This window comes from Microtus pennsylvanicus, chromosome 8 (assembly GCF_037038515.1).
Source record: "Microtus pennsylvanicus isolate mMicPen1 chromosome 8, mMicPen1.hap1, whole genome shotgun sequence".
Classification (NCBI taxonomy): domain Eukaryota; kingdom Metazoa; phylum Chordata; class Mammalia; order Rodentia; family Cricetidae; genus Microtus; species Microtus pennsylvanicus.
This window is the reverse complement of record NC_134586.1, coordinates 54,994,025-55,124,175: the sequence shown is the minus strand read 5'-3', so window position 1 is coordinate 55,124,175 and position 130,151 is coordinate 54,994,025. Positions and strand designations below refer to the sequence as shown.

Genomic DNA, 130,151 nt, shown 5'->3' with positions numbered 1-130,151 from the left:
AGCCCCATTTTCTTCCTGGAAACTTCTAAGATTACTGCAGGAAAATTTATTGTTCATTGTAAAAATACTTAAACATTATTTATATAGACATATATTCAATAAAAGGTATAAGAGAGACAAAAAAATATTTATGGGGAAAAGTAAAATCCTTCCTAAATACTTTCTTCTTTCTGCCACATACCAGATCACTCCTGATATGAGACAGAAACTCTGAATTTTTTCATTTAACAACATGCTTAGATTTAGAGATGGATAGCCATTGTCTAACTCCAAAGCCAGCTTTGATTTTTAAGTGGTTTACACTTTTATTATACTGAGAAATGTGTATATATTTATATACATGTGTATGTATATGCACATAAATATGTATGCGTGTGTGTGTGTGTGTGTGTGTGTGTGTGTGTGTGTGTGTGTGTGTGTGTTCAGGTAATGAAATTTTACCCCGTAGAGAATATGGTACAATAAGTCAGATTTCTCTTTGCTTGGTGATTCCTTATGGATAGATATATTTTCTTCTTTAGGCATCTACATATCCAAGGTCTCTTTACTTCTTGAAGATGAGTAGCTTTCTGCAAAGACAAGAACCCTGCTTCAACACCTATGAGATTTTTTTTTACCACCTCATGGATGATTGTGACCTCTGTGGATGAGCTGTCATTTCTTGTCTCAAGAGGTCTTTTTCAAACTGAATCTTTATTAATTTTTAAGGAATCCACAGCTTTTTTCTTCTCCTGTAGAGACAAGAGTGAAACCCCTTCCCCAATGTAGCACATCTCCTGGCTTTCATTCTGAGGTCAACACATCCTTGAAATACACTAGCTGATTTAATTCATAAGGTTTTTTTTCTGTTATCCAATACCGCTCTGCTGCCTTTGTTCCTTTCTCATTCATGTTAAGAAAACTCAAAGTTAATAAAGCCTTATATGATCTATTTCTGGGGGTATTTTCCATGCCTTTCTGTTTGCTTAACAGTTCGATTTCATCTTTCTATACCTGCCTAACCTATAGGAGTATCTGATATCTCTGTACTATGTTGTGTATTGTAATAACCAAAAACTGTTTCACTTTCTTAGAGACATATGCTGAACCATTATCTGTCTTTATTTGTGCAGGTATACCCATGATGGCAATAAGTTCTAATAAATGCATGATTACTGAATCAGCATTTTCTCAAAGCAGTTGCCCATTGATAACCTGAATAAGTGTCAATGGTGTGGTGATAATGTTTTAAATTTCAAAATTCTGTAAAGTAGAACACATCAATCTGCCAGATTTCATTCCGTTGGGTTACTTCCTGCAGGTAGTGGTGTTTGGTTATAAAAAGAACAAGTAGGACATCTCCTTATAGTCCCCTTAGTTTTTGCTATGTAACAGAAAACTCTGTCTTTAAACCTTTGCTATCAACATGATGTTTTTTATGAAATTCTGAGGCCTTCAGTACATTTACAATGATCAATCAATTTCAGCATTACCTTGTGCTAGAGGACCTAGAAATCCTGTATGGGATCAGACATGTTTTATGTACATGAAACAAACCCTATTCCTGATTATATCTTGAAACTGAATGAGTAATAAAGTCAATTCTGTATCACCTGGTATAATTTAGCAGTTTCAATATGTAAGACAACTCTTTCTGCATATTGTGAATCAGTAACTATATTGAGAGAGTCCTTAAAATCCCTTCGTGCCATGAGAATAGCATATAATTATGCCTGTTAGACAGAATTACAAGGGATTTGTTCTACCCTACTTAAATCTTCTGATATGTAACCTTCCTTTTCTGATGTATTTGCACCATTATAGAATGTACAGGCTCCAGTTATGGTGTGACACCTACAACGTGGGGAAGAATCCAAGTAGTTCTATTTATAAGGTTAAGTCTATCATTTTTGGGATAATTGTTATTAATCTCTCCTAAAAAATTAGCACAGCACTGTGCCAGGGTTCTTTGTCTTTCCATAATTTTTAAATTTCATCAGTAGTAAAAGGCATTATAATCTCTGCTAGATCTATTTCTGCTAGTTGACAAAGTCTCAATTTTTCTTTTATAATTAATTCAGAGACATTTTCCACATAAATTTTTAATTTTTTCCCTAGGTTTATGTGGCAAAAGATCCATTCTAAGAAAATATCTTTCCTCTCCATTAAAATTAATGTAGGAGAAATTCTGGAAGGCATTATCACTATAATGCAATTAAGATTTGGATTCACCTGATCCATATGTGCATCCTATAATTTCTCTTCAACTACAGTTAATTCTTTCTCAGCTTCAGTTGTTAATTCCCTGGGACTGTTTAAGTCTTTGTTACCATCTAAGGTTTGTGTTTAAATAAATTATTAGATCAGGTGTTATCCAAACAGTGGGTCATACACAGAAAAAGTCTACTAACAGTCTTTGAAAGTCATTAAGAGTCCACAATCAGTCTTTCCTAATTTGTGCCTTTTGTGTTCTAATTTTCTGTAAACTTATTTTATAACCTAGGTAAATGACAGAATCTCCTCTTTGTATTTTTTTCCAGGAGCAATTTGTAATCCCCATTTAGGCAAAACTTTCTTGGCTTCTTCAAACATTATTTCTGATATACTGATAAAATGTGAAAGTTATTTTTATTACACTATATAAATGTTTCTACTCTTGTCTAAAGGATTTTTGTAGATTGATACAAATTTCAAGTTGTCCCAGTCCTCGGGGCGCCAGGGCGGGCTGCACTTCCTTTGTTTCTGTGGCCTGCCTGCACCAAGGAGGGTAGGCGCTTTGTTTGCGAGCTGCCCAACCAGCACGGAGGCCTGATCTCTCGGCCCCAGGAGAACCAGCGTTGGGGTGAGTTTCTGGCCTGCGGCGCCAGCCAGGGACGGGGATCTCGGGGGTCCCTTGGCCTCCTGTCTTTCTTGGGCTCTCTGCAGGACCTCTATTCCCTGGTTACTGCCTCTTTCTTCCTGGCCCACCCAGCTTCCGTCCAGAGCCCTCCCCACTTGCCCCCCCTGCCCTCTTTTGGCGCGTGGCATTGGGAGCTGGGTCCCAGTCCTCGGGGCGCCCGGGCGGGCTGCACTTCCTTTGTTTCTGTGGCCTGCCTGCACCAAGGAGGGTAGGCGCTTTGTTTGCGAGCTGCCCAACCAGCATGGAGGCCTGATCTCTCGGCCCCAGGAGAACCAGCATTGGGGTGAGTATCTGGCCCGCGGCGCCAGCCAGGGACGGGGAGCTCGGGGGTCCCTTGGCCTCCTGTCTTTCTTGGGCTCTCTGCAGGACCTCTATTCCCTGGGTACTGCCTCTTTCTTCCTGGCACACCCAGCTTCCATCCAGAGCCCCCCCCACTTCGCCCCCCCCTCTTTTGCGTCCAGGCGGGCTGCAGTTCCTTTGTTTCTGTGGCCTGCCTGCACCCAGCAGGGTAGGCGCTTTGTTTGCGAGCTGCCCAACCAGCACGGAGGCCTGATCTCTCGGCCCCAGGAGAACCAGCATTGGGGAGAATCAGCATTGGGTCGAGCCAGGGTTGGGCACGGAGACCTGATCCCTTGGTGCCAGGAGAGCGAACATTGGGGAGGTCGCGTTGGGTAGGCAAGGAGACCTGATCTGGTAAAAGAAGATCCATAAGGGAGTATTTGGAAGAAGAGATGGGCAGACGCCAAGGCAAGAATTCGCCCAACAAACTAAAAAGCAACATGAAGCCACCAGAAACCAGCGACCTCACAACGGAAGGACATGAACACCTTAATCAAGAAGGAGAAAAGATTGACTTCATGAAAGTGATTGACGCCCTTAAACAGCATGTAAAAAAACGCCCTTATAGAAATGGATGAGAAATATAACAGAAAGTTTGAAGAATTGAATAAATCAGTGAATGATACCCTAGAAAACCAAGGAAAAACAATCAAACAGATAATGGAAACAGTTCAAGACTTGAAAACTGAAATAGAGGCAAAGAAGAAAACACAAACAGAGGGCTGGCTGGACATGGAAAATCTAGGTAAACGAATAGAGACTACAGAAACAAGCATAACCAGCAGAATACAAGAGATAGAAGAAAGACTCTCAGATTCTGAAGATACCATAGAGAAAATAAACACTATGATCAAAGAAAACAGCAAGTCCAACAAACTCTCATCACAAAACATTCAGGAAATATGGGACACAATAAAAAGACCAAACCTAAGAATAATAGGAGTGGAAGAAGGAGAAGAAGTGCAGCTCAATGGTCCAGAAAATATATTTAATAAAATTATAGAAGAAAACTTTCCCAACCTAAAGAAAGATATACCTATGAAGGTGCAAGAAGCATACAGAACACCGAATAGGCTGGATCAAAAAAAAACATCCCCTCGCCATATAATTATCAAAACACAAAGCATTCAGAATAAGGAAAAAATATTAAGAGCGGCAAAGGAAAAAGGCCAAATTACTTACAGAGGTAAACCTATCAGACTTACACCTGACTTTTCCATGGAAACCATGAAAGCCAGAAGGACCTGGATAGATGTACTGCAGAAACTGAGAGACCATGGATGCAAGCCCAGATTACTATACCCAGCCAAGCTTTCGTTCACTATAAATGGAGAAAATAAAATTTTCCAGGATAAAAACAAATTCAAACAATATGCAGCCACAAATCCAGCCTTACAGAAAGTAATAGAAGGAAAATCACTAACCAAGGAGTCCAATAATGACCACAATAACTCAGGCATCTAGAGACCCTTCATCAACACAAACCAAAGAAGGGATACACACAAACACTACGACTAAAAAAAAAATGACCGGAGTTAACAACCACTGGTCATTAATATCACTTAATGTCAATGGTCTCAACTCACCTATAAAAAGGCACAGGCTAAGAGATTGGATAAGAAAACAGGATCCAACATTCTGCTGTTTACAAGAAACACACCTCAACCACAAAGACAGGCACCTACTCAGAGTAAAGGGTTGGGAAAAGGCCTATCAAGCAAATGGACCTAAGAAACAAGCAGGTGTGGCCATACTAATCTCTAACAAAGTTGACTTCAAACTTAAATCAATCAGAAGAGATGGAGAGGGGCATTTTATATTCATAACAGGAACAGTTCATCAGGATGAAGTCTCAATCCTGAACATCTATGCCCCTAATATAAAAGCACCCATGTACATAAAAGAAACATTGCTAAAATTCAAGGCAGCCATCAAACCGCACACACTAATAGTAGGAGACTTCAACACTCCTCTCTCACCAATGGACAGGTCAATCAGACAGAAACCTAGCAGAGAAATAAGACAATTAATGGAGGTAATGAAACAAATGGACTTAACAGACATCTATAGAACATTCCACCCAAATAGGAAAGAATACACCTTCTTCTCTGCAGCTCATGGAACCTTCTCGAAAATCGACCACATAGTCGGTAACAAAGCAAATATCCACAGTTACAAAAAAGTATTACTAACCACCTGTGTCTTATCAGATCACCATGGATTAAAGTTAGAATTCAACAACAAGGCTACCCCCGGAAAGCCCACAAAGTCATGGAAACTGAACAGCCAACTACTGAACCATACCTGGATTAAGGAAGAAATAAAGAAAGAAATTAAAGTCTTCCTGGAATTCAATGAAAATAAAGAAACAACATACTCAAACTTATGGGACACTATGAAAGCAGTCCTAAGAGGAAAGTTCATAGCACTAAGTGCCCACTTAAAGAAAACAGAGAAAGCTCACATTGGAGACTTAACAGCCCACCTGAAAGCTCTAGAAAAAAAGAAGCAGACTCACCTAGGAGGAGTAGGAGACTGGAAATAATCAAACTGAGAGCTGAAATCAATAAAATAGAAACACAGAGAACAATCCAAAGAATCAATGAAACAAAAAGCTGGTTCCTGGAGAAAATCAACAAGATTGACAAACCCCTATCCAAACTAATCAAACGGCAGAGAGAGAATTTGCAAATTAATAAGATCAGAAATGAAAAGGGGGACATAACCACAGACACAGAGGAAATTCAGAGAATCATTAGATCTTACTACAAAAGCCTATATGCCACAAAACTGGAAAATGTAAAGGAAATGGATACTTTCTTAGATAAATATCATTTACCAAAGTTAAATCAGGACCAGGTGAACAATCTAAATAGACCTGTTAGTCGCGAAGAATTAGAAGAGGTTATCAAAAACCTCCCTACCAAAAAAAGCCCAGGACCAGATGGTTTCAACGCGGAATTCTACCAGAACTTCCAAGAAGACCTAATACCTATACTCCTTAATGTATTTCACAACATAGAAACAGAAGGGTCATTACCAAATTCCTTTTATGAAGCTACAGTTACTCTGATACCAAAACCACACAAAGACTCAACCAGGAAAGAGAATTACAGGCCGATCTCACTCATGAATATCGATGCAAAAATCCTCAACAAAATACTGGCAAACCGAATCCAAGAACACATCCGAAAAATTATCCACTATGATCAAGTAGGCTTCATTCCTGAGATGCAGGGCTGGTTCAACATACGAAAATCTATCAATGTAATCCAGCATATAAATAAACTGAAAGAAAAAAACCATATGATCATTTCATTAGATGCTGAAAAAGCATTCGACAAAATTCAACATCCATTTATGTTAAAAGTCTTGGAGAGATTAGGGATACAAGGGTCATACCTAAATATAATAAAAGCTATATACAGCAAGCCGACAGCTAACATCAAATTAAATGGAGAGAAACTCAAAGCCATCCCGCTTAACTCAGGAACACGACAAGGCTGTCCACTTTCGCCATACCTCTTCAATATAGTGCTGGAAGTTCTAGCAATAGCAATAAGACAACATAATGGGATCAAGGAGATTCGAATTGGAAAGGAAGAAGTTAAACTTTCGTTATTCGCAGATGATATGATAGTGTACATAAGCGACCCCCAAAACTCCACCAAAGAACTTTTACAGCTGATAAACAGCTTTAGTAATGTGGCAGGATACAAGATCAACTCCAAAAAATCAGTCGCCCTCTTATACACAAAGGATATGGAAGCAGAGAGGGAAATCAGAGAAGCTTCTCCATTCACGATAGCCACAAACAGCATAAAATATCTTGGGGTAAACCTAACCAAGGAAGTGAAAGATCTATTTGACAAGAACTTTAAGGCATTGAAGAAAGAAATTGATGAGGATATCAAAAAATGGATGGACATCCCTTGCTCTTGGATTGGGAGGATCAACATAGTAAAAATGGCAATTCTACCAAAGGCAATTTATAGATTCAATGCAATCCCCATCAAGATCCCATCAAAATTCTTTACAGATCTGGAGAGGACAATAATCAACTTTATATGGAAAAACAAAAAACCCAGGATAGCCAAAACAATCCTATACAATAAAGGATCTTCTGGAGGCATTACCATCCCTGACTTCAAACTCTATTACAGAGCTACAGTAATGAAAACAGGGTGGTACTGGCATAAAAACAGAGAAGTCGACCAATGGAATCGTATAGAAGACCCGGATTTTACCCCACAAACCTATGAACACCTCATTTTCGATAAAGGAGCTAAAAGTATACAATGGAAGAAAGAAAGCATCTTCAACAAATGGTGCTGGCACAACTGGATGTCAACCTGTAGAAGAATGAAAATAGACCCATATCTATCACCGTGCACAAAACTCAAGTCCAAATGGATTAAAGACCTCATTATCAGCCCGAAAACACTGAACCTGATAGAAGAGAAAGTGGGAAATACCCTACAACAGATGGGCACAGGTGATCGCTTCTTAGGTATAACCCCAGAAGCACAGGCATTAAGGGCAACATTGAATAAATGGGACCTACTAAAACTGAGAAGCTTCTGTAAAGCAAAGGACACTGTCACTAAGACACAAAGGGAACCTACTGACTGGGAGAAGATCTTCACCAACCCCGCAACAGACAAAGGTCTGATCTCCAAAATATATAGAGAACTCAAGAAACTAGACTTTAAAATACTAATTAACCCAATTAAAAAATGGGGCACTGAACTGAACAGAGAATTCTCAACAGAAGAACTTCAAATGGCCAAAAGATACTTAAGGTCGTGCTCAATTTTCTTAGCAATCAGGGAAATGCAGATCAAAACAACTTTGAGATACCATCTTACACCTGTCAGAATGGCTAAAGTCAAAAACAACAAGGATAGCCTTTGCTGGAGAGGCTGTGGAGGAAGGGGTACCCTCATCCATTGCTGGTGGGAATGCAATCTTGTGCAACCACTGTGGAAGTCAGTGTTTCGGTTTCTCAGGAAATTCGGGATCAACCTACCCCTGGACCCAGCAATACCACTCTTGGGAATTTACCCAAGAGATGCTCTATCACATGTCAAAAGCATTTGTTCAACTATGTTCATAGCAGTATTATTTGTAATAGCCAGAACCTGGAAACAACCTAGATGCCCTTCAATGGAAGAATGGATGAAGAAAGTATGGAATATATACACACTAGAGTACTACGCTGCGGTAAAAAACAATGACTTCTCGAATTTTGCATGCAAATGGATGGAAATAGGAAACACTATCCTGAGTGAGGTATCCCAGACCCAAAAAGAAGAACATGGGATGTACTCACTCATAATTGGTTTCTAGCCATAAATAGGGGTCACAGAATCTACAATTGGCGAACCTAAAGAAGCTAAGTAAGAAGGTGAACACAAGGAAAAACATATCGTTATCCTCTTGGATAAGGGAAGTAGACAAAATTGCCGGGGAGAAAAGTGGGATCTTGGGGGTGGGGTGGGAAGGGGGTAAGGGGAGATGGGAAGAGAAAAGGTAGAAGGGAAGGAGGGGGGACTTGGGGAAATAGGAGGATCGGGATAAAGGAAGGTTGGATAGGGGAGCACGGAACCACAATCCTTAGTTAAGGGACCCACTTTAGGGTGGGCAGGAGAATTGACCCTAGAGGGGCTCCCAGGTGCCCAAGCTGAGGTCCCCAGTTAGTTCCTTGGGCAGCTGAGGATAGGGAACCTGAAATGACCCCATCCTAGCGCAATACTGACGAATATCTTGCATATCATCTTAGAACTTTCATCTGGCGATGGATGGAGATAGAGACAGAGACCCACACTGGAGCACTGGACTGAGCTCCCAAGGTCCCAATGAGGAGCAGAAGAAGGGAGAACATGAGCAAAGAAGTCGGGACCACGAGGGGTGCACCCACCCACTGAGACAGTGGAGCTGATCTACTGGGAGCTCACCAAGGCCAGCTGGACTATTACCAAAAAAAGCATGGGATAAAACTGAACTCTCTGATCATGACGAACAATGAGGGCTGATGAGACGCCAAGGACAATGGCACGCAGTTTTGATCCTACGCAATCTGCTGGCTTGGTGGGAGCCTAGCCAGTTTGGATGTTCACCTTCCTAGATATGGACGGAGGGGGGCGGACCTAGGACTTACCACAGGGCAGGGAACCCTGACAGCTCTTTGGACTGGAGAGAGAGGGGGAGAGGAGTGGGGGGAAGGGGAGAGGGGTGGGAGGAGGGGGAGAAGAGTGGGAGGAGGGGGAGGGAAAGGGGAGGCTGGGAGGAGGTGGAAATTTGCTTTTTTTTCTTTATTCTTCTTTTATCAATAAAAAAAAATGTTAAAAAAAAATTTCAAGTTGTATTTGTTACTACATATTATATATGTGTTTCTCCTCTTGTTTAAGGTATTGTACCTATACAGTTCATTTTAAAATGTATGATAAAATTCTAGTTTTGAAATCTATTATTATAAGCTTTATAGAACAATCAAGAAACATAGGTCAGTAGCTAGTCATTTATAACAGTCAAATTTGTAGATATGTTAGGTATGTTTTCTAGGTTAAATAGATATATTTTAAATAGGTGATCTCTCTTCAGATACTTCAAAGACCTATAGAATATGGCATTTAAAATATTTTGTTAATTTAAATGTTTTCAAGGCACTGAGACACATCTCTTCCTGGAAGCACTGATTTACTTCAGAGAAGATAATGGGCATTGAAGAAACTGTTTATGAAGTTTACTTTCATTGTGGCAAGGTTAGCCACTGGGCAAAAAAAAAAACGATTCTTGCCTTTGACTGATTACAATGTGCTGTGCAGATTGGACATGCAGAATACACCAAAAAAAAAAATGTAGAATTTTTCCAAAACAAAGCAGGACAGATTTTCAAAATTCCTGCTTCACAGAAAAGTCTGTCAGATATTCTGCAGGACACATAGAAAAGCAACTGATAAATTTTGCTAAAACAAGGAAGGACAGTTCCTTCAAAATTCCTGCTTCAAAGAAGAGTCTGCCACACATTCTGCAGGACACACAGGAAAAAGACGGTTGAAGTTTGCCAAAACAAGGCAGGACAGTCCTTGAAAATTCCTGCTTCATGGAAGAAACTGATTGACATCATGCAGGAACCAGAGGAAAGTGATTGATAAAAGTTGCCAAAATAAGTGTGACAGTCTTTCAAATTTCCTGCTTCATTGAAAAAATCTGCCAGGTACTATGGGCCTCTGGGCTGAAGATCACTGTGCCAACACTGCAAAGGAACTTTGGGTGACTGACCAGGCAGTCAGATGTCTCTGTTATTTCTAGAGATTTTGGAAGTTGCTTGCAATACACATTTTGTTCACTCAAATAATATTATCTTTCTGGAGTCTTTAATGGAGTTGAAGACCAGATAGTTATAGTTGCAGTTTTCCTTAGTTACACTAGAGAGCAGATTAGGTATAAAAGTTTAAATTCAATAAGATATGATAGATAATGGGGCATTTTCTTTTAATTTACCAGACTCAAATGAACTGAAATTCATTACATCGTGAATGTAATTTTTACTTGTTTTTTTAAATATTTGTTTGTTTATTTATTTATTTATTATGTATACAATGTTCTGTCTATGTGCATGCCTGCAGGCCAGAAGAGGGCACCAGACTCCATTACAGATAGTTGTGAGCCACCATGTGGTTGCTGGGAATTGAACTCAGGACCTTTGGAAGAACAGGCAATGCTCTTAACCTCTGAGCCATCTCTCCAGCCCTAATTTTTACTTGTTAATTGTTCTTATTGTGTACAGTCTTATCATGTTAGAGTTAAAAACCTTTCATTTTTTTTGTTTAGACAAAAAGGGGGAAATGTTGTAGAATATTATTTTAAGGTGTGTTACTTTTATTTTAAAAAGCTCTGGAACAGTTGGCTAAAGATGCAAAGATGGGTTTGATTAAATAAAATTCACCTGTGTTCTGTAGGCTGAGTCAGCAACCAACTGACAGGAAGTTGTAGGGAGGAGCCAGGTGGAGAAGGGCTTATAAGGAGTGTGAGAAAAACCACAAGGACTTCTTGAGAGATGTGAGGACATGAACTAGGTTAGCTGCTTGCTATTCAGCCTCTCTGGGAAACAGGTTTCTACCTCAACCTTTAGTTCTTTAGTGGGACAGAGATTTAGATATGCTCTCTTAATAGCTTTGAAAGAGTCAGAGCCTGAAGAAAAAGAATTTCCTCAGGCTGCAGCTCTTGCAGCTTTGCTGCTGCTGGTAGCAGTGAAATTGCAATTGCTGACTAGGATAGAGTAGCTTAAAAGGCAGCATCTATTAAAAAGAGAACAACAGACCTCCATGTGCATGTCATGGCATGTGCACCTCTGTTGTGTGACAGACTTTTACTGAGTAAATGTAACACATGCTCAGGTAGGGAACCCACACTATCCCAAAGTATGGATGTCACTAAAGTCCAGCTTGGTGAACTAATGAGTTTTATTGGGGTTAATTACAGGAATATGAGTGAGAGGTTACTTACAGGAGCAGAAATGATTCAAAGACAGCTGTATCACCAAAGGCCACCCCATCACAGGTGACAAAGCCCAAAATCTGAGAACCTGGAGCACACAACACAACCCTCAGGCAGCTCAACATGTTGGAGAGTGTCCCTTCCAGGTGCCTCAGTTGGTTTGAACCTCTTTCAGGCAGTTCAGTTTGTCTAAGTCTTCTTTGCAGCTTAACTTGTCTGAGAATAACTCTTAGAAGGCTGTTTACTTAGAGAAGAAGGGGTCTAGTTAATCCAGTCAGCTTCAGAGACTTCCTGAATCGGTTTTTTGAGTCATTTCTTCTCTCTCTCTCTCTCTCTCTCTCTCTCTCTCTCTCTCTCTCTCTCTCTCTCTCTCTCTCTCCTTCTTTGTCTTTAGGAGCTTCCCCCTAGGATGGAATGTTTTGCTCTTCTAAGAAACTGCTACACCACAACCTGCACAAACCATATACATAATTGTCCTGGCTAGTTTTATGTTAACTTGGCACATGTTATCTGAAAGGAGGAACCCTCAATTGAGAAAAAGTCTCCATGACATCTAGTTGTAACACTTTTTTTTCTTTTCTGTGGTTTTTTCGAGACAGGGTTTCTCTGTAGCTTTGGAGTCTGTTCTGGAAATTAGCTCTTGTAGACCAGGCTGGCCTTGAACTCACAGAGATCCACCTGTCACTACCTCCTGAGTGCTGGAATTAAAGGCATGCACCCTCACCACACAGCAGGGCATTTTCTTAATTACTGGTTGATAGTAGATGGCCCAACCCATGGTAAATGGTTCCATTCAGGACTGGTGGTTCTGTGTCTATAAGGAAGTAGACTGAGTAAAACCATTGAAGTAAGACAGTAAGCAGCATTCCTCCATGCCTTCTGCAGCTCCTACTTCCAGGTTTGTGGCCCATATTTCTACAATGAATGGTGGCCAGACTTCCAGGCCATAGGATCCCCATTTTCACTGGTAGCTGGTCTCCTTGGTCTGAAAACACAAGAACTTTCAAAGGTAACATACATATCTGCATTAACACAAGTATGAACTTAGCATTGTACACAAGCCAGGCAAAAATGATTTTTTAATTTTATGTTTGAGCAGGTAAAAAATATCTATCAGCTTTAAGTTTGTGTGGACTGTATAACCAAAATGCTATCCATGCCTTATGAAAGGATGGCATGTATTAAGTCACAAGGACTCTGTAACCAACAGGATTTATCATGTCTCACCAACTTTCAGAGCTGTTCCCTTGTCAAAAGATCAGCATAAATATCACCTGCCCTATAGTTTTCCTAGGTTTACTTCTTTATGTCTGTAGTCAAGATTTTCAGAGGGTCACCCCAATCAAATCTGGTCTCTATTAATTTGGGAGGAATCCACAGCCTTTCATTTCCTGTTGAAACAAAGGCTCTTCCCAAATGCAATATTTTTTTCTGAATTGCATTTTAAAGATATCCCTAAATTATCTAGGCTTGTTTAGTTCAGCAGTTGCTTTTATATTCCCATGTCTCTTAATAGCTGTTGTTTGCTCATCAGCATTCAAAAATTCAAAGTCAGCAAAGCACCATACAGGATCCAGACTTCCTGTGTATTTTCCATCTTTACTTGGTTTATTCTTTCTATATTACTTTAATATTTCTTTAAAGACTTTACTTACTCTCTCTTTAATAAGTTTTTAAATGGTTTATTATTTCTTATGTTTTTTTTTGTAGGTAAAAGTAACTCTTGTATTCTTTACAGGCATAGATTTTCTGTTTATTACCTCTTATAACCATCTGTTATAAACAACTCTAGAAGGCAAATAAAGTCACTTTCTACAATAAATAGAGCATCGTGTGCTTCACAGCAGACGCGACAGAGGCGCGAGGCCCCATGCCACAGCAGGGTCTGAGCCGCCTTCTGTTCTAAAGGGAGCAGTTTCTTGAGTGGGACTCAGAGAGAGTGAAAGGTTCGGAGACTGAAAAATAGAAGATAAGTGTTGGGGGAGGGAGAGAAACAGGGAGAAAGCCCCGAGATCTTACAACACAGGTTTAGACAAGGGTCACAGAGTCCACAGCTGACCAACTACCTGGGGAGAGGAGGACACATCGGCTCCTTTAGCTAAACCACACTGCATGGCTGCACAGTGGAGGATTACGATAATGGAGAGTATAGGCCTGAATAACTTAGCGACAGTATCTTACAGTTATATACACCACGCCTGTCCCAGCTGGTGCCGTGCTCTTTACTGGACAGAACCCCGCCCTCTCTGTGAGTTTTGTTGGCTCCCTTTCAAACTCTGGCTCAAGTCCCAAATGTGGAAGAAGTTGGTGGTTGACTGGCTGCGTTTTAAAAAGTCTGAGTATGTAAAAATGGCAGTGATCTCCCCAGTGACTTTGTTTTGCCCAAAACCCCCTATGAAAAATTTAAAACAATTAAAAATAACATCAAGATAGAAATCAACGTGTCAATCAGTGGTCCGCAAACCCGCCTGCGGCTTTGGTGCTTAGGAGGTGAAATGTCAAGAGCAGAAGCCTCTAAAGTTGTGTTGGTTTGTCAGTCAGCATTCCTCATTCACAGTTTGTTTTCCTTCCTTTGGGAGATGAGGGAGGAAGTTGAGGAGGTGAAGGTGGGGAGAAGGTTGAAGACAGGGTATCAAAGAAAAAGGCCGTGTCTCTTCTCTGGGCAGCAGGAGCAGAGCAAGGGGAGGGTGCTGGAGGGCAGCCCGTGCCCCTGCGGTGATGGCGCGCAGTAAGGCTTAAGTCTGCTGCAAGAGGAGGGACAAGCAGCAGGCCAGCTGAAGGGCGTGTGCCGCCCTCAATATCCATGCGGCCTTCCGCATGGACGGGGGCCCACCCTTGGCGCTCCTCACCCAGACGGAGGGCGGGAAGCCCACTCCATCCACAGGGCATGCGCACACAGCCGAGCTAGGCAAGTCGGCAGCACAAGTGGAAGTCTGTGGGTGTGGGGAGACTGGGGTAGCTTCTACCTGGGACTCAGGTGGCTGGCAGACATCTAATCTAACATAGCAGCTGGCCAGAAAGGAAATGGGCATCAAAGAAAAAGATGGATTTGGTGATGTTGCTGTCAATTTGGCACGAGGGAGAGAGGAGAGCAATGGGAAAGGAGAGCCCGGGCTGGGTGTGGACGATGAGACGAGGAGGGGTGAGAACGGGTGATGTGGGGGGAAGGGGAGCTCAGTGGGTTCCCGAGGGACCCTGGCACATTATTTCTTATGACTGTCTATTCCCATTTTCTTTTCTTTCTTAAGCACCTAGGCACACTGTAACTGGTTTAAAGTTTTTTTTTCAATCTGAACTTATTTTAATGTGCACCTGTAGCATTCTCTGACTGCATGAGTCAAGCCTTAAATTCCTAAGTGGCAGCTAGACCCTCCACTATGAGGCTTTAGCAGTTGACTCTGTCCCCTTCATGGGTCCATGGGAGCTGAGCCTTAAGCCTATGGGCATGGCATAGATCTGGATTTAATGGGGAACTACATCTAACCGACCCGGCTCTAGAAAACTGGTGCCTGCACTGTGGCAGGTGTTTTGACTTAGCTTGCTGCGCCTACTTAGTGTGGCAGCTGCTCAAGTGCTCTGATACACAGCAGTGCCTTTTAAAGGAGCTCTATCCTCTCCACCCCCTTTTTCAGTGTTCTTAAACCCTATGTGGAAATTTGGGCCCCACATTGGGGGCCACTTGTAGTTGAAATTTATCTTTGGACCACCAATCAGCTCCCAAATAAAGACACAGAGACACATCATTAATTATGAATGCTTGGTCTTAGTCTAGGCTTGTCCCACCAGCTCTTTTAACTTAATTTAACCTGTTTCTATTCATTTACATTTGTCTCAAAAGTTTTTCCCTTTCTTTCTTTCTTTCTTTCTTTCTTTCTTTCTTTCTTTCTTTCTTTCTTTCTTTCTTTCTTAGGTCCTACTTTATTACTTCCTCCATGTCTGGCTGACTGGCTCCTGGCATCTCCCAGGTGTCTTCTTTCCTTTCTTCCTCAAGAATAAATACCTTATCCTATCTTCTCTCCCTGCGCAGAAGTCCTGCATATAAGTCCTCCATTGCTATTGACCATTCAGTTTTTCATTAGAAAAATCAGGTGCCTTAGGCAGGCAAGGTAAAACAGCAACATATCTTTGCATAGTTAAATATTCTACAACAGAAAACCACTGGACCTGGAAACAACCTAGATGCCCTTCAATGGAAGAATGGATGAAGAAAGTATGGAATATATACATATTAGAGTACTACTCAGCAGTAAAAAACAATGACTTCTTGAAGTTTGCATACAAATGGATGGAAATAGAAAACACTATCCTGAGTGAGGTAAGCCAGACCCAAAAAGAGGAACATGGGATGTACTCACTCATATTTGGTTTCTAGCCATAAATAAAGGACATTGAGCCTATAATTCGCGATCCTAGAGAAGCTAAATAAGAAAGTGAACCCAAAGAAAAACATATAGGCATCCTCCTGAATATTAACCTTCATCAGGCGATGAAAGGAGACAGAGACAGAGACTCACATTGGAGCACTGGACTGAAATCTCAAGGTCCAAATCAGGAGCAGAAGGAGAGAGAGCACGAGCAAGGAACTCAGGACCGCGAGGGGTGCACCCACACACTGAGACAATGGGGATGTTCTATCGGGAACTCACCAAGGCCAGCTGGCCTGGATCTGAAAAAGCATGGGATAAAACCGGACTTGCTGAACATAGTGGACAATGAGGACTACTGAGAACTCAAGAACAATGGCAATGGGTTTTTGATCCTTCTGCACGTACTGGCTTTGTGGGAGCCTAGGCAGTTTGGATGCTCACCTTACTAGACCTGGATAGAGGTGGGTGGTCCTTGGACTTTCCACAGGGCAGGGAACCCTGATTGCTCTTTGGGCTGATGAGAGAGGGGGACTTGATCGGGGGAGGGGCACTTGAGTGGGGGGAGGGGGAGGGAAATGAGAGGCAGTGGCGGGGAGGAGGCAGAAATCTTTAATAAATAAATAAATTTAAAAAAATAAAAAAAGAAAAGAAAACCACTGGATACGGCCATTCTAGTAACTCCTGGAGTACAGAAAGAACCTGTGAGATTCATGCTAGTGACATGCAGAAATCAAGAGCTCATTGTATTCAGAAATTATCAGACATAATCAGCAGTATTAATGAGTTGGCATTTCAGTTAGAACCTTTTATCAAAAGCACCTTTTACCATAGCACCTTATGTAATATCCAAGAAAGAGTCTGCCTGTAGAAATCCATGAGGTTCCAGCTTCTTCCACAGCCAAGAATAACATTAAAATGTAAAGCATGAAGAAAATTGACCAAAACAAAGAGCTGTACTGACAATATGCACCAAGTGTTAGGACGGGAGGACACTGAACTAGCATTTCTCACCTTCACTGTTCTGCTCATTCTTTTCTGGTATATGTGTGTGCTCTGACCCATGGGTGAGTCAAAGGAGACCATAGAGGGGGAGTGAGAATAGAAAGGGACAAGAGACACAAGAGATGGAGACAAGACAGGATTCTGATCAAGTCTCGTTTATTCAAGGGAATAAGCAAGGTAAATATAGGGTAAGGGAAATGAGAAAGTTCTTTGTGTGTATATGGGTAACTAGGTAACTTAATAGACAACCTAACCATGGTCTAGTGGTCAGGCAGAAAGTTCCTAACTGCAACATACAGAAAAGTCAGGTTGTTAAGAACACAGGAATAATGGAGCAATAACTCCTTGTAGAGTTGGTTTTTGACAGATCAGAACATCAGGAGAAGTCAGGCACAACAGGGTGGGTGAAACTGATTTAGAGAGCAGTAAGTCTCCCACAGGTCTCCCTTTTTTTATTTTTTATTAATTTTTAGAATGCTGAAAGTTACTTGAGTGGGCTGTGCATGTCTTAGGTCGGGGGGGGAGAGGGGGGTAATTCTGTAGTCCCGTCCTTACCCATCCTAGAAAGACAGAATGGCTTTTGGTTCTATTCCTGTCTTAGGTGACATTTTTAACATAGGTATACAGCCTCCCGTTACCTGCCTCTGGCTATCCAGGCCAGCACACCAAGTTTAAAGACAATTATCTGGGTACCTCATGTGTGCATGAACATTATCATATTTTTCAATGTCGGCCATATCCAGTTTATGGTAATGGACCTGTATAGTTTTCATTTTAGTTGCCTCATTTATCTGTTGTTTTATAGATGCTATCAACTTAAAAGAAAAGATCCTAGCGATAGGAAAATTAATAAGCCAAGCAAGGATGCTAACAAGGGAAGAAAGTAGGGGGCGCATTACTAATGCCTTCATGGCATTCACAAGGAGGGCAAAATAAGCTTGTAGTAGGTCGTGGGTGTTTGCTGGTGGCCCAACTCCTCCTTCAGCTGCAGACATCAGAGGCAGCAAAATTTCCTGTAGTATGGTCCATTTCTTCATTTTTTTATCTGAAATTTAAAAATATTTGTTCTCAGGGAGACACTTCATCCCTGGAATATGTTAGATCATTATTTTCATTATTTTGTATTTTATCAATTTGTCTAACTAGGCATTCAGGAAGCCATCAAGCAGATTTCATGTTTTGGGAATAAATACATACCAACCCTCATCTCCAGATAAGGAGTAGGTCTGGCCCATGCCAGGAATTATTTATAGAATCCTTTCATAGTACCGTGGCAAATTGTTTATGAGTTTCTGTGTGTCAAAAGCAGATGGTAGCTGATTGTCCATCAGCATCCAATTTTTAAAAATTGATGATAAAGAAGGCATGAGATAGGATATTTCTGGGTGACCCTCTCGTGAAGTACCAATCTCCCTTCTTATTTTATCAATGGTAAATCTGAGCGTGAAGTGTGCTCTTTCAACAATGCCTTGTCCCTGGGGGTTCTAAGGAATCTCCGTAATATGGGAGATATTAAGTTGTTTACAAAACCTAGAAAAGGCAGCACTAGTATATCCAGTACCATTATTTGTCTTGATTTGCTGAGGACAGCCGAGCACTGAAAATGTTGTCAGTAGGTGACTAATGAATGACATGTTTTGTTGCTTCTCCAGATTGTAGAGTAGCAAAACTAAAGCCACTATAAGTATCTACTATAACATGTATATATTTGAGATTCCCAAATTCAGAGAAATGAGTCACATCCATTTTCCATAGTGCATTAGGGACAAACTCTTGAGAATTGACGCCCAGATGTGGTACTGGAAGATGTCGAACTATTTGTCTGGCTTGTTCTTTGGTGATATGAGGCGTGAGCATTAAGATGATGTAGTTGGTGACTATGATGAGCCATCGTGACCTTATCAATATCTTGACTTGTCTGCATAACAAGGAGTTGAGTATGAGTGGCCATGTCAGCACATTGATGACCTTCAGCAAGGGGTCCAGGGAGACCTGAATGTGCACACAGGTGCCCTATAAAAAATGAAAAAATTCTTTTTCTGATTAAAATCTGTAATTTCTGAAAAAGCTTTCCAGCCTTAGAAGTATGTTTTATTTGTCCCACAGTTTCTAATAGTGGCACAGAGTGAGCAAGATAAGCACTATCCGTGTAAATGCTTATGGGCTGATTTGCAAAAGCTGAGAAGATACAGTATAATGCCTATCTTTAATCACAAACACACACACACACACACACACACACACACACACACACACACACCGCTGAAATGATGTGTCTATGAGTTCATTGAGACTCAAAGGTGGGGAGGGCTAGAATTCTACACTAGTACATAATGCTTCCACTTTAAGTCACCACCAACAACTGTAGAAGTTTTACAAGGCACTTGACACAGGAAGAAGTAGTAGTTGGCAGTATTTTCTGTAGAACCTGGCAGTCTTTAATGCACATAAAAGCTTAGGCACTAAAAAGACCCAGCAATGGGTACACACCCCAGCCATGACTGGGAAACCGTGGGGCAGATGATGCAAGTGGTAGTAAAAATCTCTTCCAGTGTTTCTCGGGCATTTACTATGTGATTTTTTGTTTCAAAGATAAGAAAAACCAACAGACTGTTATTGCTATTTTTTTTTAAAGATTTATTTATTTATTATGTATACAACAGTCTGCCTCCATGTATGCCCGCACACCAGAGGAGGGCGCCAGATCTCATTACAGATGGTTGTGAGCCACCATGTGGTTGCTGGGAATCGAACTCAGGACCTCTGGAAGAGCAGACAGTGCTCTTAACCACTGAGCCATCTCTCCAGCCCCTGTTATTGCTATTTTAAAAAGCCCCAGTCATCTTCCACATCCTTGGGTTCCTTCTTGAACACAGGCCAAGACCAGTTGACATGCTTATTCTTACTGGGCTGAGACAAATTCTCAACTTAATTTCCATCTCTGTAATAGTTAGTGGTCGACAAATTTTTACTATGTTTACTGGACATTTAAACCCCATCTCTTGGAAACTGTATTCTCATGTCCGTAGCCCATCACTTGACTTCTAGGTATTCATTTTATTACTCTCCGTATATTCTAGACATTAATCCTGTCATCTTCAGCGAGCAAGGCTCTGTAGTGTGCTGTTCCACAGCACTCCAAATGCGCCCTCCTACGTTGTCCAGCCTGTAATGACGCCCCCCTCCCCCCCTCCACCCAGCCCTAGTTTCTTCCCTCAAACTCCTAAAACCAGAGACACCGGAGCCCAAGGCAAACCCCTAGCTTGAGCACCTAGGCAGAAGTACCGCCCCGCTGACAAGGGTGGCGCATGCGCAGTGAGAGTAGCGGGTCTGGCTGGGTGGAGCCTCGAGTGCTGTCACACCATGGCGCAGTGCTATTGCGTCATCTGGAGTCGCGGGTCAGTTGCGTCTTCAGACTGCGTCCCTGCCTGGCTTTGGTCCCTGAGCGTCGCTGTTGGACCCGGCCCGTTTTGTTTCGTCCCAGACTCTTCTCGTGGCTTTGCTCACTGGTGTGCTTCACCAAAGTCTGCCTAGGATCTGGAGAAGGGAACGGCCTAAAAATGAGTATGTGAAAAGTAACTTCCAAGCACCTCACATCATGGTAATAAGTATCAAACGGAAAGGGAAAGCTCGCAGGTATGTTTCTGCCATGGCAGAAGCAGCGCTCCCACAGGCTTCAGAAACAGACTCCCCGCGTTCGTCTTCCTTCAGGTTCAGAGGGCTTGGTTCCAGGCCTCCTTCGGTGTCCGTATCCGTAGCACGTGATGGGACTCACGCACGCACTAGCAAGTCTAGTCCTTGCTGCTTGTCACTAATCTCTAGGCTATCCGCAGATTCCTCGTCAGCTTTTGGTTTTCTCACAGTACACAGGGCACCGTTACTAACGGCGCTGTGAGACTTCTCAGATGACGATGGGAGTGTGCTAAAATGGAAAACTATGTCAGTCACTGTGTGAGTGCAGGGAAGAGTTCCCCATCTCCGCAACTGTGCCCCGCAGCCGCTGTTTCTTCTGTCAGGCAGAATGGGAGGAGCTGTACTGCCTGGATGCAGGGCGGGGTGCGAGGGCCATGGGATACCAGACCAACCTGAGTTCACCCTGGCTGGGCAGTCCACACCACTCTGCCTCTGTCTTTTGTATCCCATGAAGTGTACTTTGTCTCCTGCATCACATGATCCTGTTCATCCCAGGAAGCAGCCATAAGGGTCGGGAAGGTCCGGGAACATGAAGCCACTGTTTCGATGAGATTCTCATCAGTGCTTGTCCACATGCATGGCCTGGAGAGTGATGTGGCTTCCAGTCTGTCCCTAGTTGTGGTCAGCTGTAAGGAGTCACACGTGCCCTGAGCCCCTGTGGCCTGATGGGCTCTAGCCATCCTTTCATTTTCGGGCATAGGGATGTGGCTTTGGGCCCATGACTGTTGAGCAAGGGCAGCTCACAATCTGTCAGACTCAGGAGTCCTGTCTCTGCTTGATCCCTCTCATTACACAGTAGCATCTGGGTGCCTCACTGTCTCTGGATGTCCATCCACAGTCCCTCTTTGCAAAGTCCCCACAGTCACACCTGGGTTCATGCTTCAGGTTTCTGTCCAAGGCCTCTAGCTCCCTTGTGACTGGGCCTGTGATGAAGCAGAACATCGTGGTGTCCGGTACGATGCACAGAGTGCCTCATCTTAAGGTGGCCAGAAAGCAGAGAGCAGGAAGGAAAAAGGACCAGGATCAAAGCACAGCCGTATGAGTCACAGCCGGTTGACTTAATTCCAGCAAGTGGACTACCTTTAACAGTCCTGCCACTTAACAACCATTCGACAGATCACCCTTAACAGAGGTGTATCTAGGGCCCACAGGCATCCCAGGAGCTATGCATGTAACACAGCACATCTGTACATGTCAAAATGTGATGCCCCTGGAAAACAGATCTTGCCAGACACAGGTGTGTGAGTTTCTAAAGTTCCTGGTATCTGTCAATCCTCACAGCCCAGGGCATCAGAAGATCCTGTGAGCAGGCAGCCAGAAAGGTCACGAGTTCAAGTACAGTCTGGGATAGAGTGAGAACACTGATTCAAAAAAGCAACCCTCAAGGACTGGGGACACAGCCCAGCGGTAGAGTTATGCCCTGGCATCAATTGCCAGTCACACATACCACCCCGCCCCTCTCCCCCGACACAAGTGTAGGGGAGTGTGAGTGTAACAGAGATACATAGACTGCTTTGGGAGGAGGAGCAGAAGCTAGACAAAGACCCTCTGAGGAGTCAGACACAAGCTATGGTGGCTCACATAGCCACTGAGAGGCAATGCAGGTGCTCACTAGGGCCACTCATCCCATTCCCCTGTGGGCTTCAGTTCTATGCCTCAGCCTGAGTGGTCTCCCCTCCGTTTTCTGGGGGAGAAGTGTGTTCACAAGTTCATCTGCAGTCTGTGCTCATCATGAATTCAGCCCCTGCTCAGCACGAGGCCCTGGAAGGTAAACATGAACCCTGGAGATCCAGCTCATCAGGGAACGCCACCTGCATGAAGCCCTTCACATCCCCCAGCCCCCTCCAGCCTCACCTGGCAGTGTTGTAATACATCCATGACCTCTACACCTTGTGTGATAACACCCTGGACCAAAGCAGAAAGAGGTTCAGAAAAGGGAACAGAAAGGGGACTGAAGAAAGGAATGTCAAAGCAGATCACCTGAGTGTTAAGTCACCAGTGTGAGATGTTATTCTCCAGTGGGCACCCTCTCTCCAGAACCTACATTCCTCTGGACTTTTCCCATGAACCTGAGAGCAAATAGCACCACAGCCTCACTGAGGCCATGCTTGATTGTTATTGCAACTTTCTTCTTTTGGAACCTAAGTAGATAATTCTATAACTAGAGCTGTTGGTGTGACCATCACATCAAGGACAGGAATCTTCTTGTGACCCCTGAGCAATGACAGGTGCACAGAGTGGGAAAAGAGGACCCCACTTAGGTCTGGAGGAAGCAGGCTGCGGGATACAAAGACAGAGATGGAGACAGAGTGAGTGCCCCGAAGAGGCTCCAGGTCTGGAGGGGGCTGGGAGACTCCACACCAGAATGAGTCCCTGCATCTCCTCTTCCTGCCACATGCTGCTGCTCTGCCCCCAGAGCAGATTTCCGGGCACAGCTGGACTTCCACCAGGAAAGCCTTCTTCTCTGCACCAGCCAACCAAACCCCTCCAGGCTCTGACCTTGTAGGGTCTTCAGTCAATGCCTGATTGTTCACAACACCTGCCTGCTTGTTCACAACACCCGCCTACTGCCTCAGCTGACTTACGTCCTCGGGACCACCTGTTGGCATGCATGTGCCCTGAATTTTGGAGATAGCTTCAGGGGCTATGTTTAAGATCTAGCAGGGACCGGGCGGTGGTGGTGCATGATGTGGGAGTGTCATATATCAATCTGTTGATTTCATTGTAAGCAATAAAGAAACTGCTAGGCCCATTGGATAGGCCCACCCTTAGGTGGGTGGAGTAAACAGAATAGAACGCTGGGAGGAAGAGGAAGTGAGGTCAGACTCCACAGCTCTGCTCTCCGGAGCAGACGCAGGAGAGACGCCATGCTACCTGCTCCAGGGAAGACGCACACCATGCCCCAGCTCCGACCCAGGATGGACTTAGGCTAGAATCTTCCCGGTAAGCGCACCTAGGGGCGCTACACAGATGATTAGACATGGGCTAGTCCAGGTGTGAGAATTAGCCTAGAAGAGAATGGGCCAAGCAGTGTTTAAATGAATACAGTTTGTGTGTAATTATTTCGGGGCATAAGCTAGCCGGGCAGGGCAGGCGGCTGGGGTTTTGGGGACACAGCCCCACCGCGTCCATATTACTACAAATGACGCCCAGACGTGTGGCTAACTAAACCCACTTAAAAAACCTGAGAAGGCTTAAAAATAAGGGAGAGAGAGTTTAACACAGATTTTTGCTGTTTGTTGGTGGCGTGCTGTAGAGAGATTTCCTGATTTGGCAACAGCAGCAGAAAAAACGCTGTGTCATTTCAAAGCGTGGCTTCCTGGGGCTGTGCCGCCAGTGCAAACTCTGGCTTTATGTTTGTGTTCCCGCTTGGGATCGGAAGGAGAGTGCTCTGAGACCGTGACGATGACTCAGAGCTCCCCGCCTGCTCCTGGGCAGAAGGCAGAATCAGGCTTAGGCAGGCGAAAGAGCATGGCGGATTCCTGCCGCCATACAGGGACGTGTTTTCAGACTGCGCAGTGCTCTGCGTGTCAGATTTGGATGTAACTTTGATGAAAAGAATTTCTGTGCTGCATGCTCAGTTTCAGAATTAAAGTGCTGAGTGCCGCTCCTACCTGGTAGCCCCAGAGCTAGCACAAAATGGTACGTCCTCCATTTTGAAATTTTCCTGACTCAGCTTCAGCTGCAAATCCCTGAAGCTCATTAAGAGGTCCTGCCACGAAACACTTAAATGGTGTTGACGAAAAGCTAAATGCATGCTTTTCGGTTTTCAGCCGTAGCAGGAAAAAGCTGCGCCATTTAAAAATGCCGGCTTTCTGGGCTTTCCTGCCATGGCAAACTCTGACTGAGGTAGGAGGGCCGGCTACCGAGAGAGGACTTGAGTGTTGTCTGTTGTAGCTTGTTGGCTGGCAGGGACCTTGAAATGCTATAAACATGGCTACAGCCAGTACCTCAGCCAAGAGGCTGAAAAGCTAAGGAATGGACTGGATCTAGCTGGCAAAGCCACGCCTTTAGTCCTACTGATATTGCTTGGTAAATTAAAGGCTCTTGTGGTCAGAAAAAGAGAGATATACAGTAAAGAGAGATTCAAAGACAGAGAAAATTTCTGAATGGTTTACTGTGTGTTAAAAATATGTGCGAGCTAAAAGTTGAAGTTCTTAAAGTAAAAAAGGAAGAGAGTTGTTGTGTGTACACACCTTTAATCCCAACACTTGGGAGGCAGAGGGAGATAGACCTCTGTGACTTCAAGGTGTGGTAGCACACGCCTTTAATCCCAATGCCTGGGAGGCAGAGACAGGCGGATCTCTGAGAGTTCAAAGACAGCCTGGTCTACAGATATACGCTCAAAAAGCAAAAAGTTAACTTAGGAATGTCACAGCTTGGATTCTTAAGCGTCTAGTGATTTAAAGGCGCAAATCAAAAGTGCTCCTGGATAGTAAAAAATTGTAGATTCACAATAGGACAGATTCAGACCACTAAATGAGTCACACTGTTGGATGAATGTACGTTGGCTTGGGAGAGAGAAGAAAAAGAATATAGAGAATAAAGTTAATGGTTTAAAAAAAAAGGTAAAGTCTTTAAAAAGACAGAGTACAGATAGTTAAGAGATTAAAAGAAATAAAGAAAAATAAGCCGCGTAAAGATGAAAAATTCACAGAGAGTCTGGATTCTTTGTATTATTGTGTTTTCTTTAAAATTTTTGACTGTGAAGGAGCTAAGTACAGAGAGACATTTCATTGCATGGGCTGCCAAGCTAAACCAGAATGGATGTAAGGGTATTACGATTTCAGAATTTGGGTCTAAGGATATGATGCTTGGGAGAGAGTCTTCTTTTGTTTTCACAGAGGATGAGACTCTATGGATTTCTTCTATTCCGATTTGGTATAATGGACCACGTCCTCCTGAAGGTTTGCTGTGAACATCTTCAGAAAATTGCTTTGCTCAACTGCCAACTGAGATAAACCTGGCATACAGGTTACACCCTAAATAATCTGATTAACAGCGCCCCCATTCAGCAGGAAGCAGTTTGGAGAGAAAAAACTGCGCCCATGTTCCCAAATATAGTTTATAAATGTTCTTTTACATTTAAAGGGGGATATGATATAGGTATGAATAATTTGCATTAGTATAGATTTTGCTTTATTGATAGAGATTTAAGGTCAATTTTGTTATATGTATAAGTGTTTCTAATTTTGATTAAGGTATTGTGATTGTGTAGTTCATTTAAATATTTACTGTATAATTAAGAAATATAGGTTGTTAAGGGATAATCATCGATAACAGTAAAGCTTCTAGTCATGTTAGTTAGATTTTCTAGATATATAGAGATATATTTTAGATAGACATTCTTCATGTCCTTCAAAGATTATAGAATAGGACATTTAATGTTTTAATAACTGAGGACTTTTCATGACAATGAGACACTCTGCTCCTGGCAGCACCAATCTACTTCAAGAAGAAGATGGGCATCGAAGAGGATCCTTATGGAGTTTGATAGCCATTTGGGCAAGAAACTGCTCTTGCCTGGACTATTGCATAAACTGGACACAGAGAACCCACAGAGAGAGGACTACTGAACTTGCCTAAGGTGAGATGATCTTTCGGGGTTCCTGATTCATGAAAGAGTCTGCGAGTCATTCTGCAGGACACAACAGATAGTGACTGAACTGACTTTGAATTTTCCTGCTTTATGGAAATGTCTGCTGGATACCATGGGCCTGAAGGCTGAAGACAGATGCCCCAACGGTACGGAGGAACTTTGGTGACTATCCAGGGAGTGAGATGTCTCTGTCATTTCTAGAGTTTTAAAAGTTGCTTTTTTTCTTGTTTGCTTAGGTAGTAATGTATCTTTTTGGAGTCTTTGATGGAGTTAAGAATAGTTAGTTATAGTTATAGTTTTCCTTAGTTATGATAAAGATTATTGTAATTTTTACTTGATAACTGTTTTGTTATATGTAATTTTGCCTTCCTTTAACCTTTTGTTTAAACAGAAAAAGGGGAAGTGATATGGGAGTGTCATATATCAATCTGTTGATTTCATTGTAAGCAATAAAGAAACTGCTAGGCCCATTGGATAGGCCCACCCTTAGGTGGGTGGAGTAAACAGAATAGAACGCTGGGAGGAAGAGGAAGTGAGGTCAGACTCCACAGCTCTGCTCTCCGGAGCAGACGCAGGAGAGACGCCATGCTACCTGCTCCAGGGAAGACGCACACCATGCCCCAGCTCCGACCCAGGATGGACTTAGGCTAGAATCTTCCCGGTAAGCGCACCTAGGGGCGCTACACAGATGATTAGACATGGGCTAGTCCAGGTGTGAGAATTAGCCTAGAAGAGAATGGGCCAAGCAGTGTTTAAATGAATACAGTTTGTGTGTAATTATTTCGGGGCATAAGCTAGCCGGGCAGGGCAGGCGGCTGGGGTTTTGGGGACACAGCCCCACCGCGTCCATATTACTACAGGTGCATGCCTTTAATCCCAGCACTTGGGAGGCAGAGGCAGGCGGATCTCTGTGAGTTCGAGGCCAGCCTGGTCTAGAAGAGCTAGTTCCAGGACAGGAACCAAAAGCTACGGAGAAACCCTGTCTCAAATACAGAAAAAAAAAAAGATCTAGCAGGGTCTTAGCATCTTGTCTCTGATTCTCCCTGTAAGCAGAGCTGGCAGCAGTCTCCCACAGCCATGCTGAGCTAGAACAGCCACCATAAGTGGGTCATCAGCCCCAAACACCTGTCACCTGGTCACTCTGAGATGCTGCAGCTGTTGAGATCTGTGGAAGCTGGGCTTCCAGTGTGGTCAGGTTGGTGGATCAAAATAGATTATCAAAAGGGATCCAAATAGATTTAAAAAAAAAACAGAAGAATGAAGCTAGATGGGGGAAGGGGGCAGCATTGGGAGAAGGAACAACACTTCAGTGCACAGATGAGGCTTTCTTAAGCTTTGTGTTACATTGGTTTCCAGGACATATACATGCATGTATGCATGTGCACACACATTCACTCTGTCTTTATGGACAGGACGGCAGGGGCTGCCATGCAGAGGTATCCTGCAGGGCTGCAGCCGTGGGCTTACATTCTCATTCTTGTGAACTTAGCCTTGATACACACGGGCTAGCCTGGCATGTAATTATCTGGGAGTAACAGTCATCTCATCTTTTACTGAAGACCACCTCCCCAGCACGAAACCTGAAGGACAGACAAGCAGGGCAAGGCATGGCAGGGCACAGCAGGGAAAGGTGGTCTGATCTTCTACCAGGAGGGGCCCAGCCTTCTTGGCCCCAGGAAACTCTGGGCATTCTTCTAGCTCAGTGTCCCCTAGGGTGGGGTCATTTCTCCATGACTAACCGGACTTAGCTTCACAGACCTGCCTCAGTGCCCACACTTGCCCAAGACCTCAGAGTTGTGCACATGAGCGCACAGTAGCCTACACTTCCAGCCTGGCTACACTGCTCTGGTGGTCTCAGTCCTTGCCAGGCTGAACTCACCCCACGGCTCATCATCCTCAAGGCTGGGGGGCTGCCCCTCACCACTTAGAAGCAAACATGAGAGAATCCCCTAGTGACTTTGAGACCCACAGATCTTACTCCTCACCATGATAGCTGCCGAGCTGATTCCTTGGATCTTGACCTTTGTCTCTCTTGACCACTTCTCTTGCCCCAGCTCTGGTGTCTACCCTCTGTTCACATATACTCCAAAGTCTACATGAAGTTGTCTATTTGAGATGACAAACATGTTAAATCACACCCCATGCAGGCGCACAATTGTCAATTGAAAAGCACAGCGCAGATGAGGTCAATGCACAGATACTTCTCAGTGCCTCACCTCCTGGCTTTGGGTGTCTTTCCCTTCCCCTCCCTTTGATTGGAGACACTTTGTTCCTGGAGACCTGACCTATCATCACACTGTCAGGCTGCTCACTGGACATGGACACTGGCTGGATGATAGAGCCGCAGAGGATGAGCTGCACCCTTGGTGGTCAGAGTCCACAGTGCCTCCTTGAGAAGTGAGCTGTTTTCTGGAGGTGTGTCCTGAGAGCCCACATGGCTTTTTGGCTCAGTGCACAGGTACTCATGGAGTGGATGCAGAGGGCAGCAGCAGCATCATGCTGGCAGGCTGCCCTGAAATAAGAGATGCTCCTCTTCAGCAGGGAGCACTGGGGAGCAGCAGACATGATGGCCCTCTTGCCTTCCTCCACCCTTGAATGTCCACCACTGGAAAGCTGGCATTTATAGGGAAAGGCGTGAAGGGCTGACTTGCTAGCTCTCGGGTTCAGGAGGAGCGGGAAGGTGGGAAGATCTGCAAGGGTCACACAAGGTGTCGCACCTGCTGTCCTCTCAGGGGTTCTGGTGTTGTAATACCAGATATGTAGTCATTGTTTTATTGAAGATTTATGCTTTTAAAGATTCCAGGACCTCATAAGGGTCACATCCCAAATCTGCCATGATGACTGTGATAATGGAGTCTGGGACACTCCGGCAAGGAAAACTCAAGAGAAGGCACCTCCCCTAGAGTGAGCCATGGATGCTGCACAATGCAGTCTATAGTGGCTGCTGGGGTTCAGGGTGAGTAACTGACCAATCACATTTAACACACTTGCAGAAAGATGGGGTAAAGTATTTCTCAAACAGGATCTTCTGCTTTATCCTGGGATTGGTAGGTGCTTGAAAAGGGAGGCACCCTGTGGTCATAAAGTAGGACTCCCAGGCTCCACATATTAGCTGCGGGCCCATCATATCTTTCTCCTACAGGAGCTCTGGGGCACAGAATGGGAGGCTGAAGAAGAACGACTGCAGCTTTCTGCCCAGGGCTCACCTGAGCCCAACCCAGAGTCACTGAGTTTGATGTTGCCTTTGCCATCCACAGGGTATTTTCTGGCCTCCGGTCTCCATGCACCACACTTTGAATGACAGTGATGCACAGTGCTCCCAATATGCTGGGAAAGTTGTCGCACCCCTCCCCCCCACAGATGTCCATCCTCCTGGATCCTGTCCAGCAGCTCTCTCCTGCTTCTGTGCCCTATTACAAGGCAGGTGTTGACAGTGGTGTTGATTATCTGATAAAGCTGGATGACTGAGGGATTTCATGATGTCAATTTCTGATGTGACAAATGAAAGAGTTCCTCAGCAGGACTTTCAGCGCCACCAGGGTCTGGGTAAGGAGGTGGCAGAAAATCTCCACAAGTGTGGTAGTATATGCACACACACAAACACAAAAAAAACCCAAAACTCCAATAAGTACCTCTATTAGCCTTATACCCCTAACCAGCAAGCCAAGAAATAGTTCACTATGTCAGTGCCCAGCAGAAGACCAATGTCAAGTCCAACAAATCACCAACTTCCAAGTCCACAATGCAACAGCTATGCAAACTGCACAACCCAGCTGCAGCCAGTCCATGCTTCTTTTGGACCTTGCATTGCTCACAATGGCTCCCTGTGATGTCAGAGCAAGGTGCTACTGATGTACAGACTTGCCTGGCATTACTCATTGGTGGGTTCAAGAAACCTGAATTCCCATATAGAGTTGTGACACATAGCGTTTGTCAGAGCAACTAGGCAGGAGTGGAGCACACACCTGAAAGCGGAAAAGAATGATGGGTACTACACAGTACTGGAGACTCTCAACAAATAATTACTATTTATATCTGTAATTATGTGTCTGTGCATGTTCACATACCTGTGGAGGTCTGAAGAGGGTGTTCGATTCCCTAGAACTGAAATTAGCAAGTGATTGTTTTGTTTTTGTTCTTTTTCTATATAGACATAGCTGTCATGGAACTCGTTTTGTAACCAAACTGGCCTCCAACTCAGAGATCCACCTGCTTTTCCCTCTGGGGTGCTGGGATTATAGGTGTGCGGCGCCACCACCTGGCTGACAAGTGATTGTAAGCCATCTGGCCTTGGTGCTAGGAATGGATTCTGTAACAAAGTAGGCTAAACAAGCCTTGAGCAAGCCAGTAAGGAGCACTCTTCATGGTCTCTGTATCAACTCCTGCCTGAATTCCCATCTTGGAGTCCTTTGATGATGAACTGTGATGTTGAAGCCTAAGCCCAATAACCCTTTCCTCCCCAAGTTGCTTTGGTCATGGTGTTTCATCACAGCAGCACAGCAACCCTAAGACAGGTGTTAGGGTTTGTCTATATACACATGAATGTAGTACTCACAGGTCAAGTGTTGGATCCCTGGGACTGGAGCTATGGAGGGCTGTGAGCCACCATGTAGGCTGAGAACTGAACCTTTGTCATCTAGAAGAGCACCAAGTGCTCTTAACCACCGAATCATCTCTCCAGCCCCCATGAAATTTTGAACTGTATATAACGCATTTTGGTCATAGTCACCCCATTCCTGCCTCTTATAACCCTCTCCTCCCCCAATTCCCCCCTTCTCAAATAGTTATTTTTCCTCTTCCTTTTCATTTTTTTTTTTGAGCCAATGTCCTTAATTAGGGTTGCTCACAGGTTCATGGACACCGTATCAGGGTCTATTTGCTTTGAGAAACAAAGTTCTGTGCTCTTAAGCTTTACAGTGGTGGCACCTGCCCCAGTGTGGCATGGCAGCATCCTGGTACTCAGGGTGGAATATGGGCTAGGCCACTTCTCACAAAAAGCTGTGGCAGTGGGGGAAGCAATGCCACTGACTGGGGGCTCTGGGGGCTTGGTGAGTGTCCCTTTGCATTTGATATTAAATTACAAAAATGCTGTCTGTGCCTTTCATCTTATTCTTTCTTGCTCTAAGGTAAGGTCCCCGAGAGCCAGGGAAGAACTGAAACCTCAATCACTGGAGTCCTGCTAACAGTGGCTCTAGTTTGTGAGGAGCTGGCCAAGGCTGGGATGACTCCAGTGAGGGAGGACCTAGGAAAGCCATGCCTTGCCCCACAGCAGCAGACCCTGCAAGGAAAGAAATCCTTACTGCTTCAAGGTTACCCTTACAGATCGGTAATGAATGCACTCAAAACATCTGTGGTTCCCGATAGTGTGGCCTAAGAACTAAGCCGCTACCTCAAGGGATCTGCACGAGCTATCCTCAAGGGAACAATCTGCCTTGTTTGCAGAACAAATGTTCAAAAGAACAAGGAACTTGCTCTGCACTCAACACTGAACATGTTAAAAGATTCCACCTGGGGGGCTGGAGAGATGGCTCAGCAGTTAAGAGCATTGCCTGCTCTTCCAAAGGTTGAGTTCAATTCCCAGCAACCACATGGTGGCTCACAACCATCTGTAATGAGGTCTGGTGCCCTCTTCTGGCCTGCAGGCATACACATAGAAAGAATATTGTATACATAATAAAAAAAGAAGATTCCACCTGGCTTGGCTTTATCTGAGACATGGTATTATTATGTAGCCTTGGCTGTCCCAAAACTCCCTGTAAGTGTCAGGCTGACCTTGTATTCTCAGAGAACCACCTACCACTAACTCCCCTGAAATTAAGCAATGTGCCACCATTAGACTGGTTTTACTAGTATCTCTGAAGAGTACTTTCAATTAAATTCATTTTTCCTAATTTATTATTTTCCTTACAGAAAAATATTTGTAGCTCAGCATGTCATTCGGTAAGCTAAGGCAGGAAGATCAAGGCCATCTTCGTCAACTTAGACTTTGTCTCAAAATTACAAAAGACTGGGGCTGGGATGTGCCTTCCTGGCAAGCCTCCCACCCCCGCCCAAAAAATCTTCACACATGTTCATTCTCCACCATCACAAGAGAGCTAGCAACTTTCTAACTAGGAAAAAGCCACATTCTAAATCAGACAATTTTTTTTCTTTTTAATTGAGTACTTCATTCAGATGTTTCTTCTGCTGGCTTCTGCTCTGGGAGCAGCTAGGTCCCCACATCAATATTACAACTGACTTGACCAAGTGAACATAGGCCCCAAACCAGGGCTTTTGGAACAGCAAAACAATAAAGCAAAAGCAAAGCCTCTCCTTTCACTCAGGAAGGACTGGGAGTCACTAGGTCCAATCCCACCCTGCAACTGTAGACACCTTGGAGTCTGAACTGCACAGAAACTTGGGAGCTAGGAATAAGGTAGCAGTCCCATGTACTCTAACTCAAGCATCTGACCACCAGCCTCTTCCAATAGGAATGGACCTACTCTTGAAGGAGTTTTGGCATCTAGTTAATTTCCCAAAGAGGTGTAAAATATACCAAAAGGAATATAACGGGTCAGAATAAGTCAGCTTTCTCACGACGAACTTTCCTGAGTAACAACTTTTGGTTGTTGAGAAGCCACAGCACAGTATTTCAAAGTGACAAAATCCGGGGCAATCACAGAGTACATCCAGCAGTGGCTTAATGTTCAGGGACAGGTTTACACAGGACATAGGTGTACACACCTCTTTTCTTCAGTGTATATGGCAAGTAGCCAAGACTCCTGATCATTAAAATAAGTTATTTTGTACATTACAGTGCACAGAGGAAAGGAACTTTCACAGAGGTGACCAAAAGGCATTGTACAGAAAGTCTCATGGTGAGTGGCAGCCAGGGCCTGCGGCCTTCAGGAGCTTGACCCCTGCTCTTTGGCTGCAGAGGCCTTAGGAGCAGCTGTTTCCTCCACTTGCTCAACTGGCTTTGCCTCCTCTTCCTCCTCCTCGTCTTGGGGATAGAGGTCCGGGTATTTCTGCATGCACTCCTGCATGGCCCGAAACTGGTCTATACAGTCTGATCCCTTGATTTCCTCTTTGCTGTGGTGGAAGCAGGAAAAGGCAGACTTGAACTGTTCCCCACAGGGGCCGCTGGCCATTCCCCCAAGGCACGGGCAATTCCAGTTAATATCTCCATTGGGCAGTATCAGTCCTGGAAGAGGAAGACGAACAAGGTGAGAGATGTCCTCTGTGATCTTGAACAAGCAAAGCATGTTTGTCTGGTCCTTATTCTGCGGAAGGCTTCCCCCCATGACCTGGTCTACCGTCTAAGCCACCTCCCAGAACTAGAATCAGAACTCTGGGACTTAAATACCAGGAATCTCCTAAGCCAAAGCAAGTACTGATCCTCCAGGCCCTGCTCCCCACGCAGTCCCTGACCATGCCTCTGCTCAGCACATCCCAGAGAGTGGTGTAAACATATGTCTGCGAAAAGTTCTTAAACTCTGTTGCACAGCACAAAACAAGTGCTGTTAGACTAGTGGGGCTCTATTCTTCCTACACAAATCAATCATTAGGGTGGGGTATAGCAGAGGTAGAGCAGGGCTCGCCATGTACAGCCCGTAAAAAAAAAATAAAATAAAAATATATATATATATTTGGTGTTTTTTTTTTAAGACAGTGTTTTCTCTGTGTAGCTTTGGAACTGCTCTGGAACTCACTCTGTAGACCAGGCTGGCCTCGAACTCAGAGGTCTGCCTGCCTCTCTGCCTCCTGGGTGGTGAGATTAAAGGCGTGCACCACCACTATCCTACTAAATCAAACTTCTAAGTTAAGTGATGTACTATGAATAAGCTGAGAAGTCAAGCTGTAGGTAGGCTTTTAGTAAAAGCTACATTGGCTTCTTCCTTTTGATTTTGGCTTTTTCTATAAATTTTATTCACATTTAAATAGAATTTTCTAGTTTTCCAAGATGGTTCAAGATGACATTTCTACTTTCAGCTTTGTGATGGTTATAGAAAGAGTTCTCCTGTGAGCCTACTGAAGCGGAGAATGCTGACAATCGAGCACTTGCTGCTAGTACTGAGGATCCTTGGCACTGACTAGAAAAAAAAATAAAGGCCTATATAAACTGAAAAGTCGCGTGACCCTTTACTCCAGTGGCATGCCCAGGGGCAGCTGCAGAGCTAGTGTCCAAAGTCCTGGGTTGAATCCCACCTCAACACCAGCTCTGAGAGCCTATCAGCAAATCTGCTTCAGCTTTTGGGGACAGCAGGAAATGTCGCCGGTGCTCCTCAGCAGGCGGCTCATCAGCAACAATACGGTTACAGAGTAAGTTCCTGTACATGAAGCTGCATGGCAACCTAAGTAGTCCTTCTGACACTGTCTGCAGGTTTCTGGGCTTCAGAGCCAGGTCAGGAAGGTAGCAGGGCCTATCAGATCCCCAGAGACCCAACTTGCACTCCTCTACTTCCAACCTCTGAGGGATTCTCAATACTGAACATACCGCTGGCACTGCAGGTTCCAACACGCTAACCCACAGAACAGCTTTCAAAGAACTAAGACTGACATTTAAAAACTATAGTCCAGACGCTATCTGTGGTGGCACATACCTGTGACCCCAGCCTGGACTACTGTTTGGGATAGGGTCCTAGCTGTACTGGAATCTACTCTGTAGAGCAGACTGGCTGGCCTTGAAATCTCAAGTGCTCTTGTAGAGGACCTAGGTTCCATTTCCAGCACACAACCAACCACCTGTAACTCCAATCCCAGGGGATCTAACACCTTTTTCTGGCATTGTCAGGCACTGGATGCATGTGCGAGCAAATCACCCATACACATAAAATTAAAAAACAAAAACACAACTCAGGTCTTGCAAAATGAATTGGGACATAGAACACACATCTACAAGATGACAGCTTTAGCAATTATAGCATTCAAACACAAGCAGACATTGTCTGCTCACACCTCCAGAGTTCTGCGACATGTGCAGCTAATATGGACTCAAGGTAAACAAAGGACCAGAACTGACATGAGTTCGTACTTCCTCATTAAGAAAGACTGACATCAGCTGTCGCTATCAGAGCACTAAAACTGCGACACCTGACTTGCAAATATAAATATCCCCAACACAGTGCTAGGTACTCACCCTTACCTGGCAGCAGGCTAACAGGTGATGATCCCCCCACAACAAGCATCAGCTTTAGATCAGGTCTGAAAGTCCTAACCACAAGCCCGTCCTCCACAACTGCCTGCTTTAAGCTCAATCTCACGCACCAACAATTCTCACCTGAAGTACTTGTTCCAGTGCTGAAGTGAGTCGTGTTGACACTTTACGGACAGGGAATGCTGCATTCACCTACCCCACAGACCGGAGTACCAACGAGTCTAGCCCAAAGCATGACATCCTGTGTCCAAGGGGCTACCATTACATTCGGAGATGAGCCCAGGAGTGTTACAGTTCTGAGCAGCTTTGCTGAGCCCTCCTGATTTAACAGGGGAGAAGGACCAGCTGCCTGGCTGCTGCTTTCCTGCCTGCACGTTAGCTGGTACACATGGCAGGGCTTACCCCAGTAAGCAGACAGAGCAGAGATCCCTGTCAACCATAACTTCAGTCACTCTCAGTCTCATCAGTACAAACACGTACAATGGAGACAGAATGTTTTAGTAAGAAACTGCTGCCTGGGCACAGTCCCAACCCCTGGAAGGGAGACAAAGTGGGAAAGTGGTGCTCAACACCAAGCCTTCCCGAGTGTCTGAGGGTCCCTCATCTCTCACCATGCTCCTCATAGGGATCATTGGGGTCATCAGCCACCAGCTCCGCACTGCTAGGAGTTTCATGGTCTTCTTTGGTCACAAATATTATCCGATCCTTCCCTAGGATTTAGAGCAGAAGAAGATGGATTCATTGAAGAAAAGTGAAACACAGAACAGCCAATCTGAAGACGGTCCCCTGACCCTGTCCTCATCACTGACTGGACAGTCCAGTAGTCATGAGGGCCAGCTGGCATGAATTCCACTCAGGTGGTAGGTAAGGTAGATAACATCCAGCTCTCTAAACTGAGGGGGAAGAGGAGTGCATTCCCATCCTCCCCTTGTGAAGAGCCTATGAACAACTCACAACCAGGTAGAACTGGAGCACTATGACCTGGGGCCCCCAGTCCACAGCTGTGAGTCTCCAGAGCCAGCCTCTGAAAGACAGAGCGTATCCAGGGCCAGCCACCGTGAGAAGGAAGGAGACTGGGTAGGGCAGATTTAGAGCAGCCTCGTAGTGAGATCTTCTTCCCTCTTCTGCAGTGCCCCACCCCCCCAGAGCACAACCTTCTCAGAACACCCCCACCCCCTTGCTCACCTTTACTTAGGCCTGGCTAAGGTCCTGAGGCCACAGGGAAAAACATAAGGAGGCAGGTATGTTTGACATTAGAGTTTCTCCCAATGGTGTGGGGACAGACATGCCTATTTGACAGAAACCTTATAGTGACCCTGTAAGGAATCCTGATGATCCCAGCTACTCAGAAGGCTGATGCAGGAGAGTGAGTTCAAGATTATTCTGGGCTACATAGAGACCCTGTTTCAAAAAGTAAAATCAAGTAAATTTTTGAAAAGGAAGAGAACAAAGGGCTAGAAGAGCTTTCCTGCACACCCTGTGGCTTACCCTGACAGACTCTGGCCATCAGTTTTCCGCCTCCCATCACAGCAGCCACCGTAAGGCATTTCCATTGTGGTGGGACCGGTCCTCAGCACCCACACTGCACAGGGGTTATCTGTTTCCATGGTGGCCCCTTGGGGGCAGAATCCTGTGTGGCAGCCAGCCCTCTACTCACCACTCCTACAGAACAGCAGTGCCCTCTGCTCACAATGGTGACTTACATAGGCTGGAACCTATGTAAGCCACTCACTCCCAAACCTTTCCAGCACCCACACTGTCCTCCCGGACACACATTACTGACCTTTGACCTGAGCACTGAGCATAACAATAAGGGCAATAGAGACCCACCCTGTCCCAGCCCCAAACTGAGGAGGAAGAAGGAAAGGTCAACGGCCAAAATTCCTAACCCTCCCAGGAAAAGTGCTCGGACAACCCTGAGCCTTCTGACAGCCCACCCTGACCCAGGGGACCTGGGGTCCTCACCCAGAGGGTACACTGAGTAAACCTGCCCTTCCTGAGTAGCCCTGAGGGAGGTAGCTACTGTGAAAGCTGAGGTCAGGCTGCAGACAGGTGGCTCTCTTAAAGTTGCCAGCACTGTGTCCACTTCTCCCACTATTTTGGAAAGTTCTGGTTCAGGCACATGAAGGAAGAGTAAGGCAAAGAGTGGAGCCCACACTTGGGCTGGAATACCCAAGGAAGAGGCCAGGAGAAGGCTCACGAGGACAAACGTCAGAGAGGCTACCTCAGTGAAAATGACAGTTTAGGAACAGGTCTCACACACTGGCAGACACAAAGATGGGCAGGTCTCCACACACAGGGCTAGCCCCACTACCCACCTGGGCTCTATGCCAGAGGCAGTCTTAGCCTCGGCACCCAACAACTAACACAGCCAGACTGTTCTTCCCACTGCTGGAGAAAGCATCTGAGCAAGGCCACTGGGCCATGCTAGAGTGACTAATGAATGACCCTGGAGACTGGCCAGTTTCCAGAACCCCCAAAAGCAATTTGCATAACTGCTGAGTTCTAAGCAAAAGCAGCTGACAGTTGTGACCTCAGCTGAGTGCAATCAAACTCTCTGCCACATCCACATGGCCTTAGGCTCCCGGACAAACACCCAGTCAGGTTGGGATGAAGCAGCTTAGGACTCCTTTTACATCTGAGTTGTTAGCTCTCACATCAAAGCAAAGGTAGGTATCCTTTATTCTCCTTTCTTGAAATAGAAAGCAAGTAAAACACATGCAAAAAAATAAAAGGGAAAAGCATTGTCCATAAACCTTCAACACTTTCTGCTTGGTATCAGGACTTGGGGATGGGGTGTCAGCTCTGACTATGATACATGCATCAAGTGAAGAAGACTGATTGGGGGTAGGGTTGTCTATAGAAAGAAAAATAAATAACTCAAGTGTTGGGCTTCCATCAGGGCTAGGATAAAGAATTTAAAAGGGACTGGGGCCAACGCCCAAGTGGTAGGGTGCTTGCTGAGTACTGCACAAAAGGCCAGATTGATCACTATCCTAAAATAAAGGTGGCAGAGCAGAACACACCTGCAATCCCAAAGGTAGAGGCGTGAGCGGTCTGGAGGGAGCTCAAGGCCCAGTGAAGCTGGAAGGCAAAAGGTAGCCAGTGTGTTCTCACAGGGTCAGAGGTTTTGAGAAAACAGCACCTGAGAGGGTTTTCAAAGCCTGGCAACCCCTGCAGAGCCTTTAGTACACTGACTCAGCATTTTCCCTATTACTGAGCACTTCAGTCTGGAGACTGATATGTGTATGGACCTTAGAGATACATGTGTCCAGGCGATCATTTGCTTAGAGAGAGGACAGGCATGTAGCTGGGGTCCTTCGATTAAATCCTGAGCACCCACTGTGTCCCAGGCCTTCTGCCATGTCTCGGGTTGGTGGGAGAAGACAGAAATCTCAGAGTTTATGAGATACAAAGCATCAGGAAAGACCTGGTGACTTTTGGGCTGGTCCCTAAAGGACAAGAACTGGCAATGTGAGGAGCTGGAGGGAGAAAGTACCCGACAAAGGCATAGCCAGAGGAGCTGAGGAGCAAGAGAGCAACCATGAGGCCACCAGAACACAGTATGGTCACCTTAAGCCTTACACAGTCTGTAACCCTGGCTGGCCTTGTACTCACAGAGGTCGTAGGTAGGGAGGAGCACACGCCTTTAATCCCAGTATTTAGGAGGATCTTTGAGTTTGTAGAACTAGTCAGACTGTTTCAAAACAAACAAACAAACTAAAACCGGGCAGTGGTGGCGCACGCCTTAAATCCCAGCACTCGGGGGCAGAAGCAGGCAAATCTCTGTGCTCGAGGCCAACCCGGTCTACAAGAGCTAGTATCAGGACAGCCTCCAAAGCTACAGAGAAACCCTGACTCAAAACAAAAAACAAACAAACAAAAAAACAAAACAAAAAACCTAACTAAAAACAAATACCACATGATGGTTATCTTTTGAACCAGGAAGATGGGCTCAATCCTGCAGTAGCAGCAAATGGACCCAACCTCCTTCCTGGAGAAGCTAAGGCCTGTAAACCCTTCAAGAGGTAGGTAGCAGTGTTTACCTGCTTAGCATCCTTTCCCCAAAGACTCACCATCAACCTGCCAACTGGTTGTTTTAGAGGAAACAAAAATCTTGACAAGACTCTCCTGCCTAACAGTGCTGGGAGATGGGGGCTTTTGGATAAGGGACACCAAGGGCTAACCAACAGACATAGTCCTCAGGAGAGATGTCAGTCAATTATGATGCCCGGAAGGGGTGTTCTAAGGTAGGAGGGAAAGGCTGTACAGTGTGGACTGGGCCTTCTAACTGAATGCATGGCCTTGGGTGGATTAGTTCCCCCTTTACCCTCAGATTCCCTAGTCTTACAGTGAAGAAGCTGACCTCCTCATCCTAAAATTCTGGGTGACCCAAGTCTCTCTGTAGCTCTGTATTCCCAGAAGTTCTCCGGCTCATTCCTGCCCTGGGCACGTGCTGGGTGAATACCGGCGTGAACGATGGCCGACCTCTCAATTTACAAGACTGGAAACTAGGGCCTGGAGGGGTTGGCTGGCAGCTCAGACACAAGGAGCCAGTTAGTGCCAGGAAGCCATGGCAGACTAGTCCGGAGTCTTCTGGGCTGCTGCCTACAGGTAGCAACAGGGAGGGAAGTCAGTGGTCCTCAATGTGGCTAGAGGCGGAAGGAAGGCTCCAGACTGGCACTGCAGCTCCAGGACCTGTGGGCTCTAGGGCCGAGTAACCCATCTCAGTTTACCGTTTGATTAAAAACGTGGACAGTAACAGAACCTTAGAAAGCTCGCTACATGTAAAGAGTGCCTGGTATACAGGAGCAGCTCAATAAATGCTCCTGCCAGTGGCACTTTCCGGGATAGTTAAAAAAAGCCTGTGCGGGATACAAACACGTGGGGAGTTCTAAGGACGGTGGTTATTAATTCCTTAGGGTCCCCGATTGCCAGCCAGATACAACGTGCTCCGCACTCGCAGGGCCCACGTGAGGCCTCCGAGGCCCGGGTTTGAGTTTCACGGTGACCTTGGACCAGCCTCGTTCCTCAGGGAGCCTCTACTTTTTCATCTGGAAACCGCCGCGTGAGGCCCACGAAGAACCCACGGCCGCCCTGTGGAAACCACCCAACCGCGTGTCTTTCGCAGGCCCGCGCCGGACCGGTCTCCATGGCAGCGCCCGACTTACCTTCTTGCCGGCAGTAGGACATGGTTGTTCCGGACGCTCGCAGCTCTCCGAGGCAGCCGGCGCGACTGTAGTGGACACACCTTCAGGCGGTGACCTCCCTTCCCCTCTCCTCACGCCTGGCGGGCGGCACTGAGGCCCGCGCGGACCCGCCCCCTCCAGGCCTGCCCGCCGCGCGCCTGCCTCCGAGCCTCCGAAGCACCAGCGCCGCTCCTCCGCCGAAAACTACATTGCCTAGCAGCCCGTGCGCCCCTCCAACGAAGCAGGTACTACATTTCCCAGAAATCTCGCAGCGCGCACGCGCACTAGTGAAGCAATGGGTGTGTTGCACTTTGTGGCGAAAGTGTCCGACAGCGGACTACATTTCCCAGCAGGCTGCGAAATGCGCACGCGCAGACAACTTGCGGGGCGCAGATAACTACCCGCGGGGCGGTAACTTTTGTCCTGAGTCCAGCCAGGTCTCGGATTCCACACGGTGTCTTGCAGCTCTGTAGCAGACAGGAGGTCACCGTATTCTGCATTCCGGTCTTCAGAACAATTCCCAGCAGAGCAGTGCGAGACCACGGAGGCGATCTGGGCTCACCATGGCCGCGAACGTGAGTAACTCCGGTCCTCGGGCCACACCATCATCCGGCCCGTTTCTTCCTTGGGTCCACGCTGTGTCCTTAAGCGATGCGACCCTAGTGGGTGAGGCGGCTCTGATCTCCCAGCTCTCGTCCATCTGTTCACTCACCCTCAGGCCGCGCCTTTGTAGGACGCTCTCCTCCGTCTAGTTAGCTCGTGCATGCTGCTCTTTCGACTTCTAGTTACTTTCTGGGCCCCCGGGGGTATGACACTTGGGGACTAGAAGGACCACGAGGAAAGAAAGTGTCCGTCGGTGGGCATATGGGCAAGGCGATTTCGCCCAGGTGGAGCTGTCCAGCAAAGGCTGCTCTGACCTCCTCGCCCTAGGGGGTGTGTACGCAGGGCTGTGAGGCCGCAGTAGCTGGACGAGCCTGGCTGGACCACCAGGAGAGGGAGGCTTTTCTCTACCTCCCGGTCCCTACCGCACTTATTTGGTAAGAGACCCTGGCTGAGGATAGTCTTCCTCACATTCCCCCCCCCCCCCCATGGTTTCTTCCTATTGCAACAAGTCTTTAAGAACTATAGTAGTGAACGCTAACATTCATTCAAGGAGCTGAGCAGCATCACTAACTAGGGGACTGGGTGTGGGAGAAGCTAGTGACTCACCACTGCTTCTGGCGAAAGCGCCTCTGAAGCCAGTTCAGGAACACTGCCAACCCCAGGCACACCCTCTCTCCCTCCTTGGTAGAGTGTCCAATGCTGCCCTCCTCTGGCCCGTTCTGTCCTCTTCCCAGGCTTCTCCTCTGTCCTGCAAACCTCTTCTTGGCCTCCTACATTTCCTAAGAGACTAGAGTTTGTGTCACCCACTGCCCAGGCAGTGACTGCTTGGCACATTGTCCCGTTCTGGAAGGAGCGAAGAGCCAGAGGTTAGGAAAGCTGCACTGGAGCCAGAGGAGAAGGCAGCCTGTAGACCAGTCTAACAGGAGCAGGTGGACTCCTGCTGGCGCCTATCATCAGCATCAGCATCATTGTCATCATCGTCATCATATTTGCACTTCCCCAGCAGAAGACACTTGCTCAGGGGCTCTAAGCCAGCTTATGCTGCAGCACCATCTTGGGAAGGTGACAAGGGCAGGCTTTGGAGTCAAGCCTAGAGGCAAATCAAGATTCTTCCACTCTTAACTTCCCAGGGTTCACTCTCTCATGGGATCAGTTATTTTGAAGTTTTGAGGAAGATTGCTAGGTACGGAGCCCTTACATGGGAGGTACTTAACTCATGAAAAAGTCACTCTTAGAGGCTTGTACAGTCAGAGACCATCTTGGGTATGTGTGTTGGGGTCTGACTTCCACACCAACAAACAGACACAATGAGGTATCTATAGTAGCCACGTCTTTGTCCATCCATTTTTACATTATTTTCCTGGGAAGATTTGAACAAGCATCCATTCGGTCAGACAGGATAACCATAGACCAAAGGAACAAGCCTACCAACTCCATCTTGGTGAATCAAGGAGGTTAGGGGGTGTACTTATCACCAAAGTCCCATATCAACATGGGTGACCACCCCTGGAAAGCTGTGTAGATGGAGTCTTGTCTCCTTTGCTCCCAATCCCCCTTCCATTAGCCTTCTGCCTCCTGTATACTCCAGCAGTACTACATACTGCTGGGGGTGGGACATAAGAGGGGAGTGGCTGGACTCTCACCTGAGGGTATAAAGACCCTCTTCCACTCTTCCAGGAAACATGCCTGATCATGTGAGGGGCTCATGTGGATAATCAAAACTGTTCTTATTTCAAGATGGCAATGGCTATGTCATGTCTAGGGGACAGAGTACCAGAACATCCATATTGTAGCTTAACCACCAGGCAGGGTAAGCAAGAAAATCTTAAGACAGTGGGTGGAGCAGAGGCATCACAACTGTCCTGTCAGGTGGGTATTATTACCAGCAAGTGAGGAACCAGGACCAGAGAGGTGGAGCATGTTACCAGGCTCACACAGCAACAAAGCTGGAATTCCAACCCTGGTGTGCCAATTTCCAGGCCCAGTATATTTCTACCTATTGCTTCATTGTTTGCTGATTCTGAGCCCAGTGTGCTGGAAGTGGACTATGATATGGAGGATACATAAGTGTGCATATACACATACATATACACACACCCATATGTGCATTTCCCATCTTACCTCTTCCCCAAAACATCCTGCCCTCCCTTCCTTCCTGGGCTTAGGAAGAGCTGGAGGAACACAGGTCTCCTTTTTCTGCTTCCACTTCTTCAATTCACATTACAGTTAAGCGATAAGGAGGGCAGAGGGATCTGCCTGGATTTGAACACTCACTCACTACTTATAAGCTATTGATCTGGGCAGATAGCCTAAGCAGTGAGTCTTGATTTCCTCATCTGTGAAATGGAGTAGTGGTAGTCTCTTCTGCCTTGAACTGGCCTGACTGATGGTCACCTTCTTGTCTGCAGTGGTTGTCTCCACTGAGTTTCTGATGGTATCATTCTGGCTTCCGTGGGTGTCCTCAGCAGGCCTGAGGCAGCCCTGGAGAGCAGCCAGACTGGCATCAGCTATGATCACAGACTTGGACCCAAATCCATCCTCTGATCCTAGGCAGGAAGGGACCTGGCTCTCTGAGGTGCCTGCCTGGTGACCACTTTGTATCTCTGTGACTTTCATCCACACCCACAGTCTGGGTGGAAGCCTCAGTTTCAGTGATGGAGAAATCTGATAATGTCCCTATAGTTGTAACTCCCATAGGAGCCGACGAGGCCCCAGCTCTGAGCCACCACCCCAAGCACCGGAGCTTAGCCTCCACTTTACCCGTGAAGAAGTGGAGGGTCCACAGCTAGTGGGGTGGCAGAGCCAGGATTCAGGCTCAGTCTCTGCATTTGGTGATAAGCATTAGACATACTTCTGACAACAGCAAGCTGGGCAAAACCTGCACCACTGACCTGTGGCTCTGGGCCTACCGGGTGTTGCCTGGGCATGTCCATCTGCCTTGTCTTTCTACCAGCCCTGCACAGCTAGGGCAGACAGTGCCACTGCATACCATTGCTTCACAGTCCCCTACTGAGGGCGCCTTTTTCCTGAGGTCTGCCTCTATGCCCTCTCCTCCAGATAGCTTGTCTTGATGCCCTAGCTGGAAGGTGCAGCCAGCACTGGGCGCACCTCTCACTGGATTTTCATCATAGCCACTTGGTAGTTCTTAGAACTGTGACCCCACTGTCCAAAAGGCCACCTGCTACTCTTCCAGCCTCACAGAACAGCACAGTCCTCAGGAAGCCCAGCCATTACTTCTCAAATTTAATTAAAAATAACACTTCTAGCTGCTTTGTATAATAGCTTGTTGGTGTCTTTAGCATTTGCTTGCCTTGTGCTGAGCTTATGGCCCAGAAATTCTATGCCAAAGTAGAATTGTCCCTCAATGTCTGTGGGGAATAGGGGTTCTTCTGGGAAGAATAATTTTGGACACCAAAATTATTTCTTAAAACTCATCAAATTTTCAATTTCCCCTTCAGTATTCCAGTATCGGCAGTAGGAAAGAACACGTCAAGGTGACATCTGACCCCCAGCCAGGCTTCCTGGAGCGGCTGAGTGAGACTTCCGGTGGGATGTTCGTGGGGCTGGTGACCTTCTTGCTCTCCTTCTATTTAATTTTCACCAATGAGGTAAGGTGCAGGGCGAGGATCCAATGACTGAACTCTGAAATAAAAGGCCTAGGTTTACAGGAGGGAGAGGGCTGCTGAGTTAATCAGAATTCTTTCCACTGTGACACACATCAGTGTAAGCCAGAGGGGCAGTGAGTCAGTTCGCACACCTGAGAACCTTCTTCAGGCATGACTGAAGCACTCAACGTCCAGGCACTCATGGTGGATTGCTGGAATTCTGCCTCTTTGTGACATTTTATGGGGGGGGGGCAGCCCCTTCCCTTGGAGCAATTTCAGCCCCCCCTTCCAAACAGCTTATCATCTGCGAGAATCGGGGAACCAGAACCATGTCTTTTTAAGTCAGTTTAGCAGAAGTTACAGCTATCTCTCAGGTTCTTGGTGTAGGTCTCGGTTCTCTGAATCAACACCAGACTCAGTTTCACCTGACTACATGGCCTTGGAGGGCAGGGAAGTAATCATGAAAAGCTGGGAAAGGTGCCCCTGCCACCCTAGGTTCTCCCAGAGGCTCCAGGCACCTTTGGGTGAGGCAGATGAAGTGTGTCAGCTATGCTGAGAGCACACCTGGTCGGCAAGTCCTGGATCACATGATTTGGACAGTGCTTCAGATTGGCCTTTGTAAACCACATGGATTGGAAGCTTGGGGAGTGGGAGGCAGAGGCAAGTGGAGGCAGAAGACTAGTCCAGGGCAGGGAGACACAGAGCTGTTTCCAACTTTGGACAGTCTGAGATTGGTGGGGTCTGCCTGGGTTCTAGTCTTGAGTCTCCAGTTGCTAGACCTCAACAGCTCTGCTTGCTGAGGCCCATCCCTCTCTGTACCCACAGCAAGGTGCCAAGCAGCACCTGAGCTGTTGAAATCCCTTCTTCTGCCCTCTGACAGGGTCGTGCACTGAAGACAGCCACCTTACTTGCAGAGGGCCTGTCACTTGTGGTGTCCCCAGACAGCATCCACAGTGTAGCTCCGGAGAATGAAGGGAGGCTGGTGCACATCATCGGGTCCCTGCGGACGTCCAAGGTAGGCTGGGGATTGGGTGGCAGCTGCCGACTGCAGTAGCTCAGAGTTGGACCTCAGAGAGACCCACATGGGTGTGATTGTCATTTCTCAGTCCCGGTGTCCCCTATGCTAATGACAACAGTCTCACAGTCATGTGATAACAACAGCTCAAATTACAGTTTGCACACAGTATGATGATTGGAGCTGGGCTGTTGTCTGAGCTCAGGGTCATGGGCGTTGTGCTGAGAGCTGAGGCTGGCAGCTTCATGCTGGTCTCCACTTCCAGTCCTGCCCGTCTTTATCCCTCTTGTAGTTGGGCTCCTCTGGACTGCCATACATCTGACCTTTACACTTTGTTTGATTCTCTTTGAAGCTCTTGTCTGACCCAAACTACGGGGTCCATCTTCCAGCTGTGAAATTGCGGCGGCACGTGGAGATGTACCAGTGGGTGGAGACAGAAGAGTCCAGGTGAGGATCTAGGCGTTGAGGAAGTGGAGAGCATGAGGGCGTGAGGGGCTCAGTGCTAAGATAAAGGGCGGTGCTTTTATGAAGAGGCCATTTAACCAAATTCAAAGTGTAGGGTCTGCTTATCAGAAAAGTGTCAGACCCAGCATTGGTGCATGGCGACCTTTTATTTGGAGGTGACAACAGTCTAGCACAGAGTGGGCCAAAGCAGAAAGGCAGCTGCTCAGCTTACTTACCTGGACATTCCAGGATGCACTGCCCAAGGCATGACAGTCCAGGCTCAAATGATGTCACTAGGAATTAATATGGCCTTCCACTGCCAGTCCCTGCTCAGCTTTTCCTGCACTGGGTCATCCTCTCACAGAGGGCGCAAGCCACTTCTCAGTTAACTCACGGCCTGGTCACCTAGAGCCAGAACCAGACTCTGCCCCACCTGAACTACATGGCCTGTGAGGGGAAGGGAGTAATCAAGGAATACTCGAGAACATTCCCCTGCCACCCTAGGTTCTCCCAGAGGCTGCAGCTGGATATCTCTTTGAGCCCAAAGCTAGACATCTTTGGGTGAGCCAGCCGGAGTCTGTAGCTAAGCTGAGAAACCATGTCCCTCCAGGCAGGCCTTCTAGAGATAGTGCCTGCTCCATGGTGGCTGGGGACTGTCTGTTCCTGAGCCCAGCAGGCTTCTACTCCCTGTGGGGAGCTGGACCGTGAGGCCACTTCAGACACTTAGAGAGCAGATGGCCTCGGGCGCCTGAGCTGACTTCCGCTGTCTGTGCTTTTTCTGCAGTGAGTACACGGAGGACGGCCAGGTGAAGAAGGAGACCAAGTACTCCTACAGTGAGTCCCGGACCCTCCAAGCCCCTGCGCATCCCCAGGACATGTGACTGCCACCCTAGCCCAGGCTGGCGGTGGTGGGCACCACAGTGGGGCTGTGGGCAGGTGTGGAAAGCCTCAGCACCAGGCAAAGTTCCTGAGTGCCAGTCCTCAGGGTCCTGCATGCCCACCATCCAGGGAGTCCTGAGCAGCTACCCTGGTCCCCAAGGGTCATGGTAAGAGGATGCTGAGACCACTCTTTGCTGGTCTGAATTGCCCCTTCTTTCTCTTCACGCAGATACGGAGTGGAGGTCAGAAATTGTCAACAGCAAAAACTTTGACCGAGAGATTGGCCACAAAAACCCCAGGTGAGAGCTTGGCTTGGGCCCACTCAAGTCAAGTCCAGTCTTATTTATCCTTGCAGGCTCCAGCCTCAGTTTCTAATTTGAGTGATGGGTTGACAAACACACAAGATGCAGTTTTAACACCAAGCTCTGTGTTGGCATCAGGTGCACAGATGAAGACCTGGTCTTTGCTGACCCTCAAGTTAGCACTGGCCTGGTGAAGGACTGAGAGAATTCTCTGTGTCACAAAGTCCCTTGTTACTGTTAGCCAGGTTGGGGGCTCTAGTGGCAGTGTTAGCATTCCTCAGGGGGAAATCACTCTGTGGTATGGGTGAGGATGATGAAGTAGCACTTGGGCATGGCTAGATCATTTGAAGCCATGGTCCAAGTTGAGCTAGGAAGATGGAGACTGCCCAGGCTGGAAGTGGTATGTGGTCCAGAAAGGCTCCATTTTATGGCTAATTGTAGCAGCTTTCTCGGACCACCAGCCCCCAAATCATGACCCAGAGACTTAGTTATGAATGTTCAGCCTTATCTTATGCTTGTCCCACTAGCTCTTATAACTTAATTTAACCTGTTTATCTTTATGTTTTACCTTTCTTTCATTCTGTAGGTCCTACTTTCACTACTTCCTCTGTGTCTGGTTGGCTAGCAGCCTCTCTCCTCTCTTCCTCTCCCCCACCTCCATCCCTCTCCTGCCTAACTATTGGCTGTTCAGCTTTTTATTAGACCAGTCAAGCGTCTTAGGTAGGCAAGGTAAAAACAGCAACACATCTTTACATAATTAAACAAAGGCAGTATAAACAAATGTAACACACCTTTACGTAGTGAAAGTAGCATTCCATAACATAAGCAAATATAACACATCTTTACCTAGTTAGAGTAGTATTCCACAACATAAACAAATATAACACATCTTTACCTAGTTAGAGTAATATTCCACAACAGCTAATAGGCTGGCACAGGTTAGGTAAGAGGGTATGCAGCTCTGGGTGATGAGACAGAGCAGGGGTGTTTCCCAGAGAGGGAAACAGGAGCCCTGGCGTCATGTGCCTAGACTTGCAGGATCCCCTTCCTGGGTAGGGACTGTCCCCAGCACACTACAACCCAAAGGTGACCAGACAGCTCCCACCCTGGTGCCCCATTATTGACTGTCCTCCCTCTCTCCTGCAGTGCCATGGCAGTGGAGTCTTTCACAGCAACAGCCCCCTTTGTCCAAATTGGCAGGTTTTTTCTCTCAGCAGGTGAGTCTCGGGCCTTTGTAGAGGTGCCCACCCAAAGCCTTTCTATCCCCTTGGCCTCTTCTAGGTCTGGGGCCCTAGTATTAAGCAGACCCACAGCTTATGGTAGTCGGTATCAGGGTCCAGCTGGCCCCCATGTCAGAATTATACTCTGGACTGGGACAGAGTGAGGTGAGCCCTCAAGAGTAGAACCCCCACTCTTGGCAGTTCCTCTGAAGCCTGAATTGTTCTAGAAATTACCCCAGGTGCTACACCCTTTGGACACTTCTGTGCATGTCTGTTCTGAGCAGACATTGCACCAGAGACCTGCCTCAGGCAGCCCTCCCTCCCTCTGACCTCTGGTTCCACTTCTGAGCCCTGCCAGGCATCTAGCTCTCCCACAAGGAGGTGCATCAGAGCCTCCTCTGTAACTTGAGGAGAAACCCTAAAGATTTAAGGTGGCACCATGAGTCATATAATGCTTGGGTTCCCTGGGCCTATCCTGGGAAGGTGACAGAGGTGCTTGAGACCCAGATAGGCAGTCTTAGCCTGGCTGTCCCAGTAGCTCTGCCACTCAGCTGGTGCCTGTGGTGGAGGGAGGTCTGGCCTAGATGTGGGTGAGAGTGTGTTCCAAGGAGGGATGGCAGAAAGCAAAGCCACTCTTACAGCTGGGACTAGGCTGACTTAGCAGGACAGGGCATGGAAAAGCCTTCCTGGAAGAGTTAGTGAGTGAGTTGGGCACAGGGCAGTTCTGGAGATAGAGTTGGGAAAGGGGGCATTGCAGCTGGCGTGGTGGCACATGCCTATCACCCTGGCACTCAGGGAGCCAAGATAGGATTAACAAGTTTGAGACTGATTTGGGCTTCATAGTGAAACCCTGTCATGGAACAAAAAAGAAACCATGTATGACAGTCATCCCATGTATGGCCTCGTCATCCCAGCACTTGAAGAGCAGAGCGAAGGAAGTAAAATCCAGAGGTCAAGGTCACCCTTAGCTCTTAGTGAGTTTGAGGCCACAATGGGCTATTTAAGACCCACCACTTTAAAAAGAAATCCATTGCATTTGGGAGAAAGGCAAAAGCCAGAGGGCATAGGCTGGTACTGGCCTTGCTGTCTGAGAGCACCAAGGACGGCGTGTCAGGTTACAGGTTAGCAGAGCAGGGTTCTCAGGGGAGGCTATGGTTTCTGAGCACTCCGCTTCCCTCAGGCCTCATTGACAAGATTGACAACTTCAAGCCCCTGAGCCTATCCAAGCTGGAGGACCCCCACGTGGACATCATTCGCCGAGGAGACTTCTTCTACCACAGTGAAAACCCTAAGTATCCGGAGGTACGTGGACATGAGGGCTGCTCACATAGCAGAGGACAAGGCTTTTGAGTAGCACTGAGAGTGTGTGCAACAGCTGAACCCAGGCTGCACTTGGCCATGGAGACTGGAGATGGGCCGGCCTCCTAGGGAACGGGCCAGTCTCGGTGAAAGAGTGAAAACAGCCAGGTGTTGGATCACCATTCACTCTCTCTCTCTTCTCTTTCACCCTCAGGTTGGTGATGTCCGCGTCTCCTTTTCTTATGCAGGACTGAGCAGTGATGACCCTAACCTGGGCCCAGCTCATGTGGTAATCTGCTTCCCTGGGGCTGCCCCCAGTCATGATTCCCTGGGTCCTAACTGTGTTGCTTCTCATTTGCAAAAGCAGCAGGCATGGTCTTAGGCAGTTTCAGAGGTCTGTGTTTTCCACAGTGACTCCTGGACCTCAGGCTGGGAGCCACAGTCCTAGTGGTGCTTGTCCAATTAGAGCAGCCCCTTCTCCCAGCCACAGTACGTGGTCTTGGTTCTTTATTGTACACTATCAGAATGCCACCCCAGAGCCTGACCTTAGAGGCAGATAGAAGACTCTTAGGGCTCAGGAAGCGGTGGTGGAGAAAGCACAGATGATCCAGGCCTGGTCTGGTTGCTTGGTGTGCATATGCGTTGTCATTCATCTGGAGTCCACTGTGACCACCAGTCCTATTCATAGTAGCTCTCAGTCTAGAAGGACAGCAGGACCTTTCCCTGCTGGAGACCTGCTTCCGCCAGGGTTCAGGTCCAAAGAGGATATGTGGAGGCTGGGGGTGGGGGACAGACACCATCTGAGGGTGAATCAGGATGGCTGCCAGCAGTGTTTACTGAAAAAATACACGTTTTATTCTCTGTAGTTGTACATAACACAAAATGGAGAAAGGGGGCTTGTGAGTTGGGGTGTGACTTGAGATAAGGGGTTGAGGAATCTAGCATTGACCTTGACAATAGGGCCACAAGTTCCTCTTTGTGTGATCAGAAGAGTAACTTCCTTTGTAGCAAGCAGGAACTTTCTTCAAGCTCCTGAGGGAATGGGGACCCCTATCCAAATGTCTGACCTTGGGAAAAGGACTTCTGGGACTAGACACTCCCACTAAATTTAAGAGCAATTTTCATTCCTCAAGGGGACAGGCACTGAGCTGTTCCCTATTCGTGTCCCTTTGTGTCTTAGTCTTACTCTATGGGTGTTCCCTCATAGGCTCCCCAAAGGGAAGTCCTGCTGTCTTACTCTTTTCCCACTGTACCGTACCATTCTGATTTCTCTACACTTACTAACTGAACTCTTGCCCCTAACGGCCTCAGGTTCTGGAGCAGAATTGTAGGCATTCATCCTTGGGGTCAGGCGTGTAGTAAATCTCTAACATTTCTGCACTTGGTGAAATTAGGAGGGCACAATGGGATTCCTGGTTCCAAGATGGTGGGGATTTTATTTTCCAAAGAATTATTTTGTTTAGAGAGGCTACCATTGTGCACGTTTTCATTCTTTACCGAAGCCCGCACAAAATTTCCCAAAGGGAAAGGCATTGATAGTGAGAATCATTAAAAATGAGACTAAAACAGTGCTGGAGAAGTGCGGTCTGCCATGGCGAAGAAATGCTGGGACTTTGTCAAGCAGCAATGTCACCATGTGGTCCACACCATCTCCCTGTGTAGGTCTGCCCCAACCCCCGCTCTGCCCCAATGTGGGCTTTGTACTGAGTACCTCCCTAGAGCTTGGACTGAAGCAGCTTGGCCAGAGCACCAGGCGCTGTACCCCATAGAAACAAAGAGAGAAGCCCCAGGTCTCCTCACCTCCTGACTGGTGTAGAGTCTGAGGGGTGGGCTGTGGATCTCACCCTGTGCCTCTGTCTCTCGCTCCACTCAGCTCTAATACTGACTCTCCTGATCAGGTTACTGTGATTGCCCGGCAGCGAGGTGACCAGCTAACCCCATACTCCACCAAGTCTGGGGACACCTTGCTGCTCCTGCACCATGGAGACTTCTCAGCTGAGGTGAGTTGCTGCTGCCCTGCCTTTGTGTTGGGGCCAGGCACATCCTGCCCTTCTCGGTGCTATTTAAGAAGCCCCACCACTAGCGGTCTGGCCAATGCAGGATGAAGAAAAGGAAATAGGACAGCAGCCTCCTGTGAGCGAGGCCCTGAGGACTGACACTGCCCTGACACCGCCCTCTCAGGCTGTCAGTCTTGTGGGAGGAGAATAGTGAGACCAGGGTAGGAGTGTGAGCAGCCATGCCCCAGCACGATGGGTTTCTAATAGACCGTTTCTGTGGCCAGGGCCTCTGACAAGTCATTTTTGTGCAGGCCCTCAAAATGAACAGGCCCACCCTAGAATAATCAAGTCAGGCAGGAAAGAGCTCACTTGCCAGTGGGTACCAGGAGAAGAGGGGACAGTGGCTGCAAGGTTGCCATAAGGCAGAGGCCACTCTCAGGTGCCTCTTCTTCCTTCGGGGGCATCAGTGAAGGGTTTGGAGCTGCAGCATCAGAGCCTTGTGAGTGAGGTGATCACCCACACACAGGTCCCAAAGTCCCCTGGGTGTGCCTTTCCCAGTACTGAGAAGGAGGAATGCACCTTTAGAATAGAGCATTGTCAATTCCAGCTCTTGCTAGTAAACCCAGTAGGTCCCTGCTGGGGCCTCCCTGTGTGTCTTAAGCAGATCTGTGGGTTTCAATCCAGAACCAGCCAGAAAAGGCCAAGGGTGCAGCTGGCCTCAGAGCATAGCTGTGGCCCTTCTGCTGCTATTACTGCGTCCTCAGCTACCCTCTTCCAGCCACCACCAGTGGGTCATAGTGTTTGGACCCCACCTGCTCCTTTACCTGGCCAAGATAGGGTGTGGCTGGTCTGTTGTTGGTGAGCCTGGTTACCAGGCTCAGGGTGGGGCTGCCACCTCCCAGCCTGGGCTATGAGTCATCCTAGGAACCGCTCTAAAATTAGGAAGCCCTTTTCTTTCTCCCAGGGCTTTGCCCAACCCCTGGTTTCCAGCCTTCTCAGGCAGTCCCAGGTGTCTGGAGGACTCCAGAGGATGGTGGGTGGGATGTGTGGCAGAGGAGTCCCCGGAGGGAAGGTTTGGCTAGACAGGCAAGCAGGCAGCCACACAGAGCTGAGAAGAAAGCTGGGCTCCAAAGTCAGGATGCGGGGACTCCAGGGTCTGAAGAGTTCAGGGGCCCAGACCACGGCATGACTCAGCTCCTGCCTAGTTCTGGCTCTGCCTCTCACCAGCCACAGACCTTGAACAAGTCTTACCCTCCCTGGGCCTGTTTCCTCTTCTGTTGTAATGAAACATTTTAGAAAACACCACCACCATTGTCATCCTCATCTCATGTGGTGGCTGTTCACGCGGTCCACACCTGCTCACTAAACACAGGCATATCAGAACGGCTTTCCTGTTAACTATCTATGGTGAAGCCTTGGGGTTGTGCCACAACCTCACCGAGCCTCAGCTTCCTGTCTCAGTGAAACAGAAGATTCTGATTAAGTTATTTTAAGTCAGATCAGTGTATTTGTAAACCACAGGACAGTGGCAGCTAAATCCGGAGACAGGTGTCCATCTTTGTGTGTTAGAGACTGGACAAGAGTACTGTTCAGTCAGAGCCTGGGAAAGGCTCTCAGGGAAACCGCATCTTAGCCAAGACTGCAAGAAAGTGCAGAGCTGCTGGGCAACTGTGGGCAGACAGTCTACACACGACAGCACACTTGACCTGGGCTCCCCATAGGTGGCCAAGGCCCAGGTGGAGGGTCAGAGCTGGTTGGGGTCACAGCAGTTGCTGTGCAAGGAAGAAGGGAGGCCAGCAAATCGCGGGCTAATGTAAGAACCCCGTGAGGAACAGTGATGGTGTGGATCACCGTAAACAGCAGAACTTGTATGGTGAGGGGCAAACAGACCACACCTGACCCTGATTTCGACTTGTGCAGGTGGGCGGGCTGTGGGATCATGTGCTGCCATGGAGAAGACAGACTCAGGCTGGGGTGGGGCTGAGTCAGTGCTCAGCATGCCAGGAGGCTGGGACAATGTGTAGGAGGCAGTGTAGCCCTAAAGCAGTGCTGGGCATGTAGTGTTATGTTTGAGTACAGGCACATGGGATGTGGGATGCATGGGGTCCTGGGCAGAGTAGGCTAAGCAGACAGAATAGCAGCATTTACAGGTCAGAAGGAAAACCAGGAACAGCAATGAGGTACAAAGGTGCAGCCTACAGAGCAGGAGGGAACAGTCGGAGTCAGGGGGCCTGAAACTGCAAGCAGTGTCCTGGGGTTGCGGGCTAATGCTTCACCCAGGACCAGCGTGTGCTTTAAACTGTCCACCCATATGGACAGCTGCAGTGGGAAGGATGGCGAGACCATGTACTAAGGGCATAGATCTCTTATTCATATTCTTGAGCCAGACAGGCAGACTTAGACATGAGATTTGCCCATCTCCCTGTGCTCTGTAAGGAACAATGCGCCGCCCCCAGGACCCACACTGTTGGTTGGTGACTCTGTGGATCCTGACACCGTGCCACCTTGTTGTACAGGAGGTGTTTCGTAGAGAACAGAAGAGCAATTCCATGAAGACGTGGGGCCTGCGGGCGGCTGGCTGGATGGCCATGTTTATGGGCCTCAACCTCATGACTCGGATCCTCTACACCCTGGGTAAGTGGGAAAGGTGCAGGAGCCATCCTTCCCTCTTGAGGTCCTGTGTTCACCACACTGCATTGGTCAGCCTTTCAGCTGGGATCCTTGAGAAGGACACCAAACATCTGGCCTGTCTCTGTGTCATGTCTGTCCATCCATCCGTCCGTCCCCCCCCCCCCCCATGGTAGCTTTAAGATGAATAGCAGAGAAAGGCAAGGCAGGTGTGATGGGCAGGGATGTTCACACCTACTAAGGGATGGGAGGCTGGTCCAGTTTGGGCTGCTCTGCTCATCCCTTACGCCATGACTGGACAGTTATGGGGAGGAGGCTTGCCAGCCTATGCTGTGAACTGGATCTGCACCTGAAATCCCTCAAGTCAGAGTCATGGGTACCCCTCCCTGGCCTTCCTTTTCTTGCCCCTGCTTAGGAGTTTCCTGTATGGAAACATCCTCCAGAGCCAGGCCAGGTTTGCAGCAGCTAGCACATCTGGAGCCTGGGGAGGGGCTGCTCACTTGCCCTAAGTCTGGCATAAGAGAGTCCGAGTTTAAGTGTTGGTGACCAAGACATGAAGTGTGCTGCAGCGCACAACGCCTGTCTGCGCTCTATGTGCTACCATACAGTTCGCGAGCTTGGGGCAAGGGTCTGGAGATTGAAACACACAAAGACACAGAGACAGAGAAACGGACCTCTAGTCACTGGGTAAGAAGCCCTTTATTCAATAGCACCACGGAGGCTTAAATACCCAACAGTCACGTGGGCCAACAGGTGAAAACCTTATCCTCTGATCCTCAAGGCAAGGCAACACGTGCTCGTGAAGCAGTGCTGGTAAACAACTTTGACACAGCTTTCAGTAACTCAGATCAGAAGGAAAGTAAAGATCTCTAGCAAGGAAGAACAGCTGGAGGCCAGGACTCCAAATGGTCCCAAGAGTGTGCCAGACTGACACACTCAGCAGAATGAGAGCTGCTCAGGGAGACTCGGTAGGCAGGTCTCTGTCCCAGTGTGTCCTCGTCCAGCCTTCTTGTGGTGCCAGCAGAAGCCCTTCCCCGACGTAGGTCTACGGACTGGGGAGAGGTGTGACTGGAGCACATCCCAGATTGGCAGCAAGTATTGGGGACTGAGGGGGATTTCCTCATTTACAGACAGAGAACTAAAGTCATTCCCTCAGACTTTCCCTAGACAGCTGAGCTATACTCATAAATACCAGCCACATTGTGGGCACGTCAAAGAATGATCAGAATTTATACAGAATTATGTTGGCCATGCAACTGAGGACAGGTCAGTCCCTCTGAGTCTCAGTCCCCACCATGTTTGAGAAGCCCTGTCTGTGATCCTGGTTCTTCCATTGAAGGCATGCTGGCAGGTAGGGCAGATGTAGTGTGGAGGGATAAGGGGAGCCGTGGCAGGGCCTATGTAGTCCTCTCTGTCCATCAGTCAAGGTGGCCTGCTGAGCGCCAGGCGCTTCCTCTGCAGGCTTGGCACAGCGGCTCAGAGCTCAAGCTCTGAGCAATGTAGAGTATCAGCATTGGCTCTTGTGGGAGAGAGGGTGTTATGGGTCATTTTGGTTGCTTCAACATGGACTTTGAAGGGCCAAGGCGCCCACTCTTGGGAATGGGCTGAGCGGGAATACAGCTGTGGATGTCAGCTTGCTGAGCTTCACCTCCTGAATGTCCACCTTGTTGATCCTTTCCTCCCTTGAATGGCTGAGGGGAGCGGTCTAGGGCATGGGAGCACAGTATCCTCAAGGACTCATGACCTTCTCTTTCCCTACAGTGGACTGGTTTCCTGTCTTCCGAGACCTGGTCAATATTGGCCTGAAAGCCTTTGCCTTCTGTGTAGCCACCTCACTGACCTTGCTGACTGTGGCTGCTGGCTGGCTCTTCTACCGACCACTGTGGGCTGCTCTAATCGGCAGCCTGGCCCTGGTACCAATAATCATTGCACGGACCCGGGTGCCATCTAAAAAGCTGGAGTGAAGCCTCAGGGGCCAGGTCCTGTCACCTCTGTCCAGCTCCAGCTGAAACAGGCGTCTGCACACCCCATTCTTCAAGGGGCCAGTGTCTAAACTGCATGTAGGGTTTGGTGTTCACCAGCTCACATCTTCTCCGCCCCACTTCTTGCCAAAATGCAGCTTTGGTGGGCAGAAGCACCCCAAGGATGGTGACCCAGCGAGTACTGTCCTGCTTAATGCCTTCCCCTCTCAGGGCTTTATTCCACTCAGCTGTCAGCTGACCTGCTGGTGAAGGACTCAGCCTTCTCACTGCCTGTCCCTCGTCACTGAAACTAAGTGCCAGGACTGCCACAACCTCCGGCTACAACTGAAACCCCAGAATGCAGCCATCACCCACTCTTGACCACATCTCATCAGCAGGACACACCATACCCAGGCCTGGAGAAGAAAGTGTACCCTAAACCAAGCCTCTGGGTAGACCCTGATGTGGCCTAAAGAAACACCGAAGTTCTATCTTGTCCCAAAGGTCACTGTCACTGTGGCTGGACAGTGTTTTGGTATAAGCCCTGACCTCTGGTTCTGTTACTCCACTTCACGTGTTCTTTCTATCCCAAGAAAGAGCTGAGACTTGAAAACACACACACACACACACACACACACACACATCTATGAATGGCTCCCACTTGACAGTTGCTGTCACTGAGATTAACTCAACAGGACTGGTGTTTAAGTGGGTGTGGCTTGACTGGTTTTAGTTCCCAAGGCCACAAGGAAGCTTTAACTTTGTGATGCTTCTGAATCAGTGTTAGCAGATTTGTTCTTGCTAGGTGGGGTCTGTGGAGGAAGCCCCCCTTTGTCCTCTGCAATCACAGATATCCTGCTCACTTGAAGGTGATTTTGAGTTGTAGTCAGTGTTACAGGAAAAGGCTGAGGCTTTCCTATTAAGAGGGCTCATTCACTGTGACCTCCAGCCAACTGAGGCCAAGAATCAGAACCAAGGCTTGCTGGAGGAAACCCTAGCGGCCTGGCCCAGCCTTTTTCCTAGGAATGCTTTTGACCTTGACACTCCAGCCTCAAATAGTTGCAGGACAGTGATTCTTTTTGCATTTAATGCCTATCGCTTTCCTCATCCCAAATAAAATTCACCCATACCAAAGGACATAATTAATTTCTAAGTCTCCTCTTTACCATTACACCTTTGAGGGATGCTTGATTTATCCTGTATCTCAATCTTATTTGCAAACTGTCCTAGCGGTTGCTGTAGCCAAAAGTGTTTGGTAGCTAAGATGTCAGAACCCCTTGACCCTAGTAATATCTAACAATCCCTCTCATGTGGTATCTGTGCTTTCAGCTGGGGTTCTTGGTAAAAGTGCAGCCAGAGATGCCTTGCTGGGTTTAGAATGGAAACAATATTCACTATTTAGTGCATGCTGATGTAGTCTCTCTCATCTAAACTCCAAAAGATGGTTTGGGAAAACATGGCACAATCAGTGATCGCTAAATATGCAATCCTCAGGATTCCGCCTGTAACTTTCCTTATATGGGTTTTTCTGCTAGCTTAAAGGTGTTAAGAGCAAATTATGGAAGAATAATTTGATGTCTTTGAAAAACTGAGGTTTGTATTCTTTGTATTAAAATTGGAAATAAATTTCTACCTATCTTGGTATAGGATCTTGCCAGTAGTCTGTTTTGAGGGGAGATTTTGTTGTTTCGTTCTTTAAAGAAAAACAGCCATTAGACTCATTTCAACTGATCAGCTATTCATTGCTGCAGGTGGTTTCAGTTCTCTCAAAAGAGCAGCTCAGTATTCCTTCTTTAAGCCTACTCTGTCTTGGCTTTATTTAAAGTAAATGACTCATGCTTCACCAACTTTGAGAATGTGCTAGAAGCAGCACTGGGTTTGAGTGTCACAGATCATGTCTGCCCTACTGGCTCATGGTGTTCTATCTGTAAAATGGGGACAGAGCCTGTCACCATACACAGCTGTAATGAGTGAACAGGCTGAAGCCCAAGTGCCAAGTACACGGCACCTCTTGTTTCCTCCTGTCTGAGGCACTGCCATGCTGTTACCTAGCAGGCAAACTTTCCAAACCTAGCGTGGCACTGCCATCCCGCCTTCTCATAGCTGACCCCTGCCAGAATAGGTTACATCTCCAGAAACATGGCTATGCCTAACCAAAACCCCCCAAATGAAATCCTGTTTAGGAAGCCTGTCAGGCTCTGGTGCAGGAAGTGTGAGAATACGGTTTCCATGGTGACCTTAGTCTGTTTCTCTACCAGAGTGTCCAGTATGAGTCATAGCCCAAGTGTTTTGTTTGTTTGCCTTGGTAAGAGTGACTCAACATTTTAAAGACTCAAAGATGAAGTAATATTGAACACAGTCCCACACACAAAGCTTCCTCGGCGTGTAAAAGGGGTTCCCAGCCTCCATGAAAACAATCCTGAACTTTCTCCAAGTCTCACCACATACAAGTCTCTGTTACCTAGATCCTCTTAGCTGGTTAAAACCTGAAAGAAAATGCACAGCCAAGTGAGTTTAGGTAAATGCTTTATTTTCTGTTAAGATTTTATTAAAAGGGCTTTTTCTCCTGAGTAGATGGCATATACCAGCTAAGTAAATGTATCCAGAACTGAATAAAATGTAGTCTAACTAATCTTTTACTAAACGTTTTCATAATTCTCCTTTTGCTTTCCCTTTCTTGATTTTAGCTCGTTGTTCTAGTCTTCTGCTACTGTAAAATCAACCCCAAAATGCCTTGACAAGAGATGGCCTGCCCCTCTGACAAAAGAGCACCAGGCAGTATTGGAAACCTGACTCGGAAAAAGTAAGCATAAAAAGTAAATGCCCTGGGCCTGCAGGAGAGGAGAGCAGAGCACCCCAGGTGTGAACAGCATTTAAAGAAGGGTATGTCCTCAATACTCCCATACCCGGAATTTCCCAGTGATTTCTATTTAAAAAGCAAATGTTAAAAAACAGGCAAGGCATGGTACCATAAGCCTGTAGTATCAGCCCCCAGTTTAAGGCAGGGGGATTTTGAATTTGAAGCCAGCTGGGGCAACAGATAAGACTCTCCAAAACAAACTCACATTTCCAAAGATGGGAATACGAAGGTCCAGGATCAGAAAGTATCCCCCAGGAAAGTGTTCCACACCCCAGAGTGGTTCTAGGCAGCTTCCAGCACCTCGTGGGGATCTGGCTGGGCTGGCATCAGACCGATCTGCAGCACAACTTCTACTTGGCCTGTAGTCCCCAGGCCATCAGCTGTCTGCCATTCTCAGCAGACAAGAATTGCCCCCTGGCCTGGTGAACACTCGCTACAGCTTCTCGAATGGGAAGAGATGGGAAGCCTCTGCCGCCCGCCTCTTCCGGGTCATCTTCCGGTACTCAGGCTTCGGCTCTTCTTTAGCCTCTCGGTTTTGTGGCCAGGAGGCAGCCAGAACTCTGGCTGTTTCTGCTTGTGAGCTGGTCCCTTCCTCTTCATCAGAAGAGAGTCCACCGCCCGCATTTCCATGGGGAACTACTGCCTCACTCTGGGGGGAAGACAGTTGCAGGGGCCACAGTTAATGGTTAGCTGACTTTAAAAGGCAGCAAAGTTCCCCAGAAGAATCCAGTCTTGAGTCTGGGCCCCTTGGAAGACAGGGTGTATGTGGTGCTGGGAGGGCCCAGGCTGCCTTACTGGCCTTCCCCAGCCTAGGAGCTCACCTGAGCCAGGGGCTAAAGTGAGAACCACAGGTGGAAAGAGGGTGCCCAGGCGTTGACAAACAGGTGCTGCCGTGCGTGTCACCTCACCCTGACACACATGCATGCTATTTCCAACCGCTCAGTGCTTAGGCCCCACCTTCAGCACTAAGGGATCTAGGGTGGTACCCGGAGGCTGGCTAGGTAAGCGGGGTGTGTGTGTGTGTCCTGGATAGAAAGGGAAGGCAGCATGTGGGTGGCCAGGAGCCAGATGAAGGGTCCATAACAGGATTCAAGAGAACATATGACTAAAGTGTCTTCAGCAGGCAAACAGGCAATGGGAAGGGAGACAGATGAGAAAGAACATTTAGAGCACGGCCTAATGAGTCTGCCTTAGTACCCATCAGACAACTGCTCTAGGTTCTGCCTGTACGGAGATGAGAGCCCTCCCCCAACCCAGCACTGTAGACAAGGACTGCAGGTGTGTCGAGTGTGCAGGCCCGAAGCTGTCACAGTACTAGGAATCCTGGAAGCCAAGAAGTGCAGACATAGAAGGCCCAACACACCTGAACTGCCTACATGGAACTCTGTAGCACACTAGACCCAGCACAGATGTTCATGTCAACAGGACACAGGACAGGACAGGAGCAGCTAGAGGAGACAGGCAGGCTTCCTAATATAAAGCCACCTATACTGTGATGTCACAGAATCTGGGCCGGTGACTGAGAGGTAAACAGACTGTTTTGTCTACAAAGGCCCCCCGCTGACCTTGGCCCCATAGCGGAGTTGCAGCCTCTCTCTGATGAGCAGTCCTCTGACCAGCAGCTTCCAGTTCCCCAGTGCCCGCTTCTCCTTTTTCTGCAGGCAGAAATAAAGGGAGGAAAGGTGAAGCCATGGCATCATCAGAGAAACGTTAAGGCAGAGCCTGACGTCCTGACATCGTCTATGCAGTTCAGCTTGGAGAGTCTTCCTGCCTGGGGAGATGCCCAGTTGTTAAAACACTTGCTGCACAAATAGAAGGACAGAGTTTCGGTCCCTAGAACTCACATAAATGCTGTGTGCATGGACAGGCCTGCCTGTAACTCCAGCTCATAGGGTGGACACAGGATCCCCAGAGCAAGCTGTCTGCTGTCAGCGAGCTAACTCTTCCTTAGTAAGGTGGAAGAATGACCGAGGAGGATTCCAGATATTAACGTGGCCCCCCCCCCCCACATGCACACACCACACACACACAACACGATAAAAGGGAAACAGGATCTCCCATCACGAGTCTTGCTTCCAAACCAACAAGTCAGATTTAGTAAGTAAAGTCTTTCATAATCATCACTGACTGGAAGGCAGCGATCAGGTCCAGGACCTGGGCCTTCCAAGTCAGAGCTCACAGTCCCTGAGCAGGCAGGTAGGGGGCAGGACAGTGGACATGGAGTGTGGGAGGAGCTGTTTCACCCAGCACGCACCCGGAGGATGCCCTCCACTAAGTTAGAGCAGCAGAAGAGCTAACACGGACTTTCCCACCTTCCGGGATGCACGAGTGGCCTGGGCAGGCACCCCAGCTGGACCTTGCCGCTCTCCTCCAAGGCCCTACCCACACCACTCACCTCCTTCTCCTTCTTTTCAATGATGGCCTGTTCATTCTCCCAAGCAGTCAGCAGCACGTCTCGGAATTCCTCACAGACAACGTAGCCATCAGTTCTGTGGAGACAGTAACACAGATGAGCTCCCTCAGCTGCTACCTACTCTGCCCTTCCTCTTCCCTTGTCCAGAAGCCAGTGGCCCTTTCTGAGCACTTGGGGCCCTGATGGACATTCCTGGCCAGCCAGTGACAAATGCCACCCATGCAGGAGCAGGCTTGTGGGAACCTGTGCCTCTTCCTCCACAGCCCCTGCCTAAGTGCTAGAGAGTCCTCAACCCTAGTCCCCACTTCACACAGGAGAGCTCAGGACCTAAGGAGGCTGATCATGGTTTCCCCAGCCTGGGACCTACACTAGGGGGCAGTGCTTCAGTCTACAGTACCAGGACACTCATGGAACTGGGTCTGCTGCTTCCTGTTAGAAGCTGGGACTGATTAGAGAATAATGCTTACTTTAAACCCAGAGCCAAATCTGGAAAACAAGTGTCACCAGCCTCAGCCTCCCACCTGCCACCGAAGGCCCCTCACGCACACTGGATGGCAGTAGCCTCCATGGAAATCGAAGCCAGTGATGGCCTGCACGCAGTCGATGCCCAGCTTGCGGGCCACACGGTGCAGGTTGGGCAGGTGCATCTGGACACAGCCGATAGGCATCATGCTGGGCAGGAAGAGATACACGTTCCCAAACTCATTCCGAGGCACCTGCAGAGATGGGCATGCCAGGAAGTAGCTGGATGGAAAACAGAGCAGCCTATTCTGAACCCCCAGAGTTGTCCTTACCTTCCCATCTACGGCCACAGGGGGCTGATACTCCTCTGTCTGCCAGTGACCATAGAGGGCCAAGTCATTGTAGTCATGCAGCTGGGGCTCCGAAAGCCGGGCTTTCCGGGCACGGTTGGAGAAGCCTTTCACCATCTACTCCAGAGGAAACAGCCAGGTTGTAAGAAAGGCTTTCTGCTCTGGGCACTCGGTCCACACCAGGCACTGAGTGCTGTCAATCTGAGAGAAGTGGGCCTTCACTAGCCAGTTCCTGCGGGGCACTACATGTTCTCAGGGCTGTCTCTTTCCTTCAGGGAGGGGAGGCTGAAACAGAAGTTCACTCTGTAGCCCAGGCTGGTCTCCAGCTCCTGATCCTCTTGCCTCAGCCTGAGTCTGGGATTACGGGAGTGCCATCATGAAATGCCTAAAGCACAGTTCATGAAGGCTTTTTAAGTTTGGTCCTAAGTTCTGACTTCCATTACAGTGAAAAAGTGGCCTTAGAGATGAAGCGACTTATTAAAGGTACCATGTCTTATAGGTGACAAGAGCCAGGATCTAGCCCAGATAACTCCCTGCTCTCTGCAGAGTGGTCAACAGCTGTCTACCCTGGTGTCACCTGTGGAAAGTGGTGTCTATTCAGGACCCCCAGTGCACAACAACACCTAGCAGCCAGGACCTAGATTCTTCCTAGGGAGTTAAGGGGTGAAAGGAGAGGAGTGGCAAACAAGTCACATAACACAGACACGAGCAGAACAGGCAATGGGCTAAGGATCGGCTCCTGGGCCTGGGCACATAGGCTGTTCTAGTGTAGGGGTCACGTCAGCAAGCTTTGCTGTAAAGGGTTACAGGTGGGCTCTCCCATCCTTTAATTCTTTTCCTTTTAAAAACCTTTGAGGAGCCGGGCGATGATGGCGCACGCCTTTAATCCCAGCACTAGGGAGGCAGAGGCAGGTGGATCTCTGTGAGTTTGAGACCAGCCTGGTCTACAAGAGCTAGTTCCAGGATAGGCTCCAAAGCCACAGAGAAACCCTGTCTTGAAAAACCAAAAAAAAAAAAAAAAAAAACCTTTGAGAAAACTGGCCAGGCACTGATAGTGCATGCCTTTAATCCTCACACTCAGGAGGCAGAGGCAGGTGAATGAGTTTGAGGCCAGCCTGGTCTACAGACAGAGCTCCAGTACAGCTCATGCTACACAGAGAAACCCTGACTAGGAAAACAACAACAACAAAAATCCAAAACAAAACAAAACAAAAAACATCTTTGAGAAAACCACTCTTTAGATGAAGTGCCCACCAAAGGGGACACTCAGGTTTGGTATGGTCCAAGCGACATCTTGTACACCCTGTGCAAGCCTAATCCTCTAGGCATAGCCTCTCAGCCACTCCTGGGGGTCTCGGCAGACTTTTGGTTCTCACAGCCTCCTAAAGTAGCTGTTTGCTCTGGTGAGGTTTTACTTTAACTTGACATGACTTGGAGTCAACTTTAGAATTACCTTGATCAGACTCGCCCTCGGCTATCTGAGATTGTCTTGATTGATGACTGATGTGAGAGGGCCCAGCCTACTGTGTGTGCACCATACCTGGACAGGTGGGTCTGGCTATGTAAGAAAGCTAGCCTAGCAAGCGAGCAGAGCTCCTCCATGGTTCCTGCCTTGTTCCCTCGATGACGGACTGTGATATGGAAATGCAGGCCAAGTAAACCGTTCCCTCCCGCAACCTGCTTTTGATCATGGTATTTACCACAGCATCAGAAACACACTAGGCCACTGTTCATCTAGCAGTGCTCAGTGAGGTCAGTGGGCATCTCTTATGTGCCATGACAACAATGGTTGCACAGATGGGGAAGAAGCAGAGCTTGCTGACAGAGCTCAGTCTGTGTGGTAGGTGTGAGGAATCCAGGGTAGAATGGGAGCAGACCACAGCAAAGCTGATCAGAGCACAGCTGGAGGGAAGGGGATTGAGGACCCCAGGACAGAGAGAACAGCTTCATCTGGGGTCTGAGCATGGTTTAAAAGGGAGGAGACAGATGCTACAGCATCAATCCTGCACCACGTGAGGCCACTGACTGAAGTGATGGGCAGCTAGGGCAGGTTTGTCACAAAGGTCACTGTGTCAACAGAGCTGTAACATAGGGAATGCATTTGATCTAGGAAGACAACTTGACTGTTGTTACTCAAGAAAGAGACACTGAGACGGGAGTCAGGATGATGGAGATCAGAGCAAAGGGAGAAATCTGGGGTCATTCTGTTACATGACTAATGAAGGGACTAGTCGGAACTGAGATACTGGAAGTTACACACAGAATTACAAATAAGGACTATATAAAAGTTAAATATCTCGAGCCAGGCGGTGGTGGTGCACGCCTTTAATCCCAGCACCCAGGAGGCAGAGGCAGGCAAATCTCTGTGAGTTTGAGGCCAGCCTGGTCTACAAAAGTTAGTTCCAGGACAGGTTCCAAAGCTACAGAGAAACGCTGTCTTAAAAAAACAAACAAACAAAAAAACTATCAGATATTTTTATATATTTATATTCTTAAAACATATTGAAATGCTAGTTAGAATATATTTAAATACTTTTTTGTGGTTTTTCTATGGATACTAAAAATTTTAACAGCCCTAACTGTCCTGGAATTCACTTTGTAGACCAGGCTGGCCTCAAACTCATAGAAACCCATCTGCCTCTACCTCCTAGGTTTGGGGTTAAAGGCGTGTGCCACCATGCCCAGCTTTGACTACTAAAAACTGTAAATGTGTGACTTTTACTGTAATTCCACTGGCTAACACTAGTCTGGGAGGGGGAAGGCCAAAGGCAGATCCCAGCAGGCCTCTGGGTCCAGCAGACCAGCTCCATGCACTCAAGTCACTGCTGGCAGCAGCCACTATTGAAACCTGCCATCCCTTCCCACCAAGGCTCTGATCTGCCAGGGCTCTGCTATCATCTGACAAAGAGCAGTAAATGGGCATATAATGGCCACCGTGCTCTGCCACTGTGATTGAGCCAATGCCCCGAGAAGTGGCTGTAACACCTTGCTTAGTGCATGGCCCTCAGACAACTGACTTGAAGATGTCAAAGTCATATCCTGTCTGAAATCTAACTTTCTCATTTGTAAAACTGGCATTGTGATATTGATTCGTAGGGTCACTGACATGCAACAGATCACATATAAGCAAAATGCTTGGTAAACTGTCATGCAGGGCAACCAGGCTAATAGGTTTCTCCATGAAGCAGGGCTTGTACCTCAAAAGTAACCCAGCAACCCAGTTCTAACCTGCTGGCCTTCAAGTTCATAGCATGAGTCTCCGAGCTACTTTCTGGCCTAAATTTCTTACTTGGAAAACCTATTTCCTATATATGCCTTATTAATAAATAATCTCCTCAAACCCTGCTCAAGGCAAAGAAAAGGTGGCCTTTCTGGCTGGGCACGCCTATCCAGCAGCGCTTCCTCACTACCTCTCCTCCCAGCTCTTGCTGCCAGTAAGGTCTCTCCCTGCTCCCTGCAGGTGGCCGTTACCTTGTAGGGCACTTCTCCAAGCCGCACCACTCTTGCTTGCTTCAGCCATGTGTCCTTGGAGTGCAGAGTATGCACACAATCCCTAAGAGAAGACAAAGCACACACTCAGTGTACACTGTATGGATGAAGAACCTCTGGGCCTCACCCAAGCCTGTATGTAGTTGATGTGGGCACAGCCTTGCTAATTCTCCTGCCCTTCCTGCACCACACAGTGCAAAAAGCCTCACCCTCGGACTGCCTGTGCCCACCTGCGGCCCTTACCCAGCTGGAGCTTTCTTCCAGAGGTTCTGTACCTAGCTCTTTGGCTGCCCTTTTCCCAGGACTGCCATCCAAAGCCTATGGTTCGAGCTCTCTGTGGCCTGTAGGATGAGGTGAAAGCCAGCATGAACAGGTGGCGGCATTCACCAAGGAGTAACTGCTGAGGGCTGGGGACACTGGATGTTGTGGTCAACTCAGAAGAGGACTATAGGAAACTGCCTGAAGGCGCGAACAGACTGTGGTGGAGGAAGATGCATATGCAAGCAACAAATGACTCAGGGCCTGTGCTTAGGGCAGGGTCGCCCTGGTTTCACCACCCCAAGCTCAGAGACGTATCACAGGCCTACAATCCTCCACTGCCAAGCCTTCTTCAACAGACATGCCCAACACTTCTTCAGCTTGCATCGAGTCTGCAGACATCAGGAACCTGCCCCACAGCCTGAGCTTTGTTCATGTGCTTTCTATGCTGTTTATCAAACCTGCAGCCGGCACAGCCCAGCACAGCATGGGGACTTAACTGAGGGACTCAACTCAGGCCCGCTGCAGTCCCTTTCCACCTTCCTGAGTCTCAGCAGCCTTGTGACCTGCCAGGACAAGCAGCCCATCCTCTACCTCACGGGGCTGCTGCTGAAGTAGCATTTCCTGTTAGGGTAGAGGCTCCGCCCTGCCTGCACTCCCACTGGAGTCAGATCATATTTGACCACCCAAGGACTCAGACAGGGAGAGAGGCAGTAGGCAGAGGCTGATGGGTGCCCCGTAGATACTCCTAAGAAACATAGCCAGGAAGTGCACACAGCACTCTTAGATTGAATGGTAGCCTCTAACCATTAGGATGGCTATTACCAGTAACTTCTGGTAAGGGCAGGGACTGGCACCACTGTGTACTGCTGGGGGGAAGGTGAATGCTGTGGCCACTGAGGAAACAGTTCAGTTACCCCCCCCCCCCCCGCGCGCAAATTTCTGCAGTATGTAAAGCACGGACTCAACTAACACACAGCAGCATCACTCCCACAGCAGAAAGGAGGGCCTGAGCATCCACTGACAAAAACAAACAAAACGTGGCCTCTTGGGCAGGGAATACATTCAATTTTAGGGAAGGAGAAGCCAGCAAGATGACAGGGCTCAAAGCAGGACCTGTTTCCCATCAAAGGACTCCACATCAGGCTGCGTCTCTACATTTCTTTCCTGTGCCTCCTGTTTCCCATTATTTAAATTAGCAGCCCCTATGCTTTGGTCCTTACACATCAATGTTTTCAAAAATCCCATCTTTTGTTTGTTTTCTACTGCTACTGCTCAAAATCTCTGCTCCTATTTTTCTCCCTCAGCTCTAAATTCTATTCATCTTTCTTCTGTTTTCACTTTGTAAATATCGTACATTTGTTTTTATTTATAGACTTTCTGGTGGCTTCTTTTGCCTGCAGTATACAAGCATACGCAGAGCACTTTTCAGCCACTCTCGAGGACACAGTTCAGCAGCACCAGGCACACTCACCGCCAGTACCCACCTCCCAGCTTGTTTATTACAGACAGGGTTTGGCATGCCTGTGAGTGTGCCCTCAACTCCTTCCTTTCTCTGCTTTGATGTATTAGAAGAGGAACACTTTTTATGGTCTTGTATTTCAACTGTCCCACATTTACATAATTTTCCCCACAGCTTCTTGCTCTTGGTCTTTCACTACATACTTTGATTTTTGAGTTCTAATTTCTTCTTCACTGTACATACATACCATGGCTCACCCCTGAGAATACTATTAAAGGAGGAGCCTATGCAATAGGTGCTAGTCCCAGGCCACCAGGAGGACAAGGAGGATGCTTCACACACCTGGAGTAGACAGCTTCTCCACGACAATACCCAAGGACTGCAGCTGTCTCAGGGTAGATGGCCTGGAATTTCAAGAGGTGGCGCTTCAGGGCATATAGAGGGTGGTTCTTATATGTGCCAATGGAAGTGGGCAAAGGCTCGTCCAGGTGCTTCGCCTGAAACTGCAAAGGCCAGAAGGACAGTGGTGAGCATGCTCCTAGACAAGGAAGAGGATACCTTTGCTATACATGAACCCATTCTGACAACAAGCGTTCCAGACCCATCAGTGACTTGGTGACATTGCCAGACACTGTGGCCGTAATGTGTACCAGCATCAGAAAGGCACCTGTCTCCAATCCTTAGACACCTTAAACCTTAGCAGACCAAGCCCACACTACCATAAGGCCGGACCTCAGTGACATCATCATTTTATAGCAAAAGCAGGCCCAAAAGTTTTACAGCAACTACCATGCAGCTTTTCTGAGATCCACACAAGTCTTGTATGTCACTAAGAATTCTGGTTATTAGTAGGAAATTCCACTGCTTTGAAGCAAACACTGTTTCCCAAGCTGGCTTAAGCTTTCTCTTGGCATCCCTTCAAAACACTAAGGAGCTCCTACAGACTGGCACGGCTTAAGTTTCTGCCCTCAAGGATGGAGAGTGATAAGGGCATATAAGCCAAATAAACCCTTTTCTCCCCACGTTGGTTTTGGTCATTGTTTTGTCATGGCAACAGAAAGCGAACTAGAACAACCATGGAGCAACTAAGGTGGAGACAGCTGATCGGGCATCCTGACACTTCAGTTAGGTACAACGCTGCCTGCAGGATTCCCACTTAGCCTGTCGCCACTGAACAGGCAACTCCACATGGGCTGTCCTATACCCCCCAAGGCACCAAATGCTGCACAACCCCATGCTCTTCCTATCCTGAGTGGATGCAAATTAACCTCTGGCCAACGTGGGCGAGTTCTCATGCAGAAATGCAGAGTTCCACCCAACACAGGACTGCTGTACACAACGACCCTTTCCTTGCTGCCAGGGTTCATTCTTGACACAGCTGCGTTACATTTTAGAAGTCTCTACTTCTGCCTTGCCTGACTTTTTGGTTGGCTATAAAAAGCGTTCTGTGTTCCAGGTCCCTCCCTTCCCAGGAGACATGTTGTATTTGTGTGTATTTGTACACAAATACATGTTGTATTGAGGTGTATTTGTGAGCTATGCATGCACGTGGAAGAGGTGTGGCCACACCGGGATGAATTATTCTCTCTTCCTCAGTGGGACCACAGAGCTTGTAAAGTACCTTCAACCTCCAAACTACTAACAAGGTAATAAGTAAAGAACAGACTTCACACAGCCCTGGGTTCAAAGCCTAGCACTTGACACCTGGCTATTTGAAGCCTTTTACCAATAAAACTGTGGCAACACTATCACAGCAGCGTGAGCGTGGAGAGCAAGTCCACAAGCAGCTTTCCTCCACTATTCTTGTCTCTACTCCTGCTTGAGTTCCTGCATTCAAGATAGACTATGCTATAGACTGTGATGGGGATGTGCAAGTCAAAAGTTGGTGTGATAATTAAATATAATCAAATAGAAAAGTACATATTTCTACGGTTAATATAAATGTACTCAGAAATATAGAACTAAACCACACTAACATTTCAATGTACTGCTGGGCATAGTTGTGAGCAGAAAAGGGCAGTCTGATTGCTGCCCAATGTTGAGCCTGGGCGGCCAGTGTCTTACCTCCTGGTCTTCCTTCTTCTCCCTCTCCGTAAGCGGGCTCTGATAGGGTCTCAAGGTCTCAGTCCACCACTCCGCATCAACGCGGCACTTGCGGGTTGCGGTCATCCAGGCTGGGTCATACCTCTGAGTGACATCTCGGACCCAGCCATCACTGTCAATGCCTACAACATAGGTCGTGGGTTTGGTGGCATATCTGTAACAGGTCAAAGGCTGGCCCACGACACCGTGCACACAATCCACACACACCCACTTTGCCTGTGGTTCACAGAACACCTCCAGCCACTGGTCTACACCAGCAGCTTTCCCATCTCTTGTCTCTTCGCCACCACTGGAAACTTTCTTGCCTCTCTTACTGCCTGAAGAGCTTGAGGATGCTGCTGGAAAGTCTGGTGGCCCACGCTGTGTCTTGGAGGCACTCTTAGACCTGGCCTTTGACCTCTGACGAACTGGGGCCCTCTTCTGCTTCCGTGGGTTGGGCTCACCATCCTCATCAGAGGAATGCTGGCCTTCTCCGCTGGAGAGTTCAAAATCAGAGCCACTGCCTGTGTCTTCACTCCCACTCTCTTTGTAAGACACCTTGGCAGTCACCCGCCGCCGTGCCCGGGTGTGCGCACGCCTCTGGGTTTTCTGCTTGGCTTCCTCCCCCTCACTGCAGGAGGGCTTTCTCCGCTGCCTGCTGCCCACAGTGGCCTTGCTTCTCTTCCCTCCGGCATCTGCCCTGTCACTGTCCTCAGAAAAGGTTTCTTCTTGTTTGATTCTTTTGCTGGTCTTGGGTGTGTTGTGGCTTTCTGGAACTTTACTGGAAGTTTCTGAAGAGCCTCCGGGGCTCTCTAACGATGTTTCCGTGGACAGTTTCTTCCCCTGAAATAGTAACAAATCTTGGTACTCCTGGGTATCATGCTGTTGTATGCCTGTAAGTCCAGTACTTGTGAGGTGGAGGCAGGATGATCAGGAGTTCAAAGTCATCCTCAACTACAGTGAGTCTGAGGCAAATATGAGCTACATGAGACTTTCTCTCAAAAAAACAGAGCAGGGAAGAGAAAAGGAGGGAGAGATACATTAATTTTGCCATTCTCTGTCTTATTTGTTCCATAATTTAGCTAACTTACGATAACCAGTCTCAGGCTCAGATGACATGACATCCTTCCTCACATATTTCAAAAGGCAGAGTCCTTCACCCATCAGCCCTCCACTCTGCTAATGCGGATGGGTGACTCTCCACTCGGTTCACAGGCTAGAAAGAGCTCGGAAACCAGTCCTCTCCCGGATGACTCAGTGCACACCAAGCTCAGGCTGCTAAACACCCAGTTGTGTGTCCATCTCCTCTTAACACAGGGGAGTACAAAGCAGGCTCAAAGGAGTGCAGGCGGTATGAATATCAGCTCTTAAAAATATGACATCGTTAGGCTGGCAAGAGAGCTCAGTGGGTAAAGGCAGCTGTTGCCAAAACTGACAACCCGAGTTCAATTCCTGGGACTCCACACGGTGGAAGAAAAGGTCCAACTTCCACAAGTTGTCCTCTGACTTCCACAGGTATCATGATACATACACAAATGTAAGGTAAATATAACAACAACAACAACAACAAAAGATACTGGCCAATTTTCTCTTAAATGCATCATTTCCTCACTCTTCCTTTCTCTAGATGTCCCAAGGGCCTCACCTTTGCTACAGATGGCTTCAGTGGAATGGGCTGTAGAGACAACACCAGTCGGGTGAGCAGCTGCAGAGCCCGAAGAATCAGAAGAAATATCTACGATGACAAGAGGATATATTTGACTGGATAGTGTAATGAAGCTAGCCCAGTGCACTCTGCTGCTTGGACAGGAGACGGTGGAAATCACCCCAGCCCCGGACTACCAGCCCTTGGGACGCTGTTGTAAATGACACTGCAGAGACTCAGCTCACATGAAAAGTCACTATTTTCCTAAGGATTACATGTAAATAGAAAGACTATTTCTATACTTGATAGCACCTATCACTACTACAACTTGTCAGTCTCTTCCTGCTTACCCATCTTTTGATTGGCCTATAGTCAACAAGTGTTATTAAGTGTAATTAAAAGAAAATAAAATGAAATAGTCATGGAAGGAAACACGCTAATACAAATGTCGCCAGGTCACACATTTGCTTTCTGTGTTCCACTCTCCACACTGAATCTTTTACCTGGAGGCCACAGCTCTGAGCTATTGACCCGTGAGGTTGGGAACTGCTCTCTGAGATAAGCCTTGTGGTGACAGTGATAATACAGTGCAGCAAGGTCTCCCCAGACCCTCACACTAGTTCCTGACCACTCTCATCAGTTACTACAACACCTGGTGAGAGACCCACGTGAAGACCAGAAATAAGAAGGAAGGCTGTCTCAGAGCCATGTGACCATGGAAAAGCTATTACCTGTGACTTCCTTCATCTGGACTTTTAAAAAACAACATGTACAGCAGCAGTCATGTGGTGGTGGCACACATCCCTAATCCCAACACTCAGAAGGTTGAAGCAGAAGTCATGATTCTGGGCCAGCTTGAGCTGCATAAGAGATCCTATCTGAACCAAGCAAGAGCTGAAGGAAGCAGCTCATTGGCAGAGCAAGCTTGCCACCCTCAAGTACCTGGCTCTAATCCCTGGCATTTCCCTACAAAATTGTGAAGATCACCAAAGACAGAGAAAGACCAAGAAACCATCACAATCTGGAAGAAATTCAGGGAATCGACAACTCAGTGCAGTGGGTGTCCTCGAACAGGGAAAGGCAAGGCCAGGCATTGTCTATAGTCTGGCGGGCGGCACTGCACCCAAGGCAGCTTCTCAGTTCCTTGGAGATAGGACTGGAATGAATTAGCATCTGCCACTAGCTGAGAGGTGTCCCACAACTCTAAGAAGCTGATGAGAGAAGATAATGACAATAACAGTACCTGGCATATTAAGTTCTTCAAAGCCAGATCTTGGGAGGTCTAAAGAAGCCAAGTATTTGCAAAGTCCGGTCTCTGTGCAGGAAACAGGCATCCTCCAAGGATGACACCATATTTCATTCCCGTTAATGAGCAGTGCACTAGAGAACCACTTACATAGACCAACTCCTCCTCATCCCTCGCGGAGTAAATGGCAATTCTCCTCTCCAAGGTTGTCTGCAGGCTGTCCTGCTCACTGGCTGAAAGGTCCGCATTGACTGTGAAGGTTCCAATGAACCTGGGGAGACCAAGTACTCCTTTACATAGTCCAAGGTGAAGGAAAAGTTCTAGTCTTTTACAGCCAACAAAACCAACAGCAAGTGATTCTTAGACTCACCTACCTGCATTGGCTCTTCTCAGACCAACTAGCTAAAGCTGACCATCACTGAAGACCCAACTCAGTTGCCATCTACGTGGGCACCCTTTCCAGACTGCCCACCTGAGGGAAGTACCCTGTTTCCTGCATTCCTCTGCCTCAGAACTCCTCAAACACAGTGCATATGGGTTTCCTGCCAGCCCAGCCTCTCTTCTAGGCAAGGGCCATCCCAAAGCTTCCTTCTCCTCAATGTTATGCTCCTTTCTGATGCTAATTGACCACTACAGAACTGGCCTGAACCAGCCCAAGAGAAACCCAACTCTATATCCTAGCTCCGAAGAACAGTAGATGGCCTTACCATTTCACCAGGTTTGAGAGGAAGACGGTGTCCCTGTGTTGAAGCGGCACCTTGGTAAAGCGAGTTGGGATGATAGAGAGGCCAATGGCTAGCAGATCTGGCTCACGGCAGATATTATTTCGATAGAAGCCGCTGGCCAGCAGGCACAGCAGGTGAACCTGTGGAGGGGACAAAGGGGCCTGTGTGGAGGGACAGCTGAAGATAGCAGGGATATTGCTGCCCCAAGTGCAGATGTTCTGTGGACAGGAAACACTGGCTGTGCTTCTATACACAGCAGTACAAAGGCTGGCATCAGCCATATCCCACGGCTTTGTGTCTCACTCCCTCGAAGAATTCATCCGTTCAAAATAATAACTTTTCCTCTCAGCAGCAGCCCCGTTCACAGGCACACTACAGGATCTCCAGGTGAAGCATCCTGTCACCTGGGTCTGCTGCGGTGAGGTCAGCAGGGAACGTGGGAGGGAGACAGACTGCTCAGAGCAGCAACTGGAGGCCAGGCATGACTCTCCCTGTTTTCCACTCACCCTCCGCTGCTGGGCACCCCACCCTAACTCCCGCCCTCTAACCTCTCCCTTCACCAACCTACTGCAATGACAGTAAAGCTGTCTACTCTCTCCCACATCCACATAAACTCCTGCCCTCAGCAGATCTTTCTTCTCCACCTCCTGTAAGCCTGGCCTCCAGGGTGGCACCTAACTTCACACAGGCCTGTCACCTCTGGACCCGCTCTTCCTGGTCCTCCTCGCCATCACCTTGTGCATGTTCTCCTGAACTTCTTTATTGAAGCGCTTCAGCATCCTCCGCAGGTACGTCTCCAGCTCCATCTTTATCTTCTCACTGAAACACAGTGAGAGACCCAGGACTGAAGCTGGAAACCACAACCCCTCACCATGGCACGGGAGTCGCCCACCCTGTTCCCTATACAAGGCTGTGCCACTCAGTCAAATCAGCAAGTGGCCACCATCTACTCCTTCTCTATGGGGAGAGAAGTCATGAGTGAGTACTGTCCTGAGTAAATGTGTGCTGTTGATATGGGCATGGTCATGGCCCCAGACTCACGGGAAAATGGCAAAGCCACCCCTTGCCCACGAGACTCAAAGAAATGGCAAAGGCTTCACTTTCCTCGGGGTGTTACATAACATCCTTGTTCCTATGGATGTTAATAGTGTAAGCAGAAAATGCCCACCATCGCTCTCTATCATGTTTACAGCCTGAAGACAGCTCCCCTACAGAGACTGCTCCTACTGAGATAACCTAAACCTGCTCCCTTGATCCAGCTGTGCACTATAAACCCTGCCACCTTGTTTATTTCTATGTAATAGCCCTGCCTCCCTGTTCAACTCTACGTACTAAAGACACTGAGCTTTTGGAGGATTGCACTTTCTCTGTTCAAGATCCTAGACCACCTGACCAGCTTTTGTCCACATGTCTGTCTTTTCTTCATTTCTTTCTTGCTCCAGTCTGGTCTGTCCCTGGAGTCATGCTGGATGCAACACTTCCCACCTGCAAACTGCTCACAGGACCCTAGGCAGCCCCTGGATGCAGCGTTTCCATGTGTAAACCCACTCTTGGACATTGTGCAGCCCCTCTACCAACCCCTCCCAGCATGCTGTGCCTTACCCACAGTCTCAAGTTCCCTTCCTTCAGAATCCTAACTGACTTTCTCCTCAAACTACCACACTGATGCTAAATTATTATTATTTTTACTGACGCTAAATTAAAGGCATTTACATGACTGTTCTGCAAAACCTTTCACCTGGGGCCCATTGATCTGCAGGAAAACCTTGCACTTCCTGAAAGACACAATGTCTCCCTCCTCCCTGATTAATAACATCAGAGTGGTCCTCAGTAGTTAGCGTGTATGCTCCATTTTCCTAGGTCATCAGAGGCTACAGAGGAACTGTGCACCCTAGGAAGGGTGGGTGCTTCTCCACAGTGGGCGCCATCTCAGTCTTGTAGTGGTATGTGGTAGGGAAGGTGTGAGTACCATGTCAGCCAATAGGGATTCAGGTCTTGGATCCTTCACTCATTGGTTAAGTGGCTCCTGGATTGTCACGTAAGCTCTCTGAGCCTCTTATTTATAAACCTGCTCAGAGGGTCAGGTAAACTGAGAGACAAACAAAATGCTCAGTCCTTGCCATGCACCTCCATCTCCCACTCAGACTCCCCTGTGGCTTCAGACCACTCTTGACATGCAAAGGCTTTCTTCATGCACCTGCTGTCTACTTTCAGGACAAGAGCAAAGAAGAAGGGCCCAGCCTACCTTTTCTTACGTGCCTTCGCCTGCTCCGGTGTTTCAATTTCTATCTCCACTGCTTTCACAGGCAGGACAGACTGAGAGGTGGCAGAATTCTCTCCCATGTCCAGCACAGGCTCAGCAAGTTCTATCAACAGTAATTTTAAAAGTTAATAATAATAATTGGGACTGGAAAGATGGCTCAGTGGTTTAGAGCACTCACTGTAGAGGACCCAGGTTCAACTGCCAGCACCCACATGGTAGTTCAAACCATCTGTAATTCCAGTTCCAGGGGATTCAACACCCTCTTCTGGTCTCTACGGGCAGCAGGCACATCGTGTACAGACATACATGCAGGCCAAACACTTATACACATAAGTTAAAGTGAATAATAGCTAATACATGGAACAATATCAGGGTTCTGCTGGGAAAAAAAAAACAAAACCACGAAGAGACAGGTAAGCCCCAATTGTTTATCTGATAAAACTAGAAAATTCTAAAAAGAGGCCAGAACTTTTCAAAGCAGGCATTGCTCTACAAAGCCAAAGAGGAAAGAAGGAAAAAGAAAGTGTTAAGTATGGCGGCATATATCTATAGTCCAGCACTCAGCAGGCTGAGACCATAGGTCCTACGTCCCGGGTCTGCCTGGACTGCACAGCCAGTTCAATAGTAGAGACCTTACCTGAAAACGAGGGCCAGGGGCTGGCAAGATGGCATGCATCCTGTTGACCTGACTTTGGGCTGGATCCCACAAGGTAGTAGAAAAGGACTCATGAGACTTGTTCTCTGAGCTACATAAACATCTCACACTCACACACACACACTTGAAAACAAAAGCAAAAAAAGGGACAGGAGTGACAGTTCTGTGCCAGAACACCTTCCTGGTGTTCCTAAAGGGTTAATCTCCAGCACCAGAAGACTAATTAAAAAAAAGCTACAAATGAGTAATTTCTAATCCGGACCTAGATTAGAAAAAAAGCAAACAACAGAGCTATAAAGGGTTTTATAACAACTGAGGGTTGTTTTTCAGTTTTTGGGTGTGATGAGGTTGCTCTGCCAGATAAGACAGTGCTATCTTCTTGGGAAAAGAATGCTACAGGATTTCTGAAACTCATTTTCAAATAGTTACAGGGAGAAAGACAACATTAAATATAAAGGACCAGTTTTACAGACTTCTCTCATTGCTTGGTAAATCTGAGCCTTGTCCAAGTAACATGCCGAGGGCGCGGGCATGGCCCACAGAAGGAAGCAGGGACTAACGTTAACTACCACTCTCACGGTGTGGACTTGGGACTCGGGCACCTGCAGACTTCCTCCTCAAATCCTGCAGCCTGACTGGGCACCATTCATCCGCAAACAGTTTACAGAACGTTGCCAGTAAAGAAACATGCCTCAGACAAGCAAAGAGCTTGCCCTCACAGCTATGCGGGGTCAGGACTGTGCAACTCTTCCCAGCTGCACGCTTCCTCCAGCATTGTCTGTTTAATTTCCTTATCAAAGTCACTAGAGGGAAAAAACACAAGCTTCCTTGCTAACCCAAGGAATTTTGTCAGAAGAAGTCCTGATTGCAACTGTATTTCTTATCTTTGTTTCAAAGAAAAATAACAAAATGGCAGCATGTGACTGGCTCCAAACAGCAAACAGACTCCAGCAGTTTGGGAAACAAGATAGACAAGTTACCTTCCACCTCCTCCCAGTCATCCTCACTGCCCTCATCTTCATCGCTGTCTTTGTCCACCACCTCTCTCTTTGGATGTTTCTTTGCCTTTTTGGGGTCACCCGGAGACTCCCTGTATGGATCAAAGATGCAGAGGCTCACATATCCTGGTGTCACACCCAGGATACGCAGAATCTACAGGATTTCTTCTCCTGTTGACTGCTGCAATCATATCCATGGTGATGATGGACAGCCGGCTCTCAGAGTCCTAAGCTATGCGGTGGGAAGAGCTCAAGTATAAGGTTACTCTGCTACAAAGCAAGACCTCTGTTTTTAAAACAAATCCAGAACTTATTAACTCACAATCCATGTGGGGGGAAAAATGCTGTGCCTTGAAATGGTAAGGGCAAAATTAAAGCCAGAGTCACAGGAGTCTCAGAAAGCTGAGGTAACTGTACACATAGCTATGTACATGCACATAGCTAGAGGCCAGAAGAAGAGAGTTTCACATCAGCCGAGTGGCCTGTGAACCCACTCAGAGAATGCTTTTCTACCGATATGTAGCCCAAGGACACTGAAGCTGGCACACAGCTCAAACAGGATAAGTAAGGTGTGATCACACATGGACCCATAACCAGGATCAGACTGGGCAGCTGCTAGTAAGGGAAACCCATGCAGATAAGCAGCTAACTAGACAGCAGCATGCAAGGTAAACAGTTGCTAGAATGTTGACATATTTCTGCAGATTCCTGTATAAATCCCGTCTGCAGTTCTGTGTAAACATTATGATACTTGGTATCAAGAGGAAAAACAGCCAAGATTTTAGCACAGGCATTTAAAATGACCTCAGTCTTGAGCTCCAATAACATTTTTGGTTTCATTTGTTACTTTTTCTCAATGTCATGGCAACAAAATTTCTCCCATGTCAAAGAGTAGAAATACTTCTAAACTACAGGCTGGACCAGTCAACCCTCAGGTAAGAGAAAAGGGGCTCCCGACCGTTTCTTGGTAGCTCTTGACCTATCTTTGTGTGGATATCCCCAGAGATGGAATTCAACACCTGAGTGGGCGCAACCAGGAAGCGTATGAACCACGGCGAATCTGTCTGCTTCCCCTTGCTCTTCCGCTGGCTCACTACTGCCCTCTGCTGGAATGTAATCCCATCATGGACAACAGGTTAGATTGATTTAGAAGCAAAGGAACCCTTCCCAGTTTTCCTCTATTCAACTGCCCATCAGCTTGCAGAGGCTGGATAATGAACTAGTCTCATGTTCACTGTCCCTCATACTGAAATATGAATATTCACCTACCACAAAGGCCCTCAGTAAACTACAGGCTCAGCCCCAGATGCCACAGGCCCTATGAACACAAATGAAGCTCACAGTTCTGGCTGAGACTAGAGAGGAGTGGTCACCCTAGAGGGTAGCAAACCTGGGTACACGGCATTGTTGTAACTGTCATCTGGCAGACATACCACACTCTTCAGCAGCAGCAGGACACAGAGCAGAAAAGACCAAGAACTTGTGGAAACTAGAGCTGATGGCCTCAGAAAGCATCAGAAGGGACAAAAGGACTCCAGGTAGAGGGGAACAAGAGCACAACACAGGGGACAGGGCATGGAAGTGCAGCTCAGCGGTTAGTGCTTGCTTACAACACAGGAGTCCTCGGGTCTGATCACCCAAACTATGAAGAAATAAAATAAACACAACTAAGGGCAGCAAAGGACAAGAATGTGCCCAATGAAGGTTCAAAGTCCAGTTAGGAGTTGCCAGTGCCAAACACCAGGATGGCAGGAAGTCTCTTACCTCTCTATTGAGTATCTATGAAGTTGAAAGAGCACTGGACCAAGAATCAGGAACCCTGAATTCTGTGCCTGAGTATGCTATTAGTTAGCACTCCGTGAGCTGCCACTGAACTCACCAGAAAACTGAGATCTCCAGCTCCTGCTTGCTGGTCTGGCTCTCTCTGGAAATGCTTCTTCCCACATTCCCTCAGAGAGCGAAGGACACCTGCCATTATCCTCGACTCTCTGACGGGAACGCCCCATGCCTAGCTATCTCACCTGAAATCGTCCCCGTCGTCTCCATCGCTGAGGGCTTCCTCCTTCGGAGCCTTGAGATTCTTGGATTTAGCAGTGGCTTTGGTCGCTTTCTTTTTTGCAGAACCCTTTCCGGGGTCTCCTGGATCACTGCAGCCTCTCTTCCTCTTTCCTTGGGAAACTTTGGAGACAAGGCACTTCTTTGGGGGTTTCTGTTTCTCATCTTCAAAGTCATCTAGGTAACAACACAGAGCAAGAGGAGGTCGGGGAAAGGGAGGCAGTGTGACTTATGGGCAAGGGTCCCCACCACCACATCTGTCATCCATCCCCTGTTCACCATCCTGTGTCTAGGCAGCACACAGTGCTCAGCTTTCTCTATGGTCACAATAAAAACCAAAGATGAAATGCGGAGCCCCGTGTACGGGAGGGAAGCGCTACCACCAAGCTACACTACCAGAAGACTTTCTTATTCTACTTCTCCTAAAACAGCAACCTCCCTATGACTAAAACTCTGAATTCCAATCTCAAAGGAAATGTAAGGGGAAATACTGGAATCTACACCTTTGCTCATCAACCACCTGCCAAGACCTAGTGGAACCTACTACTCTCAGGGGAGATGCTTCCAGCTCACAAACCTCTTTGCATCTTACTTTTACTATTCCGTTCCTGCCATATTCGAAATCGAACTTAGCTCAAAGAGCACTGCAATGTAACCTAGATGGAGCTTCTATGACAACTGCCTTAGCAGACTCGAGAGTTAGAACAGGACTATGATGTTTTTAAACTACTTGCTATCATTACCAGTGTTTAGATACCAAAAGGTTTTCGATTTCTGAAATATCTGTATTAACTTTACAGGATGAAATGATCAATAAATCCAAAGGAGAAACAAAGCTTTCCCACAAATCTGCTTCAATGGACTTTGGGAAGTAACATTAATCAGCTTTGATTAAGGCTGGTGGTGGTGGCACACGCCTTTAATCCTGTACCCAGGAGCAGAGGCAGGCGGATCTCTGTGAGTTTGAGGCCAGCCTTGTCTACAGAGCGAGTTCTAAGACTGCCAGAGCTACACAGAGAAACCCTGTCTCAAAAAAAGGAGAAAAAAGAAGAAGACAACTCCAAAACGGAGTGCAGAATTAAGCTGAAATATCAAATTAACCCATTCCTGTTATTCATGGTCTGTTTTGATGACTCTCTGGGCATGTATTCATATTCTCAGAAAAGGTATTTTTGCATGGATTGTAATTTAATTCAACTAAAAGTCACATTAAACAAATAATTGTTTTTATGCTAGGTAAATCACCAATTCTTGTGTCCTTTTTTTTTTTAAGATTTCAAAGACAGGGTCTAAAAATTCTCCTGCCTCAGCAATGTCCATGTTTTAAACACTTTGATTACAATAACGAACAAAACGCTGAGAAAACAGTTCCTGGGCACCCACAAACTTGCCCTTTGAAGGGCACAGGGGCTGCTTCTGTGTTTCGGGAAAGTGGAGGATGTAAAGGGAACAGAATTCGATGATGCTTATTGTTTCTATTTCTGTGACAAAACACCACTGCCAAAGCAACTCGGGGAGGAAAGGGTTTATTGGGCTACACCTCCACCAGCACTATATGTCCCTGAAGGAAGTCAGGACAGGAACTCAAACAGGGCAGAAACCTGGAGGCCCAGGAGCTGATGGAGAGGCTATGGAGGATGCTGCTTTTTGGCTTGCTCCCCATGGCTTGATCAGCTTGCTTTCTTACGGAAGGACCACTGGACAGGGAAGGCACCAACCACAGTGGGAGGGCATCAATCATTAATTAAGAAAATTCCTTACAGCTCTGTCTACAACTGGATCTAATGGAGGCATTTTTTTAAATCGAGGTTCCCTCCTCTCTGATGACTTTAGCTTGTGTCAATCTGATATAAAACCATCCAGCACACTTATAGTTATCAAATTTTCCCCAAACTCTGAATATCCTGGGGAACACGGTGGTATTTACCTATGATCCAAGCACTAAGAGAATGAGGAAGGATACTGCCAAAAGTCATAGGCCAGTCTGGGCAACAAAACAAGAACCTGTCTCAAAAAATGAACCAACCAAACCAAACCACAATACCCTGAATATCCTACCATGAAATGATTAACTCACCCTATGAAATGTAACTTTTTGTTGTTGTTGCTAAGGCGGATGTGGGGAACCCTCAAGTCTACAGTAACTGTGCAGCAGACAGATCTATTGGACTATCATCGAGAAGTGTATACGCCCTCTCTACTCGGACTAACCTGTTTTTACACAGCTACGGGGACATCTGTCCTTTGGATAAGCCACTGTCAATTCTGTAAAAATCTTGTGAAATTATGGCATTTCTCCCTTCTCTAGTCTCCCAGCAGTGTATAAACCTGACTTTTCCTGTAGGGCAACTGGATACCTTCCCACACCATCAAGCCATGGTGTGAAAAGGATTCAGTCAAGTCCTTGTTCTCATAGCCAAAAACTACATAAAAATATTTCCCCACAAACTTTCTTTACTGGCAGTCGTCACTGATAAGGAGCTTCATACAGGAGGTAATATGTCTGTTCTAACAGCAGACTCAAGAAGATGTAATCTTCCGGTCTTCTGCTATGACTTAACAGGCAGATAAACATTCTATATTTACCCTTTACCTTGGTTTTAACTAACATAGGATCATAACCCAGGAAATTAACTGTATTATACAGGAAAAATGCCTGAGTTGCTAAAACTAGCTTCAGAGAGAAAAGTTCTCACCTGGGCACCCTGCTGCAGTCAAAAGCAGGATCCCCAGAAGAGATTCCATTTAACTCAACCAGCTAGATGCTCATGCAAATCAAGGCCGCAGGTTAGTTGCAGGGAATGTCACAGCCAAGCCAAGCCTCCCCGCCTCCCGCCCCCCCCCCCCCCCCCCCCCCGCCAGATATAAGGTGCCTTCTCACCAGATCCACCGGTACTGCCTATGGATTGTTAACTTGTCTGAAACTGAAAGCTTTGTGGAGATCACCTCTTTTTTTTACCCCTTTTAACCCTTATGCCTGATGCCTTGTTCTTATACCTTATGCCTCTATGCTTCTTCTTTTCACTTTCATCGTCCCCCAAGGAATAAAGAAATATGCAGGAAAAACGTGCCTAAGTCGGTTAATTCATTCTACTCCTCAGATCCCGCTCCTAAGCCAGTCTTCACTTATTATAGAAGTTCAATTCCGAACCCCGAGAGAGCGCTGAGGCTGGTACACGGTAGCTCTATCTCGATAGGCAGGGTCTTGGCATATAGCCTTGACTGGCCTCGAACCTATACAAACCAGTCTGGCCTCAAACTCACAGAGAACCACCTGCCTCTGCCTCCTGAGTGCTCTGACTAAATGTGCACCACCATGCCTGGTTTAATTAAATCATTTTTAAGACAAAGGAAAAAAGGCATAGCAATGATGTTCATCATGAAACGCTGTTTTGGCTGAGTGTGAAAAAGCACCGACAGCAAGGAAATGAAGGAAATGGACCACTATTCTGCGCTAGTAATCCCTAGAGGGCAGGAATAGGTGGCTTTTCCATAGTCTCTGCTGTTTATGTTTTGCATGATGCAGGGGAGTAGGGAAGTCTCTCAACACATCTCCAGAAGAGTTTCCAAAATTAAAAGTTATCTAGCACACCTAATCAGTCTCCTTGAGCTCAATGTCATTTAAGAATTACCACTGAGGCAGTTGGCCTTTAATCCCAGCACTTGGGAGGCAGAGGCAGGTGGATCTCTGTGAGTTCGAGGCCAGCCTGGTCTATAAGAACTAGTTCCAGGACAGGCTCCAAAGCTACAGAAAAACCCTGTCTCAAAACACAAAACAAAACAAAACAAAAAAAAAAGAAGAAGAAGAAGAAAGAAAGAAAGAAAGAAAGAATGAATGAATTACCACGGTGGCTTCCTTATTGAGCTACTGAGACATAACTTCCCAAGGCATTTAGGATGAATTCAAATTCCTTAGTTTTATCTTCAGGCCGAGGTCCCTGTCCTGCAATCACCTCAATTTCCACCACTCACCTCTTCATACTGTGTCTAGCCAGGAGTCTTTAAGCATCCTGTTTTGCATAGGACGCCCCCCTTACCACTACCGGACTTCCTGTGAAGAGCTCAAAATTACAAACAGTAACCGACTACAGTACTTGGATACCAATACTGCCTCTTCCCCAGACCCATGGCAGTCTGATTTTAGAGCAACTATATTTACTCATCACCACGTGAATTTACTTTTCTTGTTTTTTTTTCTCTCTGTTTAAATCTTGTCATGTTGACCTTATTTGCCTCCCCCAAAGAGTATCAGCATCCTAATAGCAGGGCCCTTGCCTGCTTCTTTTACTAGTACTAACAGCAGTGGCTGGAAATCACTGAATACATAGAGAAACTAATGAATTTCCCAATGAAGACATTAACACAGAGAAAAAGAAAACATGACGAGGAGCCTGCTCAGCAGCAAGCTGGGAGACGATGTTCTTCATTCCCAACCATCAAAAAGAGCCAAGCCCCATCTTCATTTGCATGCACAGGCGTGCTCCTCAAATCTGTGTAGAAACTACCTGACTGGCGGACGCCACACAGCAGATACTCAAGAAATGTTCTAAACGAGCACATGAACAAGGTGAAGCTTAAGAATGGAGTAAGCGAACTCCTCTGAAGTTTAGGAAATACTATTTCCTAGTAGACAATGAATGTTTTTTGCAGGACAAAAGATATGGCTCAGCAGTTAAAAGCAGTTGATGCTCCTCCAAGAGAAGCCATGAATTTCCAACATCCAAAGGGGAGCTCACAACCTTTTGTAACTCCAGTTCTGGGGGATCCAACACCCCCAACTATCTAGCCGCTGCAGGCACGGGCCACACATGGTGCACAGACATGCATGCAAGCAAACACCCATATGCATAAAAAAATAATGTAAACTTTTTTTCAGGGATGAAAACAAGAGGAAGAAGAAAATAGGATAAGGAGGGAAATGAGCCTTGTTTTTATGACACTCACATTTTACTCAAACAATCAGAAATGAAGATCACTGAGATCTCATTCTCTAGAAAGAGAGGCTGACGGGGCAGTAACTGATTCTGTGGTTGAGGGTAACTAGACACGACTACTTTAAGATGATCATGGAGTGTCTCAGACCTCAAGTAGAGAAGAAATTAGTCCCAGCAACTGCCACGAAGAACATTCTACGCTAAAGAAACACCAAAGGCCAAGCCTCCAGAACAATAAACAGTATATCTGAAGAACAGAAATGTGGTCACTAAGAGCCAGGCGTGCTGGCATCTGTAATCCCTATGATCAACAGGTTGAGAGGGAGAGATCCAGAACTCCAGGCCAGACTGCTGTTTAAAATAAATGGGAGGAAGTCAAAATATGAGTATCTGGAGAGAAGACATGCTAAGTGAGGTAGATGCTATACATGGAGGGCACAAGTCCATGAAGGCTTTAGGTAAGAAGAACGAGGCATATGAGGTTTTGTTCTTGTTCTACCTCATCGGGCTGCAGTAAGGAGACCCGATGCAGAGGGGAGGCCAGAAGAGGCAACTTCACCTACTCAACAGAAGCACAACATAGACAGGATATCGAGCTATGAAATAAAAAGATTGGGGACAGATTTCGGTGATTCCAAAGCGGAACTGAACTTGCCGACAAACTGGAAGTTTAGAAGAGGAGGGTTTTAATAGTTGGCTAAGATTGATTCATTGAGATGGGATAACCGGGGAAAGGGTATGTTTAAGGGAGAAACTGTAGTTTTTGCTTTGTTCAAGACCAAGGTAAGAAGCGCATCCCAAACCTGGGGCCGGACTTATAGTGGATGCAACTTGGAAAGAGATTCTCGCACTACAAGGTCTCCCTCGGTCCTAGTTTTGGTATCTCTACGGCACCGGGAAACTGCGAAGCTTTCCTGCTCGGCCCTCAACACTTGCCAAGAGGCTGGACTTGGCCCTAGGGGGTTACGGTGGGGTCAGGGCTGACTGTGGAGGCCTTTGGGCGCCGCGCATCCGGCCGTGGAGACCTAGCCGCAGACACAGATCCGCCCCGTCGCCCGCCCTAGCCTCCGCCACCATCGTTTTGCACGCAGCAGACTCGGTCTCTCACCCGCTTCGCTCTCCTCGTGCCGGGCTGCTTTGTTGTCCTCGGCTTCCCGGCCGCGCCCCCGCCGCCTTCCACCTGCACAGCGCTTTCGAGCCATGCTGCCCAGCAGCGTCACTCCTGACTCCCGCGTAGGTCTGCAGCGAGTCACTGCGTGCTCATTCCGCCCCGAGGCGGGCCATGTCTGGCCGCGCCCCCTAACGGGGTTTGGGCCACGCCCTCCGAAGAAGCTCCGCCCCCATGTAAACTACAGGGGCGCAAAGGGACAAAAATAATACACGTCTACTTCCAGTGAGTGGAAGCCTTGCGTTTCTGAGCGCCTGATCTCGCGAGAGGTGGAAAGGGCGCAGCGTTTGAAACATGGCGGACGACGTAGATCAGGTAAGTTTCTTGAGGCGTTCGTGGAGGAAGCGCTTGAGCTTCCCGGCTCGGTTTGCTTTTTCAACGCTTACCGAGAAGTGGACCGTTGCTTCCCCCCGCCCCCCCCCCGAGTAACCACGGCCTTCCGTAGCCGCGCCTGCTCCTTAAACTTTGCAGGCCCAGAGCTTTTTCAACCCGCCTATCTGCCCATCGCGCTCGTCGGCGTCTTGTATCTATAAAATGCAGACGGCTCTCGATGCCCAACAGAAAGTGTGATGTAGTAATTGCACAGGCAGTGGAGTGTGTTATGAGGGAGGCCAGATAAAAGGTGCATTTAGTTTACGAGATAGAGAAACAGGTAGAGATGTAGTATGAAGAAAACAAGCCAAGATCGGGGACACAGGACAACGGACGGGCCTACAGGCCTCTTCACCTACTCTCTCCTACTCCCTAGGTGTCTATGGAGTTTTCCGACCACAAAAATGACTTGCACTCCCACACACGAACACACCCCACACTCCCCCAACCCCTACTGTTTCTCTTCACAGCATGTTATTTTAAACATATATTTCTTTACTTAATGTGATTCTTCCACAACTAGAATGTAAGTTCTTTAATAGGGATGGGAGTGTGTGTGCCGGAGAGATGGTTTAGGGGTTAAGAGCACTTGTTGACTCTGGTTGGGTACCAGCACCCCCAATGCATCTTAACTCCAGTTGCTGGGGATCTGGCCTCTGCTACAGAGCACTGTGTGCATGTGGCACACATACATACAGGCAAAAATCTCACGTATGAGATCAAAATGAAGCTTTAAAAAAGGGTTCTTCTGTGTTTATTTTTTTCCTTAGGTTTAGAACAGTGCTGGGAGCACTCAGCAGGTCTTTGTTGAGGGAATAAACCCAATGTTCAGGGGAAGCTTCTTTGAAAAGGCAGTATTGAAAGCTGCAGGGTGAAAACGATCGACAGTGGGCGTTCTGGACTGAAGAGGGCTGTCATGGGGATGTTTTCATTGGTTTACTATGTATTTATTTCCCTTTCTCCATACTAGAATGAGCTTCACTGAGGGGGCTATGACTTGTGTATCGTTGTAATCCAGTGGTTGGTTGTCTTTGGTTCTTAACAAAAGCCTGCTGAACTAAGGGGAAAGGAGGGAGGAAAGAAAGTACCACTTAAGATCTAGGGTGCGTGTGTAGGGGAGGTGGGGGTTGCTTATTTCCTGTCATCCAGCCTTTTATAGCTACACAGTCTGCCATCTTCAGTCAACTCTCACTGGCCCCAGATACTCACTGGAGAAGCTTATTGAATAGCTTTAGTAACTCTTAATGGCTGGAACCATCTTTTCCACATAGCTGACTCCAAGTCATCCGGGTTCTAACCTTTGAAACTTGTCCCAGCCCTTCTTGAAGAGTAATTCTGAGCTATTATTCCTTTGAAATGACTGACCACGAAAAATAGCATTCTTAAATCTTGAAACAAGCAAGCGATTATGTTAAGTGTAAGAATTGCAGGTGCTGGAGCGGTACTGGTGAGACAGCAGGTAAAAGCGCTTGCAGTTTACTAGCCTGACAAACTGAGTTCAGTCCCTGGAACCCACAGAGAAGGGCTAGAACTTTAGGCTTGAATGCCAATAACACGCGCACACACATAAAAAGTCCAGAAGGGATTCACACCTGTAATCCCAACATTTGGGAGGATGAGACAGGAGACTTGCTGCACATCAAAGGCTGTCATGGGGCATCATGTCTCTTTAAAAAAAAGTAATGAAGGTCGTCATTAATAAGTATTTCTTTTTTACATAAGGCCTTTAAGTCTTCTGAGGGAAAGATGTGGCCTCCCCAGTTTGCAAATGAGGAGTCTGAAACAAGATATGACACGATTTTTAATCCCTGTTCAAAAGAGCCAGATCAGAGCCTGGAGTTGAACACGGGCTGCCTGACTCCAAGTCAATTCTTTCAGCCTCTGTACTATACTACTTGCTAGATAGGTTCATCTTGTCACCCTTTTGGCGCCTTAAACTCAACCTGCTTTGTATTGGCTCCAAGCTCTGTCAGATCTTTTTATTAGTGTGTGACTAGGTATTGCAGGTGTGTCTTTCAGTGATTAAATTAATAAAAGATAAAACTAAGGTCCTTAAGTGGGACTCTAATACTTTGGATTTTGAGGAAGTTCAGTCATGATCATTTTGTTGTTTAACTCCTTCCCACATAGTACTTTGACCCTCTTTTACATAGCATTGAGGCACCATTCTAAGCTTCCAAATGTCATTTAAACCTGATATTAGTATTGAAGTCATTGTTTTCTGCATTAGCAAATTAGTCTAAGGCATAGACAGGCTAAGTGACTTGCCTTTGGTTGTCCTGCTCCCAGTGATTGAAACACCACACTGCCTCTGGCCATCCATTACTAAGCCCTCTTCTTCCATCAGCAACAGACCACCAATACTGTAGAGGAGCCCCTGGATCTCATCAGGCTCAGTTTGGATGAGCGAATTTATGTGAAGATGAGAAACGACAGAGAGCTTCGAGGCAGATTACATGTAAGTCGGTTAAATTATCTCAAAACCAGTTGTTTCCCTGTCGTCCCTTCCTACCTCCTTACAGATTTAAGAACTGCAGCACATGCATACTGTTTTGAATAATGCAGTTTCTTTTGGGAGTTGAAAAATCTTGACAATAGGAATATCCTTTATTCATTTTTAAAGTATGTTTTCCTTAGCCAGAATGTTATAAGGGAATACGTGCATGCATGTGTGCATGTGTACCCGTGCTTATAGAGACCAGAACTGGGCATCAGATCTCCTGGAGCTGGAGTTACAGATATGATATGGGTGATACGGATCCTTTGCAAGAATAGCCAATGCTCTTAACATGAGCATCTCTCCAACCCTATAGAACACTTATCTCCTTTAATTTTTTCTTCTTACTTATGAATAAACTTATTTGTCCCTTTTGTTTTAGACAAGGCCTTGCCATGCAGCCCAACTAACTTTAAACTCAAGATCCTCCTGCGTACATCTCCTTAGAGCTAGGATTAAAGACATTCTTGACTACCATTCTTGGCTTTGTCCTCTGTTCTTAAAGGTTATTGGGCAGGGTGTTGTTTTTTTTTTGTTTTGTTTTGTTTCTTTTTTAGTTATTGACATCTAAAACCATTTTGTTATGAAAAATTTTTTTAACAGATTAGAGATACAGTAAGAGTGCTTGCCTAGCATGGGGCAAAGCCCCTAGCACTACAAAAGGTGTTAAACAGCATAGAAATCTGTAGAATTTAAAGTGAAATCCTATTCGCTATGAATGACCACTATCCAAAGTTGAGTACATAGTCTTCCAGATCTTCTCTGCATATGTATATACTGTTAGTGTTTAAAGGGGGGTCTAGTAAGGTATGTGGCATGTGCCCATAATTCTAGTACTTAGATGACTGAGACAAGAAGATCATTTGTTTGAGGCCAGTATAGACTATCTAGTGAAAACCTGTCTAGAAAGGCTTTATATACATATTTTTAACGCCTTTTCCACCTGATTTTTTTTTTTTTGGTGGAATGATTACACAGCTGCTGACTGCATAGGATTCTACGTAAGGCAGCAGTCACATTTTTCTTTTATTCCCCAGCTATAAAACTTTATTAGGCACTTCGTATATTATTGCTTGTGCACACTTATGATTTCTGTGGAATTGGTCCTGTTAAGTGACATCATTGTGAATTTATTTTGTCTCAACTTGTTAGTTTCCTCAGGACTATTGGTTTACAGCACAGAATTGAACAAGCCTTCTTAGATCAGGCTTAGAAACAGCCCTGTGCTGCCAGTGACAGAGCCGCTAGGCAGTTGCCCTTCATCCTCACTCTCAGAAACTGTGATAATTCCTTACCTGGAACCTGAGGAAAAAGAACCTTGGGCTGGGAAGGAAATCGGGTCACTAATCTACAAGCTTCCTTGAGAAACAGTGGTGTCCATGTGATGAGAAAAGTGGAATGGAGCTAAAATACATGGGTCTTTGGCACATGGAATGACACCCCAGGCCAGACCAGTCACCTTGAACTTGGAGGCATCTTGAGCTCTTTCTTCTGTACTAAATGGCCCACCTTTCTGTTTGCTTCCTGCTCTCAGCTGAACATCTTGCTCATTTGTGTAGCTGTCAAGCAGTTCCTTCCCAACATGGCTATTAGGCTATTTTACCTTGGTATGGGCAGGCAAACCACTTAGCACTTCGTTAGAAGAACATGTAAGTGGGTTCTGAACAGGCCCCAGGAGGTCTACCGTTTAGTAAAAGGAATGAACTTGGGAGTTTGCACTGAATACTGTTCTCCCAGTCTTTTCTGGATGAGCCAATTGTGCCCAAAGCACGTTGAGATCTGGACAGGTTATAAATGGGCAAAGTAGAGGTGGGAAAGATGGTCGCTGTGTAAAGTGTAAAGCCTGGAATTCAGATCCTCAGCACCTGTGGAAACACCAGGTGGGTATGGTGGGTGGCTTACCTGTAACCCCAGCCTCTGGAGGCAAAGATAGGATCCCTGAGCAATTTGACTAGCTAGCTTGTCAGCAAGCTCTGTGTTCAAGTGAAAGACATGATCTGGGTACATAGGGTGGAGAGCAACTTAGGAAGACATTCAGTGGCAGCCTCTGGCGTCCACACACATGTGAACATGCACATACACATGTACACCACACTCAAGCGTGTCCACAAAAATAGGCCAATTTTTGCTCTACCTGTATCATTTTTGTGAGGGTCACTGACATTGTCTTTGCTGGAGAACTACAGTGCCCTCACATGTTGACAAACTTTATGTTGCTTACTATCCTTGAAGGAAGTCTGGCAAACAAAGAATTTGCTATTTTTCATAATAAACTGTTGTGAATGGTAAGACTTACTTGGTTAACAAGTACAGTAAGTACTTAAGAAGTAATTTCAAGTTATTTTGAGTGGATTCATTTTTGATCATAAGCAGTGTTCTCACTGGGAATGGCTTGTGATGACACGACAAACTAGCAGAGAGAAACTGTTATCTGCATGTAGAAGTTTTGGGTATAAGTATTAAACATGTTGCTTATAATCCACTTGCATCTTTTGAGTCCTGTTCCTTTTTCTCAAATCTCACCCTCCCACTTCAGGCTTATGATCAACATTTAAATATGATCCTGGGAGATGTGGAAGAAACTGTGACAACAATAGAGATTGATGAAGAGACGTATGAGGAGATATATAAAGTAAGTCCTGCAGGTCTTCTCTTGACAGTGTCAGAGCTCATTGTGCAGCAACTTAACACATATCTATGTGTTAACACCTACTTAGGGACTGTTGATAGAGTAGAGTAAGTAAAGCAAGGGTTTTAGAGTCGCACAACCTTTTTTAACACTGATCTTAAAGACAGCTTTTATTGCCAAAGCCCTTTCCTACATGGGTAGGAACATGCTGCATAACTTAGAGGCAGCTCAATGGGTTAGAGAGTGTCCTTTCCAGTCAACTGAGTTGGTCTGAGCCTTGCTCAGACTACTGGGATTAAAAGCTTGTGCCACCACCCCCACCAGCCCACGAATAAAATTGTTTCTTTTCTTTTTTAAAATTTGTTTTATGATGCTGGATTGTGGTGGTGGTACTGGCACACCTTTAATCCAAGCAATCAAGAAGGAAAGGCAGGCAGATCTCTGCGAGTTTAAAGACAGCCTGGTCTACAGAGCAAGTTCTAGGACAGCCAGGGCTACAAAGAGAAACCCTGTCTCGGGAGAAAAAAAGGGTTTTTTTTTTTTTTGTATATATGCATGGATATCTGCATATATGTCTGTGTAGTACATGCATGCCTGGTCTCTGAGGAGGCCAGAAAGGGGCATCAGGTCCCTTGGAACTGTTCGTACAGTTGTGAGCCACCGTGTGAGTGCTGGGTATTATTGAACCTGGGTTATCTCTGGAAGAGCAGCCACTCTCTAAACTACTGAGCCATCTTCATCCCCTACAATAGTTGTTATATTGTGTTGTGTGTGTTTCTGCTACAGACACAGGCAAGACAAACTGTCTGCAGTCCATTTCATGCAGCAGTGTGGAGAGCAGTGCCTTGCTGTCTTGTATGTTCTCATTACCTTTGAAATGGGAAACCAAACAACAGCCTCCCCTTGGACCATTGTTTGTTTTGCCCTCTCTCAGTTGACATAACTAGTGAATAACAACATTCCCAAAACAGGAAGGACTATGGACTGCTGGGATTCCCTGAGGTTTTTCCCACAGCATGCATCATTAACTCCTAAGTGACTGGATTGATACCAGCTTGCCAGTAGGAAGGCAAAAAGAGTTAGCCCTGTTCTCGCTCCACCGCAGAGTATTTCTTTTGCTGATTGGTAAAGCTCTGTATTTACCTCTAGCCCACCTTCCCTGCTGTCCGTCGTGTTTACCGCCCTCTCTCACCAAACAGCCCACAGTGTGGCACACTGCCTGGCTTCTTGTGGTGATGCTGTGCTCTTTGGAGCAGAACCTTCTTGCTCCTCATCATGAAGCACCAGTTCTCACGTAATTACAGACCTGCTGGAAATTGAGGAGACTGCATCGCTATCAGACCACCCTGGTTAACCCTCACCTGGGCTTCAGCAGGCTGCATGGTCTTTGCCTGAGGACCAGGTATTTTTACCAGGCCTTGTCCCTCTTTTTTCTTTTTCTTTTTTTTTTTTTTTTTTTGGTTGGGCTTAAAAGCACCTGGCATAGTTGTTTTTTGTCTGCCTGCTAACTAGCCAGTTCTTGCCTGGTCTCATCCTTGTACTTTCCTGCTGAGTGCATCTGTTACAACATGGCACTTATTAACACTTGGCTTTTTCCAGCCTTTGTCCCCAGAGTCTGCAGGTTTGGGAGGCCTTTTGGCTGCTCCTAAGTTCTGCCTAACATTTTGCCAGGCAAAATGATGACTCCAGGTTGTGTTTGTTGACTGCCCAAATCTCGATCACTAAGCCTTGATGGTTGCATTCCATTTGTGCTCACAGGAGTGCATAGAAGCAGGTGTGATGGCTGGGCACACTGGAGTCTGAGTCCCTGCCTACAGGTCAACACAGCGGCATTCTTTCAGGTGCTAACTTGGGGACATCGACTTCTGCCTTCCTGTTCTTGAGATCTCAGACTACCCATTGGCATTTAGAGGAAGCCCAGGCTAAAATCCAGGTGTAGCTGAGGATGTAACTCAGTAAAGCATTTACTTAGAATGTTCAAGAGTAGCTGGCGGTGGTGACGTACAGCACCCCGGAAGCAGAGGCAAGTGGATCTCTGTGAGTTTTAGGCCAGCCTGGTCTTCAGAGCGTGTTCCAGGACAGCCAGAGCTACACAGAGAGACCCTGTCTTGAAAAACAACAACAACAAAGTATGTACCCAATCCCCAGCGCCCACTCCCCCCAAATCAACCCAGAACCGGATAAAGTGGCATACGCCTATAGTCACAGCATCTGGACTGGAGAGATGGCTCAGAGGCCAGGAGCACTTGCTTCTTCAGTCTCTTTCCATAACACAGGCTGTCTTGGAAATGGACCATGAAACCAAGTTGGACTTGAACTTGAACCATTGATGACTTACCTGCCTCACCGTTTTCTATCTTGGTATTACAATCATGAGCCACAATGTCTGACTTGTTTTTATTTTACATTTATTTATTTATTTGCTAAATTTTAAAAAAGATTTATTTATTTTTTATTTATTTAGTTAGTTAGTTATTATGTACACAGTATTCTACCTGCATGTACACTATAGGCCACACTATAGGCATGTACACTGTAAGCCACCATATGGTTGCTGGGAATTGAACTCAGGACCTCTGGAAGAGCAACCAGTGCTCTTAACCACTGAGCCATCTCCAGCCCCTATTTCCTAATTTTTATGTATCTGTGAATTCATGTGTGTTATGTACATATAGGAGCCATAAGAGGGCACTTAACACACAAATAAAGTAAAAATAAATCTCTAAAAAAGTAATAGGGCTGAAGAGATGGCTCAGCTGTTAAAGGCTAGGCTCACAACCAAAAATATTTAAAAAAGTAATAATCCCAGCACTCAAAGTTGAAGTGTGAGGATTAGAAGTTTCAGACTAACATTGAGTGAGGTCCCCCCATTCCCCTCCCCCCCCAAAAAAACCAGAAAAATGCTCTCCTTTGTGTCCAGGTCTGATTGCAAAGGAACCTTGGAAGATTCTAGCAGTACATGGGAAGAGGAGAATGGGTCTGAGTGTATAGTGATGTTCTCTGCTGTAGTCATCCAGGGAACAGGAGTGCTCAGACTGTTTGACCTTATTTTTCTCTCCTGTTGTCTCTTGCAGTCAACAAAACGGAACATCCCCATGCTCTTCGTCCGGGGAGATGGTGTTGTTCTAGTTGCCCCTCCATTGAGAGTCGGCTGAGACAGAAGAGGATCCTGTGTAGGAAATGGAGACTTTGCCTCTTGAGATGTACAGAACACTCACAGAGAGAAGCTCACATGTATTCTGATATCAGAAATGACCCAAGGATCCCTCCACCCTCAAGGAAGTTCATTTCCGAGTAACTTATAGCCTCTCAGCTAAATCCCATGTTCCTTTTCTCCAGCCTCCTGTCAGTGTCGCCAGCCTCCTCGCTCTTCAGGAGTTGTTTGCCCATTGTTCTTGGAGTTACTTTCAGGTTGTTTTCTTTAAATTAAATTTGATGTCCCTTTTTTATTTTTATTTTTTTAATGTGTCTTGTGGATTCTCGAGCTTTTACTTGGTATGTGCAGCATACTCTCCCGTGTCTAGGGTGCCAAGTTTAACATGAGAAAGGAAAATTTGGCCATTCTGGCCCCTGCCTTCATCTGAGGAAGAGCTGCACCAGCAGATCCAGGACAAGGAGGTCATTGCCAGTAGCCTCTCCTATCTCGGGGCTGTAAGAGCTCAACCCCATTGAGAACCAGGCCAAAGGGGAGGGGGCGAGTGACCTCAAACCTGCCAGGAGGACACAATACATAACTTCTGTGACTGAAGAAATTATCTTCCACTCGTGGATCACAGGCTGCCAGTGACAAGGACCTGATGAGGCTGAAAGCAAAGTTACTTCCATTCTGGCTTCAGCCAGCCAGCACTTCACATGAAATCACAAAAACACTTAGAGTCAACACCTTCTGCTCTAAGTAGTTACCCCACCGCGAAATGTAGATGATTGAGTTAGGGCTATGGCTCTCATGAGTTGGCTATTTGTCCTGTAAGCATCAGGTCCTTAGTCCCCAGCACCACAAAAAGAAAAGTATAGACAGTCTGCACTGTGGAGGCCGTGTCTGTAAATATGTTCAGTGAGTTTGCTAATCTGCTGTCAGATGCAGTTTGTTCATGTGCTCTCAGCCAAAGTCATGTTGAAGAGGTTTTGTTTGCATTATTTATCATACCTGTCCCTATAAGTTAGAGAAGAGAAAAACAAGTGTGGCTAAGCTGATGGGAGTTTGGTCTTCAGTGACTAGGCAGGGCAGAACCCTCCTGACAACCCCCACACTGTCCTTGGGTTTAGCTGTGCTAGGTGATGTCCTGTTCTATGGGAAACACAGGGCATGGGATTTGGTCTGTGCCAAGTGGTGGTTCCTTGGGATCCCCCTTCCTGAGTAGTAGACAGCTTAACCAAATGCTAACAGCAAAGGCCATAAATAACTCGCTGAACAACGTGCCTCAGGTAAAACCACTCTATCATAGTCCTCTCAAGCCCTGCAGTCTTAAAAGGAGCAAACTGGAACACTTAGGTCACTCTAGTGCTGGTATGTGGCTGCAGGGTGGCTTCGTCTGACATAGGCTGAGCTTGTGTGGGTGTATGGCAGAGGCCCCAGCTACAGGTACTAAACCAGTGTTCAGTGTCTACCACAGCTGTGGTGTGTCTGCCCTCCTGGCCTCTTGTTCTACCTCAGGCATGCAGTGTTGTGTGTGATACTCCTTCAGGTCTCTGCTTGGCCAGCTCCCCGATAGACTGCACTAGAACTTTGTCTGTGAAAACTTATTTTACACACGTTTCTGAAACCTAGGAATGCTAAAGTTTGATTGACTACACCCAACACAAACATCAGCTCATCTGATAATGGCAAGAAAGCAAATTATAGAGTGACTGCCTGTGTTATCAAGTTGAGGAGCAGGAGGTAGTATGAGATTGGCAGTCCCTTCAGGTCTGGTACTCAGTCCTGTACCTTGACAGCTCAGGCAGAGCCCTGCCACTGTCCCCCACACCAGGGCTATCTCTACCAGGGCTCCGAGCAACTATGCCTTAGACTTAAAGCACTCCGCTGGATATCCCATGCTTGCTTCTGTAACTGTCATGGTTACTATGGGGATAGTCCTCCATGGGCTCAGGTATTTGAATATTTGATCCCCCGCTGGTGCTGCTGTTTGGGGAGGCTGTAGAACCTTTTACTGGGTAAATTGATCGAGAGATGGCGTTAAGGTTTGCTTCCTGAACTACCCAAATGTGAACCAGCAGTTTCATGTTCCTGCTATCACAGATGAGCCACTCCCACCCATCACAACGCCTTCCTACCCAGAATGCATGTACCCTCAAAGTGTCAGTCAAAGCAAACCCTCCTGGAAGTTGCTTCCTGTCAAATATGTGCACTCATCAGATGCCTCCATTCCTGGGTTGGTCATTCTATGTTAAAAACAGTGGTTGCTTCTTACAAGGACGGAAAACACAGGGCCATCACTGGAAACCAAAACATAGAGACATTGCTAGAGGCAAAGAAGGCTCGTTTCGTAGATAACACTTGGCTGTAAGTTACTGAAAATTAATTGGTATTAGTAGTGACAGGTTTCTTGGACACACCTCAGGCACTGTGGTGTTAAGCTATTGCTGTGGAACCTCATTGGAGGCTCTGGAGCCTCTTGGCCATCAAGGTGGGCAGAGCTTAGGCTTGTTCGGTATGGACTGGGCCCCATGGCAGCAGCAGGACCCTGCAGTGAGGGTTGGGTGGAGTGCCTGTAGAGTCCTGCTGTTGCCTGGGTGGGGTTGCTAAGCTGGGGTAAGTCCTGGCTTCCTCTGCTTCTGGGAAGGATAGGATGTTGAACACAGTCCCACCGGACAAGTGACTACTTGTATTCACAACCCCAGGCTTGAGGCCTGGCCAACAACTTATCTTCCAGTAAAGCCGAATGGGTAAAGATTAAATGACACCAGGCCAGCAGTGCTATGTGATTGGCATTGCAGACAGAAAGGATCAATGGAAATTTAGAAAGACAAGACACCATCCCCCAGTACTGGAGTCTTCTCAGCTCAGCAAGGCTTACACCTCCCTTTCACCCCTCAGGCATCTTTTGCTCCCATGTGCCTGGGACTACCAGGAGGAGCCAGCTGCAGGCACCTTGCCAGGCTTCAGTTTACATGGAAAACACCAAGAATGAGGACTACAAGGCCCAGTGTTTTCAGCTCCTGTAGGCCTGTTGCTCCGCTCTCACCGAGCATGTCGGTTCTTATTTTCTTGGCTGATGCTGAAGTTTCATGGGTGTGAACACAGCAAGCCCCACTGTGGTTTCTGATATTGATTACCCCTGAGGGTATTCTTTTCTTGGTGTTCTTCCCACCCACTTACCCTGCTGTGGAGATCCAGGGCGAGGTGTTGACAGGAGCCCCCAGCTGTCCTTTGTGGGTTTGGAAAGTCCCCATAGTCTTGCAGTGTCATGGAGTCAGATAACTGAGCTTCGATGCATGGCTGTGCCACGTGCCAGCTGTGCAGATGGAGCACCCTAGGGTCAGTTGTAAAACAAGCAGCTACATGAGCAGCCCAAGACAGCCCTGGAATTTTCCAGGTCAGGCACCATTCCCGGGTTGGAAGCAGCACTAAGGCACAGTGGGCTGAGGTCACGTCTTTATCTGTCTTAGTCTAGTTGTCCACTCTTGTCTCCCTGAGTAGTTTTCAGGAGAATCTGACTGAACTCATTGGATTTATTCAGGCTCAGGGCTTCCCAAGTGCGTGTGAAGATCTACGGTCAGATACCAGCACCCTCGGGAAAAGGCAGGTGTGGTGGTGGCACATGCCTGAAAAGGCAGCCCTGGAAAGATCCCAGAGCTTGCAGGCCAACTAGTCTTGCTGAATCAGTAAGCCCCAGGGTCAGTGAGAGACCCTGTCTCAAAGGTGGAGAATGATAAAACATCAATCGCTGGCCTCCCTAAGCATACACACACGCATGCGCATATACACAAACACACATGGACATACATGAACACATATACTCCACACCAGGGAGGAAAAGAAATGTCTACCATGTGTCAGAATCTGTTGGAGGACTGACAGGACCAACTAAGGACCTAAGGTAAGTGCTATGAAGGAAGTGGGGAAATGAGGTAAGAGAAAACAGCAATCTCAGGGAGTCTGTCTTATGGGGGGGGGGGGCTCTGTGGGGATTTGGCAGAACAGTGGGAATGGGATTTTTTTCCTGGCTGAAGGTCAGCAAGGAGGTCAATGGGCAAGAGAACTCTTGAGTAAGGTTGAGCACTCGGAGACGAAGTAAGAAAGCCGGATGTCACTCAGTACTGTCACCTCACAGGGGGATACCAAGACCTGGGGAGTCAGAGTCCTGCCTAGGTCACAGCACCAACTAATTGACTTCTGAGATGGAATCGGGCACCATGTGGCTCAGCTCCCACAGAGCTGTTCAGACAGCTGAGCGGCCCCTGAAGTCGATAGCCATAGGTCTGGGAGCTGTGATCCCTTCCGGTCACATGCCAGCACCTCCTGTTCCCCTTTGGTGCTCTGTCACCAACATGTTTTGTGGACTTAGCTGAGTCTCTTCCCCCTTCCTGGGGAAACACAGAGAATGCTCCTAAGAGATTTCACCTAACTTACATGTCTTTTTTTTTACCCCCAATAAAATGTGTGTGTGTGTGTGTGTGTGTGTGTGTATGTTTTTAAATTGGGCACATAAAGACTGAACATTAGAGTGTGGCACACACCTGCAATCTCAGCACTCAGTGGACCGAGGCAGAAGGATCTCAAGTTCCAGGCCAGTCGGGGGCTGTGAATCAAGATGTCTCAAAAGACAACAGCATAAAATACACACATAGAAATAAATGGGCTCTCTGTGGGCCCAAAATGTGTTTGCATTGGGTGGGGTCTAAATCAGTATAAATGTTTATCTCCATGAACATGTACTTAAAATAATTACACTTACATAGTTTGTTTGTGGTGCAAACTTAAAATCTCTTCTTGTAGATTTTGAAATATACAGCCATCACCTCAGCCTTCTGTCTTCCTGTTCCACAGCATACCGTAACCTCTGTCACTCCTGTCTAGCTCTAAGTTCCCAGGATCAGCCAAATGCACAGAGCATGTTTCAACACCAGGGGGTGCTACACTCTTACCCATTCAGCTTCAACTGTCTTGGTTCACTGTCAACACATTAGACTGCAAACTCTGCCATTTTTTTCCTTAAATCCAAACAGTATGTGAAACTCCAACCACACTTCCAGAAGCACAGGACAGACAACATCACATGCACCACAGGCCCCAGGGGACAGTTTTCAGGCAAAAGATACTAACAGTGGCTCCTACAATGCTGAGCTGCAGCCATCCACAAGGACACACACAGGCTAGGCAAGACAGATTTCACCAACACACTAGTCGTGGATGTAGCCGGGTGGTTGAACTGAACTTTTGTGAGGGTTCAGGGCCAGACTCTGCCACCCCACTTAGCAGATCCTTGGTCCTGCTCTCAGCCTTAGTGTCCTCATTTGGGCTGTGTCCTCTCAGCCCAAGAGCACTCTGTTATTGAGTCAACAAGTTTGGAGAGGTTGAAAGGCACTTGAGAGCCATCATTTGTGGGTTACAAGGTAGGGACACAGATGAGGCATGGAGAAGCCTTGCTTTTGCAACTAGCTGAACACTAGTCACTCCAATCCTGTTTCTGTCTCTGAAAGACAGGAGCTAGCCAAGTGCCCTGCCACTGAGCTCCAGCTCTCATCAATATCTTCTGTTCTTCTTCCTTTATGGCTTTGCCAGGCTGAGAGTTGCTAGAAACTAGGTTAGATCAAAGGGAGTTGTGCTTAAGGGAATGGGGATTGGATGAGTGGGTGGCTGGGGTTCTCCTTTGCAGGGTCCCCTATTCTTCTCTCCTTGGTTCATAACAATGGTTTTCTCAGCTCAGCTCTCAGGCATGAGAGAGACAAGCAGGACCAGCTCTATGAACAAGGTCACCCAACAGCATCACAAGACGATGACATCACCGTCAGCTCTGGCCCTACAGAACCCCAGAGCTCGAATATCCAAGGGAAAGGGCAGGTCATCCTCACAGCAGAGCGACAGAGCTGGTGCCAGGCCTCTGCCAACTATCAGGGCCTGGGAGTGTTGCTGAAAGTTACCCAGGAACCGCTCATACCTGCCTCTGCCCAGCCAGTGCTCTCACAGCTCAGCACCGTAGAGTCTCACCAACAGGAACCCCCGCCCCCACCTTTTCCTAGAAGAAAGAGTTAGCAACTGCCAGAATCAAAATAGATACGAATAGAATCGTGTGGCAAGCCTCGGGTTTAACTCAAGCACACTCGACTGCACGATGCCCTGTGGAGGACAGCTGAGGAGCAAAACTTTCAAGTTACTGTCACTTCGTTGGAACTGCCATGGCAGGAGGCCTCAAGCCAAGCGGCTTTTCTCTCTGGGTCGATGTTTCTGCTGCGCTGCATGTCAAATGATCATTTCTCTAGAGGCTGCCCGGCTTTATAGGCGAACCAAACGCAGAACCTCACACAGGAGTCTTTCTGTTAAGAAAATAGTTGTCCCAAACTTTGTCTATTCCATGTGCTCTGTTGGCATGTACCCTCGTACATGCATGTATAACACACACACACACACACACACAACCCCAAGCATAAGAAAAGACACTCCATCTTACTAATGTGTAAGAGTACAGTTTGGTCACAGTAAGCATTTACACTGTTGTGAATGATGAAAGATGTCCCCTATCTGCCAAGCCCCTACTGCATAACACAGTCCTTTATAACTCTGGCTGAGCTTCTTTTTCAAAGGTTTCATATCCATGGATAGTACTCAAAATATAAGGGGGAGGCTGGGGAGCACTTTCATCCTTCCTCATGTCCGCAAATCTCTGGGGAGATGGTGCTAAGATTGGTAAGTGGAAAGAAGAGCAGCCTTGGATTGACTGCAATGAAGACACTCCTGTCAGGTGGTCCAGCTCACAAGCTACCCCCAGGCTCCCCATCCCACTGGAGCAGCGTCCAGATTCATGGTGCATCTCACCCAGTTCCTACCCCACCTGCCTTTCTCACTCTCCTCTCCTCCTTCAGTTCGAATGTACTGGCTGCTATGTAATTCCTCACAAAGGCCTTCCTAATGCCCTTTCCGCTGAATCCCACCTCCTCAAATCATCTTCAGCCATGCTGAGCAACAGCACCACTTGCCACGCTCAGAAAGCTCTCACTGGCCAGAATATCCTACACCAACAAAATCATAGTTTTTGGAGTCTTCCGGGTTAGTATTTAAACACAAACCAAAAGAAGTCAAATATCCCCCTAAGAAGTCTAATACGTAGCCACCTTTGAGAGCCAATGTCCTGGGTGAGTGTTTCTCAAAATGCAATCCCAGGTCAGCAGCAGCAGCGGTACCTGGAAATGTATTAGAGACACTTGATTAGGTGGTAGAATGCTTGCCTAGCATGCTCGAGAGCCTTAGAACAATAGCAAAACAAGCTCTCCCTATCCCAAGGCTACCAGATGAGCAAGTTTGGTACAGGGCCAGGAGTACGCATATGAACATGTCCTGGGGTGATCTGCACACCATGTTCTAAGAAGTGCTGGCTTCTGTCCTTAGTGCTCAGGATGTCTCAGGGAGCAGGAGCATCAGAATGCCCTGAAGCTTGTCAGAGTGTAGATCCCTAGTCGTAAACATGACCTGTCAGATCAGAACCTGTGCTTCGACAGTCCTCGGTAACTCACACGTGATAGGAATTACGAAGTCTCCCAGCCCTGTCCCGAGGGACTCAGAAGCCAGGAAAACTGGGAGAAAAGCTTGGCCTGCCTGGGTCTCACATCTTAATTATCTTTGCACACCTAAAGGATCAGGCTTGCTAGAGAAAAAGGCTCAGACCAGGGGGAGGGAGGACTGAGGCAAAGAAGGAACCTAGCAGGCCCAGGTGACCCTTAAACATCTTACTATGTCAGACAGCTGGGAACTGGCCCTGGGGATGTCACTCAGTAAGTAAAGTGCATGTCCCTTCAAGCACTAAGACTTAAACTAGATCCCCCGTACCCACTCTAAAAAGCTGGGCCTGGTGGCATGCGCTCGTAATCCTAGTGATGGGTAAATAAAGGCAGGTGGATCCCAGGGTTCACTGGTGAGCCAGCATAGCCTACTTGGGGAGTTACTGGCCTGTAAGGAAATGTCTCAAAAATAGGTGGGCAGGCGGTGCCTGGGGATATTACCTGAGGCTGTCCTCTGGCCTCTCCACACTCACGCACATCTGTGCCTGTATATATGCACACACAAACACACAAAGCAAGAAAACACTTCAGGAATGAGGATGATGTCAGAGACACAGAAGCCAATTAAAATTTTTATTTTATTTTTATTTATGCATGTATATGTGTATGCATTTGTATGTAGAGTGTCCACAGAGACCAGAAGAGAGCACTGAGAACCCCGGAACTGGAGTTACAGATGTTTGTGAGCTGCCATGTGACTGCTGGGAAACAAACCCCAGTCCTCTAGAAAAGTGCCCTGTGCTCTTTACTGCTGAGCCATCTCTTCAGTCCCAGAAGTCAGTTTTAAGGGTTCTCACTGGTCTGATTTGAGAAGAATCTGATTGTAGTGATATAAACTATTAATAAGGTATAAGTCTGATATGGGGTTCCCTTCTGTATGCTATGAATATGTTTTATTACTATTGATTAATAAAGAAGCTGCTGGCCGGGCGGTGGTGGCGCACGCCTTTAATCCCAGCACTCGGGAGGCAGAGGCAGGCAGATCTCTGTGAGTTCGAGACCAGCCTGGTCTACAGAGCTAGTTCCAGGACAGGCTCCAAAGGCACAGAGAAACCCTGTCTTGAAAAAACCAAAAAAAAAAAAAAAGAAGAAGAAGAAGCTGCTTCGGCCTATAGCAGGGCAGAATATAGCTAGTTGGAAGAGACATAGAGAGTAGGTGAGGTCAAAGAGACACCATGTAGCTGCCGAAGGAGAAAGATGCCTAGGGAAGTTACTGGTATGCCACAGCCTTGTGGTGATACACAGAATAATAGAAATGGGTTCATTTAAGGTGTAAGAGTTAGTTAATAAGAAGCCTGAGCTGACAGGCCAAACAGTGTTGTAACTAATATAGTTTCTGGGTGGTTATTCGGGTCTGGGCAGCTGGGAAACGAAAAAGCAGTCTCCACTTAACACAAGTCTGTGATTTTGTAGTTATCTGATGATTACAGAAATAAGAGTGAATGGAAGAAAAGCCTCCTCTTCTCATAGTAATGCACCAACTTCCAGAATGTAGCTTTGGTTTAGAGAGCTTTAGCGCCCCTAAAACCCATGTGGGTGAAGGCTTGGTCCTCAGACTCTGGTGCCACTGGGCAGCAGCAGGGCCTTTAGGAGGCAAGGCCCAAAGGAAAGAGCCTAGTAAACTGAGGGCGTGGTGCTGGGTCCTGGCCCATCCTCAGCTTTCCTTCCACCATGAGGCAAACAGGTTGTCTGTGCTACAGAAATTTTTTAAAAAATATATATATTTATTTATTTATTATGTATACAATATTCTGTCTGTGTGTCTGCCTGCAGGCCAGAAGAGGGCATCAGATCTCATTTCAGATGGTTGTGAGCCACCATGTGGTTGCTGGGAATTGAACTCAGGACCTTTGGAAGAGCAGGCAATGCTCTTAACCACTGAGCCATCTCTCCATCCCCCTGCCACAGAGATCTTATCTTATGAGAGGTCCAAAGCAATGGAGCCAAGTGACCATGGACTATTATTTCTGAAGCCATGAGCTAAAATTAACCTCTCTTCCCAGATATTTTGTCACAGGACAGAAAGCTGACTAACCTGCAAGTAGTAAGGAGAAGCAAAGATAAAAGAAATTGCCCATGAATGGAAAAATGAATTAGGCCCAAAATATGGTAAAAATGCCACCTCTTCTCCCAACAAATGGCATAGTCATTACCAAAAGGAAACATCGATTTCATAGTGGATCAACCAGGGAGAGTCCTCCCTGACCACACAAAGTTATCACCAGGTGCCTCCCCCCACCTCCCACCAAAAGTCCATGTCACTTTGGTGGTCTTCCTTTCAAAATAGGCATGATGTCATCTGAATCCTCAGAAACTGTCATCAAACCCAAGTGGGAAGGCTTCACAAGAGGGACGAATGTGCCGGGTGATCCTGGACCTGGAAAAGGTGTAGTTTTAAAAGGCTGTTGTTGAGGCAATTGACAAAGGTGGCATGGGTTGTAGAACAGATACGGACTGTGGTTGTGAGAGGGAGGGTTCTTACTCCCAGGAGTAAGGGGGCGGGCAGAATGTTTGCATTATGTACTTACAGGGGCTCTGAGAAAAGGGGTGTACTTGATAGAGAGAGGAACAAAAACAAGGCAAAACACAGACACATGGTGAACGTAGAGAAGATGTCTGCCTTGTTTTCCCTGGTGCTGTGATTGATTCTGGCTCATGGTATCAGGTTCCAGCCCTTCACTGCAGGGAAGCCATAGCAGCAGGAGGCAGCAGTCACATCATAGCCACAATCAGGAATTATCGAGCTCCCAGTGTGCTCAGCTCGCTTTCTCCAGTTTATACAGCCTGGGATCTCAACCCAGGGAATGGTGCCACCCACAGTGGGCAGGTCTTCCCACTTGGATGAACCTAATCAAGATAATCTCTTGCAGTATGCCCAGACACTGCTTCTCAGGTGATTCTAGATCTTGAGTTGACGATGGAGAAGAACCATCACCTGGTTCTGTAAGCTGGCAATTATATCAAAATGCATTCTCGCCAAAACAAAAGAGAGCAAACACCAAAGACAGACATTGGAGAAGCAGAGGCTTGGAGTGCTAGCTTTCAACTTGTCTGGCTCTCTTTACAACCACCTGGGTCTCTACCCTGTGTCACCTCCACAGAGAGGTCCTACCTCATCCAACCCAGCACCCCACTTCCAGGCCCCATCTATTTTCTTTTCACATGCATTGAATTCTCTCTCTCTCTCTCTCTCTCTCTCTCTCTCTCTCTCTCTCTCTCTCTCTCTCTCTCTCTCTCTCTGTGTGTGTGTGTGTGTGTGTGTGTATACAACTCATGGGAGTCAGTCTTCTCTTTCCACCATGTGTGCTCCAGGGATCAAGGCCAGGTCCTCAGGCTTGGCGGCAAGCACCTTTACCACTAAGCCGTGTCGCCAGCCCACATCACCTGTTTTCTTATTCTCCCAGCACTCTGTGTTGTAAACCATTCCTGTTTATATATAGCTGTCTCCTTGTTCAGGGTCTCCTCCGCCAGAATGTAAACTTCCTAAGCGAGGAGAATGTTTCTGTCTGATGCATCCTTCAGACCGCAGGCGCCTCGTGGGTACATGTGAAACAGATGAATGAAGAACCCGTTTCCCTATCTGCAGGACTAATAGCTCAGGGTCCAACAGTCAGGCTCCTTCCTGGTCTGACAATGATGTGAGGAATCTGAGGACGTGGGTGCTTCAGTGGAGCCCCAGGCACCTCTCCATGCTGCCCAGACCTGACTTCTGCACTCAGTAGATGATCCTGCCTCAGCCTCCAAGCACACACAGGCATATGGCACCATGCCCGGCTTGGGCTTCAGCTTTAATCTTTCTTTCTTGTGTAATTCTCACCCTGATCCTACACCCCTGCTGACAACATTGAATTCAGTTCATTCGATGAGCTGATAACTACGGAGTGAGTGCCTGTTATCTGTTGGGCACCAAGAACCCAGTGTCTGGCCCCGAAGGAGCGTGCCAGGTTAGCAGGGGCTTGGCTGAGAAAAAATAGGATTTAGAATAGTCCAACTGGCCAATGTTATACAGAAAATACACAGTTGAGCTGGGAAGCTAGCTCCCCAGCTCTCTGCACTGCAAGTGACATGGTACCCCAACGACTAGATGCTTCGGAGCAGAGCACTGCTCCAGTCCCAGGTTCCCCTTCAGAGTGTCCACACCCACCAGCATCTCGCAATCTCAGCCTTTATCCTCCATGTATCCTTCTGGCAGAGAGACAGAATGTGCCGGATCTCAGCCCTTTCTGCTTGTTTCTCATTATTCCATGACCTCTAGATCCTGCTTCCTTAAGATAAGGTAGGGGCAGCTCTGCTTCAGTGGGCAAAGGTCAAGTTCAACTCAAGAACTAATCGAAGTTGGAAAGGCGATCAAATAACCTTGTCAGGAAAACAACAACAAAGAAAAGCAAAGTAACAAAACAAAAACCCACTTCAAAAAAAGGTCTCCTGAAGACACTGAGCATGAAGAATGGAAGCGATGTAAGGGAACAGGGCATTTCTTTAAAAGATGTTTTATTTCTCTTCAGTTCATCGGTCCTGTCCCTCTCTGGAAGCTTGAAAGCCATCTCTGCCAACTGATCGCTACACTCATTACCAGCCCCCACCCCTTCTAGAATCTTCAGCCTCCAAAGAAAGGACCACAGTTAGCTAGACAAATGTTTGTCTTGGAGGATCTGTTACCACAGTGGGAGGTCTGAGATTCCTGGGGTTTAGTGCACGCCTTGCCTTGGACTTGCTGGGTGACCTTCGGCTCTCAGTACAGGGGTATCCGAGACTGCACAGGGAGCCGTGTCCTGAGATTGCCCCGAGTTTCCCGCTAGAAAGTCGAAGAGGGTACTTGGCCAAGGATGTGATTTATCTGTGCCCATAAATGCTTCTCTCCCTCCTTCTGGAAGCTGGCTAATTATGTTAAGAATTGAAAATGCATTCTCTGTGGGCATCTGAAGGACAGTCTTTACAGGAATGTGTGGTAGTGGGTGTGTGAATAAAAGAGACGCATTAACAAAGTGTTGTTATTCTAGAGAAATAAAATGCCATAACTCCATTTCTTTTAATGGCCACAGAGCTGAGGAGAGGGAGACAACACAGCAGTTTGTTGGAAGTACTGCTCGCAGATGGCTCCCCATCTGCAGACTTTTCTGGTGGTGTCCAATGCCAGTGTTTTCCAAGTGAGCCAGGATAGTGGCTGACAAGAAGATCCACCTTCCACTGAGTTTCCTGACCTGAGACTGTGAAGGAGTAGGCTGACAGGAGACTCTGTGATGTTCAAGTAGGTAAGATCCTCCAACCTTGGCTCAGAGATCCTAATCTCTTGATGCCACAAGCTCTGCGGAAGACACCACGCCCCTCTGCCCCTCTGCTGCAGTGCACAAGGGCAAAGGACCTGGGCTGGAAATTCAAACTTTGAGATTCAGACCACAGGAAGAAAGCCTAACGCTCTTTTGCGCTCTCTCTCTCTCTCTCTCTCTCTCTCTCTCTCTCTCTCTCTCACACACACACACACACACACACACACACACACACACACACACACACAAACTGGACTGGACTGAAGACCACAGAGATGTTTCAGTCCAGTTTCTGCTGTTATTCCAGGACGCCACAGACTGGGTAATTTATAAACCAAAAAATTTGTCTCCCGGTTCCAAAGTGGGAAATTCCAAATCATGGAGGCAGCATCTAGTAAGGGGATTCTCGCTGCATGATCACAAGGTGGACTGGCAGTGAGCATGCCAGAGATAGAAGAGTAAGAGACCCCACCTCTAACAGGTCCATCCCTTAAGAACTAGCCCACTCCCATTATTTCATCACCAGTCTCAAATCCTCTTGCCGTGGCTTTTCTCTTGAGTGAGTTTTCAATAGACACTCAGACCATAGCAGAAGGGTATCCTCTAGGCATTTGAGTAAAATATTAAATATTTGGGTAAAAAAAAATAACACAATGACTCCAAAATCTGAAAGGAACTCTGGCTATAGCCTTCAGCCCCAGGAGGCCTCACGACAGAAGAGCAATGGATGAACCCAGTATGAGAAACCCAGAGAGGGCGAGCACGGTGGTTAACACTGGGACGGTGAGCTGGTGTAGCAACATCTGCAATCCCAGCACTCAGGAGGCTGCTGAGGCAGGAGATTTCCATGAGTGTGAGGCTAGCCCCGGGCTACAGAGTAAGACCCTGTCTCAAAAAACAAAACAAAAATGAGAGAGAGAGAAGGCAAAATATGACAGCACACAGTACAGAAGGTGCCCTGCACGGGCGTCAATCACATTTTTTTTTTATGATTGGTCATGAGGGTTGCCAAGGAACTTGTTTTCTTTCCTGGCTCTTGCAAGGAGATGATGGTTGGCTCATTTTGCTTTTTGCCTTTCCCAGGGGCAGTGTGCACCACACCTGCAGGCATTAGTTTCTGCGTCTGCTTCTCCCTCTGAGTTCAAGGCCTTTTTGACGCTGTAACGCAGTGTGTCTGGGGAGCTTTGTTATGGGCTATTTGCACTTTGGTGCTGCCAGACAGGAAACCTATGGAGTTTTTTGGTTTTTGGGTTTTTTTAGGGGGTGGCGGAGTCACAGCCAGCCCAGGCACACTGCACTACCAGACCAGGTCAGGCCCGTTACAGCGCAGGACTGCCCAGTGTGGCTCAGGTTCATTGACTGGCCTGTTGATTGGAGCTCTGCTGTCTTGTCCACATGGTGACTCTCACTTCCAGCAAGTGGCCTTCTATAAACTGCAACGAACTCCATCTAAACTTTATTGACCGTGACTACTCTCTTGATCAGCATCCTGGATGCACTTTTTGAATCTTAAGTCTTAAGTCAAAGCAATACTTTCTCAGAATTGGAGAGATGGTTCAGTGGTTAAGAGCACTTGCTGTTCTTGCAGAGGATCCAAGTTTGGTTCCCAGCCCCCACACAGAGGCGCCCAAGTGTCTGTAATGTCAGTTCCAAGGGACCTGAGACTTCCTTCTGTCCTTGGGCATTGTATGCACATGACATCCGTATATACACGCATACAAACTCCCACACACATAAACTAACAGAAACTAAATATGAACAAACAAACAACAACAACAAAAGCCAATATCTTGTGAGTGAAAATTTCTTATGGGCTGGAGAAATGGTTCAGTGGTTAAGAGCACTTATCGCTCTTTGAAAGGACCCAAGTTTGGTTCCCAGAACCAACGTCAGACAGTCCATAACAACCTGCTTTTCCAACTCCAGGGGATCCAATGCCCTCTTCTGGTCTCTGAGGACGGGGACACACACACGGACACACGGACACACACACACACATACATGGAAGAAAGAACTTCTCCAAGTTGATAAGGACTCTACAGATCCTGAACCTAATATTCCCCAAAGCCTATTTTACAAGCACTTTCCAAGACACTGTATCCTACAATTTTCATTTGTCAGACAAGTATGGGGACTGCAGTGTGCTATGACTTCCTGCTTGAGTTGTGCCCACAGGAATTAATCACCCAAGACCCACAATGAGGGAGTCACTTTTGCCTTTTAAAATTTTTTTCTAAAAAATATTATGCCTACTGGAGAATCACTTGGGAAAAGCCGCCCTACTGAGACTCTACCTCTATATCCCAAGACATGGTGAGCAACTCTCGGAGACGGGAGGGGAGGACCTGAAGTTGTCTGTAGTTAATGGGGCCAACCCAGGCTTGGAACGTGAGCTCTGGGTTCACTGTTCTTATCAGCAGCCCTTCCCTGCTAAGGCTGGCAAAGAACTATGAGAGATAGCCAGGCAATAAAGTACCTAACAACCCAAGTTTTACTGTGCTTGACAAACTGATTCTGAAGTTTATTGTACTGAAAAGATAACTATGAAGCAATTGGCTTTGGTTCCTCCCAGGTGAACCTCCCTATCCACTAGGGAAGAGAAGGCACAGCTGTGGCTTCCTTCCTGCAAGGCATCTTTGAGGAGTGGGCGGGGGGAAAGGTGGGTGTGTGGGAGAAACATAGCCGAGGTGCAGCCTCGAGTACGAATCCAACCCCACCAGGAGTTCTTACAGAATGCTACTGTTCCCGTGCATGAAAAGGGGACGATAGACGCATTATATATCCCTGCCATCGCATCCTTCAAGGGTCTCTGTAATGATTCATTTGTGGGGAACACTGGGGAGCAAATACAGTGCTGTCTGGCTTAGAGAGAAGCTTTCCAGTGATGGGGTGAGGCTCGTTCTCACAGCCCTGGGCAGGTCTGAGCAGGTAGCCCAGGGTTGATCAGCAAACAGCAAGAGGAGAGGGTAGGTGATAGCTTGGGCAAAGAGAGGTCACATGATGCTTCTGGAGGCTCCACTGAGAAGGTGAGGGGCTGTGTTTGTGTGTGTGCATGCCTGCTTGCAAGCACTGAGGAAGACATAACTTCAGTGAGAATTAAGGCCAAGAGCAGGTATAGAGACGAGAAGATTATTTCTTTCTTTTTCCTTCTCTCTCTCTCTCCCTCTCTCTCTCCCCCCTCTCCCTTCCTCCCTCCCCCCTCTCTCATCTATCTATCTATCTATCTATCTATCTATCTATCTATCTATCTATCTATCTATCTATCATCTATCTATTTAAGACAGAGTCTCATTATGTAGCTCTGATTGTCTTGAAGTTTCCTATATAGACCAGACTTGGTCAGTAACTCACAGAGATCCACCTACCTCTCAAGTGCATCACCCACTACTCCCCACCCCCAACCCTCCAACTTAAAAAAAAAAAAGTCATGTTCTCACTTCAGGTGTGGCTGGGCGCATCTAGGCTGCATCTTGGTGCCCAGCTACCTTGCTCCTCCTGAAGGAGCTCACACTGTTGCTGACACCCCCCTGTGACAGGTTTTCTACCCCTAGTGGCAAAATAGTTGCAAAAGCACCGACAGGGCATCCTGCAGCTTAGCCACAGCTCTTTCCCTGACTGGCTCTAGGTTGACTGGCCACCAGAGATGAATTTACAAGCAGTTTTGAACCACCTACCAAGGGTCCTGGGAACTGAACTCAGATCTTAGATCCTCTGCAACCATTGAGCTATCTCTCTAGTCGTCTCTCTGCCGCCCCACGCCTACTTTTTTTTTCTTTTTTAGACAAAAGTCTCTTGTAGCTTAGGCTGGTCTCAAACATGCTATGCCGCTAAGAAATAACTTTTGATTCTCCTGCCTCCACCTCTGAAGAGTTGGTACTCATGTACCACCATGCCATTGTTCTTTTAAGACAGTATCTCAAGTACTGAATGCTGTCTCTGGACTCCCTGCATAGCCTGAAAGGATCTTGAATGCATGGTCCTCTGCCTTCCACTTCCCAAGTGTTGGTACTGAAGGCATTCACCACACCCAGCTTATTCTTAACTCATTTGTTGAAACTGGGGTTTTTTTGTTTGTTTTAGTTCTTTACATATTCCAAACATCAATCCCTTACATGGAATGTGAGTTGCCTATGATGTCTCCTAAATATAGCTTACCTTTTGGGCTTTTTGTTTTATTTTGGTTTTTTTTTGTTTCCTTCCTTCCTTCCTTCCTTCCTTTCTTTTCTTTTCTTTTCTTTTCTTTTTTTTTTTGACACACAAAGGCTTTAATGATGAAGTCCAGCTGCCTACATTTCTTTCACTGTCTGCACTTTGTTGTGGTGTCAGAAGCTACGGCAAACCCAGGATGGCACCTCTCTTTAACTGTGTGAGCTTTTCAGTTTCAGCCCTCAGGCTGAGGTATCTGGTGCCTGTTGAATGCAGTCCCTAATACTGCGTGATGCATGGATCCAACGTCACTCTTTCGCACGAACTCACCCCACTGCCTATTACAGACGGTTCTTCGGTTAACAAGTTATGGCTAGGGTTGAAGAGCTGGCTCAGTGGTGAAGAGCAGAGGACCTGGGTTCATTTCCCAGCACCCACACAGTGGCTCACAACCATCTTTAATTCCAATTCCAAGGGATCCAATGCCCTCTTCTACCTCCACAGGCACCAGGCATGCATGTGATACATACAGAAAAACATTCATACACATAAATAAAAATTAACACAATGTTTAAGGAAAACAAAAGTCTTAACATCCTTACTGAAAACCAGTTAACCCCAGATGTCTGGCTTTGTTGCTGGTCCCTTGATTCTGGTCCCTTGACTTGCACCCACCCTTACACCAGTCACATGCTGTTGTGATTACTGTAAATGCATTCAGTTTTGACATTTGGAAATGCAAGCCCTCCAGCCTCATTTGTCCTTTTCAACAATGTTCTTGCTACTCGTGGTCTCTTGTAATTCCACATGAATTTTAGGATACAGTCATCTGCTTTTGCAAAAACAGGTCCTTGGTAGGGACTGTCCTTGATGGCTTTGGGATGTGCTATCACTTTGCGGGTTCTTTTAATTCCTTTTCCTTGCCTAGCTGCCCAGGGTGGGGTTTGTGGTACTATGCTGAATGGAAGCAATGAAGAAAAACATCCTGGGGTCATGACCTCAGGGGGACAGGTCAGTTTCTCACAACTGCACATCACACCGACTCTGGACCATTCTTCTGCACAACGTATCATGTTTGAAGAACTAGTCTGTCAAGTGCCTTTGTTTTTTAATATGAAAAGGGAGTATGCCTTGTCAAGTTCTTTTTCTCAAAAATTTAGATGATCACAATTTCAGTTTTTTAATTTCAATTTAAATCTCTCTTCAAATGTTAATTAAGATAAATGTGACTATATTAACATCAGGTAGCTCAGGGAAACTATAGGGAAAAGGAAATTCCCAGAGTCAGGAAGGGTTATTGTGAATGAATAGAACAATAATGCTATAAAATACAGGCTAACTGGGGTTTACATCCTCTGTTTACATGGTCTATTACATTGACTAACTTTTGTGTATTGAGCCATCCTTGTATTCCTAAAGGAAATCCTCCCTGGTTATGATCCCTTCATGAATACTTTGTGGAAGACATTACTACAGTTTTTACCTGTAAGGACACTAGTCTGCAGTTTCCTTGTGCTGTCTGAACCTGGCTTTGGTATTACATCAATCCCTGCCTTGGAGAAGTACCACCCTCAGCTTTTTAATGTAAGCTGATTTACAGTCTCGTTTACTAAGCCCATATGTCTTGCTTTCCTCCCAACTTAAAAAAAAAAAGAGAGAGACATATTTTAGGTGGGTGCCTAAATATACCTTTGATCCCAGGACTTGAGAGGCAGAGGCAGGCAGATCTGTCTACAAAGCAAGTTTCAGGACAAGCAGGGCTGTTACACAAAGAAACTCTGTCGGCCGGGCGGTGGTGGCGCACGCCTTTAATCCCAGCACTTGGGAGGCAGAGGCAGGCGGATCTCTGTGAGTTCGAGACCAGCCTGGTCTACAAGAGCTAGTTCCAGGACAGGCTCCAAAACCACAGAGGAACCCTGTCTCGAAAAACCAAAAAAAAAAAAAAACAAAAAAACAAAGAAACTCTGTCTCAAGAAATGAAAAAAAAAAAGACTTATTTTAATGCTTAATTATGTATATGTGTGCATGTCTGTGTGTGGGTGTGTGCACGAATACAGATGTTCACAGAGGCCAGAAGAGGACATTGGATCCCTGGAGCTGGAGTTACTGGTGAGTGTGAGCTATCAGACGTGGGTGCTAAGAAACAAATTCTGGTCCTCTGCAAAGCTGTACACCTTAAGCCCTGAGCTATCTCTTCAGTTCCCCTACATGCATTTTTTTAAAGATGCATCTCACTAAGTAGACCACCCTCGCCGTTTTCAAATCTCAGAACCTTTGCTCCAGTCTCAGTCTCCCAAACGCTGAGATGAAAGGGCTGCACCATCTCCCTGGCTCCACTGGGGCCGTGACTATGGATGCCTCCTCCGTGAGCCTTGCACTTTGCTTCCTTGCAGACTCCTATATTTTTGTTAAAAAAACCAACTCTGTCTGTCTGTCTGTCTGTCTGTCTGTCTCTCTCTCTCTCTCTTTCTCTCTCTCTCTCTCTGTGTGTGTGTGTGTGTGTGTGTGTGTGTGTGTGTGTGTGTGTGTGTGTGTGTACAGGTCTCTTTATGGAGCTCTGATTAGCTTGGAACTCGTTATATAGACCAGGCTGACATGAAACTCACAGAGATACCCCTGTCTCTGCCTCCCAAATGCTGGAGTTAAAGGACTGGCTGAACAAAAAAAAAAAATTTAAGATTCTACTATTACAACTCTGAAAATCGTATCTGTCCCCTCTCCAGGGTTGCTCATTGCTGCTTGCTGTGACCATTCTGTTGCTTTTGCTGGTCCCCTTTTCTGAATTAATCTTGTGCACATCGTGTTCCTTAATATGTGCAGCCTCAGAGGGGCTCATTCTGCTAGCCTGGCAGGCAGTCAGAGATTGTTTTTTTTTTAATTTAATCTTGTGTGTGTGTGTTTGCCTACATGTATGTCTGTACACCACATCCATGCAGTGTCCGTGGAGGTCAGAAGAGGATATTGGATCCCCTAGAACTGGAGTTAGAGATGGTTGTGAGCTGCCATCAAACCCAGCTCTACTGCAGGAGCAGCCAGTGCTTTTAACCACTGCAGCCACTTAAGCACTTTGCCTGGAACCAAAAAAGAAAAAAAAAAAAACATGTTTGCAAGTGAACTATATACATGCTGGGACGTGCCTTTAATTCTTAGCCAGATATTTTACAACTCTACCTTCGTCTTTACTTCCTGTTTATGGAGCGCCACAAGGTCAGCCAGAAGGGAGAATGTTTGTTGAGACTCCATGAGCCCTGAGAATGCAGATGAGTCTCCACATACCCAAGTTGAGCCTTCATCCCTCCGTGTGTGTCAGCCCCCCACCTTTCTTCCGAAAAGTTTGCTCTGTCTATTGCTGGCTCCAGGCGTTTTCTGCAGCCCTATAGAAGCAACTAATGCTTGTCTTTGCCTTTCAGTGTTTTCAAGAAAAGGCATCTGGAATGCTGACTCAGCATCAGCCTGGAGAAAGCTCAACAGTGAGCCTGTCCCTGGGGGGAGCCGACAGCAGGTCAGAGCAGAAAACCAGGAAGGGTTCTCTGACCGGCAGGATCCTCCCCTGCACATTAGGCTCCTGCACCAGGGATGCGAGTGATTGGCAGCTGCGGGAATTCAGTCCCAGGGTTAAGAGTCTATAGTTCTCATTTTTCAGTTGTGCTTGATTAGGCCTTCCTGTGACTCTTGTGACCTTTGAGCTTTCCAGTTCTAATGAAGTTGAGGTGTGATATGCACTTCACAGCTGGTGCGGGACTGGGAAGAAGCCAGGAGAGAGAGAAGAGGTGGGCCTGTCATCACTCATGGCAGGAGTTCCCGGAACCTCAGGCTCTGGGCTAGTAGACTCCATGTCCCTGTACGGCTCATGGAGTGTGCATGAGAGGGATATGAAGTGTGTGTGTGTGTGGGGGGGGGGTGTAGCGGGGGATGAGGGTGGCGGAGGGGGCGGGGTAGTGGGGAATACAGAACCTAAGCTTTACCTTGTTAGGTTAGGCCCATTCTGCTGACATAGCCGTGGGGACATGGAGTCTTAACATCATGAGGAAATCAGTTGGTGTGGGATGAAGGGTCAGAAAAGAGCATGCTCAGAATTCAAGGACCACAGTGGGGCCCATCTAGATGGTTCCCTGGCCAGTGATGGTAACGATGAACGGTGACATAACTGTCGTCCAACCAGAGAGAAGTGACTGGGAGCTCAGGCCCGCACAGATAAAAGCTAGCTATTCCTTCAGAGCAGCAGCAGCCATGAGCAGCGTGAGGAACAGAAGTTCAACAGTGAACACCAGAAATTTCCGGGAATACTCAACCAACTGCAGTGAGTGGCAGCCAGGTCCCTGGAACATTGTTTTGAGGCTGGGTCTCATGTAGCCCAGGCTGGCCTTAAACTCTTGATCCTTCCTCCTCTACTCCCCAAATCCTGAGATTCCGCGTGTTCACCACCACATCAGCACCCCAGAGTACACTTATCTTCTTCGTACTGACTGTGAGCCCCAACCTCCTAGAAGGAGAGAGTGACAGTAATACAGGGGGCTTCAGTGTCCACCCCTCCCATACCTGTTAGGTAGGTCTCAGCCCACCCTGTCTACCAGTAACTCCTTACCAGACAGCCTCTTCTGGCTGCTGGGACCTGCTTTCCACACAAGTATGGCGGGCTAAAATGCCAGGTGAACACCCATCCCAATAGCAGCCCTCACTGCCCACCTCGAGGGGAATACCAGGGTGTTCCACGCTGGCTCCCACAGCTCACTGAGGTAACTTGTGTGTTCACACATGTTTCCTCTGCTCCTTAGCCCTGTTCATCTACAAGTATGTCTTGGCATGAAATAAACCATGCAGTGAAATCCTTGGCTGGAAGTCTGCCTCTTAGGCAGCCCAGGCTGAAGTGCGTCGCGTCTCTCTTCTCTTCCTCTGAGGGTTCTCCATCCATCTCAGCCATAGGGAGTGGGCATTTGTAGGGCCGCACTCCGAAACAGCTAGTCTCCTTCCTGTAGGTCTGCAGCTCTCTGAGGTTCCTGACCTCATCTTCCACCTCCCTCCTCGTACCCCAGAGTGCACTCTATATGAGCATTTTCTGGGCATATTCCTGGTGTGTACCGATTATCTTTCTGCCAATTAGGCTACAGAGAAATGTTGAGACAGGCCCTGAAGGTGTGTGAGGCCAATGGGTGGAGGTGTTGAAAGGCAGGAGGTGCGAACCCTGCCAAGAGCATGCAGAACTCAGGCCAGATCCTCCGTGCCTGATGGGATGGAGGAGGGTGGGGGAGCATTTCCAGGGACTGGAGGCTGCCTTCCTTTTATAATTCTAGCTTGTTCCTTGTGGTTTTTTGTTGTTGGTGGTTTTTTTTGTTGTTTGATTTTTTTTTATCCTTTTGATGGAATGTCATAAAAGAGCTACCATGGCTCCCCGCCTCTCGCTGCTGTTTCCCTGGTCTCACCTGTTTCCCCACCTATCAGCGCCCCAAAGCTTTCCCTAGTGGCCAGCAAGCGATCACAGGAGACTAAATCCATGCCAACATCGTTCTTCGGTGTTCCCTTCTTTCATTTTCCTTCCTTCTTAAGTTACACGGCACTGTAGATCCAACCAGGGCCTTTTTTTGGTTTTCTGAGACAGAGTTTCTCTGTGGTTTTGGTGCCTGTCCCGGAACTCGCTCTTGTAGACCAGGCTGGCCTCGAACTCCCAGAGATCCGTCTGCCTCTGCCGCCTGGCGTCCAGTAGTTTCTTGTTGTCAGCTCTCAGCTGCCTCCTTTCTGAAGCACTGTCTGCCCTTCCAAAGATGACTTCCCTGGACTTGTCTGCCCTCACTCAGCATGCCTGTCCCCTTCATTCGCATCTCCTCACTGCCCTAGTCTCTGGATATGGGGGGGTGTCTCCAGGCTCTGTCCTGGTTACTCCTCTGACATCTGACACACTCATTCCCCTCGTGCAGAGGGCATTCTGTCTGGTGTAGGAAGTTTAGGTGCTTTCTGTTGTCTGACGGCTCCCAGACCAGCATCTCTCCCACACCTGAACCTTTTGCCTTGGGGCGCCACAGATTCGTCGGTTCAACCTGTCCCAAGGGCTCCTGTGACCTGCACATCTGAGACAACTTAAGTGGACATCGCCCAGTCTCTGAGGTTTGAACTGTGGTGTCAGTGTTCCTGCTCTTAGGGCCTATGATGAGTCAGGAAATCACAGCAAGGGGTGTGTGATGGAAGAGGTCAAGGCCCCTTGCAGTATGGCTCCTGGGAAGCTAAAAGAGATAAGGAAGGGGCCAGGGTCCCAGTAACTCCTGCAAGGGCACTTCCTCAAAGACCTACCTTCTTTCTACCAGGCCCTCATCCTAAAGTTTCCCCCACCACACCCAGCAGCACCACAGAAAGCCTTCAGTACATAGTCCAGAGAGGTCGTACCATATGCCAGCTATCTGGAAGTTCTGATTCTCTCTCACCCCACCTTCCCCTGCCATTTTCCCTGGCTCAGCAAATGAGAACTCTGTCCACAAGCTCAGGCAAAACTCCTGGTGTCCTCTGCCTCCCTGTATTCAGCCCAACAGCATGGCAGGCAATGGTCTGCCTCTCCCTCCTCATCTCTACCTCTCAGCCCATGTGACCTTTCAAAAGGTCAATCAGTTCTCCACAGATCACCTCACTTCTCTCTTTTTTTCCTCATCTATGGGCAAATTGTTGAATTCACTCAAAAAGCAAAACAGTCCACCTCACTTTCTACTCAGGAAACACTTCCATTTCCATCATGTATGCCGTACAGATTCAAGGCCCCAGCAAAGATGCGCACAACCCTGCGTGACCATTCTGGACCCTTTTCCCCCTCCTCCCTTCACCTCTCCTTCTTTCTCCTCAGCTCCAGTTACCCTGAATTCTGAGAAGGTCTCTCAGTACACACCAAGCTCCTTGTACCTCTGGGTCTTTGCGTTGCTGCATCCCCTGCCCACAACGCTTCCTGCAAATACCCTCAGCAAGTAGCTGTCTCCAAACACCTCTCTTGAGCCCTTTGATCCTGTATGATCCTGGGTCCTCAGAACGCTCTGGCATCTATCCCCCCATCTGATTCCCTTTTCACTATTTCATTCTCCACTCCCCATTCAGAACAAGAGCTCCATGAAAGTTGAACTAACTGTAGGTCTTCTGTGGTTCCGAAGACTGAAATAAGCCCCGCGGAAGGAGTGAATGAGGGTGTGCTCAATGAAAGCTGATGAATGATGTCTATGTTCACATCCACACGGGCCCCGGGGATATGTTCATGGCTCCACCCAACAGCTGGAGGTTTGAACTGGGGTTCTGAAGCATGACTCCCCTCTGTGTCCTTCCTGGCCATTTCATGTGTGTTTGTGCAAATCAGTGAAGAGCCCGTCCTGGTCTCATTCTGTGGCTGTGTTAAAATGCTCTGGCTGGAAAATGACTTACAAGAGGAAAGAGTTCGTAGTTAGCTTGTACTTCCAGATCACAGGCCGTCATTGCTGGAAGTCAGGGCAGGAACTTGAAGCAGAAACTCTGTAGGAATGCTGCTTACTGTTGCTCAAGGCTCACGCTCAGCTAGCTTTCTTATACAACCCAGGACCACCTGCTTAGGAATGGCGCCACCCACAGTGGACTGGGTCATCGTACATCAAGTAAAAATCAAGACAATGCCCCATAGAGATGCTCATGGGCCAATCTGATTTGGGCAATCCTTCAATCAAGACTCCCTTCTCATGTGATGCGAGGCTTTGTCAGACAGGACAAATCCCAAACACTCTTTCTTCATTAAGTCCAGGGCAGCTTGCAAAGGGCATGGGGCCTTTCTCTTGCTTTATAGAAATCAGAGCTTCCACCATGTCTCCCTAAATAACCTCTGACATGATCTCCCTACATGATCTCCACCATAATCTTCCTACATGACCTCCAACATGCTCTCCCTACATGACCTCCACCATGTTCTCCCTACATGACCTTGGTCCAGTCTGAACCTCCCATGAGCCTCTTTCCCACTTACAATCCTTTACCATCCTTCAGGCTAGGCATTCATAGTTTGCCTCTAGATGGGATGACCACGCATTGACGCTTGACAAACGTGTCAGATAAGCAGTGCTATCTCAGGAGACGTCATCTTCACCTCCATTTCTTCACACAAAGCCCAGCACCAGTGTCCCTAGGCCTGCCCCCCTCATTGATAAAGTGTCCAGTAAATTCTCAATGAGCCCATGCACTGTAGCTCTGGCGATAATGGGCTATATCTGTCCACCCTGGACAGCTGCCCATGTTCCAGTCATGGCTATGGCTATCAGTTATCTGTCGAGCATGAATGGCCAGAGGCTGGAAAAGCACAAGGAGCTAGGTGGTGAGAAGTGGGAGAGATTAATTTCCGTCGAGGGCTGAGGCACTGCTCACAGCAAGTGACAGGGGGAGGGCGTGGTGACAGCTACCGTGGAGCCTCTGCCACACATCAGCACTCTGCAGGAAACAGAAGACTGCAGGACTCTCAGGCTTGTTGACAACTTGTGCTTTCTGATAAAGTTGTCAGGAAAAAAAAAACAGAAAGGACAGTCCCGAGAAGTTGGGAGTTTCCTGTTCTTGGAAGTACTCTGGGAAAGGTGGTGAGCAATGGCTGAGAGGGCATGGAAGAAGCTGCATATACCCAGAGAAGAGACCATGTCCCCAGTTTCTCCAATGTCATTGTAACCTGGGACTGGTGTTTGCTCCCTACTTGAGGGAGGTCAAGGGTCAAAAGTTAGGGTCAATCTCTGAGCATCAGTCAGATCACAGGAAATAGAAAAATAAAGCAAGTGACCCTTTTACAGGGGTTACCTAAAGCCATCAGAAAACATAGATATTTACATTACAAATCCTAACAGTAGCAAAATTGTAATCATGAAGCAGCAATGGAGATAATGTTATGGTTGGGAGGCACCACAGCCTGAGGAGCTGTGTTAAAGAGTCATGGTGTTAGGAAGGTTGAGAACCACTACCTTAGAGAGAGATCAGAGATGTGAATGTCAGGGAATAATCGAAGCCAAAGATAATCAGAAAGTTGAAGAAATTCAGAGATGCGAGAGTTAGCAACAGAGGAAGGAACTAAAGCAAAAACAAGTCAAGATCAACTAGGATCAGAGGACACTGGTAGCCAAACACTCTTTTATAAACCTGAAAGGGTGTGATGCCTTGTTCCTTGGCCTGGCTTTATACATCACCAAATTTCTGGTTTGACAGCACACTCAATAATCCTAGCACTAGGGAGGTAGAGGCAGGAGTTCCCTGCATTCAAGGTTAGCCTGGGCTACACAGCCAAACTCTGTCTCAGAGAGAAAAGAAGGTGACCAGAAGTAGGGTGCATGTGCTGTGCTTGATGTTAACACCACATGACTGAGCAGCAGTTAGCTTACTGCTGTTGTTTGGAGGTTTTGTTTTTATTGCTTTGCTTTTTTTTTTTTTCCGAGACAGAGTTTCTCTGTAGCTTTGGAGTCTGTCTGGAACTTGCTCTGTAGACACAGCTGGCCTCAAACTCACAGAGATCTGCCTGTTTCTGCCTCTCGAGTGCTGGTATTAATGGCATCTGCCACCACCATCTGATTCTGCTTTGGTTGTTTGAGACAGGGACTCACTATATAGTCATGGCTGTCCTGGAACTAACTGTGTAGCTCTTCCTGTCTTGGTCTCCCAGGTATTAAAGGTGGACACCACCACACAGGGCTCAGCAGTTAGCATTTTATAATAGGCCAGTTCAAAAAATTGTTCAAAAAAATTTCTGATGGGTGATGTTCCCTCCCACCTAGATATAAAATATTTTTGTTAATGCCCGTGGATTCTCTTGCAATGTCAAACACATACTTTATGTCTTGTCATTTAGAAGCGTGGTATTGCTTTTAGCCTCTTGGGTGTCAATTCCTAAGCCTTCTTTGAGATGAAGACAAAAGATGGCCACTTTTAAATCTTTCTTCTTTATATAGCTCAAGTAGTATGCATCTCAGACTCGTGTCAATTGTCCGTACCAGCTCAGCTCTGTTGTAGGACGGTCAGCGGCTTTTAATCGTGGAGAAAGCAATATATGATATACGGTAGACAAGGAGTTCACAACTCTATGAGCTCATGCTGCTGACAGTCCTGTGTCATCTCTTCCCTTCCTTTGTTTACAGTAGCTTCAGCCAGGTCAGAAAGCACAGTAGAAGCTCCCAGCCCTACGATTCTCACAATCTGGGCAGCTCCAGCCTGGCTGGTCTTTGGCATCAATGGGCAATAATCAAGTTCTCTATTTCTACCCTGACCGTGTCACACGAGAAAGCCTGACCTGCGTGAGGTGAGAGGAGGAAACTGGACACCTTCCCAGACGCTCATGAATCAGGTGTCTGCGGCCTCATTCTTTTGTTTGACAAGAATTCCTGGAACATCACCCACTGTCTGTTACCAGTTCAAAAACACGTCCATTGCCAAGTGGTGTCCTTTGGGGTCACACAAGTAGCCCGACAGGCAACTTCCTCTTCAGGATGGGAGGGATGGTCTGGGGGCAGGAGGCAGAGGGTCCTCTTTGCATCATCTCTGGGGCAATAGTGGGAGCTGAACGTTTCTCTAAGAGCACTCAGCGTAGAAATGGGCCAAGATCGAGGGTCCTCGTTTTTAAAAGACACCTCTCTCAGCACCATGGCTGCTCTCTAGAGGAACTTAGAGGCCAAGGGAGACAGCTGCTTACTCTCACATTCTTCCTGTACCCCAACTCTGTGAGCCCGAGGCATCAGAGACAGAGTCTGCTGTCCCCCTGGACCTAACGGCAGTGAAGACTATAAACAAAAGCGCAGGAGAGCTTTCCCGAAAGTGCCACACAGAAAATAAAACTGGGTGCCATGAACTCCTGACCAGAGAGAGAAGGCATGGCCACGTGTTCTCAGAAGTGGCAAGAATGGACTTTCTGAGGAAATGGTATTTGTGCTGAGCCCCCGAAGAGTGGGAATGTATGAATCGTATGGAAAGGGAAGTAGGGACAAGGGGCCTGCTGTACTCAAGAAGCAGCAGGCTTGGGAAGGAATGAACTGGGCGTGGGGCTGGGGAGCCCTAAAACAAGAGTAAAGAGGCGAGTGAGGTCAAGCCTACAGGCCATCCTGTCCACAGTCAGGAGTTCCAGTTTCACACGGAGGGAGTGAGAAACCACACGGAGTTTAAGCAGAGAGGCCAGTGAAGAAGCCAACAGAAATACATGCCGTGGACCCTCTCCAGCCCCACACGTTTCTGTAAATAGATGTGCCCAGCCATTCACATGTTATCTGTGGCTGCTTTCACACCACGAGAGCACCGCTGAGCACTTACACCAAAGCCCACCTTCTCTGCGCAGCTTCAGCCTTTCCATTCTTCCTGGCCCTTTATAAGAGGCTCTTTTGGTTCCTAATCTAAATGGTGTCTTCTGAAATCGACTGTGCCTGCTGTTTGGGGTCATGTCATGTCACAACATCATGGAGGAGAGCAATCGGGTCACTGAAGAACAAGTCATTGGGATAAACAGTTCATAGCGTCAGTGCCTGCTGGGGATGCTCTCCCAGCATCAGCGGGATGGAGGCTGGGCCGGGCCTGTCAGCCTCACTTCTCTGGGTCTGTACTCACTGCTTCTCATGTCGGAGGCTGCCCAGGCGGCTAGGCTCTGCTTCACTCCACCAGCTTGATGAGAAGAGTTTAGCTGCTGTTCACAGAACCCCCGCCCAAACTATCACTGCCTGCCCTGTGTCCGCGGCACCTCATCACCAATTTGGGGCTGGGAGCCTACATGGGCCAAGCAGCTGTTTCCCATTACCTGTCTGTCCCACATGCCCACACCACTCCCAGCAGGGAGCGGGAGGCTCTAAGAGAATCGGATCCTGTTTCCAAATCCCAGGGAGGACTGGTTTTGTTTTGTTTCTTAAGAAAAAAACATTAAATAAGTAAAATAGTTGAACACTGTGTTAGAGAACTAACCCCAAACATCTGTGGGTTTTGTGCTATGGCAGCTTATTTTCATTCCATTGGTTCTAACTGATAAATACAGAATAATTGAATTAGTCTATTTTGGTAGGCGGGAAACCGCTGGTGTTATGTAAAGAAGTGGTGAGGGCAGAGACACAAAGAGTTGGGGTGACACAGCCACAGCAGCTATCTGAGCAGCTCACCAGAGTGAGGGGGCCAGAATGACTTCAAACTTCCTTTCATAAGCATTAATACAGTGGTTACCACTGTGTGCGGTTAAACAAGGGCCCTGCCCTCCAGGGGCTAATGATGGGCTAACAGCAAATACAACCGTGACACCAGGACAAGACAGTAAAGGCAAGCGCTGCAGGGGTCTTTCACACTCGTGCCATCCCTTTGGCATGGCTACTGTCTTTCCAGTTTTAGACTGGGACATGAAGAGTAAACACAAAATTGAGGTTTGAAGCCATATACGTGTATCTTCAGACGGCAGAACCACGGATCCAGTCCTGGCAAAATCCAGGAAGGTAGGCTTCAGCCGCAGGACAAACTTGATCTCTCCTTGTTCTCTGGCTTTGGTCTCACTGTGAGATCTCTCAGTTTTATAAGCCAAGATGCAACCAAATTGTGGCATCAATAACATAGCAAGTTGGGTCTTGGATTTTCAACCTGCAGAACTGTGAGCTTATAAAATAAATAGTCAACATTAGACATGTTGTCACAAATACAGAAAATGGACACAGGCACAGGCAATGCGCGTGCTCACACACACACACACACACACACACACACACACACACACACACTCCCTTGTCTCCTGAGTTTCCCTTATGAAACTCCTCTTAACAATACAAAGGAAATGGGAGGGGGCCGGAGAGATTCTCAGTGGTTAAGAACACTCTGTGCTCTTGCAAAGGACCTAGGTTTAATTCCCAGCACCCATGAGGCCAGTCATAACTATCTGTAACTCCAATCCCAGGGAATTGGTTGCCCTCTTCTGACCTTCCTGGGCACCAGGTGTGCAGGTGATACACAGACACACACGCAGGCAAAACACTTTCACATAGTCAGTAATGATAACCAGGTCTGTAATCCTAATATCTGGGAGCCTGAGGCAGAAAGATTACCATGGGTTCAAGGCCAGCCTGGGTTACATTGTTTTCCAACACTCTTGAAGTGCAGAGTGAGTCCCTACCTAGTGGAAGTGAATAGATGTTTGAAAAGATAAGAAGGGGATAGAGAGGTGGGTCGGTGCTTAAGAGCACTGACTGTTCTTCCAGAGGACCTGGGTTCAATTCCTCCAGCACCCACATGGCAGCTCACAACTGTCTGTAAATTCAGTTTCAGGGTACCTAACACCTTCAAAATCATACAGACATACAAGCAGGCAAAACACCAGTGCACATAAATAAAACAAAATTTAAAAAAGAAGATAAGAAATCAGACCAAAATCAAAAGAGTTGAGCTCTTTGGAGTTTTTTGGGGGAGTCCACGGGTTCCGGTATGATGGGAGGAAAGGGATCCCTACAGGTTTGGCCTTCTCACTGTGAGATGTTCTGTGAATACTGAACCTCACAGCACCTTCCTCGCTGACTTTGGGGATGATTAAACAGCCACTGGTCACCATGCCTCATCCAGGAAATGATGCCCAATATGCGTAGGACAGGACTGGAGTAAGAGGGGCTGCGAGAGAACCAGGGGTGACTCCAGGATCAGGAATCAGTGGTGGGTAAGATGTCGTGGGTGGCCAGTGATTCAAGCAGGATGACAGCCATGAGGCAGGCCAGGGCGGGCTGGCTCTTCATAGATGCTGTTTCTGAACCATGCTTCTGGGATGGGGCCCACTTGGACAAGGTGCTGTTTGAAAAGGCCTGGCCAGCACTGTTCCCCTCCCCAGCTTCTCCTGCTCCAGCCAGCTCCCTGGCTTCCTGTCTCCCCAGTTCCCTGGCTCCCCCGCTCCCCAGAAGCAGTGTTCCCATAACAAACTGGCTTCTGTTCTTATAGATAGGCTGCCAGAAGAGAATAGTTCAAGACCAAGCCTTGGCTTTATAAGGGCCTGGATTAGACAGAGCTGAAAAGGAGGAATGGCTGCTTCACAGACCAGGTGGAAGAATGGTAGGACCAAGTAGGGACAATCATGAGTCCCAGATGCCGGGCACAGGTGCTTGAATCCTAGCTCTGCTGATCCCCAGTCTGTGTGACTTGGTCTGGCTCTTGCTCTTTGACCGACAGTATCAGCTATGTATGTACAGAAAGTTTATTGAAAATACTAGACAAGTCAAGCCAGGCATACTATCACATGCTATAATCCCAGCACTTAGGAGGTGGAGGCAGGAGCATCAGAATTCAAAAGGATGAAGATTCAACATTGTGCCTAGCTACAAAGTGAGTTCAAAGCCAGCGTGGGTACCAAAGCAATAACAGTTCCTTGTAATTTGCCGTGTCGTCATCATTTGCACCAGAACGAGAATGGCCAGACACACGTGTTGCATCCTAGGACAGACGAGGAAGGGTATGTCCATTACAGGAACCATGTCTTATCTTCAGAGTTTTCCTCTTCCACCAGGGACTCAAGACACTCAAGCTTGCAATTCCATAAAATCTTGATAGAAAAATATGAATATCCTTTTGGGGAAGCACACCTATATCATGGAATCTGTTGGGTGTTTTTAGTTTTCCTATTTATTAATTACTTGATTATGTGGGGGTAACACATGAGTGCAGTGCCGGGGGAGACCAGAAGAGGATATCAGATATGCTGGAACTACGGTGCCAGCATCCTAACATCCTAACAAGCATAATACATGCTCATAACTGCAAAGTCGCCTCTCCGATCCCAACACAAGGTCTCACTGTGTAGTCCTGGCTGGCCTTGGACTTGCTGTGTAGATCAGGCTGGTCCTTTATAGAGATCCACCTGCCTTTTCCTTCCCAAACCTGGGATCAAAGGTTCACACCACCACTCCTAGTTGAGAGAAGCCATTTTATAAAACACTGCAAGAAGATTTTATTTTGAGAGGCTGGAGAAACGGCTCAGCAGAAAGAGGAGCTTGATGCTCTGTGATTTCAAATCCCAGCATCCATGTTGAGTGATTCACAGCTGTCTGTAGTTTCAGCTCCAAAGGGTTGAACAACTGGTCTCTAAGGACACACACACACACACACACACACACACACACACACCATATATAAAGGCGATCCCCCCATACAAGGTGACTTTGAAAGTCTAATGCTAACACACGTTCCCAACAGCTGGTCCCTCCTGGTCCCAGTCTGAACGTATCTTGAGAAAACCGAGGGAACAGGTTTTTCTGTCTCAGACAGGTTGTGTTCTGTCAGTTGTGGATAATTGGCCAGGGAGTGATGGTAAGGCATAGCGGTGACTGGGGAGAAAGAATCTGGGGTCTTGGAGATCTGTGTGTTTATGGGATGGATGTTCTGGCAGGAAAGCTTTGCTTGTCCACAGCTTGTGAAGGAATCCACCTTGAGTGGTGTCTGCCTGTGTGTCTGCTGTTCACAGCTTCACGGTGATCTCACTCTTGGATTTACGAGAGCAAGTGCTGACATGGAGGCCTGGAGTACACCTACACAGTTTGAAGATTTTGTAAATCATCAGTCGGGCTCTTGAGAAAATAGCCTGTGTTCAGTGATGACATTTTTAAGATTTATTACTATTATAGTTAATTATGTGTCTCTGTGTGGGTATGTGCACGTGAGAGCAGGTGCCTGCGGGGCCAGAAGAGGATGTAAGATCTCCTGGAGCTGAAATTACAGGCAGTTGTGAGCCACCTGATATGGGTGCTGGGAACTGGACTTGGATCCTCTGCAAGAGCAGCCAGTGCTCTTAACCCCTGAGCCTCTCTCAAGCCCTTAACGATGATATTTAAGGGACAGCTGCATTGCTGTACGTGGTCTTCAATGAGCCAAGAGTCGTAAGCAAACCAATCTCGAGTCTTCTTTCTTGGATGGTGGTGGGGGAGACGGGCTGTTTAAATATGCAAATCTCATAGTTGTGTCTACAGTGGGAAACAGCATCCCTCGATTAGCACAAAGGAAATCTGAATGCTCACAAAAACGGCTTATTAGTTAAGAGACAGAAGGCTAAAATAGATACTGGAAATCGGTTACTTGCCTTCCACTCCTGCTGGACCCATGGCCAGTGTCAACTAAAGGCCTATAACACTGCAGAGGTGGAAGACTAGAGAAAGCAGGTGCACTCAGAGAGGGGCAGTGTGTATCTGCTCGGAGCAGTTTATATGAGCCACTGACACTCTGAGATAGGCGAACCAAGTCAAAGAAATGATGCTCAAATATTTCTAGGTGTGGCTTTAGCTGTTCCCAATGGTTGCTGGTAATTGTCAGCTTGACAGAATCGGGACTTATTTGGGTCCTGGGCCATGCCTATGGAAGATCATTTTGATTGTGCTAATAGTGGTGGGAGACCCACCCACCAATGCAACCCCATTCCCTAGCTAGAACCCTGGACTCTGTGAGTGAAGAAAGTGAGCTGAGCTGCTGGATGCATTTATGGCTCTCAGCTTCCTGGTTGTGGTTGCAATGTGATCAGCTGCTTCAAACCCCAATACCTTGACTCCTCTGCCACCGTGGAATAAACCTTTCCTCACTTAAGCTGCCTTTGTCAGCCTCTTTGATCACAGCCACAGAAAAACACGACTGTTACCCTCCCATACCTAACATATCACTGGCAGTATTTTCTTGGAAGCTTCAGAGACACTGACAAGTGGCAGACGAAGATGGGACCCAAGAGAGACTCTGCTTGCTTGCTAATACTCAGGGAGTTTCCCTTAGTGCTGCTATTGGAATTCCAGAATGCCCCTCTGCTGAAATAATGCCTTTCCCACTCGCACAACCAAGGGTGAACCAAACGTATTAAAGCAAAAACACTGGGAAGTGTGTGTGCCAGCCGTATTCGCTGCCCAGATTGTACCCAGACCTCCCTGGGAAGACATCAGAAGTTCACCCACCGGTTCTTCCATGCTCCAGGGGAAGCTTAACTCTCCTCCTCACTGTGTATGCATGTATGCATGCATGTGTGCACGCATGCGTGTGTGTTTACATGTTCTTGTGTATGGGTGCATGTGTGTGAGGTACATGTATGTGCGTGTGTGTTCCTGCATGTGGAACAGGGGCAACCTTTAGCTGTCATTCTTCAGACGGCCTCTACTTTTCTTCTTCTGAGACTGTCGTCTCTCCTCGGCCTGAATCCTGCTAAGTAGACTATGCTAGCCCTAGGGACCTGCCTGCTTCCACCTTCCCACGATGAGTATTACACATGTATGCCACGATGCCTATCTACTGTACATGGGATTCGATTCGGGGGCAAACTCAGAAATCTCCTCAGTCCCAGACTCCCCCCCCCATTTTAATGTCAGTATTGTTTGGTTTAATTTTTATTTATGTGTGTTTGCCTGCTTGCCTGTATGTGCATAACACACATGTTGTGTCAGCAGAGGCCAGAAGAGAGCATCAGATCCCTCAGAACTGGCATTCTAGGCACTTGTGAGCAGCGTGATGTGCTATGGGAATCAAACCTGGGGCTTCTGCAAGGGCAGCAAGTGTTCTTTAACCACGGAACCATCTCTCCAGCTTCGCGCGCACACACACACACACACACACCCCTTAAAAAGAAATAATGTTCTCAGGTCCACTATATTGTCTGTATTTTATTCCCCACCACTTGGTTTGACTCATTTTTTCCACTAACCTATAAATTTGTCAGGGGTAGACAGAATGACTAGCATCTTGAATATAGCTTATGTGTCACAGAAGGGCTGACAATCAGGTGTCTTTTTTGAATGCACGGCTTATTGTTCACACACAGAATAGGGGGAAAACACACAGCAGATGAATCTAACAACCCAACAATCTAGCTCTAAGTGATGCCACCATGTCTGGAGCAGAATTCGCTCTTAGTGTGTTGAGGTGGCATGAAGTCAGCTGTAGGTCTGATTGCCCCGTGCACAGCAGACCGTCACGTGCACACCCACTGGCAGAAGAGGAACAGTAAGCATCTACAGCGGATGCTTTTGAAGAGTGAGGGAGGCTAACTGGTCATGGCCTCAGCTGTGCTTAGCCAGGGTGCCATGTGCAATGGTTACTAAGGTCAGAGCCAACCAGGCCAGCAGCAGATCCTGGTGGGAGATGTGGTAACGGACAAGGTCTCTTGTTGCCAGAGTATGTGGCCCTGTGCACTGAGGTTTATCTTGTCCTTGCAGACTCTTTCGTCCCTGCTCATGATTGGTGTAGGCTGCCTGCTCCCAGAGCATTGTTGGATACACCCAAGCCCTCACCTCTTCCTTCAGAGTGTCTTCATGGCAGGAAGCTGAGCAGGAGTCACCGTCTTGTGGAGCACTCCGGTTTGCTTTCTTATTTATGTTCTAAGTGTTCACTGCAACTAGACTGTCAATTCCCGTGCATGCCCCCACAATGTTCTGTCTGGATGCACTCAAGACATCTAAGCTGTGTGTCTGTGGGTAGACATCTTAGCCCTGTGTCTGTGGGTAGACAGACATTTTAACCCTGTGTCTGTGGGTAGACAGACATTTTAACCCTGTGTCTGTGGGTAGACATCATCTTAGCCCTGTGTCTGTGGGTAGTTATTATCTAAGCCCCGTGTCTGTGGGTATCTTCACAGTATCACTTCAACCTTTTAAAGCAGAGTCTCATATAGCCCAGGTTAGCCTCACTCTTACTATATAGTCAGGAAAGACCTTAAATGAATCTGTCTGCCTCCACCTCTCAAGCGCTGGGACTCCAGGCATGTGCCAGCTTCATCTGTGCTCTTGCCCAGGTTCCCTAAGCTGTTCGTTGTTTACTGTTATGAGTAATTATCTTCTCTCACTGGTTTCTTACGGGGAGTCAAAAGTGGAAAGTGATATCTGAGGACAAGATTGCAGAATT

The 130,151-nt window shown here is 47.3% G+C and overlaps 4 protein-coding genes across 6 annotated transcripts; 2 read left to right on the top strand and 2 right to left on the bottom strand.

Annotated features, from left to right (window-relative positions):
- Nucleotides 1–32,257: 32,257 nt before the first annotated feature.
- Chchd4 (coiled-coil-helix-coiled-coil-helix domain containing 4) lies at nucleotides 32,258–40,858 on the bottom strand. Its single transcript, XM_075983482.1, has 3 exons — nucleotides 40,688–40,858; nucleotides 36,128–36,226; nucleotides 32,258–33,563 (listed from the first exon to the last, which is right to left on the bottom strand). The coding sequence occupies exons 1-3, from the start codon at nucleotides 40,707–40,709 to the stop codon at nucleotides 33,265–33,267; spliced, it is 420 nt and encodes a 139-aa protein (XP_075839597.1). The 5' UTR covers nucleotides 40,710–40,858; the 3' UTR covers nucleotides 32,258–33,264.
- A 216-nt stretch (nucleotides 40,859–41,074) lies between these two features.
- Tmem43 (transmembrane protein 43) lies at nucleotides 41,075–58,302 on the top strand. Its single transcript, XM_075983481.1, has 12 exons — nucleotides 41,075–41,280; nucleotides 44,767–44,916; nucleotides 45,794–45,928; nucleotides 46,281–46,375; nucleotides 47,157–47,206; nucleotides 47,481–47,550; nucleotides 48,700–48,770; nucleotides 49,954–50,075; nucleotides 50,287–50,361; nucleotides 51,971–52,072; nucleotides 54,586–54,703; nucleotides 56,459–58,302. The coding sequence occupies exons 1-12, from the start codon at nucleotides 41,269–41,271 to the stop codon at nucleotides 56,659–56,661; spliced, it is 1,203 nt and encodes a 400-aa protein (XP_075839596.1). The 5' UTR covers nucleotides 41,075–41,268; the 3' UTR covers nucleotides 56,662–58,302.
- An 865-nt stretch (nucleotides 58,303–59,167) lies between these two features.
- Xpc (XPC complex subunit, DNA damage recognition and repair factor) lies at nucleotides 59,168–85,874 on the bottom strand. Of its 3 annotated transcripts, none has more exons than XR_012911613.1 (16): nucleotides 85,664–85,874; nucleotides 79,588–79,798; nucleotides 77,549–77,658; nucleotides 75,896–76,016; nucleotides 74,385–74,469; nucleotides 73,633–73,790; nucleotides 73,076–73,196; nucleotides 71,680–71,769; nucleotides 70,017–70,877; nucleotides 68,295–68,455; nucleotides 66,215–66,296; nucleotides 62,726–62,860; nucleotides 62,453–62,647; nucleotides 61,914–62,007; nucleotides 61,084–61,173; nucleotides 59,168–60,167 (listed from the first exon to the last, which is right to left on the bottom strand). XR_012911613.1 is itself a non-coding variant. In XM_075983479.1 (16 exons), exons 1-16 carry the CDS (start codon nucleotides 85,755–85,757, stop codon nucleotides 59,952–59,954), a joined length of 2,799 nt encoding a protein of 932 aa, XP_075839594.1. In that variant the 5' UTR covers nucleotides 85,758–85,848; the 3' UTR covers nucleotides 59,168–59,951. The 3 variants fall into 3 exon arrangements, 2 of the variants coding, with proteins under 2 accessions (XP_075839594.1, XP_075839595.1); XM_075983479.1 differs by having other exon boundaries at nucleotides 62,478–62,647; nucleotides 85,664–85,848; XM_075983480.1 differs by lacking the exon at nucleotides 62,726–62,860 and having other exon boundaries at nucleotides 59,811–60,167; nucleotides 62,478–62,647; nucleotides 85,664–85,848.
- A 35-nt stretch (nucleotides 85,875–85,909) lies between these two features.
- Lsm3 (LSM3 homolog, U6 small nuclear RNA and mRNA degradation associated) lies at nucleotides 85,910–94,676 on the top strand. Its single transcript, XM_075983478.1, has 4 exons — nucleotides 85,910–86,038; nucleotides 88,443–88,553; nucleotides 91,129–91,224; nucleotides 94,296–94,676. Exons 1-4 carry the CDS (start codon nucleotides 86,018–86,020, stop codon nucleotides 94,374–94,376), a joined length of 309 nt encoding a protein of 102 aa, XP_075839593.1. The 5' UTR covers nucleotides 85,910–86,017; the 3' UTR covers nucleotides 94,377–94,676.
- Nucleotides 94,677–130,151: the final 35,475 nt, after the last annotated feature.

Excerpts from the sequence above, each read along its gene's own strand:
- Chchd4 (XM_075983482.1), bottom strand. The coding sequence starts at position 40,709 with ATGTCCTACTGCCGGCAAGAAG. Across the intron at positions 36,227-40,687 it reads GTCCTACTGCCGGCAAGAAG|GGAAGGATCGGATAATATTT; the intron begins GTAAGTCGGGCG and ends TCTAAATCCTAG. Across the intron at positions 33,564-36,127 it reads TGATCCCTATGAGGAGCATG|GACTGATACTGCCCAATGGA; the intron begins GTGAGAGATGAG and ends TTCCTCTTCCAG.
- Tmem43 (XM_075983481.1), top strand. Across the intron at positions 44,917-45,793 it reads ATTTAATTTTCACCAATGAG|GGTCGTGCACTGAAGACAGC; the intron begins GTAAGGTGCAGG and ends GCCCTCTGACAG. Across the intron at positions 50,076-50,286 it reads AAAACCCTAAGTATCCGGAG|GTTGGTGATGTCCGCGTCTC; the intron begins GTACGTGGACAT and ends TTTCACCCTCAG.
- Xpc (XM_075983479.1), bottom strand. The coding sequence starts at position 85,757 with ATGGCTCGAAAGCGCTGTGCAGGTGGAAGGCGGCGGGGGCGCGGCCGG. Across the intron at positions 70,878-71,679 it reads TGAAGCCATCTGTAGCAAAG|GGGAAGAAACTGTCCACGGA; the intron begins GTGAGGCCCTTG and ends TTACTATTTCAG. Across the intron at positions 61,174-61,913 it reads TTGAAAAGAAGGAGAAGGAG|AAAAAGGAGAAGCGGGCACT; the intron begins GTGAGTGGTGTG and ends TTCTGCCTGCAG.
- Lsm3 (XM_075983478.1), top strand. The coding sequence starts at position 86,018 with ATGGCGGACGACGTAGATCAG. Across the intron at positions 88,554-91,128 it reads AGCTTCGAGGCAGATTACAT|GCTTATGATCAACATTTAAA; the intron begins GTAAGTCGGTTA and ends CTCCCACTTCAG. Across the intron at positions 91,225-94,295 it reads CGTATGAGGAGATATATAAA|TCAACAAAACGGAACATCCC; the intron begins GTAAGTCCTGCA and ends TGTCTCTTGCAG.